The sequence below is a fragment of the Salmo trutta genome, chromosome 15 (genome assembly GCF_901001165.1).
Source record: "Salmo trutta chromosome 15, fSalTru1.1, whole genome shotgun sequence".
Taxonomy (NCBI): domain Eukaryota; kingdom Metazoa; phylum Chordata; class Actinopteri; order Salmoniformes; family Salmonidae; genus Salmo; species Salmo trutta.
The window spans coordinates 47331759-47465063 of NC_042971.1; the positions used below are offsets into that span (position 1 = coordinate 47331759).

General features: G+C 41.8%; 6 protein-coding genes, 1 long non-coding RNA gene and 1 pseudogene across 14 annotated transcripts; 4 read left to right on the plus strand and 4 right to left on the minus strand.

The window, feature by feature from the left end:
* Nucleotides 1-6180: 6180 nt before the first annotated feature.
* LOC115149179 (autism susceptibility gene 2 protein) lies at nucleotides 6181-31525 on the minus strand. 2 transcript variants are annotated; one of them, XM_029691789.1, is made up of 19 exons: nucleotides 30348-31525; nucleotides 19413-19619; nucleotides 17484-17576; nucleotides 17329-17355; nucleotides 16328-16357; nucleotides 14449-14497; nucleotides 12447-12771; nucleotides 12127-12344; nucleotides 11781-12010; nucleotides 10879-10929; nucleotides 10564-10668; nucleotides 10378-10437; nucleotides 10257-10286; nucleotides 10086-10157; nucleotides 9760-9895; nucleotides 8872-8943; nucleotides 8691-8774; nucleotides 8348-8579; nucleotides 6181-8165 (listed from the first exon to the last, which is right to left on the minus strand). In XM_029691789.1, exons 1-19 carry the CDS (start codon nucleotides 30696-30698, stop codon nucleotides 7139-7141), a joined length of 3399 nt encoding a protein of 1132 aa, XP_029547649.1. In that variant the 5' UTR covers nucleotides 30699-31525; the 3' UTR covers nucleotides 6181-7138. The 2 variants fall into 2 exon arrangements, with proteins under 2 accessions (XP_029547649.1, XP_029547647.1); XM_029691787.1 differs by having other exon boundaries at nucleotides 12447-12795.
* Nucleotides 31526-31577: 52 nt separating this feature from the next.
* LOC115149182 (polypeptide N-acetylgalactosaminyltransferase 9-like) lies at nucleotides 31578-69554 on the plus strand. Of its 4 annotated transcripts, XM_029691800.1 has the most exons (12): nucleotides 31578-31658; nucleotides 32192-32356; nucleotides 43815-43969; nucleotides 58255-58444; nucleotides 58543-58709; nucleotides 59202-59376; nucleotides 62335-62532; nucleotides 63132-63249; nucleotides 65781-65966; nucleotides 66086-66319; nucleotides 67938-68105; nucleotides 68214-69554. In XM_029691800.1, exons 3-12 carry the CDS (start codon nucleotides 43840-43842, stop codon nucleotides 68358-68360), a joined length of 1713 nt encoding a protein of 570 aa, XP_029547660.1. In that variant the 5' UTR covers nucleotides 31578-31658; nucleotides 32192-32356; nucleotides 43815-43839; the 3' UTR covers nucleotides 68361-69554. The 4 variants fall into 4 exon arrangements, with proteins under 4 accessions (XP_029547660.1, XP_029547658.1, XP_029547659.1 ...); XM_029691798.1 differs by lacking the exons at nucleotides 31578-31658; nucleotides 32192-32356 and having other exon boundaries at nucleotides 43149-43969; XM_029691799.1 differs by lacking the exons at nucleotides 31578-31658; nucleotides 32192-32356 and having other exon boundaries at nucleotides 43149-43969; nucleotides 66173-66319.
* A 13053-nt stretch (nucleotides 69555-82607) lies between these two features.
* LOC115149181 (sushi domain-containing protein 2) lies at nucleotides 82608-98931 on the plus strand. 3 transcript variants are annotated; one of them, XM_029691795.1, is made up of 16 exons: nucleotides 82609-82871; nucleotides 83588-83786; nucleotides 83915-84066; nucleotides 84215-84382; nucleotides 88483-88657; nucleotides 91753-91954; nucleotides 94111-94196; nucleotides 94273-94541; nucleotides 94714-94857; nucleotides 94981-95139; nucleotides 95528-95776; nucleotides 95969-96152; nucleotides 96309-96403; nucleotides 96519-96695; nucleotides 98119-98215; nucleotides 98364-98931. In XM_029691795.1, exons 1-16 carry the CDS (start codon nucleotides 82808-82810, stop codon nucleotides 98422-98424), a joined length of 2481 nt encoding a protein of 826 aa, XP_029547655.1. In that variant the 5' UTR covers nucleotides 82609-82807; the 3' UTR covers nucleotides 98425-98931. The 3 variants fall into 3 exon arrangements, 2 of the variants coding, with proteins under 2 accessions (XP_029547656.1, XP_029547655.1); XR_003866815.1 differs by lacking the exon at nucleotides 98364-98931 and having other exon boundaries at nucleotides 82608-82871; nucleotides 96519-96785; XM_029691796.1 differs by lacking the exon at nucleotides 98364-98931 and having other exon boundaries at nucleotides 82608-82871; nucleotides 96519-96739.
* A 2729-nt stretch (nucleotides 98932-101660) lies between these two features.
* On the plus strand, nucleotides 101661-103097 carry LOC115149195 (heat shock protein beta-1-like). The gene is made up of 3 exons (XM_029691826.1): nucleotides 101661-102063; nucleotides 102222-102285; nucleotides 102546-103097. The coding sequence occupies exons 1-3, from the start codon at nucleotides 101661-101663 to the stop codon at nucleotides 102703-102705; spliced, it is 627 nt and encodes a 208-aa protein (XP_029547686.1). The 3' UTR covers nucleotides 102706-103097.
* Nucleotides 103098-107882: 4785 nt separating this feature from the next.
* Nucleotides 107883-108367, minus strand: LOC115149197 (uncharacterized). The gene is made up of 2 exons (XR_003866816.1): nucleotides 108268-108367; nucleotides 107883-107997 (listed from the first exon to the last, which is right to left on the minus strand). It is a non-coding gene; the product is annotated as an uncharacterized LOC115149197 (long non-coding RNA).
* Nucleotides 108368-108942: 575 nt separating this feature from the next.
* On the minus strand, nucleotides 108943-110777 carry LOC115148319 (myosin heavy chain, fast skeletal muscle-like; annotated as a pseudogene).
* A 1660-nt stretch (nucleotides 110778-112437) lies between these two features.
* LOC115148320 (myosin heavy chain, skeletal muscle-like) lies at nucleotides 112438-114802 on the minus strand. Its single transcript, XM_029690244.1, has 5 exons — nucleotides 114659-114802; nucleotides 114237-114479; nucleotides 113942-114115; nucleotides 113080-113440; nucleotides 112438-112568 (listed from the first exon to the last, which is right to left on the minus strand). The coding sequence occupies exons 1-5, from the start codon at nucleotides 114800-114802 to the stop codon at nucleotides 112438-112440; spliced, it is 1053 nt and encodes a 350-aa protein (XP_029546104.1).
* A 4282-nt stretch (nucleotides 114803-119084) lies between these two features.
* Nucleotides 119085-125960, plus strand: LOC115149188 (serine/threonine-protein kinase TAO3). Of its 2 annotated transcripts, none has more exons than XM_029691818.1 (8): nucleotides 119085-119959; nucleotides 121154-121455; nucleotides 121656-121784; nucleotides 121901-122104; nucleotides 122361-122600; nucleotides 122816-123028; nucleotides 123344-123526; nucleotides 123624-125960. In XM_029691818.1, the coding sequence occupies exons 2-8, from the start codon at nucleotides 121270-121272 to the stop codon at nucleotides 123783-123785; spliced, it is 1317 nt and encodes a 438-aa protein (XP_029547678.1). In that variant the 5' UTR covers nucleotides 119085-119959; nucleotides 121154-121269; the 3' UTR covers nucleotides 123786-125960. The 2 variants fall into 2 exon arrangements, with proteins under 2 accessions (XP_029547678.1, XP_029547677.1); XM_029691817.1 differs by having other exon boundaries at nucleotides 121219-121455.
* The last annotated feature ends 7345 nt before the right edge of the window (nucleotides 125961-133305 follow it).

Sequence of the window (133305 nt, forward strand, 5' to 3'; positions counted from 1 at the left end):
GCACTCTTCCACCAAGGTACCTGCAACTTCCTGGACATTTCTGGGGAGAAATGGGCCTAGCCCTTACCCTCTGATTCAACAGGTCCCAGACGTGCTCAATGGGATTGAGATCCGGGCTCTTCGCGGGCCATGGCAGAACACTGACATTCCTGTCTTGCAGGAAATCACACACAGAACGAGCAGTATGGCTGGTGGCATTGTCATGCTGGAGGGTCATGTCAGGATGAGTCTGCAAGAAGGGTACCACATGAGGGAGGAGGATGTCTTCCCTTTAACGCACAGCATTGAGATTGCCTGCAATGACAACAAGCTCAGTCCAATGATGCTGTGACACACTGCCCCAGACCAAGACAGACCCTCCACCTCCAAATCGATCCCGCTCCAGAGTACAGGCCTCGGTGTAACGCTCATTCCTTCGACGATAAACGCGAATCCGACCATCACCCCTGGTGAGACAAAACCGCGACTCGTCAGTGAAGAGCACTTTTTGCCAGTCCTGTCTGGTCCAGCGACGGTGGGTTTGTGCCCATAGGCGACGTTGTTGCCGGTGATGTCTGGTGAGGACCTGCCTTACAACAGGCCTACAAGCCCTCAGTCCAGCCTCTCTCAGCCTATTGCGGACAGTCTGAGCACTGATGGAGGGATTGTGCGTTCCTGGTGTAACTCGGGCAGTTGTTGTTGCCATTCTGTATCTGTCCCGCAGGTGTGATGTTCGGATGTACCGATCCTGTGTAGGTGTTGTTACACGTGGTCTGCCACTGCGAGGACAATCAGCTGTCCGTTCTGTCTCCCTGTAGCGCTGTCTTAGGCGTCTCACAGTACGGACATTGCAAGTTATTGCCCTGGCCACATCTGCAGTCCTCATGCCTCCTTGCAGCATCCCTAAGGCACGTTCACGCAGATGAACAGGGACCCTGGGGATCTTTCTTTTGGTGTTTTTCAGAGTCAGTAGAAAGGCCTCTTTAGTGTCCTAAGTTTAATAACTGGGACCTTAATTGCCTACCATCTGTAAACTGTTAGTGTCTTAACGACCGTTCCACAGGTGCATGTTCATTAATTGTTTATGGTTCATTGAACAAGCATGGGAAACAGTGTTTAAACCCTTTACAATGAAGATCTGTGAAGTTATTTGGATTTTTACGAATTATCTTTGAAAGGCAGGGTCCTGAAAAAGGGACGTTTTTTTTGTTGCTGAGTTGATAATTGCTCAGAGAAAGAGATTTTGTTTAACAAGGAATATGTTATTTTCTCAAAAAGGTAGTTCAAAATGATTGACACATGTTTTTAATACCTCACCTTGCGAGGATAATGGCACTGAGCTTTTTTAATTTTAGAAAAAATGTTTTACGAGTTGAGGAACACATTGAGAGGGTTCTTAGACCATTCCTCCATACAGAATCCTTACCGATCCTTGATATCCTTCGTCTGCGCCTATGGACTGCCCATTTTAAGGCCAGGCACCACAGGCTAATATGGATTTGTTTTCTTCTTTACTCACATCAGACTGAAACTTTACCAGTTGCAAGTATACATAAATACAATATATTATTGTATTACATGTTTTATGTATTTTAACATTAAAATATGCAAATGAGACAAACAGTCCTTAAATATGTGCTAATTTGCATATTACGAGAATCTGTTTTTCAACACATTGCTTCAAGGCAGAATGTTTTTTTTGTTTTATTGTGATAAGACACTCAATGGTCAGCCTTTAACAGATCAGTTTATCAAAAATATTGTAATTTCATGGAATTATTTAAAAAACACTTCACATGTATGACTGATGGATATTTTGCATGTATTTACACATAAAATGACACTTAAAATCAAAACGACACAAGATATTTAAAAAAGCCTCTGTAACAGTCTGACTATAAGATCTAAGACCCTGTGTGTGGAATAATGTGAATGTACATCCTTTGAAGACATGTCAACATGTCATTTTGAGAAAATGGCCGATAAAGATAGGCTAATGCAATTCAAATGTACTTTCCATAAATATAATAATTTATGTCAAATTAATGAAACTCTTAATCATATATCACCTCTAAACTGACAAATAAACATCAAATATACCTTTTACAAATACATTAGCACATGTAATACATTTGTTTCAAGCAATAGAGCATATGCTTTGAATACTGGTCTGTTGGGCAAATATACAGTTTTGGGAAAATTCTCATAAAATCAAATCAAATTTATTTATATAGCCCTTCTTACATCAGCTGATATCTCAAAGTGCTGTACAGAAACCCAGCCTAAAACCCCAAACAGCAAGCAATGCAGGTGTAGACTCGGTGGATAGGAAAAACTCCCTAGAAAGGCCGAAACCTAGAGAGGAACCAGGCTATGAGGGGTGGCCAGTCCTCTTCTGGCTGTGCCGGGTGGAGATTATAACAGCACATGGCCAAGATGTTCAAATGTTCATAAATGACCAGCATGGTCAAATAATAATAATCATAGTAGTTGTCGAGGGTGCAACAAGTCAGTAACACAAGAGTAAGTGTCAGTTGGCTTTTTCATAGCCGATCTTTGAGAGTATCTCTACCGCTCCTGCTGTCTCTAGAGAGTTGAAAACAGCAGGTCTGGGACAGGTAGCACGTCCGGTGAACAGGTCCGGGTTCCATCGCTGCAGGCAGAACAGTTGGAACTGGAGCAGCAGCACGGCCAGGTGAACTGGAGGCAGCAAGGAGTCATCAAGCCAGGTAGTCCTGAGGCATGGTCCTAGGGCTCAGGTCCTCCGAGAGAGAGAAAGAAAGAGAGAATTAGAGAGAGCATATTTAAATTCACACAGGACACCGGAAAAGACAAGAGAAATACTCCAGATGTGACAGACTGACCCTAGCCCCCCGACACATAAACTACTGCAGCATAAATACTGGAGGCTGAGACAGGAGAGGTCAGGAGACACTGTGGCCCCATCCGATGAAACACCCGGACAGGGCCAAACAGGTAGGATATAACCCCACCCACTTTGCCAAAGCACAGCCCCCACACCACTGGAGGGATATCTCCAACCACCAACATACCATCCCGGGACAAGGCCGAGTATAGCCCACAAAGATCTCCGCCACGGCACAACTCAAGGGGGGGCGCCAACCCAGACAGGAAGACCACGTCAGTGACTCAACCCACTCAAGTGACGCACCCTTCCCAGGGACGGCATGGAAGAACACCAGTAAGCCAGTGACTCAGCCCCTGTAATAGGGGTAGAGGCAGAGAATCCCAGTGGAAAGAGGGGAACCGGCCAGGCAGAGACAGCAAGGGCGGTTCGTTGCTCCAGCGTTTCCGTTCACCTTCACACCCCTGGGCCAGACTACACTTAATCATAGGACCTACTGAAGAGATATGTCTTCAGTAAAGACTTAAAGGTTGAGACTGAGTCTGTGTCTCTCACATGGGTAGGCAGACTATTCCATAAAAATTGAGCTCTATAGGAGAAAGCCCTGCCTCCAGCTGTTTGCTTAGAAATTCTAGGAACAATTAGGAGGCCCGCGTCTTGTGACCGTAGCGTACGTGTATGTATGTACGGCAGGACCAAATCGGAAAGATGGGTAGGAGCAAACCCATGTAATGCTTTGTAGGTTAGCAGTAAAACCTTGAAATCAGCCCTTGCCTTAACAGGAAGCCAGTGTAGGGAGGCTAGCACTGGAGTAATATGATCAAAATTTTTGGTTCTAGTCAGGATTCTAGCAGCCGTATTTAGCACTAACTGAAGTTTATTTAGTGCTTTATCCGGGTAGCCGGAAAGTAGAGCATTGCAGTAGTCCAACCTAGAAGTAACAAAGGCATGGATACATTTTTCTGCGTCATTTTTGGACAGAAAGTTTCTGATTTTTGCAATGTTACTTAGATGGAAAAAAAGCTGTCCTTGAAACAGTCTTGATATGTTTTTCATATCACTTTGCTCAATTTGTCACATACAAGGATTTTGTATGGCTGTTGAAATGTGCAGAACATTAATAAACTATGCCTGCCACATATGTAAGGCCCTCTTTGAGTTGTTGCTGGTGACGCTTTACTTTCTTGACTGTGTCATGGAACACTGCGCCTACGCTTGGCACACTCCCATTGAAGCAGCATCAGCTCTCACAACTCCTCTCTGATTGCTCCAGTGTCACCAAAGTGCTGTCAAGCCATAATTTGTTCATTACATTTGTTATAGCAGTGGCTCCCTCATTGAACGTGGCTACTGCCCTACTGGCTGCTCCGTCAATTCGGCTTTTGCCCACGAAGATAGTTTTGGGGCATCGCGACCATATTACGGAGTTCAGACATTCATTTGCATTCTGGGTTCCTCCGTGCTACATTCTATTGAGGACTTTATCATTTGACATCCTATGATATACAGGTACCATTTTCTGTGCAACCTCTCTATTAAAAAATGTATGGTGTCGAAGGTTTTTGTGACAGGGTGGATCTTCACCATTTTCTATGGCTCACTGGTACCACCACCAATGCACACACCTATTCCGTAGTTGGAAGTGAATCCTCTCTTGTGCCAAGTGCCATCGAAGGATACATTAATGTCTATGATGGCATCCTCATCCTCCTTCCGCAACTCTGTTATGTCTGGGTCTATATCTGCGTATGCTCTTCTAATAATCTTTTCAGCACTTTCCATTGACTGCAGCCCTCTCTGAATCTCTGCAACTAAAGTGGGGGGGAAAAGTACTTAGGTATGTCTGTTGACATTAAAGCAGACTAAACTGCAGGACTAAATATCAGCATGTTACCCTATGTAAATATTAGCATATAAGCATGTATTTCTTTATGCCAAGCTAATTTCTTACTAATCACATTATGCTACATCCCTATGACACTGTAGGCCTATGTTACAGTCTCATTGTAGTTATGATTTCCTATCACTCTGTTTTATTCACTTTGAATACATTTGCTGGAGCAAGGAAATAAATATTATTTCCACACAGAAAGTCACCTGACAATAATGGGCTACTCTGCCTTTTTATTTACCTGTCATGTCTCTGATATGAGCTGAGAAGCAACGAAGGAATCCCCAGGACTTTGCTTATTTTCTTTAGAGCTGCATAACCAAATCCAAGTTCGTGGGCTAGAAGAATAATTTATATAAAATGCCACATCTCCCCTGGAGCACTCCTGCAGCCTGGAGGAAGTGTAAACAGTCCCCCTAAATGCATCACGATCACTTTCACAGTCTGCACATTCTTTCATGACATAATTACAGAATCACAGGTTGGTGAAATGGTGATTTTCAGTCCAGTGTTTAGACTCTTAGGGCAAATCAAATCATGTACAAGTTGGTTTATTTGAGACGTGGAATAAAAGCCACTGTTGGCTGGCTGCTGTCTGGTTGATCGCTGCGAGTTGTCTTCATCTCAACCAAATTGCGTCTCAAAGCGCTGCTGCGGGCTACCTCTTTTTCCTCTACCTGTACTGCCACTGCCTCGATCGGGGAACAGGCAATTTTTTCTTTCATTCACTGCTTTTCTCGCATTGGCTAACTGAGATCGCCTATTTTATTCACACACTATTTTATTCTTCGAGATTTTCTCATTTTGTCTCTCTTTACGTTGACTCTTCGCGGGAGATATTTTCAAATGGCACGTGAGGCATTTTAACCAATCAGGTTGCCGGAAAGGGCCTTTAAATGCCAGTAACCAATCGGATGTCAGGAAATTACTGCTATTTCAGTACGAAGCACTACGTCTACAAAGGATATAGCCATGTTTGGACTAGCTAACGATATGCCCCGGAAAACAAGCTTTTGAATGATATATGATTCAACATGGAAAGTTTTAAAAATAGCGGTTGAAGTTCTACATTAAACATGCTATCAAGAACGACATTTACGGTAGGTGTTGACGGAGTTATTTCTAAACATTATTGTCGATGTATTTGTACATTTTATGAAAGTATGGAAGTTATAGTTGCAAAACATCCCAAAATATGAAAATTGACAGATGGAAGCAAAATCACAATTTTTGTCTGTGGTGCCTGGCCTTAATTAAAACTACAGGTTTTCAATGTGTTTCAAGTCTGGAGATTGAGATGGCCGTCTACTTGTGGCCAAGTTTCAGCCTCCTGGCAGAGGCAACCATGTTTTTGGCTAAAATGACCTGGTACTGGGTAAAGTTTATGACGCAGTTGACCTTAACAATGACCCCAGGACAGTGGAAGCAAAAATGCCCCATAAAATCAAAGATCCACCACTTTATTTTGCAGTAGGTATGGGGTTCTTTTCTGTTCATGCATTCTCATTTCGGCACCAAACTCTCCACTAGTGTGCATGGCCAAAGAGCTCTATTTTCATGTCGCCCAACAAATGTAAATGCCTGGAGTTTGCTGAACGGCATTGGCACTTGGATTGGAACCCGTGCTTTGGTCAGATGCCATGAAAACTGAGCACTTTGGCCACGCACACCATTGGTGAGTTTGGCGTAGAAATTAGAATGCATAAGCAGAAAAGAACTCCATACCTAAATATCAATTAATATTTATTTTATACAGTCATTTTTGCTCATCTTTATCAAGGGTGTCAATAAATTCGGACCCCACTGTACATACAAGCCTATGCTATGATAAATTATACTATAATACAAAAAAATGGAACAATTATGATAATTTAAGATTACAAGGAGTACTGCAAATGCAAGTGAAAATAAGACAATGAATTGTCAAGTAATTACATTTTTGTTTAAATAGACATTCTTTATAGAAACAAATGACAGGTTATGTGAATATTTCCACAAAGGGAAAGTCAAACATTTTCAGGTAAGAAACATAGTTACCTTAACCTAAAAACTATCAATCAAGAGGAGAACATATTTTTTCAGTTTTACCTATTGATAAATAATGTGTAATAAATGTGTATTAACCAAAGGTAATGCATTAATTACACAAATGTACAAATTCATAAAATCTATTTCTGTACACAGAAAGGGAATATAAATCTTACAAAATACTCATATATTACTATCAAATAACATTATCCAACAATAGTTATTAAACGTATTCAACAGTTTCTATGCAGACTCACTACTTAAACTTTTTATTTATTAACATATAATCTACAATATACTATTTTTACTTAAAGTCGTCAAGTTGAGTGTGTACTGTATAGAGTCTTGTCTCTTATATCTGAGAGACTTCCATGCTACTGTGCCTCCACCTCTTTAGGATTGCAGGATGGGGTTGGGTCCCCAGAGGGTGGGGCACTGGTGGGTGTGGTCTTTCGAGGAGTGGAAGGTATGCCAGGAGATGTGGTGGAGGTGGGCACCAGAGGGGGTGGGGCACTGAGAGTGGCAGTGGGAGGAGTCCTGTTCAGATGGCCACTGTGTGGAGCTGAGGGGCTGAGCCTGGGGTACATCACCCCACCCAGGGAGGACGTTAAGGTGGGTGTGTGGGCTAGGTGGCCCTCCATGGGAGAGCCCTGGAGCTGGTGCAGCCTGGCCCTCTCCTCTGCCTGCCGGTGACTGTCCTGTTGGTGCTGCTGCGGCTGTGGGTGGGGGTGTTGCTCCCGCTGTCTGTGGCCTCTCTCAGGGTCATAGGTCGTATGTACCTGCTGGCTCTCCAGGTACAGCCCTCTGTAGGGGTCTCGTAGTGGATCCCAGGCGCCCGAGAGGTGAAGGGGCACACGGTGGTCTCGACCAGTGGCTAGTGGACTCACCCCCATGAAGGGCTGGACACGGGCTCGCTCCATTGCACTGAGGCTGCTCACTGGGTGCATGGGGCTCATGGAGAGGGGTAGAGAGTGAGGTAGATGGCTGCTCTGAAGCATGCCTGCGGTGGGGAAGTGGCTGCGCCTTGATGAGGGGTGTGGAGCCTGAGAGTGGCCTGGTGGGAGTAAGAGAGTCATTTCCGGTGGCCCAGCCATAACCTCGGGCTCATCTCTGTGCTCCTGCTTTATGTTTAAAGGTCCCTTCAGGGTTTGTGTGCTCTCGCTGGATTGGCGATTCTTCACTGTGTTATAAGGGTTTGAGGATCCCTTATCCTGCACCTCCAGCGCTGGAGAGGAGCTTTGCTTCACCTGGACTCTCCCCAGCGAGGTGCCATCCCTCTCAGCCTGATGACCCTGATCTGGGCTACTCCTCTTCCTTTCTGGGCTGCTGCTGCCAATCAGATTACTAATCTGAAAGCCTGAGGATGTGTGGGTGGATTGATGGCTTCTTTCCAGAGAATTTCTATGGAGAGGACAGAGGTGGGGAGGTAAACAGCTGGGAAATATTATGATATCTAGCCTCTATGTGGTTAGAAAAATAGGCAATTCTTTGAATATTAGATGTTGTTTCAAAATATAAAATCACAACTTTTGAAGGCCTTTCAGGATGGGAAATGCCATCTCTGCACTAGGGCTGTCACTGACCCGTCTCTCTCTGACTCCTCCTTGGTAGCAGAGTGATCCCTTTTCTTAGCTTCCCTTTCCCTCTCACTGCTCTGGACTGTGGGCTTGCGGGCCACATCAGCAGGCCTGGACTGTGCTGGAGGCGTGGGGAAGGAGGGGGGCATTCGTTGCAGGCGGTTCCAGGCTTCCTGAGGGTGGCTGACAAAACCTGGCAACCCATGGCCCTGCCTGTCACCAAACGGGCTGCCTGGGCCTAAAAGATGAAGGATTTATGTAATTTCAATAAAATCAATCAGTTCACCAATTGAGTTGAAACAGTAGGTTGCATTATGTTGAGGTCAACTATTTGAGAGCGAAAACCTACCAAGAGATGGGGTACCCAGGCCGCCAAATGCATTAGTTGCCAGTTGTCCAAGGTTTCCATAGTGACTGGCTCGACCAAATGGATCTGAGGAGCATCACAAGAGGAGCACCTCTTAATGGCTGTTGTCTTGTACTTCAAACATCATTATTTTGACGTTGCACCAGCAGCCTATGGCTCTTACCAGTAAGGTGGCTAGCAGGTAGATAGTGGCTGTGATGCGTGGGGGCACTGAATGGTGATGCAGACAAATGACCTGTAGAGGGAGAAGGTACAGTAAGTAGTGAGCGAATCAACCACACTAACATGGGCATACAGGGACATAAAGGAGCTAAGGAACCAATAAAAGCCATTGTTCCCATGACCATAACAATATCATCATCACTGTACAATATCACCATAACCGTACAATATCATCATCACTGTACATTATCACCATAACCGTACATTATCATCATAACCGTACAATATCACCATAACCGTACGATATCACCATAACCGTACATTATCACCATAACCGTACATTATCATCATAACCGTACAATATCACCATAACCGTACAATATCACCATAACCGTACGATATCACCATAACCGTACGATATCACCATAACCGTACAATATCACCATAACTGTACAATATCACCATAACCGTACAATATCACAATAACCGTACAATATCACAATAACCGTACAATATCACCATAACCGTACATTATCATCATAACCGTACATTATCACCATAACCGTACAATATCACCATAACTGTACAATATCACCATAACCGTACAATATCACCATAACCGTACATTATCACCATAACCGTACATTATCATCATAACCGTACATTATCACCATAACTGTACAATATCACTATAACCGTACAATATCACCATAACCGTACAATATCACCATAACCGTACATTATCACCATAACCGTACATTATCACCATAACGTACATGATCATCATAACCATACAATATCACCATAACCGTACAATATCACCATAACTGCACGTACATCCTCATTTAACATCCACAGTAATGAATAGGACATGGAGTGGGCTGGCTACCTGAGGAGGACAGGAAAGGTCGGGCCAGGTCATGGCCATAGGATAGTCCAGGAGGAAGACCTGGTGCGGCTGGCCGACTAAACAGGTCCAGCTTCACCCTGCTCATATTCAGCTGATGTGGATCAAAGTGCATGTTCTGTTAAAGATAGATAGATAGATAAAGTGGGGAGGAGAGTGATGGACAGAGAGAGGGATTAAAAGCTTAATAGAGATTGAGAGGTGAAGGGGTTGCTGAGACGGGGGACACAGAAAGCATTACTTCACTGATTACCGGTTTTGGAAATTAATTAATGCATTTTGTAAATAAATGAATGCATCTTGTGCACCTTCATTCTCTGCTGGTGGTGATGAATCTGCCATGCGATCTGGCCATGCATTAGACACCATTTGCCAGACTTCTGCAAGAATAGAAGGACAATCATTTGATTAGTCTTAAACCCAAGGGCTAGAATTCTGTCGACAAGCTTACAGAATGACGGTGAATGGCATATTCTTACCCTAGCTGATGATCTGAATGGATCAGTTATCTGTGAACAGAGGGAGAACAGAGGAGGGTTAATATCTGAACCTTTACTACTGTGTTTTATTCATAACTTAATGGATAGAGAAGAGGCCTACCCGTGGGTCCTTTGGTAGTAGATTGTGAGGGACTTCTGGCCGTGTCACTACATCCATAGACTAGGGAGGGATGGCAAGTCACATGATTAGATTGACAATTATGTGTGTGGGGTGGTTAACACAAGGTCATAAAGGAGACAGACAGTCAGACAGACACACAGACAGAGGGAGTGATGTGGTATGGACCTTAGGCTGGAAGGCTCCTTGCAGAGAGCTGAAAGGTCCTGGGGGTCCTGAGTGGGGGTGCAGGGCTGGCATGCCTGGCATCGCTGGGGGGTAGGAGGGGTAGAACTGGGCAAGACCACACACAGGTTAAGATGAGAATGAATGAAGTGGAACATCAGGGGAAACAAAAGCACTTCGTACGCCCAGAGTAGATCTGTGAGTAAATGGCATATAACTTCATTTCTTTGAGAACCATAATATGATACAGAATAATGCCTTTGATGGTAATCCAAAGGAACATATTGCCATCTTTCTGGAAACAGTACTTTAACTTACATGTTGATGTCTTAGGTAAGGGTTTTCCAGTTTTGCTGAGTACTTTTCCAACTGAAAGACAATTTTGTGAGAACACGTCAGTAATATGAACAATATTAGACAATAATATAAGCATACACAAAGAAGAAACAAATGTAAAAATGCTACAAATGATTATAAAAAATAAAAAATTAACCATGACCGTCCTGTTCTACAGCTCACATTACACAAAGTGCCAGGAAGCTATGCATGCCAACGACTATGCACAGCATGGTGCATTCATCTCAGCTCATTGACTGTTTAACAGATGCATGAACACACTTCAGATGGCTATGTTCAGAGTTTCCATATCTCAGCTGCTTAAGCCTTAACTGAAGCCCTGCCAATGCCGGCACAAGCATCCATGAGCAAGTACCCACGATCAAAAGCACTCTAATGACCTCATTCCTTCTGCTGCGGCACAGTCATTTGTCCTGACAGCAGGGCTTTGGTGTGTCAAAACAGCCATGAGATCCATTTACACTGCCTTTACCAACTGCCAGTGGAACAGCCAACCATTTCAGGGATCATACATCATTTTTTTTTCTATGCTGAAATATTTCAAAATGTTCCCTGGTGGGTGTAAAAAAGTTTAAAACGGCTGAAAGCAAAAATGTATCTCTTGGGGACGGTATCTGATATTTCTGTTTGATATTTGAGATGTGAAACTAACACACACACAGGGTTTTCCCCAGAGTACAGGAGGCAGATGCTGAGCCTGAGGCTACACTATTAAGAAGGTGAGTTTGGAAAACAGCAAAAACAAAGCACTCTGTAAACTCTGGTTTCTGGGTGACCTAAAATGTTCTTTACAATGAATGTGGGATTTGATAATAACATTAACTCATATGAAGCGGTTTGTAGTGGCCATGTGCTGGACTTACATTTAGGGCAGCTGTGCGACCCATATTTGGGGGTGTAGAGACGATGCCTGGTGGAGGAGGCAACCCGTTGGGGTAGGGTGAGAAGGTGAGCTGGTGTTGATGCTGATGTTGGTGCTGGTGTGTGTGCTGGTGGAACTCTGCCTTCAGTAGAGGTGGCTCAGAGCCTGCCCCTCTAACTGCAGTCTGTGCCAGGAAACGGTTGTTGAGTTCCTGGCGAAGCAGGTCGTGCTCTGTTGTGGGGGGAGAGATGCGAGGTTAAAGGTCATACTCTATGATGACTACCGCTCTTTTCTCACCCTCTACACCTGTTGTACATTAAATCTCATTTACTGTTCATGCCTCTTACCTGAGCAGCCTGCTCGAGTGGACCGTCCTACAATACCGCTGGTTGCTAATCCCGCAGGACTAGTGAACATGGCAGGGCGGCGATGCCCGTGACCTGGCAGGAAGAAGTGGGGTGCAGATAGCTCTGAGACGGACAGGGGGAGGGCCGGCAAGGGAGAAGAATGGCGCCCGAAGTGGGGGGATGGGGGGAGGGTTCGCTTGTGGGACCCCTCTATGCTGCTGTGGAGAGGAGAAAGGAAAAGTTGTAAATAAATATCAACCTCCTCTAGGATATAGTATTATTAAATGGTTTGAACAAGTTCGGTCAATGCCTTGTCCTACCTGTTGTGGAGACCAATGTACAGGGGATGGCCCTGGTGATGTGACAATAGTTCTCTCTTGACCTGGGATAGGCCTGGCCCTGGCAGAGTTGGCATAGTCGGGTTGTGAGGTGACGTCCTCTCCTTCTTTACACACACAGCAGGAGGTGGGGTGGTGGTGAGAGGGGCTGCAGGGACAGGGCTGGCAGCGGGCAGAGCGCCAGGGGCGGAGCTGGCAGCGGGCAGATCGAGGGGCGTGTCGCTGCTCTGCTCTTGGCTGCGTTGTAGACCTGACACTCTGGCAAAGCTGCACACCTTCGCTTCATCCCTCTGATCAACACCTATGTCTATTAGCAACCAGAGAACATAGGCTACCAACCACAGTTTGATAGAACTTAAGTCATTTAATGTTCTTTCCCACTTCAGATAAATACTGACATTGATATGTCCATACTTAGCTGAAACAACCTTCAGTCAGAGTGGTGAATAGCTTCTAATCTCTGCTGTACTAGGCCTACATCTAGAAACAACAATGAGGCAACAACGAGCGGCTTCGTATCAGCCAGTGTGTCTTGGAAAAATTTGCATGTTCATACTACAAAGTGCTTAGTCGCACCAATAGATCTTCCATTCACTGCCAGAAAATGATAATTAAATTCAACAAACGGCATATTTTCCCAGCCCCAAACACAACCTTAGTCTCTATTCCCTGCAGTCTTTGAGCTCTGACAAGAGCGGAGGACCCTGGGGAGAGACTAGTGGTGTGTTTACCATTATTTGTAATCATAACGTTCAATAGGCTGAACTCCAGACGGCTTATTGGGAGACTGAAGAGACCTCCAAAGCAAACAACAAATGCCCTCTCTAAAGCCCACCACAAGCAGCTTGGAGGTAGTGAGAGTTAAATGGGGAGCTCCTAATCGCGTTCACACAAGACATATTAAACCCCTGGCTCAGCTCTAAAAGGTTCTCACCGCCAGCCAGCCAGTGGGATTAGAGCAGGCTTTATGCTGCCTGGCCCTGGATGTGCGTCTCCTCTTGGCTTTTACAGGCCAAATGAGTTTTAGTTTGAGAAATTGTGGGTTTTGAAGGGAACACAATCTATCAAGCTGCCCCTATACGGCCAAACACCTCAGTCGGGTAAAGATTGCTGAATGGGAACAATACCATTCAGTGATGTTGCTTTCAGCACCATTCTTTTGGGTGAAAATTGCATTTCATTGTTGAATTTCAGCACAGGAGGCTGCAGAGGGGAGAACGGTTCATAATAATGGCCGGAATGGAGAAAATGGAATGGCATCAAACACCTGGAAACCATGTGTTTGATGTATTTGATACCATTCCACTAATTCCAGTCATTACCACTTCCCGTTCTCCCCAATTAAGGTGCCACCAACCTCTTGTGAATTTCAGCTATAGTTAGATCACAATATGGAATTGATGGCGATGGTAAGGATGATAATAGGGAACATTGCAGTAGATTACAAAATTGCTTGAGCCAATAGTCTCATTGAGCATGAAGTGTGACTAACCCGTTCCTAGCCTCAACAAAGCATCTAAGCCACTGGGAGTAGAGGTTCAATCCAATTCATAGCTAAAATGTTTTGTAGAAAACATTTATCAACTCTTTCAAATCACTCAACTCAATTGCACAAATATATCTGACAAAACATTGCATCATTATTCGGTTTTACTTTAAATATAATAAATTCCTCTAGCGCAGAGACTTTCCACAGGGTGGAAACATTCGATGTCATACCCACATTGTGTAATTAAGAGCAAGTGTGTGAGGATCCTAAAATGACAAAGGCCATAACACTTTGCCAACAACTTGACCACTGTGTGGCTTGAAAGAGGATGTTTTCCATATTCGAGTGAACAGAAATGGAATGCCATAAAAAGCATGTCAAAATCATGTCACTAAGTGAGACATATCTATTCTGTAAATAACAACAGCTAAACGAGGACAGAGAGTCAAAAGCATACATGCTAAATACCCCAAAACCCAGAGGAAATATTCTTACCAGTAGTTTTCCTTAGTGTGAAGAGTTTATCAGACACAATCCCTGAAACCTGAGTTAAAATGAGAAAAGAAAGAAAATAACAAATATGTTAGCCTAGCTAGAGGCTAAATTAGGATTTTGTAGGTGACGGTAGTGGAACTGTCCAGAAAAGTGGTTGCTTTTCCATCTTTATCAGCACTCTATCAACAGGACTGTTCTGTATACTGGCTCTTGTTCCACTCCCAGACTCGATGTGCGCTTTGTCACTCAAGTGGGTGTGTTCAAGTTCCCAATGAATGTAAATGAGATCAGAGGGACAAAAGGTGAGACATAAATCTTGGTGAACCCAGTCCAATGACATGAGGGAAAGTTTCGAAATGAAACTGAATGAGATTCAATCTAAACCATTCTTAAATAATTGAATGTAGTACGTGACAGCTCAATGCAAGTATATTTTTAACAGGATAATAAAAAGCATCTCAACATAGATTACATATTAAGAGGTAATTCATGTAATCAGTCATATCTTCCCTGTAAGAGCACTCACTAGAAATATACATAAATGACCAATGACATTTACCTTGTGAAAAACTAATTAGAAAATGGATGAGACAAATTAAGTTAGTGAGTATCTTATTACAATCAATAAATTACATTACCAACAGTATGTTTCTGATTAAATTGCTGAATATTGGCCAGATTCTTATAACAGGCAGCAAAGGACACACACACATACATACGCGCACAAGCACACACAAACTAGACTAATCAGCCATTTTCATTTAAATAATATATGTGGTGAGATTGATGTTCTGTGTATTTCTCATCTTTAAACTTTATGTTCTTTGTAAAGTCATACGGAAGCTGTGAAACCACCTGATTATAAACTAATGGCATCAAATAAAGACAAATCAAACCGAGCAGACTCAATTGCTACATCAAATTGTTGATTTACTGGGTCTGAACTCAGCTGAAATTCAGCTGTGGTAAACCGTTCCTTTGGTGTTGCAAATGTAAGGACCTTATTTACAGATATTCCTGGAATCCCTCAGTCGATTAACAACCTAGAAAAATGCCACAATACTGTAATCTGGTTCATATGACCTCTATCATGAGTTCAATTTTAGTTTTGGAGCCTCCAGATTTAATTTGAGGTTGGTGACAAAGTAAATAGATAATATGGAGGAAATAACAGAGACTAGTTGTTATTATCAGAACATCTTGACTTTCGTAAAAAGGCCTAATGATATTCACAGTGTTAATCTGTAATCAAGTTAACTTCCGCAAATTCCTTAGATCAAATCCAATAATGAAATCAACGAGTGCTGGTATTATTAACATGTATACATTTATAACAAGTTTAAATTAGTATAATGTTCTCGGACACACAGACTGAACCTAACACTCACAAACCAGTAACAAAACACAAGACAAAAGACATCACACACACTGTTTACGCTGCCCTGATGTAAATAAAAAGGTCAGCCAAAAGACCTGACTCCCATCACAACCCTGTCTGGCATTTGGAGGACCCAATTCCTCTCAGTACAATAAAGCCTGGCCAGCTGACAGCGCAGATGGGAATACAGTGTAACCGGTGTGAAACGGCTAGCTAGTAAGCTGTGCGCGCTAGTAGCGTTTCAATTGGGGACGTCGCTCGCTCTGAGACCTTGAAGTAGCTGTTTCCATTGCTCTGCAAGGGACGCGGCTTTTGTGGAGCGATAGGTAACGATGCTTCAGGGTGACTGTTGTCGATGTGCAGAGGATTTCTGGTTCAAGCCCAGGTTGGGGTGAGGAAAGGGACAGAAGCTGTTACACATGGCTGAATGACAGAACAGTAGAGCACTGATACCTTACTATCAGTGATAACAGTTGTGAAAAGTGAGAATGTTTATCTTGCCTTGTCATCGATGTCACTCTCACTGTCACACTGTGAGAGAAAGGATGTAAAACACTGCATTAATTCATGAGAATGTATCAACACCTTCATCAATCACAAACACTCAAACTGGAAGTGAGTTGTTTACATTTCTGCTTTCTGCCTCCACAGTCATATCAATATTACCCACAGGAACAAAAAGTGCTATTATCTGTCAGAGATTATAAAGAGACCTTGATTCAAGGTCATGACCTGTGTTTTGAGTGACACCTCCGTGTTTACTCCTACTCTATGTTTACAGTAAGCTTCCACAGCAGTATTTATCTTCATTAACTAAGCTTTCATTACAATATCCTGTTCAATGAAAACAAGATTGTTGATTAAGAAACTTGACTCCAATCATTTAATTTAGTATGTTCAATGAAATCTTGATAAATATGTGCTGTATTTACAAATAATGCATAAAGAAACATTGAGATCCATTGAGATCAACTAATAATCCTGGTTAGATTAGGACTAAAAACTGTGATTATGTCTAGTAGTAATATCACAAAAACAGTCTGTTTACAAATCGAGAGAGAGAGAGAGGACATTATTATACATTGTCTGTTACCTCGCCCCTAGTGACAGACGTGTGTTTAAATGCTGTGTGAACTGATCTGTCTGCTCTAAGGGATTCATCATGCCAGACGACACAGCAGCACAACTGTGAGCTACTATATCAGCCAGCCAATTTATACTGAAACCACTGATAACACATGTGTCTCTCTGCCTCACTCTCCTAATGACTCAAGTCCTGCTCACTGTCAACATGTCAAGGTTACTCAGATCCACAAATCACTAATCCATGTTGACATGACACCTGTTTAGCTACATTACTAAATATCAGCCTGTTAGCTTTGAGAACATTTTGTCACAGACTGTTCTTGTAATCACTGACCTGGTTTTGCCCTCATACTCTGAGAATGACTATAGGCAGATCCTGGACATTAATTCTGTCAGAAAGAATTGAAGTCACTCACCGAATATCCCCGACCAGAGAATGAACTCTGTGGAAAGGAAGGATAATGTTAATGAGCAAGGGCTTATGATAGGTTCTGACAAATGTCCTCTGTAATCACTCAATAGGATGTTGTTGCACACAAACATGTCTTTATCCAGACAACACTGCTCATACCTCTCTATTGTGTCCTTTGGAGTTGCTTCTCTGATGCGTGCCCTGTGTTTTGGTGACTTCAGCTCTGTCTTGCCTTCCTAGAAGCCCCTTCACCTGAGGGACATGATAGACTAATGATCTTCCGTTCTTTGAGTCCAGGGTTTTCTACATTACATTGAATTGGTAGACAGTGAATTTATCAGCCCAGAAGAGAATCTGGACCACCAGAGGGCACTATCGTATTACAGACATCAGTGAATGATTACACGTCAGTGAGGACATCCATTTCAATGACACATAACCTGATTTAAAACAAGCAGAGTTGATGCCCAGACTCATTGACTGCCCGTGATGGGCAATTAGCACTAGGCCATGCTCTGGCCCATCTGAAAGCCGGCGGCAACATGAGTGCAGGTACACAGCGCATGCATAAATGGGCGCACGCATACATAAACACATGCATACACACACGGATAAACGCATGCATGCACAAATGCACACACGTACGCACACACACACACGTACGGACACACACACACGCACACACACACACACACACGCAGACACACACACACACACCATTGTGTTGCAATGGAAACCTTAAATGACAGATCCATGCAGCATAATGCATATTCAAATATTGATTCAGGAAAGAACAAATTGCTTCTGGATAAAACAAGAGAGAAATGATATTGAATGAAAGCTTAGCCCGTAGAGATGATGACACAGGAACAGTATAATAATGTGGTATTGATCTGAGGTTTGATGGTTTAAAGCAGGGCTGCCCAACCCTCTTCCTGGAGATCTACTGTCCTGTAGGTTTTCAGTCCAACCCTAATTTAGCATATCTGATTCAGCTAGTTAAGGTCTTGTTGAGCAGCTAATAAGTAGAACCAGGTGTGTTAAATTAGGGTTGGACTGAAAACCCACAGGACGGTAGATCTCCAGGAAGAGGGTTGGGCAGCCTTGGTTTAAAGCTACTGTCCCATAGCATTCAGCCCGTTCCTGTAGTGTTCTGTTGGCTGCTACACTTCCCTGCTTTGACAGTCCAGCCCAGGACACTGTCTAGTTCTGTGTGTGGGTGTTCGTGTGAAACCGATTTATTTAAATAGCATAGATGGTGTTTCACAGTGGCTGTGAACATGTCAAACTAGCATCCTCCAGCAAAAGTCATTACTTGACACAGCCAGTGTGCTCTTTGAAACAAACATGATCATAGCTCTCTCCTCTATTGCATAGGAGGCTACTATCCAACATAAAGTTTTGCATACTGTTCAGTAGAGGAAACATCCACAAGCCAGGGGCCATCTAGGCGATACCTTACAGGGCGATACCTTACAACAAGTAGTATCTGGTCTACACACACAGATACGGGTAGGGGAATTGGCTAGGCCAGAGACTGATATGTAAGCGAGCCTAAGTGTGTGTGTACCTGGTGTGCTCTCTGTTACAAACACAGACACATCCTGGGCTGAGGAGGAAGCTCTTCACAAAGCACCTTATCTCATCATAGCTCTTTATTGGCCCTCGTTTCCTGTGTGGTTCCCTCCTGACTTCCTGCACAACAGACAGGCTTGTGCGAGGCAATTACTAGACCAAGATGGGAAGCTTTGGGAATAACTGACTGGCTGGTGCCAACAATGAACACCTAATGATGGAGACAGTTTGTTTACAACTGATAGAAACAGGATCACCATTAGAAAAATAGAATTGTGGGATTGAAAATGGATGACTTGAAACAGAAAGAAAGAACTCAAAATAAACAAGCCTAGACTCTAAGCTACACAAACAACCAAAAAGAATACCTCAACTGTAAGACCTCATTACTTCACTGGGCAAAACCCCTACACATGTGGACACACACATTACCAGGTAGACAGGTTTTGGTTTGTAGGAGAGCATATTCATTTGAAATATAATGAAGGTTAATACCACAGATCCATAGGCTACCTGCTTGTTCTTCTTTGAGTTGTTTTTCACCTTCCCCCGCTCCTTCTCTCCATCCTGCTCATGTTCAAAGTCAGCTCCATTGTCAGTGAATACATTCACAGGGATCTCAGCCCTTTCAGAAGCCTTTTGTTTCTTCAGCATCTGACTCTCCCACTTCTCCTTACCCTCCTGCAACCTCAGGCTCTTTGAGGTCTTCCTCAGAGCCACCTATGAGATAACAAACACAAAAGAGGCTTAATATCTACAGCACAGAAAGAAAGAGATCTTGGTGTGGATGATGATAATGCTTAGACTGAGTCAATATGACAAGGCGGCAGGGGAATCCTTGCTAAAACCTCAAAAAATTAAATAAAAACCAATCTTAAAGACAAAGAGAAATTAAATAAAACCATACTCATGATGCTTCTGGGCATGGCTCTGTGTATTGAGGTCATATCCAACCTGGTCTCAGAGCATTTCGTATTATGTTGTACATAAATCCGAGACACTCCATTTAGTATTATATGTTAAGTTTCGTATGGTATGTATTAATTTGTGGATTTCCATCACCCATTTCGTATGACATGTTAAGAATTACAATATGTATTATACATTACGATTCGCAAAACATACAATATGTTACGCATTTGCAAATCATACTATATGTTACGAATTTGCGAAACGTATGATATGTTTGCGAATTCTAGCTACAGTAGGTGGCTAGGTGGCTAATGTTAGCTAGCTGGCTAATGTTACCTAGGCTAGGGGTTAGGGTTAGGGTTAAGTTTAGGAGTTAGGTTAAAGGGTTAAGGTTAGGATAAGGGTTAGCTAAAAGGGTTAATGTTAGGGGAAGGGTTAGCTAACATGCTAAGTAGTTGCAAAGTAGCTCAAAAGTAGTAGGTAATTGAAAAGGTAGCTAAAATTATAAAGTTGTCGATGATAAAATTCAAACTCGCAACCTTTAGGTTGCTAGACGTACATGTTATACGCCCACCCCTCCACCCCGACTAACCAGACTACTTTCTTTTTTGCTTTAAGTAACCATCTGTCTTATGTAACCATACCAAATGTAACATATCCTACTAATTTGAGTGTCCCAGATTTATGTTTACTATGTTATGTCTACTATGTTATGTCTAGTATATGAGAGCAGGCTTTCATATCCTATGAGGCAGGCCTGTGAGACTAGAATGTGGGCGGCCAGGTGCTGCCCATTGTCAGGCTGTGGACGTGGGGTTTGGCAGTCTGAGCTAAATGCCCCGTGCCCGGAATAACACCAGTGACCTGTAGGGGGTTTACCAGTGGTGTTGATACACATGCCATCAAGCACAGTGGAGGCAAGCAATAAACACGAACAAAAATCAGTTACAGGCAACCTAAGACACAGATGTCTATTACTCTGTATACATCAATGATGTCGCTCTTGCTGCGGGTGATTCTCTGATCCACCTCTACGCAGACGACACCATTCTGTATACTTCTGGCCCTTCTTTGTACACTGTGTTAACAAACCTCCAGACGAGCTTCAATGCCATACAACTCTCCTTCCGTGGCCTCCAACTGCTCTTAAATGCAAGTAAAACTAAATGCATGCTCTTCAACCAATCTCTGCCCGCACCTGCCCGCCCGTCCAGCATCACTACTCTGGACGGTTCTGACTTAGAATATGTGGATAACTACAAATACCTAGGTGTCTGGTTAGACTGTAAACTCTCCTTCCAGACTCACATTAAGCATCTCCAATCCAAAATTAAATCTAGAATCGGCTTCCTATTTCGCAACAAAGCATCCTTCTCTCATGCTGCCAAACATACCCTCGTAAAACTGACTATCCTACCGATCCTTGATTTCTGCGATGTCATTTACAAAATAGCCTCCAACACTCTACTCAGCAAATTGGATGCAGTCTATCACAGTGCCATCCGTTTTGTCACCAAAGCCCCATATACTACCCACCACTGCGACCTGTATGCTCTCGTTGGCTAGCCCTCGCTTCATATTCGTCACCAAACCCACTGGCTCCAGGTCATCTATAAGTCTTTGCTAGGTAAAGCCCCGCCTTAGCTCAGCTCACTGGTCACCATAGCAGCACCCACCTGTAGCACGCGCTCCAGCAGGTATATTTCACTGGTCACCCCCAAAGCCAATTCCTCCTTTGGCCGCCTTTCCTTCCAGTTCTCTGCTGCAAATGACTGGAACTAATTGCAAAAATCACTGAAGCTGGAGCTCATATCTCCCTCACTAACTTTAAGCACAAGCTGTCAGAGCAGCTCACAGATCACTGCACCTGTACATAGCCCATCTGTAAATAGCCCATCCAACTACCTCATCCCCATACTGTTATTTTTTTGCTCCTTTGCACCCCAGTATCTCTACTTGCACATTAATCTTCTGCATATCTATCACTCCAGTGTTTAATTGATCCATTGTAATTATTTCGCCACAATGGCCTATTTATTGCCTTACCTCCCTTATCTTACCTCATTTGCACCCACTGTATATAGACTTTTTCTATTGTGTTATTGACTGTATGTTTGTTTATTCCATGTGTAACTCTGTGTTGTTGTATGTGTCGAACTGCTTTGCTTTATCTTGGCCAGATCGCAGTTGTAAATAACAACTTGTTCTCAACTTGCCTACCTGGTTAAATAAAGTTGAAATAAAAAAATAAAAAACTTTGAAAGGAGCGATGCAATAAATTAACCCCTAAAATTAACCCCTACGCTGGTGGCTTTTTAGGTATTATTGTTCAATGAAAACGAACTAATCATCAAGTGTGAACTGTGAGCATTCCCTGCTGAGCGTCCCCCCTGCCTGCAGCTTCAGCTATCCATGAAAACAACTGATCTAATGGTACAAGTGTAAAGCCCTACCTTGAGCTAATCTCCAGAACCATTGCCATAGTGATATTAATATTCATGGTGCTGCTGAAAGACTAGCGGCGTGAGGTAAATGATGTCTTATTCTGTTTCTCCACCTCCCTGGACTGTTACCAAGACTCTGATCAAAACAATCCCTGCTAGCTTGACTCTGAATTAGCATCAGGTGTACATATCTGTGGAGAGGCATGGGGAAAGGGGGAGAAAGGAGGGAGAGAGAAATATCCAAAACCAAATACCAAACAAGGGGAGGATGAGAGAGTGTGGGTGAAAATAATCTGGGGTAGATACGTTTTGTCAGCTACACTGAATACAATAGGGTGAATCCAGCTAAATCCAGGTTAGGGTTTGCGGTGTGAATGGCTTTGAGAATGAACACTGGATCTAAGTCCCAGGTAAAGCCCAGTGGCTTACAAAGGATTCATTGGATGGAAGGCTCTCATCAAGTTTCACTATCACAGCTGTTCCTCCACCCAGTCACTCTCACCATGCATGAAGCCACCAGTGAATATAGCAGTAACATGCATGTTATAACACAGTCTATCCTCAATTAACAGAATACATGAGAATCAAGCTAAGCTCATGTTCCACAGCCTCTGCAGTCAGACCTTACATATGAGCTCTCACTAGGCATCTGAACATACCCTGGGCCTGGCCTGCAAATGTTCCACAGCCTCTGCAGTCAGACCTTACATATGAGCTCTCACTAGGCATCTGAACATACCCTGGGCCTGGCCTGCAAATGTTCCACAGCCTCTGCAGTCAGACCTTACATATGAGCTCTCACTAGGCATCTGAACATACCCTGGGCCTGGCCTGCAAATGTTCCACAAAGGACATGAGATACAAGAGGCCAGAGAAACAAGGGGGGATGTTATGCTATTCAAATCCAATTTGTGTCTGCGGGAAGACAGTGCAAAGGGCATACAATCAGCTAATGCCACAATAAGTGCTGCTTCAGCCTCCATTAACTGCTCTGCAAAGGTGAAACACATGCAGGGGTACAACAGACAGTTAATTGTATAAAGCTAATAGCATCGGCTAACATGCCTTTATCAGAGTAATAGATATGTTATAGTGAAATATATTCCTTCCTATGTTCATTTATTAAAGCACTACAGTGTATGAATGTGGACCCAGCAGATCTGATGTTCATGGGCATTGCTCCATTACATACAGTACATGATCGATTCCTAAGCTGTGTGTAAAGCTACAGGTCAACAGATAACACAGGTGCTGCTTAGCTGTTAAACAGCGTAAGTCCTATAGAGGCCTGAGGAGATACAGTCATGGCTGTAGATAATCTGAATTGATATTCATGATTATTTATGTCTTTATCCTCCTGACCATGACAGAGATAATACTGCAAACAGCCTATCCATAGATCAAGCACTCCATCCATTCCCAGCTAGACCTCTTTCTGTCATTCTGAACTGTTCGATCACAAGCAACTATAGGCCACCATCTTCTGGTCCACGATTCACCTTAAATGGCCCTGACTTCTGTAGAGAGGTTGCAGATAGAATAGGTTCATAATGACTGGATTATTTGAATGCTGAAATGGAGTTGGCGTGTCATTTCCCACAATGTGTGTGACACACAAATAAGTGGTAGAGGTAATTAGACACTTAACACTCTATTCCCATGACAGGTTCTGCCTGTCCAACAGCCTGAAGTCACTGCAGGTCCTGCCACTGAATTACGGGAATCGGGCAATCTATTTACCTGTAATGGACTTAAGTCATGAATAAATTCACACTGCCATGGCTCTGCCGTACAAGTCTAAATGTGTACTTTGTCACATAAATGTCAAACATATTTAAAGGACGTACTGGTTGCCAAAAATATAAACATGAAAATGTAATAGAACATCAATGTCACTTTTCTTGTCTCAACCTACAGTAATGATAAAGACGAGGGGGCTGAAAATGGATCCAGTTCATTATCAGCTAGATTCATTTGTAAACACTACAGTACATTATGTCCACATAGCACAGTATTTAGACTATCTACAGTCCCTGGACAGCTGTTGTGTTCCATTCTCAGAGGAAGAAATTCCCCCCATACCTGTGTGAAACGATTAGTGATTTCATCGTGGAGCTTCTCTTTCTCTGTGCAGTACAGCCCAGCTACAACTCTTCACCCCAGTATAGACCCATTCAAGGACACTCACTGATTTTTATAGACTGATGTTGCCATTCATAAGAGTGAGGTACGTTAAATCGGTCAATATCATCTGTCATCAAAATCCTGTCTGACTGTTCATCAACTCAATATGTTATTTGCACTGGCAGCCCAGGAAAATCAGATGGAGACAGTCTGACAAGTGATTATGATCAGAAGCGTGACTAGATGTTCAGCTGACAAAAGCTGATCTAGACAACGACATAACATCAGCAATTCTTGAGAGCCTCATTACACTCACTCTTCAGACAAGATTATTGAGAAAAATGTATTTTCATATTCTACCTCAAAGTACTTATCACATGCTACTGTGGTAGAGGGTAAATCTTGGCAACAACATACACAGAGTGTACAAAACATTAGGAACAGATCTTTCCATGACCTACTGTAGATTGACCAGGTGAATCCAGGTGAAAGCTATGATCCCTTTTGATGTCACAAATCCACTTCAATCAGTGTAGATGAAGGGGAGGAGACAGGTTAAATAAGGATGTTTAAGCCTTGAGACAACTGAGACATGGATTGTGTATGTGTGCCATTCAGAGGGTGAGTGGGCAAGACAAAATATCTGTGCCTTTGAATGGGGCATAGTAGTAGGTGCAAGGGGCACTGGTTTGAGTGTGCCAAGAACTGTAACACTGCTGGGTTTTTCCAGTGTGTATTAAGAAGGGTCCATCACCCAAAGGACATCCAGCCAACTTGACACAAATGTGGGATGCATTGGCGTCAACGTTGGCCAACTTTCCTGTAGAACGCTTTTGACACCTTGTAGTCCATGCCCCGACGAACTGAGGCTGTTCTTAGGGCAAAAGGGGTGAAACTCAATATTAGGAAGGTGTTCCTAATGTTTTGTACACTCAGTGTATATTTGGGTAAAAACAACATGTAATAAAACATGACTGTACTATCCTTGACAGCTGTATATAGTAGCTTGATTAATGCCTCTGCTCTCCTCGCCTGCCAGGTACTAAGACAATTAGATTACACACCATCAGTAACTAATCAGGCCTTTTCCTCAGAGAGCCTATTCACAGTGGCCTCCAGACATTATACTGGGGTAATCTCCTCAGCTATGGGCATTGTAGTGGAACCCTAAACTAACTACAAAGCAGTAGAGCTCAACATCCAACAGACACAAAGGGGAGGCCAAAAACAGAGGGACAGAGATAGAAAGACAGTGTAAAACAAAAGAGTGTTGGTTGTACTGCCCCTGAATTAGAACTAAACTACATTGGGAACTGTACCATATTCAGCAGATAGCCCTACTTATCAGGGCTAAATAGTATCTATCCACAAAATGGGGCCAACAGTCATTATTTAGCCAGTGGATTGAGGTCATGCAGTAGCAGCACATTCTACACCAGGGCCGGCCCTAGCCTTTTGGGGACCCTAAGTGAGATTTGGTTCGGGTGCCCCCCACCTCGCGGCAAAACATTTTAGTGGCCCCCCTTTTGACAGCAGTGCGAAAAATGTTAATTTCCTGCAATTCTACACATTTTGCCATGGGGTGGAGAGAAAATGTAAAAATTGTATAACAAATTTCATACAATTCGACTCATTTTGCCATATGGTGGAGACATTTTGCAGTTTTAAAGCTAATTTCCTGCACTTCTACATATTTTGCCATGGGGCATAGAGAAAATGTTGCAGTTTTTTAAAAAGCATGTTTTCTGCAATTCTACACATTTTGCCATGAGGCGGAGAGAAAATGTAGCAATTTATAACAAACAATTCTACAAAGTTTGCCATGACTTCTACCATGTTAATATAATATCTGAGTGAGAATGACTAACAAAATCAATTGGGGCCCCCGGGAGGTCAGGGCACGTGCGCTACGGGTTGGTATTCGGCCATGATTACTATAAGTTTAGATAACTGAATCAAAACATTGGTAGTTGACATGTCTAATTGAGTGACTGTCAGTGACTGACATACCAAAAGAAAAACTGCTGATTTCAAAATTGCACTTGGTGTATTCTACTATTCTTAAACTCAACAGTAAGTTGAGACCCCGATTGAGTTCCTATTATTTTATATATAAAAAAGATATGCCTGGGGCCAGCCCTGTTCTACATATTCACTTTCTAAATAAAACTGTCTGCCTGTCTGTCTGTCAGCACACTGCAACAGACAGACATCATGGTGTTCCATGTCATTTCCAGGCTGTTTAGGGCGACTGGTGGTATATTTACAGCAGAAGCAGACAAGCAGCAGAACAAAGGCTAGGAGAGGGGTTTTATGGCAGGGAGAGTCTGAGTCCGAGCCAGCCTGTTTTCTGTCTTACACACACACACACACGCACACACACACGCGCACACATTCACTTTTACAACTGCAGGTTTTCCCATTATGTGGAACTGCAGCGAACAGGGGTAAAACATGAAACGTGCAGCATTAGCTGGCTGAATGAAGTCATTGTGCTACCACCATGCTTAAGAGAGGAGAAGGTAATCCTTGGACATAAGAGGCTAGCTGTTGTGGAGACTAGGGGGATGGCAGGCCAGATAACATAGAGGGTATGTCAATGAGTGCACATTCAGGCACACTGAATATGGCCATGGAGAGGTCATTTCAGTGTTCCTAGAACTAGAACATTGAACATTGATTCTACTTGAAAAAAGGGATGAAAGCAAAAGCACAGCTTTCCTGAAAGCACAGCTTATTATCAGCTCAAGTGAACACTTTCACATACACAGACAAGTGACATCTACTTGTTTAAAAATCCGTGTAGGTCCCCTGAAAGCCAATCACTTCCTCAATATTGTCCACACAAGCTTTTAAAGTGCGTTATCCAAACAGACAGACAAACACCACAAAGAGACAAGGAGCTGTGGAGCAGCTTGACTGCCTGAAGAGCTGGGCCAGAGGTCTGGGAGGCTGGCGCACATGAACTATGCAGCAGGGCCCTGGCTGTCATAAAGAAGCACTTACCTATCAATAGCTGTAATATTTCAATTATATGCTTCTTGAGAAAATTAGACCACTGTGCCACTGCCTGTACAAGTTTAGCCGTAATCTTGAATACAGCAAAACAGATAAACATTTGTTTTTATTAACTGAGAGCTATGGGCGTAGAATGCTCTGTGATAGTGTTTCTCACCTGTTGCAGCCTATTAAATTCATCTTTAGCCTTTGACACACTGGTAGTGTTTATCAAACAGCTACTTAGAGGACATCACCTCTGGGGTGTACAGTACAGTACACACCTGACCGGGAGGACGGACTCCGAGAGAACATCAAACATATCATTCTATTTACGCAAATAGGGCATCAAAATGTCTGCTTGGGGCTCTAATGCAGTAGGATATTAAAAACTTGTAACAGTCTGACAGCTCACTCTATAAATGACTAATCCTAGATTTAGTATTAATGAAATGCTATCTGGTGGAATCCTAGAAGCTCAATCATCATAAAAGTGGGAGAGTGAGGAGAGAGTCTCTCTATTAGCAGAGCTAGAGAAGAGAAGCATGCGTTATTAAAGGGAACAGACTGTGTAACAAAGAAACGTTTCACAGTTTAAAAGGTAGAGCTGCTGTAGGCGTCACCCATTCATACATAACGCTAGACTAATGACAAGCAGGTTACAGAGCTAATGAAGTGGGCCAGCACATCCAAGAATCCCTCCCTGGTGAGCTACACCGTCTAGGTTACAGCACTCACTCACTGCAACAATCATTATACAATTATGTAAGCCTCCTCTATTACAATCCAGGTCAGGGTCATTTTGAGCTGGAGTCATTATAAGTCTACAGTCATCCTCATTCAGAATGTTGTGGGAATCATGTTGGCAATATGCAACAGCTGTATGCAGCAGCTGTTTCCACAGTGTTCATGTACGGTAAGCTGGTCCATCATGGCTACAGTGACTACACTACAGTGACTATTGAATGTAATAGCAATGGCATCTGTTTTTTCGCACTAACTCTGCCATGGCTCGTTTGCCACCAAAGCCTATGGGGAAATGAATGAGTTTTTATAGGTAGATATGTATAGGGATAAGGGGACTAGGCAACGGTGCAAATACTGAAATAAAAGGTCAATAAAGATACAAGGTAAACTCGGTCCGTGCAGATATTTTGTTCGCTATTTATCAGTCGTATTGCTTGGGGTTAGAAGGTGTTCAAGAGCCTGTTGGTGTCAGACTTGACACCAACAGGCTTGGGTGGTTGTCTATGGCTTGGGTGGTTGGGGTCTTTGATGATTTTCGGGCCTTCTTTTCACACCGCCTGATATAGAGGTTCTGGATGGCAGGGGACTCGGTCCCAGTGACGTACTGGGCTGTCCACACAACCCTCTGTAGCGCCATGCGATCCAGGGCGGTGCTATTGCCATGCCAAGCAGTGATGCAACCAGTCAATATGCTCTCAATGGTACAGCTGTAGAACCTTTTCAGGATTTTGAGGGCCCATGCCAAACTTTTTCAACCTCCTGAGGGGGAATAAGCACTGTCGCACCTTCTTCACGACTGTGCGTGTGTGTTTGGACCATTTTAAGTGTTTAGTGATTTGGACACAGAGGAACAAGCACATAGAGCACATAAAGCCTTCAGAATTCATAAAGGTCCTGTTAACTGACTGATATTATCTCATAAAACAAAATGTATAAGACAGTTTTAACCTCAGACCTTATTTCCGGCATCTATACCAAACTCCATTCTTTCTACATTCATTTCCCCTACTGGCACGCTCTATAGTGTAGTCACGTAGCAAAGCAACTCCTTGAGTTTACACCTCTGAGAAGCAAGGGTTGACGGTAATAGATAATGATCATCATCAATGAGAGTTGATTGTATTGTGTTATGTTTTTCGCCCCTGACATTTGGTATAACAATAGGTTTCTCTTTCTAGAATGTGAATGTCATAACAGGATTCAGACGGTATCATAATGATAATGAGTCTTCTGTCTGGTACATATGCACCATTCACTTTGAGTCAGCTCTGGCTTTTTACTGCCAGTTTGTCTTTCACACAGTGTCACTTAACTACCATTTATCATGTTTACTGGTAGTCACCATCTGGCGGAAAGCACTGAGAGAAAAGGTCATTTTCAATCATTCCACACACTTGGTTTGCTTGAACATAGAAGTCTCTGATGCTTTTATTATTGCTTCTTTTGCATCTATTTTCCAAACACATGTCCCTGTGTGTGGACATGCCGTGAGGCAGGAGGGGCACACTAAAACTAAAACCAGCTGATGAACACTGCACCTGGGAGCGTTTAAGAGCAAGAGAGCAGCTTTCTTTATAATGGGTCAAGCGTAGGCCTAGAGTTTTTTGGTTTTCCATTTGTGTACAACCAGCAAATCAGAACATATTCAAAATCGACCAGTTTTTCTCTGACAAACACCAGCAATTATCATGACATTGACCAAACCAGCCAGTGTGCACCCATAATTATCTGTATTCCAGAAACACATCTGCTGGAATGAAAGTGAGTCTGATTTCTAGAAACACATGGACTGAGTGACAGCATGATAATGGTTGATGTTGGGATAAATCAACAGAAACTTAACAGCATATTATCAGCTGTCACCCTCACAGCATATTGGCCCTGCAAACCAGTATGTTTACAGCAATATCCTAGGTCCCTAAAACCTTGTTACATAGGCAGGTAGGTCATTACAGTGTAGATAACCATTGTAACAATGTGTTGGCTATTATACATGTTTACACAACATTTGCAAATGGACTCACAATGGAGACAACTGGGTAAACTGCACATGACCCTGTCAGAGACCATGAGCCATGAGGCCCACACAGGGGGATTTAAGGGACTTATTTACTTATGAATCATGTCCAAATAAACAAACGTGTGTCAAAATCAATGTAAATATATATACACACACACACACACACACACACACACACACACACACATAGCCCTACGTTCTTACCTCTAAAGAATCCAGATTGAGAAAGCTGGCTATGGCAAAGCCATCAATAATGTCTTCCTCCTGAGACACTGACCCCCGTCTCTTTCTCCGAGAGGGACGCGGGGGTCGGACATAATGCAAGTTGGTCATTTTTCCATAATTACACAGGGCCTTATTTCTGAACGGACTTTGCCCCCGGTCGGAGCCAGATGATGGACTCCGGTTTTGATCATTCCTGTCAATCGCATCCCTTCTCCGCACGCGGTCTCGTTGAGATCTGGACCTCCGGCTGCGCTTTATTTCCCCGTCCATTTTATAACTCCGAGACGAGGCGAATACCACAAGACAGTGCGAAATGTGTTCTATGTCCATGGAAAGTAACAGTGCGCAGAAGAGCCCTTGCCTTGTTTTACAAATCAAATAAACAATTCAGACAACGAGCAGAGAGTCATCTATCCAACAATAACAAAAACAGACAAGAACATTTCCGAAGGATGGTTTCGATTAGAATGCGAACAGCGGCTGCCCTTCTAATGGCATCACCAAGACTCACAATAATATTGACTTGTTCTGCAACTTTGTTACAATTGTTGTCTGGCTGCTACAGAGCGACCTGCCAGACAAAGCTATGACGCTGTATCATGTCCGACTGTTCTTCTACTTCCATCACCGCCCAATCCATGGTCAGTCCACTGCCATAGCCTCCCCCCAAAACGTTTGTGCTTGGCTAGAGGGATCCAGTTTATTCAATTAAAATATAAATAGCCCAAATAACTCCTCTTTTTAATGTTGATTGCCCGATTGATTGTTACTTATGGGCTTTGAAATGCAAACGAGATCCCACATTAATAATCCACACAACGCAATCAATTCCGTGATGTGTATAATTGACCATCCATTGACAGATAAAACCATCCATGCGCAGGCTATTTGTTTAAAGCTTGTCAATCTTCACGCCAAAGTGACCAAACCTCAGCCAGAAAACGATTCGCCTTTATCCTGGTTCAGTCTTTATAATACGTCCAGCCTCGAATTCTTCTTTCAGTGGTTCCTTAGTTGATATGATTGGTTCCTTGGTTCGAATGTCCCGTTGAGCTTGAGTAAATCGTTGAGTAAATGGTGTTAAAGAGACACGTTAGATTTAAAGCCCACTCCCCACTTCGCCCTACATTGCATTTTCGTTTGTAGTCTAGAGTAAATCCCAATTGCCTGAACAACTGACGTATTTCCGCCACCGCTTCACGGAAGTGTCTGAAATGATCATCGACTTGACACTGACGGGAGGAGGTGAATAATGGAACTCTACTTCGACCCTATTAACTGCTTAAAAAAGTTCGTTCTGTTGTTGATACAGTATTACATAGAAGTTATTATGACTACCAGGTTATTACAATTGAGTATAGCCTATGCTGAGAATAGCATGCAGATTCATTCTTGTAAAATTTAGTTCGTGGTGGTGAAATAAAGGGTTTTGAGGAAATGTGAATCATATATTTCATAATTCGTCATGAATAAATGCAAACAAAACTGTTTTTCTATATGCATTATTTATGTTGCATAATAGCCTACTGCTAATGGGAAAATGGAGCCTAAGGTGTGTGTTAAAAGGGAGTGTTAAATTAATATTCTTTATATGATGTAGACTTAATCCTAATGCACAAGCATGCTTGGCATAAACGCTCCTGTGCCAAGAAAACAAATAAACCCCCTATAGCTGTAGGACCTACAGTACATATTCACTGTAAAGTAGTGTTCAAAGTGTCCTGCTACAATTGCCTTAGGAAGAGGAAATAGTAGAAAAGCTTCCTCAGGTTGCCATTATCAGTAACATCCAGCCTTTATTGTGGTTTGCATCACTCCCATAGGAACCTTAGCAGAACGCTAAAAGATGCATGAAGCATGGATATGCTCTCATCATCCTCTGGGTTGTCCTCTGGGTTTCTGAACAAAGTTGATCAGATAACAGCTTTATGATTGCAGTTCTACATGATGTTCTGTTATCACATAACATCCTCCAAACTCTGTTGAGTGTAAGTAAACCTTTTTGATTTCCTATGTTTGTATAGTGATATATATTTGTATTTGTATAGTATAGTACAATAGTTACTACATTCCCCATTCCCCAGTGTCTTAGGTCTCTAGTGGTGCACTGACAGATTCTGTGGGTTTTCCCTGATGAAGTGCTCCGTTTAGAAAGGTCCTGTAAGTTGAGTGCACCACTAGGCTGCTCGAGAGCATTGACAAATGAGACATGTATGCTCTGGAACAGTAGGTTCTAACCTCCCCAGGGCACCAGGAGTCCATTCAATAGTTATTAAAGGTCCAATGCAGCCATTTTTATCTAAATATCAAACCATTTCTGGGAAACAGTTAAGTACCTTACTGTGATTGTTTTCAATTAAAATGGTCAGAAAAAAACAAAAATAGCTTCTTAGCAAAGAGCCATTTCTCAAACAAGAATTTTGCTAGGACTGTCTGGAAGTGGTCTGAGCGGGGAAAACTGAAAACTAGCTGTAATTGGTAGAGGTTTGGAACTCTCTTTCTTATTGGCCTATTAACTAATTTACTGCCTGGTGATGTCACCAGACAAGCCAAAACTCGATCCCACCGAAACAGGCAGAATTTTCAGGCGGTCTTTTCAAACAGCTCTTACACTAAAAGGGCATTATCATAATTTTCACAATTTCACAGTATTATTCCAAAACCCATAGTGTGGAAATATACAGTACCAGTGAAACATTTGGAAACACCTACTCATTCCAGGATTTTTCTTTATTTTTAAAATGTTCTACATTGTAGAACAATAGTGAAGACATCAAAACTATGAAATAACACATATGGAATCATGTATTAAGATTCTTCAAAGTAGCCACCCTTTGCCTTGATGACAGCTTTGCACACTCTTGGCATTCTCTCAACCAGCTTCATGAGGTAGCCACCTAGAATGCATTTCATTGAACAGGTGTGCCTTGGTAAAAGTTAATTTGTAGAATTTCTTTCCTTCTTAGTGCCTTTGAGTCAATCAATTGTGTTGTGACAAGGTAGGGGTGGTATACAGAAGATAGCCCTATTTGGTAAAAGGCCAAGTCCATATTATGGGAAGAACAGCTCAAATAAGCAAAGAGAAACGACAGTCCATCATTACTTTAAGACATGACGGTCAGTCAATCCAGAAAATGTCAAGAACTTTCAAAGTTTCTTCAAGTGCAGTTGCAAAAACCATCACGCGCTATGATGAAACTGGCTCTAGTGAGGACCGCCACAGGAAAGGAAGACCCAGAGTTACCTCTGCTGCAGAGGATAAATTCATTAGCGTTAACTGCACCTCAGATTACAGCTCAAATAAATGCTTCACAGAGTTCAAGTAACAGACACATCTCAACATCAACTGTTCAGAGGTGACTGCGTGAATCAGACCTTCATGGTTGAGTTGCTGCAAAGAAACCACTACTAAAGTACACCAATAAGAAGAAGAGACTTGCTTGGGCCAAGAAATAGAGCAATGGACATTAGACTGGTGGAAATCTGTCCTTTGGTCTGATGAGTCCAAATTTGAGATTTTTGGTTCCAACCGCCGTGTCTTTGTAAGACGCAGAGTAGTGGAATGGATGATCTCCGCATGTGTGGTTCCCAGCATGAAGCATGGAGGAGGAGGTGTGATGGTGTGGGGGTGCTTTGCTGGTGACACTGTCAGTGATTTTTTTAGAATTCAAGGCACACTTAACCAGCATGGTCCCCACAGCATTATGCAGTGATACGCCATCCCATCTGGTTTGTGCTTAGTGGGACTGGGACTATCATTTGTTTTTCAACAGGACAATGACCCAACACACCTCCAGGCTGAGTAAGGGCTATTTGACCAAGAAGGAGAGCGATGGAGTGCTGCATCAGATGACCTGGCCTCCACAATCACCCAACCTAAACCCAATTGAGATGGTTTGGGATGAGTTGGACCGCAGAGTTAAGGAAAAACAGCCAACAAGTGCATATGTGGGAACTCCTGTTGGAAAAGCATTCTAGGTGAAGCTGGTTGAGAGAATGCCAAGGGTGTGCAAAGCTGTCATCAAGGCAAAGGGTGGCTACTTTAAAGAATCTAAAATCTAAAACATATTTTGATTTGTTTAAGTTCTGGCCTGGTTTAGATCTTAAATAACATTGCAAAAATCAGAAATTTCTGTCCAAAAATGATGCAGAAAAATGTATCCAAGCTTTTGTCACTTCTAGATTAGACTACTGCAATGCTCTACTTTCCGGCTACCCAGATAAAGCACTAAATTAACTTCAGTTAGTGCTAAAACACGGCTGCTAGAATCTTGACTAGAACCCCAAAAATTGATCATATTACTCCAGTGCTAGCCTCTCTACACTGGCTTCCTGTTAAGGCAAGGGCTGATTTCAAGGTCTTACTGCTAACCTACAAAGCATTACATGGGCTTGCTCCTACCTATCTTTCTGATTTGGTCCTGCTGTACATACCTACACGTACGCTATGGTCACAAGACGCAGGCCACCTTACTGTCCCTGGAATTTCTAGGCAAACAGCTGGCGGCAGGGCTTTCTCCTATAGAGCTCCATTTTTATGGAATGGTCTGCCTATCCATGTGAGAGACTCAGACTCGGTCTCAAACTTTAAGTCTTTATTGAAGACTCATCTCTTCAGTAGGTCCTATTATTGAGTGTAGCCTGGCCCAGGGGTGTGAAGGTGAACGGAAAGGCTCTGGAGCGATGAGCCGCCCTTGCTGTCTCTGCCTGGCCGGTTCCCCTCTCTCAACTGGGATTCTCTGCCTCTAACCCTATTACGGGGGCTGAGTCACTGGCTTACTGGTGTTCTTCCATGCCGTCCCTAGGAGGGGTGCGTCACTTGAGTGGGTTGAGTCACTGACATGATCTTCCTGTCCGGGTTGGTGCCCCCCTCGGGTTCGTGCCGTGGAGGAGATCTTCGTGGGCTCTACTCGGCCTTGTCTCAGGGTAGTAGGTTGGTGGTTGAAGATATCCCTCTAGTGGTGTGGGGGCTGTGCTTTGGCAAAGTGGGTGGGGTTATATCCTGCCTGTTTGGCCCTATCATGGGGGTATCGTTGGACAGGGCCACAGTGTCTCCCGACACCTCCTGTCTTAGCCTCCAGTTTTTATGCTGCAATAGTTTATGTGTCGGGGGGCTAGGGTCAGTCTGTTATATCTGGAGTATTTCTCCTGTCTCATCCGGTGTCCTGTGTGAATTTAAGTATGCTCCCTCTCTTTCTCTCTCTCTTTCTCTCGGAGGACCTATGCCCTAGGACCATGCCTCAGGACTACCTGTCCTAATGACTCCTTGCTGTTCCCAATCCACCTGGTCATGCTGCTGCTCCAGTTTCAACTGTTCTGCCTACGGCTATGGAACCCTGACCTGTTCACTGGACGTGCTACCTTGTCCCGGACATGCTGGTTTGGACCCTCTCTCTACCGCACCTGCTGACTCTAACTCTGAATGATCGGCTATGAAAAGCCAACTGACATTTACTCCTGAGGTGCTGACCTGTTGCACCCTCTACCACCACTGTGATTATTATTATCTGACCCTGCAGGTCATTTATGAACGTTTAAACATCTTGGCCATGTTCTGTTATAATCCCCACCCGGCACAGCCAGAAGAGGACTGGCCACCCCTCAGAGCCTGGTTCCTCTCTAGGTTTCTTCCTAGGTTCTGGCAATTCTAGGGAGTTTTTCCTAGCCAACGTGCATCTAGATCTGCATTGCTTGCTGTTTGGGGTTTTAGGCTGGGTTTCTATACAGCACTTTGTGACATTGGCTGATGTAAAAAGGGCTTTATAAATACATTTGATTGATTTATTGATTTAACACTTTTTTGGTTACTACATGATTCCATATGTGTTATTTCAAAGTTTTGATGTCTTCACTATTATTCTACAATGCAGAAAATAGTAAAAATAAAGAAAAACCCTTGAATGAGTAGGTGTATCCAAACTTTGGACCGGTACTGTATATAGTATATAAAATATAGGAAATCACTTTTTTGACTGCACTGGGCTTTTAATGTCAATTTGCTTCCTTGTGCTCTTATTTCCATCCTTCTATTGAATTGGATGCAATGGAGATGCAAGTTGTTTATGGTCTTTTACATATACGTTTTTTTTAATCAACTGAGGGGCTCCTTTTCTTGTTGCCATTCCCAGATGCCAATGCAATGTGAAAGCAATAAAAGCACATTCCAGTAATAAAAGCACACTCCAGATTAACCTCTACTTTCAAATACAATCTGACTGATGATTTGCAGTGAAATTATATGAAACAGAAGAACAAACGAGGGACAGAGCTGAAACCACCTTTTGTGAGAAACAGCAAGGAACATTGGAGTGGGCCTTGTTTTCTCTGTCGTACTTCACACCTGAGGGATCACAGGGCACATTTGTGCAACACTATTGTTCAACGTTATCCATTGCTAAGAGGGTCCAGTCACCACAGCCATTTCATTTTGTGTTACACTGTCCTCTGCTGGTGTAATACCTGGCTCTTTGAAAACCATTTGAGAAACCAGAAACATGCCTGTCAGTAGAGGGCAGCACAGGTCCATCCCATGTCACTTATTGTGCTGTTTGATCAACTTGTCCAACCTTTAAATTGAACCTTTTACTTGGGGATGGATGGTTTAACCACAGCCTCCACGTTATCCTGTATAAATCTTTGTTTGTGCACATTGCACAACATCGATCAGAAATACCTGACAGAAACGCTCTCATCAAAATAATATTGTCATCTTTAGTTACAGGTCCAATGCAGATGTTTTTATCTCAATATCTAATCATTTCTGGGTAACAGTTAAGTACCTTACTGTGATTGTTTTAACCCTTATGTGGTGGTCATGTTTTGGTTATTCACGCAACGTTCGCGGGTCTGATGGACCCACAACATTATTGGGTTTTTAAACAATACAGCCATAACAATGTACATAAAATACTTAATACTTAGATGTTGACATATCAATTACAAGCAATATAGACAGTATACATGGTTAATATTTACCATTTACCTCTGCTAGATCACGTTGACCAATAAAACCGCTATTCGTTTTTTTTAATAATGTGATTTTTGTAAACAGAAATCTATTATAATCAAGACATGGGTGCAATAAATCATGTTTATCTTGAACAAATATTAATGAAACAAGGTTTTAATCACTATTGATGTTTATTGGTTTGAACTGAGCAAATTGGAACGACAAATTGTACATACAGTATTTTATGGAAATGATAAATGAGCCACATAGAACACAAATTAAGGCTGGTCTACACACGACATGAGGGACAGAGTTTTACTGTGTGTGTTATAAATGTATTTATTGCACTTGATGGTACTGTGTCTTCTGTCCTTCTTGGGTCCACATACATCACAGCGCTTCTTCTTGTTGCTACTGGCTGCAATCTAGAATGATCATAACAATTAGTTAAGGAATTTTACCAACATTTCACTCACTCACATAAATTGTTACAGCAGACCAAGGTAGGAGAGTCAGACACACACATGCAACAACATCCCTCACACTTACTTCCGGTACTGGAGTTGTTGGTTCTGTGGGTTGGGCGGATGGGGAACCGCCATCCTCCTCCTGAATCCTCCTCATGATGGCTGCAGAAGCTGGGGTCCTTGGGATATGTTGCCTCCTCTGGATTTGAGGTCTCACCAATGCCTTGCCCAGCTCCTCGAGAAAGAGCTGTGTCCTCTGGAGCTTCCCTCTGTTCCAATCAGGGTTCAACGCCATCCAGGTGACAAACGTGTTGTATGCTGAGATGTCCAAGATGTTGAAGAATATCACAAGTGGCCAGCATAGGGTTCTTCTTTTGCAGCTGGAGCTGTAAATTGTCCACCCCTCCTTTTGTGGCATTGCAATCCATTATGATTTCTGTTTTTCATGTTCCTGGCCACAGATTATCCCATCCCTATGCAGCGTACTCACGAGTACCACAGTTTTGCCTTTCTTTTGCACATAGGACACTAGGGACGTGTCGGCCGTGAACACAAATTTAGAGGAATTGATAGTTCTGTTCCGTGTATTCAGCAGCTGAGGTGGGAGCTCTGGCTTGTTTTTTCCTACTGTTCCTTCCATCGTCAGCTTCCTCTTGAGGAGCTCCTGTCCCAGCTTGTACAAAGTAAAAAAGTTATCACATGTGACGGAGTCCCTGTGTCACGTCCAGGACAACCCACATCCCTTGGTTCTTCTCAGGGTCTCCTCCATCTGGCTTCCCCATCTACACTTGCAAGTTCCACGCATATGATGAAGCAGCATCACAGTCAGACCAGATCTTCATTCCATATTTTGTGGGTTTAGATGGTATGCACTGCCTGAAGGGGCAGCGGTCCCTAAATGGCATAAGCTGCTCATCAACTGTAACGTTGGGCCCAGGATTGTAAAACAGGGGAAGGCTGTCCACCCACTTGTCCCACACTGACCTGATTGCAACTATCTTGACTCTTTGCCGCTGAGCTGGTCTGGTGCCTCGGTTATCGAAGTGGATAATCCTGGAAATAATGTGGAAGTTTTCCAGAGACATTGTTGCATGGAAAAGTTCTCTGCCAGTTTCTGCATCCCACAGGGATTCTGTGGATTCCCCACTGGATCTGAAAACACCAGCAAGGATAAGAACCCCAAAGTATGCATGTAAGTGAGTTTGGTCCATCTCCTTCCATCTCTCTCCAAAAACACACCTCCATATTAGTGCATTCCAGAATGATTTTCTGGATGGTGTCTGGGATGAACAGTTCAAAAGAAGACTTTATGTCCTGCACATGAGTAACCGCCATCCGGCCCTGGTTGCATCCTTATCACATTGGCAGCCATGTGGGGTGGCTCATTCCTTGGGCAAGAAGACCATTCAATATCACAATTTTTTGACATCCATATTTCTCCTCCTGCAGGCTACTGATGAGCTGGTTGCTGATGGGCTGGTCCTGGGGCTGGCTGCGGATGGGCTGGTCCTGGGGCTGGCTGAGAGTCAATCTCACCCTCTTCTTCCAACTCACTCTCAGACTCCAAATTGACAGAGACATGATCCTCATATTCAGAAAATTCTTCATCTTCCAAAGTGGAAGACGTTCTTTCCACACTAGCTTCTCTCTCTACAAAGATTATTTCTAAGGTCCTCTGAGCAGAGATTATTTTTGCCATACTGATTGATTGTGGTAAGGAGCCACACATGCAAAGCTATTTATTTGCTGTGTCCCTCCCCCAATTTGTACCTCGCTGGGGTAGAGTGTGGGAAAATACAGATTTTTTTTATAATGTATTGAAATAATGTATTATAATAACAATGTGCAGGTTCCCGCAAGATATTGTGTAGTTTCACATACTACAGAGGGTAAAGAATGTGAGAAAAGCGGGAGACAGGCAGACAGGCAGGGAGACAGACAGGTTATTGGGGCTATGTTGAAACAGCAGGCCCTGGGAGGAGGAAGAAAGAGTCAAGGCACACAGAAAACCTTTTTGTTTCATTTTTACATGTTTTCACCTACACACATATTTTCCCACAGTTTTATTACCCTCGGTTACAGTGGACCCGAACACCACATATGTACTATACATGTGTAGGGGGGTGCACGGTGTCACTCAATGAAAATGTGTTCTTTTAAATGTTCTTTACAGAAAATGAGCCAAGGCCAATGAGACTCAGGTTTAAAAAATTATTGATTATATCACTTGTCTTTTAGTAAACATTGAAAATGGGTCCCATAGACCACCACACAAGGGTTCAATTAAAACAATAAAAAATAAACAAAAATGGCATCTTAATAAAGAGCAATTTCTCAAGCAAGAAATTTGCTAGGACTGTCTGGGAGTGGTCTGAGTGTGGAAAACTGAAAACTAGCTGTTAATGGTAGAAAGGTTTGGAACTCTCTTTCTTATTAGCCTATTAACTAATTTACTGCCAGGCAGGCCAAAACTCCATTCCACCAAAACAGGCTGAATTTGCAGGCCTCATTTTCACAATTTCACAGTATTATTTCAACCTCAAAGTGTGGAAATGTATGTAAAACACAGCAAAATCATTTTTGACTGCACTGGGCCTTTAAGGACGATATGGAATGTTCCCATATGGTAGAAATATTTTCTAAGCAAAAAAACAATACATTTATTACAAAACTCTGATCGAGGAAAAGAAGATAGAACTTCAGATTGTCTGTATCAATTGTCTCCCACCCCCATCTCAGAGTTCAAAGAAAAAAACGTAATTGAAACATGTTAGGCAGACTTCCTAAACAATGTTTGCCTATTGCAATGAGGCAAGGAACTGTTTTATTGTTATTCTCAACATGTTTCTCCTGCCTGTGATGTGCTGTATAATGTGCTGTATAATGTGCTGTATGACCACAGCAGCTGCAGCCTGATACCTCTCATGAAGCTGTTAATCTGGCTAAGAGAGCATGTCTGGCACTCAGGCTGCCACTGGCTCTGAATAGGATGTGATGGCTTTGGACATTTCCTAATACAGAGGCAGGATTGCCTGGGAAATGTGTTTGGATGGATTCAGTGGGAAGGCCAATGAGAGAGAGAGAAAGAGAGAGAGAGAGAGAGCAGCCGTACCCAGTGTCACCTCCGCTGTGGCTTTTTAAGATATACTCAGGGTGGTGTTGTGAGTTTCCATGGGGTATTATTCAGCAACGAGGTGTAGTTTTGGTTTACAGAATAGCTCCTAAATGGAAGGGCCGGGATATTGCTCTTGAATGGTTTAAGATAGAAATGCCAAACCAACTTTAAAATGTGCAGACAGGCTACCTTTTGCTAGTGTGAAATATATCTTAAGGGACACTTTACGTTGCTAAAGGTCAGTGTATTATATATATTTTTTTACAATAACAAGTTTAATGGAAGATTCTTTGCCTTAGCCTATTGTCCTGTGCCCTTTATCGCACGATTCTGTAAGAAAATATAACAGTTGGCATTTCTGTTCTGTGCAGACATTTTCATTCATCACTTTGCTTAAAATAAATACTGCTTTGGTCCCAAATCAACTTTTGTTAGAAACATTAAGCTGCCCTCAGCAGTTTTTACCTAACATGTAAAAGATCGTATGAAGCCAGATTTATGCTGCTGGTTGTTAAGCTGTACATTCATATTCTTTATGGACAGTTTGGTTTGTCTGCATTTCCATGTGGTCAATTTCACCAAGCAAAGGAATAACAGTTTTACTAATGTCGTTACATGCAAATAAGGGATTTGCCAGATCCACCTATCAGATTGTAAAGATTTACATGAATGTGCTCCATGACATGAATGTACTCAGAGCATGACAGTTCTTGGATAATTCTGGTCAAGTAAATAGAAGTATTGCCATGTCTCTATTTTTTTCTTTTTCTAGCTTACACTGCAGCTTCTTCGATGCATAATGCTACTGTAGCATTATTTAACAGGACATGGCTCCAGTCCTTTATTACTGCAATATCATTTACTTCTCTAGCTGATATATTTTATAATGTAAGGCATTATGCAATTTTACACATGGGGATATTTATTTTCCCTCCTTGGAAGTTTGTTATTATATTTGGATATCCTGGGACAAGCTTTATTTATTCTATATGATTTGAGGCCCCACATACCCCCTGTCTAGACTATTGACTGTTGCCCTGAGGAACAGTTTGGGCCTCTGAGTGGATTGTGTAATTATAGCAACGCACATTCAGCACCCGTCTGCTTTATGTGGGGTACCCTGGGAAATTAGTATACAGCAAAAAACAACAGCAGCAAAACTACACAGATTTTACCTTTATTTAACTAGGCAAGCCAGTTAAGAACAAATTCTTATTTACAATGATGGCCTACCAGGGAACATTGGGTTAACTTCCTTGTTCAGGGGCAGAACAACAGATTTGTATTTTTTTTACGGTCAAGCTCGGGGATTTGATCCAGCAACCTTTTGGTTACTGGCCCAATGCTCTAACCACTAGGCTACCTGCTGCCCCAGAATGACATTGTGTACCTTCCTGGCTTTATTCTTGGTGTTTCCTAGAAAGCACACCACCACACATCATTGACTGACCTTGGTGGCTTAGTTTCTTGATGATGGAAGTAGGGCTAGTCATGTTTGGGGTTTGACATATGCTTTGAGCTGACATATGATATGCCTTTTAAGGAGGAATATATTGCAAAGCACAAACAATAGATGACAAATCAATAAACGTTTTAAATAGCCCGAGCTGCAAAATTACAAATTGCACCAGATTAAAACAAGTTGTTACCTCAACTCTTGGTTAGCTTTGAACACTGAGTGCAATAGGGCTAATCGTGAGAACATGGCCAGAGAGAGAGAGAGAGAGAGGAGAGAGAGAGAGAGAGAGAGAGAGAGAGAGAGAGAGAGAGAGAAGAGGAGAGGAGGAGAGAGAGAGAGAGCGGGAGAGGAGAGAGAGGAGAGAGAGGAGAGAGAGAGGGAGGAGAGAGAGAGAGAGGAGGAGGGAGAGAGAGAGGAGGGGAGGAGGAGAGAGAGAAGAGAGGAGAGAGGAGGGAGAGGAGAGGAGAGAGAGAGAGGGAGAGAAGAGAGAGAGGAGAGGGAGAGAGGAGAGGAGGAGAGAGAGAGAGAGAGAGAGAGGGAGAGAGGAGAGGGGAAGAGAGAAGAGAGGAGAGAGGAGAGAGAGAGAGAGAGAGAGAGAGAGAGAGAGGAGAGAGAGAGAGGGAGAGAGAGGAGAGAGAGAGAGGAGAGAAGAGAGAGAGAGGAGAGAGAGAGAGAGAGAGACCTGTAACAAGGATGCTTTCCATCTCTCTGTACAGAAACAGAGTGCATCGGGGCGATATCAGACATACCTTGGTTACTGGTAGCCTATGGCAGCCCTTTTATCTTTACTTAACAGTCTTCATCAAGCGAGCAAGGTAACATGCGATTAAGGATTACATTCACTTCTCATTAGTAACGCTTTGGTGTTTTGTTCATGATTTTATGAAATCATCTCAAGTGGGGTGACTGAGGAGACCCAGATGGGGTATTAGCCTAGGCTACACTCGCTTCTTTTGTCCTCGATTGTACTACTGGCATCTGGAAACAAGCCCCGCGTTTAGAGCACTGGAGCGAGATATACTGCCATGCTGCTAAGGAGTAAGCAATCAGTCGCTGAGTAAGCAATCCGTTGGGGGGCAGGAGTTCGCCCGACAATATCTTCTCTCTTGAACCAATTTGGAGAGGATGCCCTGGGCAATACAATGGAAATGTGATTCTACGTTGGCTTATTGTTTTTGACAGCATTCTTGCCCACTCTTATCCATGCGGCGAGGATGGTGCTCAATGGACAGCTCCTTTCATGCGCGGGAGCACTGAGGTGGCTATGACGAGACTACGTGCCAATACACATACACAAAGATTGGCCACCAAACTTGGAGTGCACGTGTTATTCTTTCATGGGTAGATGCTGACGGATTCCTCTCGGTTTCATGGCTGGGGCACGGCGGATAAAAACTTTGTTGACTGTAAACATCTGCGTTTTTGTGGGCATTATACTGTTCTCGATTTACTGCAGATTTCAGGATCGCTCAGAGGAATTCATGAAAAACGGCAGGACCACTGAGCAAAGATCTAACCGTAGAAACGGAAAAGTCACTAACTTTGTGGACAAGCAGGCTATTCTTCAAAGGCTCGAGCATCTTGAGGACGTGGTCTACCATCAATTAAACGGTACATTTTTTTATTTTTCCAGGTAAATTGACTGAGAACACGTTCTCATTTGCAGCAACAACCTGGGGGAATAGTTACAGGGGAGAGATGAGCCAATTGGAAACTGGGGATTATTAGGTGACGATAATGGTTTGGGGGCCAGATTGGGAATTTAGCCAGGACACCAGGGTTAACACCCCTCCTCTTACAATAAGTGACATTGGATCTTTAATGACCTCAGAGAGTCAGGACACCCATTTAACATCCCCCTACACAGGGCAATGTCCCCAATCACTGTCCTGGGGTATTGGGATATGTTTTATTTTAGACTAGAGGAAAGAGTGCCTCCTACTGGCTCTCCAACACCACTTCCAGCAGCATCTGGTCTCCCATCCAGGGACTGACCAGGACCAACCCTGCTTAGCTTCAGAAGCAAGCCAGTAGTGGGATGCAGTGGTATGCTGCTGGCTATGATTAATTGATGTGATCATGAACATCAAGAGTCAGCTTGGTGTAACTTTATTTCACCCCATGTCAGGGCTTTATCAATGAATTGTATAGTGCTTCGAGTAAATCATGCATTTTACAGTGTTTCGTGGATTTGCCACATCTCAGGTGTCATACTTACCTGGTAAAATAAGGGTAAAATAAAATAAATAAATAAATAAAATACAACCCAATGGGTATCATACTTCTCTTATCTTGGAATAACTGATCAACCTGGCCTGCATCTACCTCATCCATATTTACAGTACCATTCCTAGCTTCACTTTCAGCCCACATGTCTACCCTGCTTTTCAATCATCCAAAAATAACCTAGACAAAGGGCTGTTTTCCTTCCAAAATACTAGCATTATACAAGTCTAATCCATATGGAGAGTTATAGTTTGTTTTATATAACAATTCATTGTGGATCATTAAAACTATTACAGTATATAGACTGTGTGACTGGCCATAATTAAATATTTTTTATTAGATCAGGGGTGGCCAATACTTACTGGAAGATACTAATAAGGTGCTCATCAGCAGCTTGATTAGCTGAATCCGATGTGTTTTAGAGGACTGTCTGGAAACAAAAGCCTGCACATCCAGTAGCTCTCCATGGTTAATGTCCATGGCCACTCCATGGCCCCTCTTTTTAGCACCTAAAATATTTAATAACATTCTCTTTGAGGAGTATAATTAAAATCCATTACAAAGCAGTTTAGAAGGATTGATGGTGTGTCAGCCTTAATAGATGGGTCTCAATCTTGCTCCAAACAATTGTAAAGGACAATATCACCTCTTATTTTACTGCACAAGGAATAAGGACTAAAATCAATGAATAACAAAGTCACCCAAGAAGAAATCTCTATACCCCACTGTCCTGAGGTTATATAATAATAAATAAATAATAGTACATTTAATTTGTTTACTGCTTTTCATTAGTGTTATCTCAAAGCTCTACATAGGCAAAAATACAAACAATGATAACAATAAAATAAAAAAATGATATAAACATCATACATTTAGAATCAAAGCAGGAAATAGCAATTCTGAATGCTAAAAGGACTTTCCAGATTAGGACTATAAGATAGAAAGTCAGTAGAAATATGTTGTTTTAAGCAGGGGTGCAACTTTCACTGGGGACAGGGGGACATGTCCCCCCACATTCTGAAATTGCATTTTTGTCCCCCCCAGTTGTATCATTGAAATGTGATACAAAACGAAGGAACGGTGTGCTTTAGGACCATGCGGGCGACGTAGGCTGTTTGGAGTGTTTATCCGGCTGGATAAAAAAAAATAATAATAATGTATGTCCCACCACTTCTAAAACCAAAGTTGCGCCCCTGATTTTAAGGCCCGTTTTAAAAGATCCGATTGATGAAGCAGCTCTCAGATGGTCAGGGAGAGCATTCCATAGGCGAGGGGCAAGGGAGCAGAAGGCTCTGTCCCCCATAATATGGAGACGTGTCTTGGGGACTTGAAGAAGTAGGGAGCTGCTGAAGCGAAGAGGGCGAGGTGGCTCATTTATAGAAATTAGGTCGTTGATAAAGGTGGGAGTCAATCCATTCAAGGCTTTAAACACTAGGAGGAGGATTTTAAAGTCAATCCTGTAGTTGACCGGTAGCCAGTGGAGTTCAGCAAGGATGGGGGTGATGTGGGCTGACTTCTTGGTCTTGGTTAGCACTCTGGCAGCACTATTCTAGTTGTAGCCTCTGAAGTGATTTAGCTGGAAAACCCCGATCAGAGCGTTGCCATAGTCGATCCAGGAGACGATGAAGGTGTGGATGAGTTTCTCTGCATCTGGCTGGGAGAGCGATTGTTTCAGCCGTGCAATGTTTCTTAGATGGACAAATTATGTTTTAACTGCCAAGTTATATACAGTTGAAGTCGGAAGTTTACATACACCTTAGCCAAATACATTTAAACTCAGTTTTTCACAATTCCTGACATTTAATCCTAGTAAACATTCCCTGTCTTAGGTCAGTTAGGATCACCACTTTATTTTAAGAATGTGAAATGTCAGAATAATTGTAGAGAGAATGATTTATTTCAGCTTTTATTTCTTTCATCACATTCCCAGTGGGTCAGAAGTTTACATACACTCAATTAGTATTTGGTAGCATTGCCTTTAAATTGTTTAACTTGGGTCAAACATTTTGGGTAGCCTTCCACAAGCTTCCCACAATAAGTTGGGTGAATTTTGACAGAGCTGACATTCCTCCTGACAGAGCTGGTGTAACTGAATCAGGTCTGTAGGCCTCCTTGCTCGCACACGCTTTTTCAGTTCTGCCCAAAATGTTCTATGGGATTGAGGTCAGTGCTTTGTGATGGCCACTCCAATACCTTGACTTTGTTGTCCTTAAGCCATTTTGCCACAACTTTGGAAGTATGCTTGGGGTCATTGTCCATTTGGAAGACCCATTTGCGACCAAGCTTTAACTTCCTGATTGATGTCTTGAGATATTGCTTCAATATATCCACATAATTTCCCTGCCTCAAGATGCCATCTATTTTGTGAAGTGCACCAATCCCTCCTGCAGCAAAGCACCCCCACAACATGATGCTGCCACCCCCGTGCTTCACAGTTGGGATGGTGTTCTTCGGCTTGCAAGCCTCCCCCTTTTTCCTCCAAACATAACAATGGTCATTATGGCGAAACAGTTCTATTTTTGTTTCCTCAGACCAGAGGACATTTCTCCAAAAGGTACGATCTTTGTCCCCATGTGCAGTTGCAAACTGTAGTCTGGCTTTTTTTATGGCGGTTTTGGAGCAGTGGCTTCTTCCTTGCTGAGAGGCCTTTCAGGGTATGTCGATATAGGACTTGTTTTACTGTGGATATAGATACTTTTGTACCTGTTTCCTCCAGCATCTTCACAAGGTCCTTTGCTGTTGTTCTGGGATTGATTTGTACTTTTCACACCAAAGTACGTTCGTCTGTAGGAGACAGAACGCGTCTCCTTCCTGAGCGGTATGAAGGCTGTGTGGTCCCGTGGTGTTTATACTTACGTTGTCACGCCCTGACTGTAGAGAGCCTTTTTATTTCTCTATTTGGGTAGGTGAGGGTGTGATTTGGGTGGGTATTCTAGATTATGTATATGTATGTTTTTTTATTTCTATGTTGGCCTGATATGGTTCCCAATCAGAGGCAGCTGTCTTTCGTTATCTCTGATTGGGGATCATATTTAGGCAGCCTTTTCCCACTGGGTTTTTGTGGGATCTTGTTTTTGTATAGCTGCTTTAAAGCCTGTAGAACTTTACGTTCGTTTTTGTATTTCGTTGTTTTGACGGTGTTCATTTAAATTAAGAGAAAATGTTCACCTGCCATGCTGCACCATGGTCTCATCCTTCAGACGAATGTAACAGAAGATCCCACCAAAAATGGACCAAGCAGCGTGGCCAGAAGGAATGGACATGGAAGGACTTCCTGGACGGCAAAGGCTCCTGGACGTGGGAGGAGATCCAGGCCGGATGGGATCACCTCCCATGGGAACAGGTGGAAGCAGCGAGAGAGGAACGGCGACAAGATCGGGAGTCACGGCAACGATGGAAGCCCGAGAGGCAGCTCCCAATTTTTTTTTGGGGGGGGGGACACACGTGCAGATTGGCGGAGTCAGGGTTTAGACCTGGATCAACTCCCTGTGTATACCATGGGGAGCGTGTGACCAGTCAGGCACCGTGTTATGCGGTGATGCGCACTGTATCTCCAGTGCACATTCAAAGCCCAGTGCGCTCTGTGCCTGCGCCCCACATTTGCTGTGCTAGAGTGGGCATTCAGCCAGGACGGATTGTGCCGGCTCAGCGCTCCTGGTCTCCAGTACGCCTCCTCGGTCCAGGATATCCTGCACCAGCTCTACGCACTGTGTCACCAGTGCGCCTTCACAGCCCAGTTCGTCCTGTGCCGGCGCTCCGCACTTGCCGGGCTAAAGTGAGCATCCAGCCAGGACGGGTTGTGCCAGCCCTACGCTCCAGACCTCCAGTGCGCCTCCACAGCCCAGTATGTCCTGCGCCAGCTCTACGCACTCTGTCGCCAGTGCGCCTTCACAGCCAAGTTTGTCCTGTGCCAGCGCCCCGCACTTGCCGGGCTAAAGTGAGCATCCAGCCAGGATGGGTTGTGCCAGCTCCGCGCACCCGGCCTCCAGTGTGTCTCCCCAGTCCGGTGAGACCTGTTCCGGCTCCACGTACGAAGCCTCCAGTGATGATCCATGGTCCGAAGCCTCCAGTGATGATCCATGGCACGAAGCCTCCAGTGATGATCCATGGCCCGGAGCCTCCAGTGATAATCCATGGCACGAAGCCTCCAGTGATGATCCATGGCACGAAGCCTCCAGTGATGATCCATGGCGCGGAGCCTGTAGTGATGATCCATGGCACGGAGCCTGCAGCGACGGTCCCCAATCCGGAGTCTGCAGCGACAGTCCCCAGTCAGGAGCCTCCAGCGACGGTCTGCAGTCCAGAGCCTCCAGAGACGGTCTGCAGTCAAGAGCCTCCAGCGACGGTCTGCAGTCCAGAGCCTCCAGCGACGGTCTGCAGTCCAGAGCCTCCAGCGACGGTCTGCAGTCCAGAGTCTCCAGCGGCGGTCTGCAGTCCAGAGTCTCCAGCGGCGGTCTGCAGTCCAGAGTCTCCAGCGGCGGTCTGCAGTCCAGAGCCTCCAGCGGCGGTCTGCAGTCCAAAGCCTCCAGCGACGATCGGCAGTTCAGAGCCTCCAGCGGGGATTACCACTTTTCCCACTGGGTTTTTGTGGGATCTTGTTTTTGTATAGCTGCTTTATAGCCTGCAGAACTTTACGTTTGTTTTTTTATTTCGTTGTTTTGACGGTGTTCATTTAAATAAAGAGAAAATGTTCGCCTGCCACGCTGCACCTTGGTCTCATCCTTCAGACGAACGTAACATACGTGCTATTGTTTGTACAGATGAATGTGGTACCTTCAGGCGTTTGGAAATTGCTCCCAAGGATGAACCAGACTTGTTGAGGTCTACACATTTTTTTCTGAGGTCTTGCTGATTTCTTTTGATTTTCCCATGATGTCAAGCAAATAGGCATTGAGTTTGAAGGTAGGCCTTGAAATAAATCCACAGGTACACCTCCAATTGACTCAAATTATATCAATTAGCCTATCAGAAGCTTCTAAAGCCATGACAACATTTTCTGGAATTTTCCAAGCTGTTTAAAGGCGCAGTCAACTTAGTGTATGTAAACTTCTGACCCACTGGAATTGTGATACAGTGAATTATAAGTGAAATAATCTGTCTGTAAACAATTGTTGGAAAAATTACTTGTGTCATGCACAAAGTAGATGTCCTAACCGACTTGCCAAAACTATAGTTTGTGAACAAGAAGTTTGTGGAGTGGTTGAAAAAACGAGTTTTAATGACTCCAACCTAAGTGTATGTAAACTTCCGACTTCAACTGTATCAGATATAAAGTTTATATATCAGGCCTCAGTGATGAAATTCAAGCCAGATAGTGACATTTCTGCAGCAGGTTTGGTATTTGGTATTTTTGGTATTTTATTAGGATCCCCATTAGCTGTTGCAAAAGAAGCAGCTACTCTTCCTGGGGTCCACACAAAATATGAAACATGACATAATACAGAACATTAATAGACAGAACTACATACATTTTTTTTAAAGGCACAGGTAGTCTACATATCAATGCATACACACAAACTATCTAGGTCAAATAGGGGAGAGGCGTTGTGCTGTGAGGTGTTGGTTTATCTGTGTTTTGAAACCAGGTTTGCTGTTTATTTGAGCAATATGAGACAGAACGGAGTTTCATGCAATAATGGCTCTATATATAATTTCTTGAATTTGTTCTGGATTTGGGGACTGTGAAAAGACCCCAGGTAGCATGGCTGGTGGGGTAAGTGTGTGTGTCAGAGCTGTGTGTAAGTGCACTATGCAAACAATTTGGGATTTTCAACACATTAATGTTTCTTATAAAAATAAGAGAGACTGATATGCATAGTATTTATCACAGCCCACTGATTACAATGTAAAAACTGTTAATTGATGAAGAGCTGAAAAATTGTATGGTTGAGAGGGATGAGGCAAAAGGAATGGCAAATAAGTCTGGCTGCCCAACCGATTGGCAAACTTATTGCAAATTGAGAAATCATGTGACTAAACTAAATAAAAAGAAGAAGAAACTACACTATGAAATCAAGATAAATGAAATAAAGAATGAGAGTAAAAAGCTTTGGAGCACCTTAAATGAAATTCTGGATCAAAGGGCAAACTCAGCCTCATCATTCATTGCAACAGATTGCTCATTCATCACAAAACCAACAGATTTTGTCAACTACTTTAATTATTTTTTTAATTGGCAGGATTAGCAAACTTAGGCATAACATGCTAGCAGCAAATGCTGACACTACACATCCAAGTATATCTGACCAAATGATGAAAGACAAGCATTGTAATTTTACATTCCGTAAAGTTACTGGCTCAAATAGCCGACCAATCAGCCTGTTACCAACGCTTAGTAAACTTTTGGAAAAAATGGTGTTTGACCAGATACAATGCTATTTTACAGTAAACAAATTGACAAAAAACTTTCAGCATGCTTATAGAGAAAGACATTCAACAAGCACATCACTTACACAAATTACTGATGATAGGCTGAGAGAAATTGATGATAAAAAGATTGTGGGGGTTGTTTTGTTAGACTTCAGTCTAACATGTGTTAAACTAGATACTAATGTACTTGTCCTATTGCTCAGTTATGCACCGGGGGCCTCCCACTCCTCTTTCTATTCTGGTTAGAGCCAGTTTGCTGTGTTCTGTGGAGAGAGTAGTACACAACGTTGTATGAGATCTTCAGTTTCTTGGCAATTTCTCGCATGGAATAGCCTTGATTTCTCAGAACAAGAGTAGACTGATGAGTTTCAGAAGAAAGTTATTTGTTTCTGGCAATTTTGAGCCTGTAATGGAACCCACAAATGCTGATGCTCCATATACTCAACTAGTCTAAAGAAGGACAGTTTTATTGCTTCTTTAATAAGTACAACAGTTTTCAGCTGTGCTAACATAAGTGCAAATGGGTTTTCTAATGATCATTTAGCCTTTTAAAATGATAAACTTGGATTAGCTAACACAACATGCCATTGGAACACAGGAGTGATGGTTGCTGATAATGGGCCTCTGTACGCCTATGTAGATGTTCCATAAAAAATCTGCCGTTTCCAGCTACAATAGTCATTTACAACATTAACAATGTTTACACTGTATTTCTGATCAATTTGATGTTATTTTAACGGACAATCTTTTTTCTTTTCTTTCAAAAACAAGGGCATTTCTAAGTGACCCCAAACTTTCAAACGGTAGTATATGTGTTATGGCTTTTCAACCTCTGCCATATCATGGATTCAGAGCTATCTATCTAATAGAACTCAAAGGGTTTTCTTTAATGTAAGCTTCTCTAATGTCAAACATGTAAAGTGTGGTGTACCGCAGGGCAGCTTTCTAGGCCCTCTACTCTTTTCTATTTTACCAATGACCTGCCACTGGCATTAAACAAAGCATGGGTGTTCAAGTATGCTGATGATTCAACTATATATGCATCAGCAAACACAGCTAATGAAGTCACTGAAACCCTTAACAAACAGTTGCAGACTGTTTTGGAATGGGTGGCCAGTAATAAACTGGTCCTGAACATCTCTAAAATGAAGAGCATTGTATTTGGTACAAATCATTCCCGAAGTCCTAGACCTCAGCTGAATCTGGGAATGAATGGCGTGGCTGTTGAAGAAGTTGAGGAGACTAAATTACTTGGCGTTACCTTAGATTGTAAACTGGCCTGGTCAAAACATATAGATTCAACGGTTGTAAAGATGGGGAGAGGTCTGTCTGTAAAAAAGATATCCTCTGCTTTTTTGACACCACACTCCAAAAAGCAAATTCTCTTTATTCCAACAGTTTGCTAAGAGTTGGCAGCAAAATTATAGGTCTGTTGTTTGAACCAGTGAAGGCCACTTTACCACTCTTGGGTAGCGGAATTACTTTGGCTTCCCTCCAGGCCTGAGGACAAAGACTTTCCTCTACGCTCAGATTAAAAAATGTGGCTATAAGGGGAACAAGAGAACGTTTTTAGGACGAATTCCTCGAATGCAGTCCTTGAGAAGATCACAAAGTTGAAACCATTCTTTCAAAATGGGTGGGCTCTTTACTTGCTAGAACGCAACAAAGTTATTTTGAACTGGGTGACAAACCACATAAATGATTAGCAAGACAGCTAAAGCATGTACAGGCATCTAGAGCTATTCACAAAATAAAAGACAAGAAGGGTAAAATAGTAACAGATCCGCAGGATATTAATAAATGCTTTGTGCAGTTTTACTCAGAGCTATATCAATCAAAATGCTATGCTACTGATCCACAAACTATGGAACGCTTTCTCACTGAATGTGAACTTCCTAAACTAGACAGGGGGCAGCTGATGCACTCGATGCTGGGATAACTTTAGAGGAAATTAACACAGCGATAGCACAATTTCCAAACAGCAAGGCCGCTGGGCCCGATGGATATGTAATAGAATTCTATAAGAAGTACTGCGCCAGTCTAGCTCTACTTATGTTGCGAATGTTTAAACAATCCAAAGAAAATGCCAAACTCCCGCAAACACTGTATGAGGCTACAATAGCACTGATCTTGAAAAAATATAGAGATTCCATGGAGATGTCATCTTATCGCCCCGTGTCGTTACTCCCCATATAAAATAAGGTGTTGACAAAGATATTGGCAAACCAATTGAAAAAATATATTTCTGACATCATACACCCTGACCAGACAGGTTTTAGATCGGGCCGACATATATACTACAATTTGAGAAGCCTTTTCAATGTAATGCATCATGATCATAAAGTTGAGGCAGTGGTAATTGCTCTTGATGCAGAGAAGGCATTTGATCAGATTGAGGGGAAGTATATGATGTCGGTTCTGGAGCATTTCGGGTTTGGAAAGGAATTTATTAATTGGATAAGAATTATTTATGCACACCCAATGGCGTCCATGGTAACCAACCAGGAAATGTCGCAGTCATTCCGCCTGTTCAAGGGCTGCCGACAGGGGTGCCCTATTTCACCTGCTCTCTTTGCTATAGCCATGGAACCCCTTGCTACGACGCATTCGTGCATGTGCCGATATAGCTCCGGTTAAAATAAAAGACACGCAGCACAAAATGTCCATATATGCAGACGATATTCTTTTGTTTTTATCCAAGCCTAAAACTTCTATTCCCCCCTTACTTAACTTGATAAATACATTCGGCTCCTTCTCTGGCTACAAGATAAACTGCCAAAAAAGCGAATTGATGCCGATATCACGGCCTGTGGATATGCAATTTCTGCAATCTACCCCATTTAGAACAGTGATGGACAAGTTATCAAGCCTTGGCATTGTAGTGACTAGAGACCTTGTCAGCTATTGAAAGCGAATTGGGACATGAACATTTATCAGCTTAAACAAAATATAGATTTTTTTGAAAACTCTGCTTATCTCCTTGGTTGGTCGTATAAACGCTATTAAAATGGTTGTCCTACCCAGGTTTCTTTACCTCTTCCAATGTCTACCCAATTTCATACCACAAAGCTATTTTAAGAAACTGGATTCAATAGTAATTCCATTTTTATGGGATAACAAGGCAGCCAGAATTTCAAAGAAGCATTTATGCAAGTACAAGATAGAGGGGGGCTTTGGCCTTACTCACTTTAAACTGTATTATTGGGCTGCTAATCTGAACATTGTGTCTTTCTGGAGGGAAAGTTTACCTGGGATGCGACAGAATGGTATGCCTTCATGGCTTTTGATTGAGAAGGCCTCCTGTCAACGTTCCTCACTCCCGGCACTTGTTAATAGTCCATCATATGTGAAAAAAGCCACTTATGACTCTAATCCAGTCATTTGTCATACTCTTAGGATCTGGAAACAGATTAGGTATTTTCTTAACATACCCACTGTATACATTGACAGCCCGATTTGCCTGAATCACGCTTTCCACCCTGCATTGGATGAGGGAGAAGGGGTGGAGGGAGAAGGGGCTCACAACAATTGGTAACTTATGCATTGATGGTCAGTTAGCTTCATTTCAACATTTACAGGGTAAGTTTAACATGCCAACAACACATTTTTTCAGATACCTCCAAATCAGGAATTTCTTCAGGACACATATCCCACAGTATGGCATTAAGCCAAATAATCCTACATTAGACAGCCTGATCCCTGTCAAACCCCATTCAAAAGGGTCGGCCTCTAGACTGTATGATGTGCTACAGGCCCACATAGAGGTATCCACAGACACTATTAAAAGGGCTTGGGAACAAGAACTTGGTTCAGAAATCACAGATGAGGACTGGGTAGAAGCTCTCAGGAATATAAACCACAGTTCAGTGAATGCCAGACTCAACCTTGTTCAGTTTAAGGTGATACACAAGTTACATTACTCAAAAGTAAAACTGCATAAAATATTCCCGGACACCTCACCACTGTGTGAGAGGTGCAAGCAGGATGAGGGGACGTTGACCCACTTATTTTGGACATGTCCTAAGTTACATGCTTACTGGGCTCTCATTTTTGATTACTTATCTTCAATAGAGTTATAGCCCCCGATCCATTGATCGCTCTGTTTGGTACAGTTGATGGGAATAACCAGGAGGGAAAGGCTGTCTCTCTTTGTACTCTATAAGCCAAAAGGCTCATATTGCAATTTTGGAAATTGGAGACTGTACCTACCTTTGAAATGTGGTTACGGGATTTAGGGAATGTAATACATATGGAAAAGATTTGATACAATATCTCCAATAGAAGTCCAATGTTTTACAAAATATGGCAGCTGATACTGGATAAATGGTCTAGTCCCGCTTCATAACTGGGTTGATGATCTGCTGCTACTCTGTGCTGTACTCCACTCAATATTTATTTTTGGCTTAACTACACTGCTTGTAATGACTATATGCTGTCTTCTTATACATGTACCACCTAATAGGATTTTGTTTTATTTTATATATGTGTGAATTAAGGTTTGTTTTGTCCTCTAAATTAGCCATCCCATTCAACAGTACAATGAATGTCAATGTCTGTATTGCTGTCTTTTTTGAATATTTTTTTTTATTGGAAAATAATAAACATATTATTTTAAAAAATGTGGCTATAGAGTCAGCTACCATCCTCAGTAGCTTTCCATCTAAGTTTTCAATGCCAGGAGGTTTGTCATTATTGATCGATAACAATTTTTCCACCTCTCCCACACTAACTTTACAAAATTCCAACTTGCAATGCTTTTCTTTCATTATTTGTTTTTTTATGCATGAATACAATGGCTCAATGTTCGTTATTGGCATTTCCTGCCAATGAAGAAATCATACAAATAATTGGCAACATCAAATGGTTTTGTGATGAATAAGCCATATGATTCAATGAAAGATGGAGTTGAATTTGTCCTTCCGCAAATAATTTAATTTAAAGTACTCCAAAGTTTTTTCCCCCATCATTCTTTATATCATTGATCGTGGCTTCATAATACAGTTTCTTCTTCTTTTTGTTGAGTTTAGTCACATAATTTCTCAATTTTCAGTAAGTCAACCAGTCAGATATGCAGCCAGACTTATTAGCCACTCCTTTTGCCCCGTCTCTTTCAACCATACAGTTTTAACATCCCTCATCAATCCATGGATCCTTAACAGTTTTAACAATCAGTTTTTTAACAGGTGCATGTTTATCAATAATTGAAAGAAGCAATTTCATAAATTCAAGTGCAGCGTCTGGTGCTCCTCATTAATTACATCAGACCAACAAATATTTTTAACACCATCCACATACTGCAAGAGTCACAGCTAAATCTTTTGTATGATCTCTTATACACTATTTTAGCCCCAGCTGTTGGAACTTTGGCTTTCCTGGATATATCCACTATATTGTTATCACTGCATCCCATGGGTACGGATACAGCTTTAGAACAAAGTTCTATAGTACTAGTAAAAATGTGATTGATACATGTGGATGATCTTGTTCCTGTGGTGTTTGTAAACACCCTGGTAGGTTGATTAATAACCTGAACCAGATTACAGGCACTGGTTACAGTAAGAAACTTCCTCTTGAGTGGACAGCTTGATGAAAACCAGTCAATATTCAGGTCCCCAAGAAAGTAGACCTCTCTGTTTACATCACATACACTATCAAGCATTTCACACATATTATTTAGATACTGACTATTATCACTTGGTGGCCTATAGTAACACCCCAAAAGAAAATCCTTTAGATTAGCCAAGAGAACCTTCAACCACAACACTTCAATAGCACTTGACATAAGATCTTCTCTAAGCATTACAGGGATATATCTCTATATACAGCAACACCTCCCCCATACGCATTTCTATCTCTTCTGTAGATGTTATATCATTGTATTGCTACTGCTGTATCATCAAACTAATTATCTAAGTGAGTCTCAGAAATGGCTAATATATGAATGTTATCTGATGTCAGCAAGTTATTGAATTCATTATTTATATGTGCTATTTTCAGCCCTTTCCTGGGTAGCTTATCAGAGATAGACATAATACTGAAAAGAGCAAACAAAGCAAGAGAGAAAAATATGTACATTCAGCTGTCCATTAATCAATTAATTTATATTTTTGTCCGTTTAAAAGATCCTTTACCTGTGATAGAGAGACACTGTCCTCAACAGTACTTCCGCCGGCTATGGTCTTTGTCATGGTAGCTAGCAAGGTAGATTACGCTGTTACTCCTCGCAGTTCCAGACAGGGCAGGTCACAGGGAAGATTGAAACAACAAACAGCAGGGATCTAGACAGCCACAAAACCGGGACTATCCACGGTCCCAGCCACAATGGCTAACCGCGTCGCGGGCTGTGTTCAAACCCAGTTAGCTTGATATGCAGCTAGCTAGCTGCAACACATAGCTGAAATGCCAAATAGCTAATCAGACCTGTCCTTGATTGGCAGGATCACTGAACAGAGACTAGCAGTCCCAGCAACTGATGCCAACTGCGTCGCAGGATCCTAAGGGTTTGACTATTAAGGATGTAGGATCTTAATTTGATCACTCTTTTGTAGCTGAGAATTTTCCTGAACTGCAGGATATGCAGATGAGCTTCGGGATTTACATAAATTCTCTGAAAACCCGCACTAACACTAAATGTTCAAATCCTGTTGCTGCAGGATTATTTTACTGTGACAATATAGGTAAAATTAAGATCCTACATCTGTATACCACATTTACAGATTCATCTTCAGTATCCAATGTGGTGTTTGTCTGATCCATTTGCTTTCTAAAATCCACCTCAAGGGACAAGCTAATTTAATCATTTAATTAATGCAATAATTAAGTTTCGACTATGTCACTTTGACACTTATTATCAGTGTTTAAATGCATAATCAGTTCAGAAATTGGATTAGCAAGATGCCAGGTCCTGCTGTAATACTGACAGTATAAGCCATTCTACTCACATTACAAGTCAATCATCCTGTCCCCTTGTTGTGTATTCCTCTCCACTAGTAGAGTCTAGATAAAGAATAATAATAACAACCTTGAGCTTCCTTCTACCTGGCTCTCCTGTTTGTCAGTCAGACTGGGAGTTTCTGAAAATGACTTTTAGTATTATTTCATCCAGTAGACATGTCAATTATTTCCCCTGTCTACATTTCAATTGCCAACTCTCCAATTCATCTAGATGCTCACATTTTGTTTAGTTTCTCAACGGAAAAGAGACAGCTCAAATTATTGACGAATTGAGATGAAAGGTGTAACAGCTTGCTGGCACCTCAGACAGCAAAATGAGTCTAACATTTTCCTCTGAATTTCCACAGGGCTGGGAAAGCCGGTTGGATTGCTGGAGGGACAAATGAGTCTGAGACAGTGGGAGGCCAGGAACCCTGCAACCCTGAGAAACCCTGTCCGTGACCCAGATGGGGGAAAGTACAAAGATTATGGCTACAATGCACAGCTGAGCAATCAAATCCCGCTGGATAGATCCATTCCCGACTACAGGCCGAAAAAGTAGGTCCTAAACCCTGCCCTCACAGCTTGAAAACCAAAAGATAACATTTGAGTTTAGGGCACTGATGTGACAGCTTCTCACTAAATTGTGTTGACAGGTGCAAGCTGATGACTTACCCAGATGACCTCCCTCAGATGACGGTGGTGTTCATCTTTGTAAACGAGGCCTTGTCTGTGATCCTACGGTCAGTCCACAGCCTGGTCAGTCACACACCTGCATACATCCTCAAGGAGATCATCCTGGTGGACGACAACAGTGACAGTGGTAACTCAAGGGCTTTTTCAGTGCGTGTGTGTGTGTGTATGTGTGTGTGGAAGTGTTTAACTATACTTGTGGGGACCACAAGAATTGTAAACTAATAACAATTGGACCATCTCAAATGCTATTTCTAGGGGGTTTAGGGTTAAGGTTAGAATTAGTGTTAGGGTTAGAATTAGGTTTAGGGTTAGGAGCTAGGGTTAGTTTTAGGGTTAGGCGCTAGGTTTAGATTTAGGGTTAGGGTTAAGGTTAGGTTTTGGTGTTAAGGTTAGGGTTTGGGTTATGGTAATGTTTAGGGTTAGGGGTTAGGGAAAATAGTATTTGGAATGGGACTGAATTGTTTGTCCCCACAAGGTTAGTTATACAAGACTGTGTGTATGTGCGTGGGTGTGTGTGTGTGTGTGTGTGTAAGCGTGACAGAGAGTGAGAGAGACTTACCTGAAATGATTGTTTTCTAGTTTTTGCTCCAACACTTGATTCTTTGTTTGTTTTTTTCAGTGGATCTAAAGCTGAACCTGGATCAGTATGTGAATAAGAATTATCCAGGCCTAGTGAAGATTGTCAGAAATGGCAGACGAGAGGGACTTATACGGGCCAGAATCCTTGGATGGAAAGCAGCCACTGCACCAGTTGTTGGCTTCTTTGATGCACATGTTGAGTTCAACACAGCATGGTGAGAAAGAGATTCTTATTTTCCCTCAGATTGAAAAGGAGTTTAAAATAATCTCATGCATTATCAATCAATCAGATGCAGATTCTTCCCAACACTGTGGTGCAACACTCATATGTCGTCCAATATGTAGCAACATACTGTACTATTATAAGCCTGGAATTCATTACACTGAGACCTGCTGATAGAGTTTGTGCGTTTGAGTCTTAAGACAGTCTGACATAACAAGAGCACTCTTATTTGCATATCAGAGGTATTCCTTTCCTTCAGTAATGGAAAGACAAGGAGGTACAGTAGTCACTGCAATCCATCTTCACCACGCCACTTTGGAAAGAGCAATTCATTCATGAAAGGTTACCCTAACTCTCAGAGGTTATCCCTATTTGTTCTAAAATGATATTGCAGCTGTAAAATGTAGACTCCTTGGCAGGTAGCCTAGTGGTTAGAGTGTTGGACTAGTAACCGAAAAGGTTGCAAGATTGAATCCCCGAGCTGACAAGGTCAAATCTGTCGTTCTGCACCTGAACAAGGCAGTTAACCCACTGTTCCTAGGCCGTCATTGAAAATAAGAATTTGTTCATAACTGACTTGCCTAGTTAAATAAAATAAATTTGCACTCTTTGCTAATGTTATGACCACATTGGAAAATTCTCTCTGATTGTATCAGTAAATTAGTTTTACACAGAACCATGTGTCCCATGTGAGGCCATCAGCCTGAGCGTTTCACTACAGCCGTAATACAGAGAACTGCTAGCTACATATATTAATATTGATTTAGTTTTGATCTCTGGAACAGGCGTGAAATGGGAAAGGAGGTGTCAAGTGAAGGGAAAGATGAGAAGTGCACCTCCCTCTGCTAGCAGTGAGACGTCAGGATGTTTTGATGATGATTAACTATTTGAACAGACTGCGGTGGTCCCGTTTCCCACCTGGGAACAGATGAGATGACAGAAACATGATTTACTGTCATGCTTTCCTTTCATCTACAGCAGGGGTACTCAAGTACTATTTGAAAAGGTCTGCCCTTACAAAAAAACACGTGAAATTTGCAGTTTCACATGTGAAAACTTGTCAAATTTGCAGTTTCACATGTAAAAATCACGTGAAAATCGAATTTGCAGTTTCACATATAGAATTGCAACTTCACATGTGAAAATCGTATTTTCAGTTTCACATGTAAGAAACATTCACATGTGAAAATCTAGCTTTCACATGTGGAATTACAATTCACATGTGGTGGTGAAATAGTGCTATTCTCCTCACATGTGAAAAGGTGGTGTCATATTGCTATGGAATTGGAATTGCAAATTCTGTAATGTAATTCTGTAAAAAGGTAACTTAGCCTGCCTAAGTATAATAATAAAGTAAATAGGTAACTATAATAATAAATAATTATTTCTAATTTCTGAGCCGTCAATTCGGGGTGTTACTGCTGCAGGCTCACGCCTCTCTTCTTCATATGTTGGTCAGTGACCTTTGGAAGAAGCTCAGTGTCTCCTTATTTATCGTGTTAAACATGTTAAAATTAGCCCTGTCAGAGTTAATCAGTTAACTCGAGTTAACTTTTTGCAATTTTTGTGTAAAAAATAAAGATTTATTGCATTGTCTGAAAGTGTTCAAAATACATCATCTATACAGCTATGTCAAAACAAGTCGACTTTGAGGTTAAAGAAAGTTACCTGATTTTGCTAACCGTTACTTTGGACAAAATCAAAACAGCAATATTCTCGCAATGCTTTTTGTATAAAACACCTTAAATTACAGCTACATTTGAGCGAATTATGAATTTGCGATTAATAGTGATTAATCCTTCCCTGTGGCTCAGTTGGTAGAGCATGGTGTTTGCAACGCCAGCATGTTGTGTGCAACGCCAGGGTTGTGGGTTTGATTCCCACAGGGGGCCAGTACAAAAAAATGCATGAAATGTATGCATTCACTACTGTAAGTCGCTCTGGATAAGAGTGTCTGCCAAATGACTAAAATGTAAATGTAATCACAGCTAATCCTACGATAAACTCAATTATGTTTTTGAATCGTTTGACAGCCCTAGCTGACATTAAAATGTAAAAATGCACATGTGAAAGTGTAGCAGACATGAGTCAGTCAAGTTGCTCATGGTCACGTGATGAGGTAGCCCAGCCTGCAACTTCAAAATGATTGTTGGCCCTCTTGGTGGAATGGTTAAGATGTTGACTTCTCCCGTGGTAGACTGGGTTCTAATCCCACCAGTTACAAAAGCACATGTGCAATTTATAATCTCACACGTGAAATGTTGGGAAACCACATGTCTGAGTCATGTGAAAAATCTATGTGAAATTTCACACTTGTCTGAAAATCACCTGTCTGACTCATGAACATTATACATAAAAAAAAATAAAGATGTGATTTGTTTGCATGTGTCCATTTATCAGCACAGTAAGAAACCTCCAGTTTTAAAATGTTGCAGTTTTCAAGCTAATTTCCTGCAATTCTACACATTTTGCCATATCTTGTGTGTTGATATAATACCTGGCTGACTCAGCAAAATAAATGGGATCCCCTGGCAAGGCTCCTGGGCAATTAATCTGGCCAATGTGGCTATGATACATAGCCTACAAGATGAAGATAAGTTAGGCCTACCTATCTAACATGAGCTAGTTGATCAAATGGACATTTCTGACAGGCTATAAATAGCTCTCTAAGGTCTGTCAGTGAATGACATAACAAGAGGAAAACTGCCCATGCCCTACCACATTGTGAAATTGCACCCTGTTCATGATACTATTAAAACGCTCAACAGCAGTAAGTTGAAAGCCCGACTGAGTTCCTAAAAACATCCATATTGATGCCATCCGTCCGGACCACTAGTTGAGTATGGTTGATATTGTACAGTTACCAGTAAACATCTCAAGCTCCTGATATTACAACATTTATAGAGGTACAACATGTGACTAAAATGTGTCTCCTTTCCTCCTTTGATAGGGCAGAGCCAATCTTAACAAGAATCAGGGAGGATCGAACACGTATTATTCTGCCGTCGATCGACAACATCAAGCACAACACGTTTGAGGTGCAGCAGTATGCTAACGCGGCCCATGGCTACAACTGGGGCCTGTGGTGTATGTACATCATCCCCCCTCAGGCCTGGCTGGACACAGGAGATCAGACGGCCCCCATCAGGTATGGGAAAAATATATATCTTAGATATTATTGGAGGCTATAAGTGCACAAGGCGAGACCCAGATGCAGACACGGGAGGCAGATGGTTTGAGTATTTGATATTTATTATGATCCAAAAGGGTAGGCAAGAGAATGGTCGTGGACAGGCAAAAGGTCAAAACCAGTTCAGAGCCCAGGAGGTACAGAGTGGCAGGCAGGTTCGAGGTCAAGGCAGGCAGAATGGTCAGGCAGGCGGGTACAGAGTCCAGAAACTGGGAGGACTAGCAAAAAGAGGATAGAAAAAGCAGGCGCACGGGAAAACCACGCTGGTTGACTTGAACATACAAGACAAACTGGTACAGAGAGACAGGAAACACAGGGATAAATACACCGGGGAAAATAAGCAACACCTGGAGGGGGTGGAGACAATCACAAGGACAGGTGAAACAGATCAGGGCGTGACAGGGGGCAGGTGCTTTGGCAGCACTCTGGTGCAATACTCTGATGTATGTTGTTTTACTGTAAATGAGGGCTTGAAAAACATGTTCTTAAAATATACAATATTTTACAACGAATTTTTGTACTGGATAGTTATACAAGATGTAATTTCTCCTTTTCAGGACCCCTGCCATGATTGGCTGCTCTTTTGTGGTGAACAGAGAATACTTTAGAGAGATTGGCCTTCTAGACCCAGGCATGGAGGTGTATGGAGGAGAGAACATTGAGTTGGGCATGAGGGTAAGTTTCTAAGTGGTACATGCTTAAACTAAGAACTGAGGAAAATGTGTAAAGTAATCCGTTAGTTTAAGCTTGATAAGATGCAAACCCTGTGATCCATGATGTGTTTGCCTAGTACAAAGATATTATAGAGCAACAAAATCATTAGGTCTTTGTGACTGGAGAGTTTAAGTGTTTGTGTGCTGGAAGTCATGAATGAAGTTCAATTTAGCTCCATCACAGTAAAAAGGATGTGGGTGTGATTTAATTTGAACGTAACTACAGCAAATGATTCTATTGATTTTGGCCTCATTTTCATTTGAGTGATCCAAATAGATTTCAAAATCATTAAAAGGGATCGGCTGCCATTATCTGAAGTATGATTCAGAACAAGTTAAGTTTTACTAGCGAACAGAATGGAAAAATCCATCCTATCATTGACCTGAGGAGGTCCAAAAATAACTTAATCCTTATAGTTTCCGGTGATTTGGCATCAATGTCTTGTTATTGAAACATATGGGGCTGTTCTGACTAATTTCTCTCCCTTCATGTTGCAATCATGTTTTCTGTGTGGCTCTGCTGAGATCATTAAGTAGTCATTAGGCTCTAAGCATACAGGGAGACCAGTTGGCATGAATATGGATGAAAGCTATCCTGCACCGTGGCACCTGGTATTCTGCTGAATAACTAAAACATGCCCTTGTAGTGCACCAAAAACATTTGTGACAAGTGATTTGTGAATTCTTTATTTCACAAAAGGTCTGTACCCATTTGGATTCCTTTACTCTGCAATAATATTACTGAGATAGTTTAAATGTTTTTGGGACTATTTTGGTTTGTAGACAGTCAAAAAGTCTGCAGTGACATTGGTGTGGAAGTTGTGTCCCAGTGTGAGAATTGAATGTGATCCAGAACTCTGCAGTCACCTACCAGCGTCCCACTGGCACACAGGCTGGTGCGTTGGCATATTTTACACTTCATTGCCCCAGACATGATCGTTATGATGTGAGAGGCAGTGTGTGGGAAACGAGAGGACACACAGGAGACAGCAGGAGAGAGATGGATGTGGAGAGAGGGAGGGGTACGGAGAGGAGGAGAAGAGCCCATGTTTGCACCTATTACTGTCAGCGGGGAATAAAATTCAAAAAATGTGGTCCAGGTAGAAGAGACAGTGGGAGTGGAAGAGGGAGACGGCACAACAATAGAAACTCAATGAGAGAAAGTTGATTGTATCAAAAGAGATTTAAGCCATATAATACTATTGTGAGGTACCTCTCAGTGCTGTGCTCACAGCGCTGATGTACGGAGAGGTACTCTAAAAAACAACTTTATGTTCTGTGCTCACAGAGCTGGAGTATGGAGAGGTACTCTAAAAAACAACTCTCTGTTCTGTGCTCACAGCGCTGGAGTACGGAGAGGTACTCTAAAAAACAACTCTCTGTGCTGTGCTCACAGAGCTGGAGTATGGAGAGGTACTCTAAAAAACAACTCTGTGCTGTGCTCACAGAGCTGGAGTATGGAGAGGTACTCTAAAAAACAACTTTCTGTTCTGTGCTCACAGAGCTGGAGTATGGAGAGGTACTCTAAAAAACTACTTTCTGTTCTGTGCTCACAGAGCTGGAGTATGGAGAGGTACTCTAAAAAACAACTTTCTGTTCTGTGCTCACAGAGCTGGAGTATGGAGAGGTACTCTAAAAAACAACTTTCTGTTCTGTGCTCACAGAGCTGGAGTATGGAGAGGTACTCTAAAAAACAACTTTCTGTTCTGTGCTCACAGAGCTGGAGTATGGAGAGGTACTCTAAAAAACTACTTTCTGTTCTGTGCTCACAGAGCTGGAGTATGGAGAGGTACTCTAAAAAACAACTTTCTGTTCTGTGCTCACAGAGCTGGAGTATGGAGAGGTACTCTAAAAAACAACTTTCTGTTCTGTGCTCACAGAGCTAGAGTATGGAGAGGTACTCTAAAAAACAACTCTCTGTTCTGTGCTCACAGAGCTGGAGTATGGAGAGGTACTCTAAAAAACAACTCTGTGCTGTGCTCACAGAGCTGGAGTATGGAGATGTACTCTAAAAACAACTCTGTGCTGTGCTCACAGCGCTGGAGTATGGAGAGGTACTCTAAAAAACAACTCTCTGTTCTGTGCTCACAGAGCTGGAGTATGGAGAGGTACTCTAAAAAACAACTCTGTGCTGTGCTCACAGAGCTGGAGTATGGAGATGTACTCTAAAAACAACTCTGTGCTGTGCTCACAGCGCTGGAGTATGGAGATGTACTCTAAAAAACAACTCTCTGGCAACACCACCAGCACAGTATAATAATACACACAATGAAGTGACCCTTTGTCTGAAAAATGTCCAAGCAATTCAGCTACTAGGCAATTGCTGATTGTTAACAGCTCTCCATGTGCCTGTGGGCAATTGCCTCTGCAACTCTCTCAACAAGATTCATTTTTAGAATACAAAACTATATTGCTATTGTGCTCAGGGCAGGTTTTGGTCTTTCTTTCTTCCTTTCTTCCTTTCTTTCTTGAACTGTCTATGTTATTGCTTAGGTATGGCAGTGCGGAGGGAGTATGGAGGTTTTACCTTGTGCTCGGGTGGCGCACATTGAACGCACCAAGAAACCCTACAACAACGACATTGATTACTATGCCAAGCGCAATGCCTTGAGGGCAGCCGAGGTATGGATGGATGACTACAAATCCCATGTATACATGGCCTGGAATATCCCCATCAATGTGAGTCTAGTGTAGTTCCCTAAAGGGGAACAATATTTTACAGCTCAATTGCATCTACTAACTTCTGATCTTAATTGGTCATTGTTTTTGGTGCTGTGAATTGTTTTCTAACAAATCAGAACCCTGGGGTTGATTTTGGAGATGTTTCTGAGAGAATTGCCTTGAGGAAGAAATTGCAATGTCGCAGTTTCCAGTGGTATTTGCAGAATGTGTATCCAGAGATGCGAGTGTACAACGACACCATCACCTACGGCGAGGTGCGAAACAGCAAGGCCAGTGGCTATTGCTTAGACCAAGGACCAGATGATGACAACAGTCCAATTCTCTACCCGTGCCACGGCATGACATCTCAGGTCAGGGGATCTTCTGCTGTTTAACTTAAAACATTTATTTTTTATTTTTTTAACTGTGACACAGGTAGGGTATATCCCAGGATTTTTCCTGTTTAAATATAGCTGGGGAAAATATGATCTTCTGGCTTTCTCTTACACAAGCGCTTACATTAGAAAACATAAATCACTTCCCCATACACCCTGCCCCCCTCACACAAAACCACAATACATCATCCATCCCTGCACTTTTGCTTTCAAGCCCTTCCATTGTTCATCTCACAGTGGTTGTTTGTGATGTTATCTAGCTTGCTTTAGCATGGTATTTCTGTGATTTCCAAATGAATATGCTTGACACAAGCCAATTATACACTGTAAGGTTAGGCTATCCCTCTACTCAGAATAGTGCAGCAGCACCTGTGATGGGCTCTAACATCCTCTCAGGCATCTAGTTTCCTGAGTGTTGTTCACCATGAATAATTAAACCCTGGCTTTTGTAATCATCTGTGCCCTTCACTGTGAATGGATTGAAGCTAACTTTTGGCTTATGAAATTAAATATTAGGAGCTGTGTGAAATTAACTCGGCAGATGGGATCACTGGGTGTCATTTATGAAACATGCACTCAAACAAAGGTATGTGTGGTCCATTAAACTCATAAACAATTGAGCTTTCACCAGCATGGAACATACAGTCAACGCCATATATACAGTGCATTCGGAAAGTATTCAGACCCCTTGACTTTTTCCGCATTTTGTTACGTTACAGCCTTATTCTAAAATGTATTAAATACCCCCCCCCCATCAATCTACACACAACACCCCATAATGACAAAGTAAAAACAGGTTTTTAGAAATGTTTGCAAAAAACGGAAATACCTTATTTACATAATTATTCAGACCCTGTCTGGTGGACGAGGGAGGAGGGCGGACGCCAAGTCTATGTGAGGGAATGTCACGCTCATCACAGAGGCTTTGGGACTTTACTCAGGTAAAACTCGAATGTAATGGCTTGTGGGGAAACAAGGAATCCTGCTATGAGGATCTGCTATGAAACTCGAAATTGAGCTCAGGTGCATCCTGTTTCCATTGATCATCCTTGAGATGTTTCTAGAACTTGATTGGAGTCTACCTGTGGTAAATTCAATTAATCAGACATAATTTGAAAAGGCACACACCTGTCTATATAAGGTCCCACAGGTCCCACAAAAACCAAGCCATGGGGTCGAAGGAATTGTCCGTAGAGCTCCGAGACAGGATTCTGTCGAGGCTCAGATTCAAATCAAATCCAAAATGCTGGAGTATAATTTTGCTTCACTGTCCAAATACATATGGTGTTGATACATGCACACATCCCTGTGATACCAAGGATACATTATCATTAGCTATTATTTCAGCCAATTACGCAGCAAAAAATTCAAGAGGCACTATTACTTACCTTTGTTTGTACTCAATGCGTCAAGAAAGATCTTTCTCATGAGACAGCTCAAGTATTATGTACACAATAACATGTACCACTTCTATGTACAGATGTATTAGAAAAGTTTTGTAGTGTCCAACGACTATATGGGTGCTTGCATAGGAAGAATTTGTGTAAAACCTTTCATATTGACGTTTACCTGGCATTGACGTGATTTTTTTTAGCTGGCCCGTTACACCTCAGCGGGGCTTCTGCAGCTTGGTCCCCTGGGCTCCACTACGTTCCTGCCCAACACCAAGTGTCTGGTGGATGAGGGACGAGGGCGGACGCCAAGTCTAAATAAATGTGAGGGAATGTCACGCTCATCACAGAGGCTTTGGGACTTTACTCAGGTAAAAAATGTCATGGCTTGTGGGGAAACAAGGAATCCTGCCTGCCAAATCTATATTGCTTGTTAATACTGCAATAATAATCACAGCTTGTTCCTCTTCCCTCTGTAGAATGGCCCAATAATCAGCAGAGACACTGGTCGTTGTTTGGAAGTAGAGATGTCTAGAGAGGCCAGCTTCGGCCTGCGCCTGGTGGTCCAGAGGTGCTCTGGTCAGAGGTGGACTATTAGGAACTGGATCAAACCTCCACGACACTGAGGGCGGTCTCATACTCAAAAAGGAGGTACACCATGTACAGGCCAGCTGATGTCTACAAAGGGACATGGGACCCTTAACCTGTATCACTTGTACTATCCTCTTCACAAAGATTGTGTTCCTTTGGATTGAGGCTATAGACTCTGTTGTCTGCTCCTGGAAAGGTCAAGGAATTTCAAAAGCATCTTAACACCAACCTTCAACATCTCAAGCATCTCAAGACCAAGTCATCACAAAGTATGGAGGATACATATCCCTACAAAGAACCATAGAATGTACCATATCCACTACAAAGATTGTCTAAGACAATGAGTCTGTGATACTGAAGGATTTAGTATAAACGAACTGGCATCTCTTCACAAACCTGCACAGCAAAATCAATGGTGTACATTTAACTCTGAAACGTAAAATGTACACTATTTTCAGTGAACATATGAGTCCCACTGAACTGGTGTGCAATTAACACGTTTGAAAGTGTTAAAGATTTAACACTGTTGCAGTGCTCCACCTTCAACTCTTAAAGTGTTTAAATGAACTTGATTGTGGTGTTTGCATAGCGCTATTGTAGAAATATACGCAACACCTACAGTGTAAAACATAACACTTGGTTTAGAGCAGGGCTCTCCAGCCCTGTTCCTGGACAGCTACCGTCCTCTCGATTTTTGCGCCAACCCTAATCTGGTGCACCTGATTCTAATAATGATCTGGTTGATAAGATGAATCAGGTTAGTTACAACTGGGGTTGGAGTGAAAACCTACAGGAGGGTAGCTCTCCAGGAACAGGGTTAGAGAGCCCTGATTTAGAATAAACTAGACTCCCTTTGCTTAGTGCTGATGCTGTTACACTTTCTCAGTGTAAGAAATGAACAACTGTAGAGTTACAGTATATCATTTTCGGGTTTTAACACTGTTTGGTGTAAAGCCTAATTTGCATATTTCTTTGAGTGAATTGTAGAGTTACTACCCGTGACTGTATTTGTTAGTGATTTGTTAGGTTATTGAATTCTTTCATTTTAAAGGCATGTGGCTTTCACCAAGTGAGTACCTAGGCAAATGCTATCATAAACATTTAACTCTATGACAATACAATTCATACAGTGAGCTCTAAAAGTCTTGGGACAGTGGCAAATATGTTGTTATTTTGGCTCTGTACTCCAGCACTTTGGATTTTAAATGATACAATGACTATAAGGTTAAAGTGCATACTGTCAGCTTTAATTTTATACTATTTGGATGCATTTGCTGTTTGTTTGGGTTGTGTTTAAGATGATTTTGTGCCCAATAGAAATGAATGGTAAATAGTGTATTGTGTCATTTTGAAGTCTTTTATTGTAAATAAGAGTGGTGTTGTAGTACTCAAGACAGTCCGGTTTCGGGACCACATATTGAGTGTCTCAGTCTTGTCTCGGTGTCGGATACATTTGTACTCGGTCTTGACTCGGTCTTGGACAGTGAGGACTCCTAAATTCTTCCCGAGGCCAACCGAGACCAGCGGATTAAAAAGTTTCCATTCAGCCAGTGCATAAAACTGCTTTGTCAGGCCAAATATATACACTTCTTTCTTGAAACACTAATACAGTGCCTTGCAAAAGTATTCGTCCCTTGGCATTTTTCCTATTTTGTTGCATTACAACCTGTAATTTGAATGGATTTTTATTTGGATTTCATGTAATGGACATACACAAAATAGTCCAAATTGGTCAAGTGAAATGAAAAAAAATACAAAAAAAAGTTGGAAAAGAATTAAATAAAAAACGGAAAACTGGTGTGTGCATTTGTATTCACCCCCTTTGCTATGAAGCCTCTAAATAAGATCTGGTGCAACCAATTACCTTCAGAAGTTACACAATTAGTTAAATAAAGTCCACCTGTGTGCAATCTGAGTGTCACATGATCTGTCACATGATCTTAGTGTGAATATATATATATATATATATATATATATATATGAAAGGCCCCAGAGTCTGCAACACCCCTAAGCAAGTGGCACCATGAAGACCAGGTCGGGGACAAAGTTGTGGAGAAGTACAGATCAGGGTTGGGTTATAAAAAATATCTGAAACTTTGAACATCCCACGAAGCACTATTAAATCCATCATTAAAAAATGGAAAGAATATGGCACCATAACAAACCTGCCAAGAAAGGGCCGCCCACCAAAACTCATGGACCAGGCAAGGAGGGCATTAATCAGAGAGGCAACAAAGAGACCAAAGACAACCCTGAAGGAGCTGCAAAGCACCAAGGTGGAGATTGGAGTATCTGTCCATAGGACCACTATAAGCCGTACACTCCACAGAGCTGGGCTTTACGGAAGAGTGGCCAGAAAAAGCCATTGCTTAAAGAAAAGAATAAGCAAACACATTTGGTGTTCGCCAAAAGGCATGTGGGATTTTCCCCAAACATACGGAAGAAGGTACTCTGGTCAAATGAGACAAAAAATATGCTTTTTGGCCATCAAGGAAAACACTATGTCTGGTGCAAACCCAACACCTCTCATCAACCCAAGAACACCATCCCCACAGTGAAGCATGGTGGTGGCAGCATCATGCTGTAGGGATGTTTTTCCATCGGCAGGGATTGGGAAACTGGTCAGAATTGAAGGAATGATGGATGTCGCTAAATACAGGGAAATTCTTGAGGGAAACCTGTTTCAGTCTCCCAGAGATTTCCAGCAGGACAATGACCCTAAGCATACTGCTAAAGAAACACTCGAGTGGTTTAAGGGGAAACATTTAAATGTCTTGGAATGGCCTAGTCAAAGCTCAGACCTCAATCCAATTGAGAATCTGTGGTATGACTTAAAGATTGGAACCTATCCAACTTGAAGGAGCTGGAACAGTTTTGCCTTGACGAATGGGCAGAAATCCCAGTGGCTAGATGTGCCAAGCTTATAGAGACATACCCCAAGAGAGAGTTGCAGCTGTAATTGTTGCAAAAGGTGTCTCTACAAAGTAATGACTTTTGGGTGAATAGTTATGCACGCTGAAGTTATTTCTTGTTTGTTTCACAATAAAAAATATTTAGCATCTTCAAAATGGTAGGCATGTTGTGTAAATCAATCGATACAAACCCCCAAAAAATCTATTTTAATTCCAGGTTGTAAGGCAACAAAATAGGAAAAATGCCAAGGGGGTGAATACTTTCGCAAGCCAATGTACAATATCTTAGCAGCCTTTATATCTATTGTAGACATTTTTGCACAGTGGCAAACATATAGGCCTTCAGTGTGTGACAGGTTTGGGATTCTGAAAGGACAGCAACCGTAATACTAGCTCACTCATGTATGAGAGTCCACTTTTTGTAAAACCCAATGGGTCAGTGGTGTAGTGGAGGGTATACGCAGGTACAAACCGTACACCCACATTTTTTCAGTGAGTATTGCCTATACTCACTTCTTACGCTTCAAACACACCGACAGCATCATTGCGCAAAATAGTACGCAGCATCATCTGGATATATATCCAACAAAAGTTAAACATTCACCTTTTCTGTCAAGCTGTCAATGCGTACAGTTTGACGCATACGTTTGATAAATCCAACATATGCACCACACCAAACGCACTGCAACTGCCTCTGCAACGCAATGCTGCAAGGCAAACGCAGCGTTTCATTGGAAATTAATGTAATTCTGGTGTACCAAAATGCAATGATGCTGTCAGTGTGTTCAAAGTGGTACGCTTCGAACACACAGAAAGCGACATTGTGCAAAATAGTATGCAGCATCATCTGGATATGTATGCAACAAAAGTTCAACATTCACTTTCTGCTACCATTTCTGTCAAGCCATCTACGCATACAGTTTGACGCATACGTTCGATAAATCCAATTTAGGCATCACACCGAAGGCATTCTGGTGTACCAAAATGCAACGATGCTGTCAGTGTGTTCGAAGCACTAATCACTACTGATGCGTTTCAAAGTAGTGTAGTGGAGGCATACGTCAGTAGCCAGTAGGGTAGGAAAAACATTTCAATTCATGATATCTACCAGTAAATGCTAACTAAGATGACAATGGGAATGCAAAACAGGTTTTAAAAAGTCCAGAGTTTTGGTTACTAGGCTATTTGCCATGCACAATTGTCATCATGTTCTGTTTGCATCAGGGGCATAGACATGGATGGGCCTGGGTGGACAGAGGCCCACCCACTGGGGAGCCATGCCCTGACAAGCCCACCCAATCAGATTGAGGTGGTTTAAGCGTTGATGTGGACTTAGACCAAAGTTTTGTATTTTTCTGTAAAAAAAAGGTGTGGTTTTGAGAGTGAAAACCTAAAATATCTATACAGGGATCCTTTACTGGGTAGGCATACACATATTTAGCAGATGTTATTGCAGGTGTAGCGAAATGCTTGTGTTCCTAGCTCCAACAATGCAGTAGTAGCTAACAATTCACAACAATGCACACCATCTAAAAGTAAAACAATGGAATTAAGAAATATATAAATATTAGGTTGAGCAATGTCGGAATGGCATTGACTAAAATACAGTAGAATACAGTATATACATATGCAATGAGCAAAGCAGTATGTAAACATTATTAAAGTGACTAGCGTTTCATTATTAAAGTGACCAGTGATCCCATCTCTATGTACATAGAGCAGCAGCCTCTAAGGTGCAGGTTTGAGTAACCGGGTGGTAGCCGGCTAGTGATGGCTATTTAACAGTCTGATGGCCTTGAGATGGAAGCTGTTTTTCAGTCTCTTGGTCCCAGCTTTGATGCACCGGTACTGACCTCACCTTCTGGATGATAGCGGGGTGAACAGGCCGTGGCTCGGTTGTTTGATGTCCTTTATGATCTTTTTGGCCTTCCTGCAGACTGCACCACCTTCTGGAGAACCCTGCGGTTGCGGGTGGTGCACTTGGTGTACCAGGCGGTGATACAGGATGCTTTCAGTTGTGCATCTGTAAAAGTTTGTGAGGGTCTTCATGGCCAAGCCGAATTTCTTCAGCCTCCTGAGGTTGAAGAGGCGCTGTTGAGCCTTCTTCACCACACTGTCTGTGTGGGTGGACCATTTCAGTTGGTCAGTGATGTGTACTCCGTGGAACTTGAAGCTTTTCACCTTCTCCAATGTGGTCCCGTCGATGTGGATAGGGGGGTGCTCCCTCTGCTGTCTCCTGAAGTCCATGATCAGCTCCTTTGTTTTGTTGACGTGGAGGTTATTTTCCTGGCACCACTCTGCCAGGGCCCCCAACTCCTTGCTGTAGGCTGTCTCGTCATTGTTGGTAATCAGGCCTACTACTGTTGTGTCGTCTGCAAAGTTGATGATTGAGTTGGAGGTGTGCGTGGCCACGCAGTCATGGGTGAACAGGGAGTACAGGAGGGGGCTGAGCACACACCATTGTGGAGCCCCTGTGTTGAGGATCAGTGTAGTGGAGGTGTTGTTTCCTACCTTCACCACCTGGGGGCAGCCCGTCAGGAAGTCCAGGACCCAGTTGCACAGGGCGGGGTTCAGACCCAAGGCCCCAAGCTTACTGATGAGCTTGGAGGGTACTATGGTGTTGAAGGCTGAGCTATAGTCAATGAACAGCATTCTTACATAAGTTTCCTCTTGTCCAGATGGGATAAGGCAGTGTGCAGTGCGATGGCGATTGCATCGTCTGTGGACATATTGGGGCTGTAAGTGGGTCTAGGGTGTCAGGTAAGGTGGAGGTGATATGATCCTTGACTAGCCTCTCAAAGCACTTCATGATGACTGAAGTGAGTGCTATGGGGCGATAGTCATTTAGTTCAGTTACCTTTGCTTTCTTGTGTATAGGAACAATAGCGGACATCTTGAAGCAAGTGGAGACAGCAGACTGGGATATGGAGAGATTGAATATGTCCGTGAACACTCCAGCCAGCTGGTCTGCGCATGCTCTGAGGACGCGGATAGGGAAGCCGTCTGGGCTGGCAGCCTTGCGAGGGTTAACACGCTTAAATGTTTTACTTACTTCGGCCATGGAGAATGAGAGCCCACAGTCCTTGGGAGCGGGCCGTGTTGGTGGCACTGTGTTATCCTCAAAGTGGGCGAAGGTGTTTAGCTTGTCCGAGAGCAAGACGTCGATGTCCGCAACGTGACTGGTTTTCCCTTTGTAATCCGTGATTGTCTGTAGACCCTGCCACATACGTCTCCATAAGCAGTCCATAATAAGCCAGTAGGTCCCAATCATAAGAATACAAAAACACAACCATTAAGCATTTCCCAATCGAAATGTACAACTATTACTTCCCGTTACAAAAGCATTTCAAAATTATAATCATGGTCTGGAATTGGACTCGCATTTTTCTGGTCTCGGTTTTGACTCGGTCTCGGAACCCTTGGCCCCCTCCAGGTCTGGACTCAGTCTCGCCCCCATCTCTGTTCTTGGTCTTGACTCGATCTCACTTTAGGTTGTCTCGAACACAACACTGGTAAATAAGAATTGAGTGTTTCTAAACATTTCTACATTAATGTGGATGCTACCATGATTATGGACAATCCTGAATGAGTCGTGAATAATGGTGAGTGAGAAAGTTACAGAGGCATAAATATCATACCAAATACTAAACTTTTGACTACTTTAATACCATAATTGAATTTGTCCCAATACTTTTGGTCCCCTAAAATGGGGGACTATGTACAAAAAGTGCTGTAATTTCTCAACGGTCCACCCGATATGGATAAAAATTGGTTTTGTACACCAGCTTCAAAGCTGGAAATACAAGATTTTTGGTTATGGAACATATATTTCACAGAGGTTTAGATGGCACAATGAATATTTACACTATACTTGCTTGTTTTTTCACATAAATTGAAATCAAGCAAACTATTAGAATTTTTTGCAACCAGGATTTCTGCATAGTGCATCTTTAAACTCGTACAACTATTTCAGTATCGGGTGCAATAAATCTAACTAACTGATTGGATTAGTTTAGAAAATATATGTTATCTTTGTGTAGCATAAGATTAATCAATCAAGGGCCTCCCGAGTGGCGCAGCAGTCTAAGACACTGCATTGCATTGTAAGCTATGTTGCTACAGATGCTGGTTTGATACCCACCTGTGTTTCAGCCGGCCGCAACAGGGAGACCCATGAGGCGGCGCACATTGGCCCAGCGTCGTCCGGGTTAGGGGAGGGTTTGGCCGGCCGGGATGTCCTTGTCCCGTCACACTGTAGCGACTCCTGTGGCGGGCCGGGCACATGCACGCTGACACGGTCGCCAAGTGTACGGTGTTTCCTCCGACACATTGGTGCGGCTGGCTTCCGGGTTAAGCATGCATTGTGTCAAGAAGCAGTGCGGCTTGGCGGTGTTGTGTTTTGGATGACACACGGCTCTCGACCTTCGCCTCTCCCGAGGCCGTGCGGGAGTTGCAGCAATGCGACAAGACTGTAATTACCAATTGGATAATAAAAAATTATCAATCATTGCAAAAACACAGATATTAAAAACAATCCTAAAAAATATACCTGTAATAGAGCAAGGTGGGAAATGGTTTTTATGGGACTGTTTTACTCTCCACAGTAAAACAGTAAAACAATAACCCAGGTTATTAATATCACTGAGTGTTAATTTCACCTTTACAGAGTGAATTTAACTCCTGAGTAAACACTAGATGTGTTACACTGAAAAAGCTACGCTGGCCAATTTGCCGTGTGTTCATTTATCTGTGTGTGTTTTGTTTTGATTCATATCACATCATAATTTCTGAACACAATGATGGAGACCTCAATTGTTTCAAATCCATAGACAAGAGGAAAAAGTGATGAAACATTTTTCTGACATGTTTGTGTTCCTTCCTGATGAGTGATTTTGTATGAGAGCTACATTTTAGACTATTGTTTATCATGAAAAGTGTTGGTTTCCCACCTCCAGAGCTGGTTCCACATTCATTTATGCACAGGGCTGACCTTGAGTTTCCAGGCTCTCTGATTATATTTTAGATGTAAGTGTTTCAATCTGGCAGCATGTGAATATGCTCTGTAATCTCTGTGATCCAGCACAGGGGAGGCATGATGAGATGTGTCATGTCAGATGATGTTTCATTACACCAACTGTCATTTTCCACCATCTGTACATCAGAGGAGATTCAGTCCTGAGCTATCAAATTAAACATTTCTAATCACTATTGGGGTCTGTTTCGTAAAAGTCTTGGTCCCTGAGTCCTATATCCAGCGAGACCTATCACCAACAACTCTGAAAGTACTAATGGCATAAATGCTGCACGTACAGGCCAGACTTTGCATTTAAAGTTAACTGATTTAAGTGAATGGTGCTACAAGGCAAAGTCTTATCTCTTTATATGAGAGGGGCTGCTCGTGTGTCCAAATCTGAACAGGTCTGGATGTGATGCGGGGGAGTAAAAGTGGGGTCAGAAATGGAAAGGTTGATTGTGACTGACAGGCTATCGACAGAGAGCTCAATCAAACGGAGTGCTGTTGTAATTGCTTTTAGCACTTGAGTGTGATGGAGAGGGGCTGAGATTGTGAAAGGGCTCTTTATGGTTTCTGGATAGGCCATGTCTTTCCACTTGTGACAGTCAACTCTAGTTATTTGGACTTTACAGTAAGAGCAGGCCTCCATACAGAGACCCAAGTGCATTCACACATACCCACACAAAGCTGCACCCACCCACATGCATAAATTGATTCATGAAAATATACACAATTTCATGCTTGACATTGAAGATACCTGGTACCACCTGCTCATTTTCCCTGAAGAATCTGGTTATGCCATGACAGGTTTTTGCTGTTTGGTATTCATGTTTTTCTACAGATGTAGGATCGTAAATTGAACAAGTTTGCTACAGCAGGAAAAAAATCCTGCATCAATATGAAATGTGAATTATTATGTGGATTATAATTAATGGACATTTTTGTAGGGGTTGATACATTTTGTGGACAATTAAGTGGAAAATTAAGTGGAAATAACAAACTTTAGAAGCCTTTTTAAACCTGAAATACACAACACGTTTTACATTTCCTGCATCTGTAGCTCTACAAGGCCTTAAAACGAGGGTAGAGCGAAAATGATATGTTAATGAAAGCATGAGTATCATGAGACACAGAGGGTGATAGCTGGGCTTTAATCTTGCGTAGAGGAATGAAAGCTGCCTCAGACCGAAGACTAATCACTTGTTCCCTACTGGGAGATAAGCCGTTACAATAAGCAATCCCTCATCATGCTATGCTGGAAGATACGGATGGGCCTCCACTTCCACTCTGTGATGAACGGGCGACAGGTAGCCTAAAGGTTAGGGCATTAGGCCAGTAACTGAAAGGTCGCTAGTTCAAATCCCAGAGCTGACAGGGTGAATATGTGCCCTTGAGCAAAGCACTTAACCCTAACTGCTCTAGGGTCGCCGTTGATAGTGGCCAGCAATGACCCCCACTATCCAAGGTGGCAGAATAGAACGCTGGAATATAAAATGTAGAATTAAACTTGCAGTGGATATCTTTACACTATGATAAAAGCAAGCACAGTTCCCTTTTTCACTCCTCAGTAGCTGCTGTGCCATGTTTTTCCAGAAACTATATATTTCAGTAAGAAACATAAACAGCCAAAATCTACAAAAGATAAATGTTATCTTAAATGTTAAAAGTGATAAATGTTACAAGTGGTTTTGTTGGAGCAGTTAGCGATAACTCTGCGAAAGCACTTCACCTCTGAGGTAAGTCCTACTATTGATGTATTGATGTCCAAACCCTGGAATCATTGCCCATAGGAGGATGATGGGGCACGGCTTGGGTGAACCTGCTAGGAGGCTGGAGCAGGCTTATCAGAGCCCAGCAGGCAGTGTTAGCAGGTACAGGGGAGAGGATTTCTGACCTGATACCCAGAGTACTGTGGCACACCGCCACTTGGCCACAGCCTGTCAGCACAGCCTGGAGCCACATCTAAAAGCCCCTCCAGCTATTTGAGCCCAATCTGTCTGTGTGTGTGTGTGTGTGTGTGTGTGTGTGTGTGTGTGTGTGTGTGTGTGTGTGTGTGTGTGTGTGTGTGTGTGTGTGTGTGTGTGTGTGTGTGTATAAGAGATTTTGCATCTTTATAAGTTACTCTGCTAATACATTTTGAATAACTGAATAATTTAAAAAACAACATTTCCAAAAGTTTCTGGAACAGTATATGGATTTACTACAAATCAAAACTGGATACAACCGCAACATCTAAATTTAGTGCGCATCGGAACACAAAGCACAACAGTACTGTTTTTGTCAAAAGATATTTGGTTGATGTGCTCATTGTCTAAAATTGCATTTCCCATAATCTAAGTATAAGATTTATGCTTGTTTATTCTCTTTCAGATTAAAAAAACAACCAACCATGCATGAAATCAAACAAAATGAATATTTCCTTGAAAATAAGCACATCCAATACAGTAGCTTACCTAAAACATCACAATCCCTTGATCAAACTGTAGATGTCATGATCCACTTCTTTGATGTTTTGTTAGTTATTTTTCCAGTGTGGAACATGGTCTGATAGTGGTCTTGGTTGAAAGCTGAGCAGAGTGGAGGAGCTGCCTTCAAATCACTCATCCATCCATTTCAGTTGAATACAGCACACCTTCACTGAGATGCAATGCAATTCCTGTTTCATGTGCACTGCACCCATCATCAATTAAACATGGGCAGTGTCAAAGGATATTACTTTTGCGCCAATGCAAATGCAATAACTTTGTCAAGTAGGATGCCACAGTATGTGCAATACCAGAGTGTGAAAGTTTATTATAAACTGGGTGGTTTGAGCCCTGAATGCTGATTGGCTAACAGCCGTGGTATATCAGACCGCATACCAAGGGTATGACAAAATATTTATTTTTACTGCTCTAATTACGTTGGTAACCAGTTTATAATAGTAATAAGGCACCTCGGGGGTTTGTGGTATATAGCCAATATACCACGGCTAAGGGCTGTATCCAGGCACTCCACGTTACGACGTACATAAAGCCCTTAGCCGTGGTATATTGGCCATATACCACACCTCCTCGTGTCTTACTGCTTAAGTATCCCATACACAGAGACGTGCTTTAATATCATCCTCTTGCAGGAAAGCTGACTCTAATAACATCAACAGCCAATAACTTTGCTATTACATGTACAATACCTCTAGTATAGAATTTTTAAAATGTATTTGACCTTTATTTAACTAGGCAAGTCAGTTAAGAACAAATTCTTATTTTCAATGACAGCCTAGGAACAATGGGTTAACTGCCTTGTTCAGGGGCAGAACAACAGATTTTGTACCTTGTCAGTTCAGAGATTCGATCTTGCAACCTTGCGGTTACTAGTCCAACGCACTAGGCTACGCTGCCGCCCCAAATATTGAACGATGAGATATTTCTCCAGTTAGCCTGGGGGTTAAGAGTGTTGGGCCAGTAACCAGAAAGGTTGTTGGTTCAAATCCCCGAGCTGACCAAAAAAATCTGCCAATGTGCCCTTGAGCAAGGCACTTAACCCTAATTGCTCCTGTAAGTCGCTCTTGATAAGAGTGTCTGCTAAATGACTTAAATGTAAAAAGAGTGACTAAAAACAACATGTTGCTTAACCCTGTCCATAGCTGTGGATCAACATGTCATCCATCAAAGTCCAGTAACAACACAGCTTCTGTATGTGCCAACAGAAGACAGACACAGCAATTTCCTGGCCTTGATTGATGTTAGGATAGCATCATCCCATTCCCCTCTACTCAACAGATAGATGGGTTTACACTAGATTTGAGCTATGTCATACACTACCCTGATGGAGCGATGCTCCAATCTCTATGATGGACTGTGTTTACTGTTCAATTTCTGAAAAGGTTCAACATACCATATGCTCTTGAGAGATATCTATTTTTTTTTTTTAGATGTATGCCAGCAAAGCCACTACACAACACTAAACAATACATTAATTGGACTATAACGGTGACAAACAGTGCCCACAAACTGTTAGGGCCTACATAAAGCTGTCCCAGGAGCAGAGTCCCAACAGCAGTCCCAACATCTTACCACTGCAACACCTGGCTATCAGCGGAGCCTTGTCTGGCAGTGAACCAGTTCATTCAGCCTCATTTACTGCCTTTAAAAAAAAACATAGCTGATATGGCTGACTTGCTTAAACAAATGTGGTTTCTAATGACAACTGAGATGTACAAACTATGGCATAAGGGGACAGCGACCAGAAAAGACGCAATCTGTAATTTCGATTAAGACATTAATGAGTTAGCTAGGACGGACGTAGTCAATATAACTATTTGTTCAGCACTTTTGACATTTACAGCGAAATCCCGATTTGTAATTCCGAATTGGATGACCGTTCAAAACTAGTTTTATCGAAGTTCCCACTTGTCTTGAACTCACTGAAGTCTGAGACTTCCCAGTTCCCGAGTTTCCATTTTTTTTGGGATGCTGGAAGTCATGCTGGATTGACACGTACTAATGTAAAACTAACATGCAAAAAAAAATGACTTTGTGGCTCTGCCCTGAATGACTCGTCACCACTGATTATCAGTATTAATTATATTTCCTTGCTGAAGGCAGCAGTTTCCCCCATAGGTACAATTCATAATCTCCAACAGCAGGCTATCTGTCACTGCTGCCATCTCATCATTTCTGAACATGTGGAGGTAGCTGATGATAAGGGCTACAGGAACAAATTGAATGTAGCACATTTGATTACATTAGTTGTGCTCCTTGATCTCTGTTGATTTCCCCTAAAAAATATATTAAATTAATGACACATTCACATGCAAATCTTGTTTAAATCTTCAAATCCTAATTTAATATATTATCATATTTCCAGCTACATTTGGAAAGCTCATAATGACTCAGATTTGCCACTGTGGAGTAATTGCACCTTCTTGCCTTTGTGTAAGTGAGCAGAGTGGTTTGTCTTTTTGTACTCTGAATCCCTTCTTAAAAAGAGCAGTGGAGGGTAGTACTTATGAAGTTGGCTGTTTGCATCATCTTTTCAAACAGACTAAATGAAAGTGTAAAAGTGATTAATCCAAGCAAGACACAAAAATAACTTTAAGTCTCAGATTTTTCTAAGGGAGTTCATTAGCTATTCACTAGTAATTACATATCATCATTGTGTCTTAATTCAGAGTCAGGTTTTTGAGTCTAAGAACTGTACCTCCCACCAAGTCTGTCTCAAGAGGGCTCTCTAGCTACAGAGGTTACCAAGGCAACTAACTGACTCCCACATGGCACCATTATGATCAATAATGGATAATGTAGGCTACAGAAATCTAGGGGCTGAGAGACAAAATCTGATTAGAAAAGTGTTGTATCATAACCTGTTTTTTATAAGAGATTTTAACTGACAAACCAAAATCAAACATATTTATGATTGGTGAAACACTACTATCATATCATTTGAAAAAGCCGAACATTGTAATTATTTCATGCACTGTTTGGAGTGCCATGAATACAGAGTTCACTGTGTGAATAATCTTTAAAGTGTTTTTAGCACCGTTGCTTTAAAACAAGACACGCCATTAATTGTATGTTTACTTCAATGATTTCAGCATGGAGTTTTGGCCTCCTCTGGGGACTGGCTCACGAGAAAGAGGTCTTACAGTGTATTGGTCTGGTGGGTGGTTTACCACTCTCTGGACACATGTACAGGATCATTGAATACCTTAAGCGGAGGTCAGTCGGTTTTCAACAGCATCTCCTTGTACCAATTAAGTAATACATCAAAGCCTCTTACAGCTTCTGAAAACTATAAAAACAGAATATGTGTAGATCCCTGGCCATTGCCTGCTAAAAACGACAGGCTAAAGAGATTAATACATTTGACAGATGATAAAGATCAAGACACAATCTATTACTGAATGATACATCTCTATTATGTACAGTATGGGAGTTGTACAAGAAAATGCCCCAACGTGTTGTTGGTGCTAAATAACCACAACCAATCACACAGGAGACAGATGGCTTAACAGCACCCAAAGTTATGAATCAACTGTATTTATAATGACAAATTGTGAATAACTTGAGTAAACACAGGCCAATAGAAGAATGTATTATATTCTCACTGTGGTGTGTAATTAATGCATTACCATGGAAAAAGGGAATTACTTGTCACCTCCACGGTTTGTAATGATATTCTTCATCAGCTCACTCACAGTTCAAGGTGCTGATCTTTTTTCTTTGGTGAGGTTTTTAATCTGTATGGCAGCTAGAGCCACCCACGCCCAACATACAGCCTTATTACTCAACTGTGAAAATAGGGTCCAAAATACACAAACACTGTTGAGTGAATTAGTCAACTGAGGACAAGCATGCAGAACTGTGTTATCATAATGACCTTTGCTACCATTTCTCAACAAAGATGCCTGTAAATGTTAGTTACCGAAAGGTTATGTGACACTGGACTGTTGAGCACAACCCGTAACTCATATTGGTAAAAATCTAGTAATTGCAGCTAGCTGGAAGCCTCTCTGTACATTGTATAGTACAGTATCAAGGACAGGCTGTTGGTAAACAAACAGTCAAACATCAGGATGGGAAGAGACTCTTACTTGGCTGTGATTTTCATCTGTTTGGTTTCCATTAGCAGGATATCTGGTAGGTAGTGGAAACTTTATTATACTCAATCTATTAATGGTGGTTCCACATGCGACTTGAAAAGGACAAAATATGTTGCAGCTCAAGGTTCTTGGTTGGCTGTTGTGTTCAGTGGTGAAAAAAGTATCCAATTGTCATACTTGAGTAAAAGTAAAGATACCATAATAGAAAAGTAAAAGTAAAAGTCACCCAGTAAAATTCTACTTGAGTAAAAGTCTGAGTATTTGGTTTAAAATATACTTAAGTATCAAAAGTAAAAGTACAATTTCCTTATATTAAGCAAACAAGATGTTTACGGATAGCCAGGGGCACACTCAAACATTCAGACATAATTTACAAATGAAGCCTGTGTGTCTAGTGAGTCCACCAGATCAGTGGCAGTAGGGATGGCCAAGGATATTCTGTTGATAAGTGCATGAATTGGACCATTTTCCTGTCCTGTTAATAAGCATTCAAAATGTAACGAGTACTTTTGGGTGTCAAGGAAAATGTATGAAGTAAGAAGTACAATATTTTCTTAAGGAATCTAGTGAAGTAAAAGTACAAGTTGTTAAAAATATAAATAGGAAAGTACAGATACCCCAAAGAATGACTTAAGTAGTACTTTTAAGTATTTTTACTTAAGTACTTTACACCACTGGTTGTGTTATACTGTAACAACACACTTTATTTTTCTCCACTCTCATTTCACATGTAATTTCATATTTGTCTTACAGGACAGTCATGTGAAGGAAAATGTGGTGGCAAATTAGAATCCTGTTCTTGCCATGCCACTTGTATATCCCTCAAAAACTGCTGTGAGGACTATGGGGAGTACTGTGTCAATGTCACTCCATATTCCGGATCAATATTTGGTGGAACTGACTTTGTTGTCCTCAAAGCAACTTTTAATGAGAGCTCCCAAATAATCTGCAGGTAGATGCAAAATCCTTATTTCAGTTCACTTACCTATCACATGCTGAGTTTTACATTCTAAGTTCTGTGAATGTATGGCTGGTAGATATGCATATTAAATCTACTGAAAACTGTCTTTATAATTGAAGGTTCAATGATGAAATCAAAACGGTGGGCTATGTGGACACAGACAGCAGAGGCCACTGCATATCACCTCTACTGTACGAAACAGGGTTTGTTCCTCTTCAGATCTCTACAGACAATGGTACAACCTTCAGCAGACATGGAGCTTGGTTATCAGGTAGGGAAAGCCTGTGCAGCACTGATATATGGCAGCTATTTATCACAAAATCCGACCAGATACACTTATTTAAAATGTGTCAATCAACCATTCTTACCAACTTACAATAAAATGCATTCATACTCCATTTGTGTTTTTTAATCTACAGTCCATCCTGGAAAGTTAGATCCTAGTTTCAAAGCTACTATAATCAATGCAACCCAGTGGCAGTACTATGGCACCCCAAAAGTTGGAGGCCCGCTGGACATGACATGGAACACCTCACAGGTCAGAGCAGAAAAGGTCAACATAGAACTCTGGGGATACATGGAGAAAGGTGAGTAACAGCTAAGTCCTTCCAACAATCTTACCATTTGCAGTCAACTGCTGTCAGTGCATTTTCTTTATTTCACCTTTATTTAACCAGGTAGACCAGTTGAGAACAAGTTCTCATTTACAACTGCGACCTGGCCAAGATAAAGCAAAGCAGTGCGACAAAAACAACACAACAGAGTTACACATAAACAAACGCACAGTCAATAACACAAAATAAAATAAAAATATATGTACAGTCTGCAAATGTAGAAGAGTAGGGAGGTAGGCAATAAATAGGCCATAGAGTTGAAAATAATTACAATTTAGCATTAATACTGGAGTGATAGATGTGCAGATGATGATGTGCAAGTAGAGATTATGTGGTGCAAAAGACCAAGAGGGTAAGTAATAATATGCGGTTCAGGTAGTCGGGTATGCTATTTACAGATTGGCTGTGTACAGGTACAGTGATCGGTAAGCTGCTCAGACAGCTGATGCTTAAAGTTAGAGAGGGAGATATAAGACTCCAGCTTCAGAGGTTTTGCAATTCGTTCCAGTCATTGGCAGCAGAGAACTGGAAGGAAAGGCGGCCAAAGGAAGTGTTGGCTTTGGGGATGACCAGTGCAATATACCTGCTGGAGCGTGTGCTACGGGTGGGTGTTGCTATGGTAACTAATGCGCTGAGATAAGACGGGGCTTTACCTAGCAAAGACATAGATGACCTGGAGCCAGTGGGTTTGGCGACGGATATGTAATGAGGGCCAGCCAACGAGAGCGCACAGGTCGCATTGGTGGGTAGTATATGGGGCTTTGGTGATAAAACGGACGGCACTGTGACAGACTACATCCGGTTTGCTGAGTAGAGTGTTGGGGACTATTTTGTAAATGACACCGCCGAAGTCAAGGATCGGTAGGATAGTCAGTTTTACGAGGGTATGTTTGGCGGCATGAGTGAAGGAGGCTTTGTTTCAAAATAGGAAGCCGATTCTAGATTTAATTTTGGATTGGAGATGCTTAAAAACTTCTTAGGGATAGGCATGCCGCTAGCGGGACACCAGCCGACAACATCCGGTGAAATTCGAGGGCGCACAATTCAAATAAATAATCGGAATATTAAACATTCATGAACATACAAGTATCTTAAATCATTTAAAAACTTAAATTCTTGTTAATCTAACTGTGTTGCCCGATTTCAAATATGCTTTAGGGCGAAAGCATACCATGCGAATGTCTGAGGATGGCGCCCCGCATCAACATATTTTTCAACCAGCACAGGCTTCATAAAATCACAAATAGCGATTAAATAAATCACTTACTTTTGAAGATATTCCTCTGTTTGCAATCCCAAGTGTTCCAGCTACAGCAAGAATGGTTGTTTTGTTAGATAAAATCCTTCTTTATATCCCAAAAAGTCTGTTTAGTTGGCGCCAACGATTTCAGTAATCCACTCGTTCAACATGCAGACAAAGGTGTCCAAAAAGCTATCGCTAAACTTCGTCCAAACAAGTCAAACAACGTTTCTATTTAATCCTCATGTACTCGAAAATGTAAATAAACTATAATATTTCCTACGGAAAGTAGTATGTTCAATAGGAAAGGAAAATTAGTAAGCAAGCGCCCTCTCCCTCGCGCGCCAAAAGACTGATATTGTTCCGGTGCTCTTCTCACCAAATCTCAAAATTCTTGCTTGTTTTTCAAAAAACAAGCCTGAAACCTTGAATAACGACTGTTGACATCTAGTGGAAGCCATAGGAATTGCAATCTGGTAGATGGATTTACATCGAAACAATAGGTTTCCATTATAAGAGCCTGGGAGCTCAAAAAACAAACATTTCCGGTTGGATGTTCTTCGGATTCTCACCTGCCATATCAATTATGTTAAGGTCTCAGACATTATTTTAACAGTTTTAGAAACTTCGTAGTGTTTTCTATCCAATGCTACCAATTATATGCATATCCTGGCTTCTGGGCCTGAGTAACAGGCAGTTTACTTTGGGCACGTCAGTCAGGCGGAAATTCAGGAAACTAGACCCTATCCCTAAGATTACAGTCTAACCAGACACCTAGGTATTTGTAGTTGTCCACATATTCTAGGTCAGAACTGTCCAAAGTAGTGATGCTAGTCGGGTGGGAGGGTGCGGGCAGCAATCGGTTGAAGAGCATGCACTTAGTTTTACTAGCATTTAAAAGCAGTTGAAGTCCACGGAAAGAGTGTTGGATGGCGTTGAAGCTCGTTTAGAGGTTTGTTAGCACAGTGTCCAAAGAAGGACCAGATGTATACAGAATGATGTCGTCTGCGTAGAGGTGGATCAGAGAATCACCAGCAGCAAGAGCAACATCATTGATATTTACAGAGAAAAGAGTCGGCCCAAGAATTGAACCCTGTGGCACCCCCATAGAGACTGCCAGAGGTCCGGACAACAGGCCCTCCGATTTGACACGCTGATCTCTGTTTGAGAAGTAGTTGGTGAACCAGGCGAGGCAGTCATTTGAGAAGCCAAGGCTATTGAGTCTGCCGATAACAATGCGGTGATTGACAGAGTCGAAAGCCTTGGCCAGGTCGAAGACGGCTGCACAGTACTGTCTTTTATTGATGGCGGTTATGATATCGTTTATGACCTTGAGCATGGCTGAGGTGCACCTATGACCAGCTCAGAAACCAGATTGCATAGTGGAGAAGGTACGGTGGGATTTGAAATGGTCGGTGATCTGTTTATTAACTTGGCTTTCGAAGATTTTAGAAAGGCAGGGCAGGATGGATATAGGTCTATAACAGTTTGGGTCTAGAGTGTCTCCCCCTTTGAAGAGGGGATGACCGCGGCAGCTATCCAATCTTTGGGGATCTCAGACGATACAAAAGAGAGGATGAATAGACTAGTATAATGGGTTGCAACAATTTCTGCGGATAATTTTAGAAAGAGAGGGTCCAGATTGTCTAGCCCAGCTGATTTGTAGGGATCCAGCTGTCTGGATTTGGGTGAAGGAGAAGCAGGGGAGGGGGGGCAAGTTGCTGCACGGGGTGCTGAGATGTTGGCCAGGGTAGGGGTAGCCAGGTGAAAAGAATGGCCAGCCGTGGAAAAATGCTTATTGAAATGATCGATTATTGTAGATTTATCGGTGGTGACAATGTTTCCTATCCTCAGTGCAGTCGGCAGCTGGGAGGAGGTGCTCTTATTCTCCATGGACATTACAGTGTCCCAACAATTTTGGAATTAGTGCTACAGGAAGCAAATTTCTGTTTGAAAAAGCTAGCCTTAGCTTTCCTAACTGACTGAGTATATTGGTTCCTGACTTCCCTGAAAAGTTGAATATCATGGGGGCTATTCGATGCAAATGCAGAACGCCACAGGATGATTTTGTGATGGTCAAGGGCAGTCAAGTCTGGGGTGAACCATATATCTGTTCTTAGTTCTACATTTTTTGAAAGGGGCATGCTTATTTAAGATGGAGAGGAAAGCACTTTTGAAGAGCAACCAGGCATCCTCTACTGACGGGATGAGGTCAATATCCTTCCAGGATACCGGCCTAGGTCAATTAGAAAAGCCTGCTCGCTGAAGTGTTTTAGGGAGCGTTTGATAGTGATGAGGGGTGGTCGTTTCACCGCGAACCCAGTACGCACACAGGCAATGAGGCAGTGTTCACTGAGATCCTGGTTGAAGACAGCAGAGGTTTATTTAGAGGGCAGGTTGGTCAGGATGATATAGCCCATGGTTACGGATTTAGGTTTGTACCTGGTAGGTTCCTTGATGATTTGTGTGAGATTGATGGCATCTAGCTTAGATTGTAGGACGATTGGGGTGTTAAGCATGTCCCAGTTTAGGTCACCTAACAATACGAACTCTGAAGATAGATGGGGGGGACGATCAATTCACATATGGTGTCTATAACAAGCTGCAACGCTGAGAGACTTGTTTCTGGAAAGGTGGATTTTTAAAAGCAGAAGCTCGAATTGTTTGGGCACAGACCTGGATAGTATGACAGAACTCTGCAGGCTATCTCTGCAGTAGATTGCAACTCCTCCCCCTTTGGCACTTCTATCTTGTCGGAAAATGTTACAGTTAGGGATGGACATTTCAGGATTTTTGGCATTCCAAGGATACTCACTGATTTTTCATGTTATAGGGGATCCCTACTCAGAGTCCTGGCAAGGTAAATGGGAGTACCTGTATTCTCTTGGGAGGGACCAGCCTAACAGTGGTGCCTTTAGATTTGTGCCCAAGACAGCAGGGAAGCCTTTCTCAGACTGGGAGGTCGGCTGTCTACGCATCAGCCCCAGTACTCACCCAGATGGAACATGGTACGGCAAAAGACTCGACACACTCACATTTAAACTGATAACAAAAATACCATACAGCATTTTTTTGCAGCACAACCAACCAGTGGTGGAAAAAGTACCCAATTGTCCTACTAAAAGGAAAGATACCTTAATAGAAAATGACTCAAGTAAAAGTGAAAGTCACCCAGTAAAATACTACTTGAGTAAAAGTCTAAAAGTATTTGGTTTTTTAATATACTTAAGTATCAAAAGTAAATGGAATTGCTAAAATATACTTAAGTATTGAAAGTAAAAGTAAAAGTATGAATCATTTAAAATTGCCAATATTAAGCAAACCAGACGGCCACATTTTCTAGTTTTTGTATTTATGGATAGCCAGGGGCACACTTCAACACTCAGACATCATGTATAAACGATGCATGTGTGTTTAGTGAGTCCACCAGAACAGAGGCAATAGGGATGACCAGGGATTTTCTCTTGATAAGTGCATCAATTTGACAATTTTCCTGTCTTGCTAGCCATTCAAAATGTAACGAGTACTTTTGGGTGTCAGAGAAAATGTATGTAATTTTCTTTAGAAATGTAGTGAAGTAAAAGTAGTCAAAAATATAAATAGTAAAGTAACGTACAGATACCCCCAAAAACTGCTTAAGTATTTTTATGTAAGTACTTTACACCACTGGAACCAACTATACTTGGAGGACATATTGTTGTAACTGCCCTAGCTACTTAGTCATAAACCACCTACATATTGTTGTAACTGCCCTAGCTACCTAGTCATAAACCACATACACTAGCGTTCAAAAGTTTGGGGTCACTAAGAAATGTCCCTGTTTTTGAAAGAAAAGCACATTTTTTGTCCATTTAAATAACAAAACTGATCAGAAACACAGTGTAGACATTGTTAATGTTGTAAATGAATATTGTAGCTGGAAACAGCAGATTTTTTATGGAATATCTACATAGGCGTAAAGAGGCCCATTATCAGCAACGATCACTCCTGTGTTCCTATGGCACGTTGTGTTAGCTATCCAAGTTTATAATTTTAAAAGGCTAATTGATCATTAGAATACCCTTTTGCAATTATGTTAGCACAGCTGAAAACCGTTGTCGTGATTAAAGAAGCAATAAAACTGTCCTTCTTTAGACTAGTTGAGGATCTGGAGCATCAGCATTTGCGGGTTCGAATACAGGCTTAAAATGGCCAGAAACAAAGAACTTTCTCAACGTCAACAGTGAAGAGGCGACTCCGGGATGCTGGCCTTCTAGGCAGAGCTGCAAAGAAAAAGCCATATCTCAGACTGGCCAATTTGACGACGTTGAGACTGGTGTTCTGCGCGTACTATTTAATGAAGCTGCCAGTTGAGGACTTTCTCAAACTAGACACTCTAATGTACTTGTCCTCTTTCTCAGTTGTGCACTGGGGCTCCCACTCCTCTTTCTATTCTGGTTAGAGCCAGTTTGCTCTGTTCTGTGAAGGGAGTAGTACACAGAGTTGTACGAGATCTTCAGTTTCTTGGCAAATTCTCACATGGAATAGCTTTCATTTCTCAGAACAAAAATAGACTGACGAGTTTCAGAAGAAAGTGCTTTGTTTCTGGCCATTTTGAGCCTGTAATCGAACCCACAAATGCTGATGCTCCATATACTCAACTAGTCTAAAGAAGGACAGTTTTATTGCTTCTTTAATCAGAACCACAGTTTTCAGCTGTGTTAACATAATTGCAAAAGGGTTTTCTAATGATCAATTAGCCTTTTAAAATGATAAACTTGGATTAGCTAACACAACGTGCCATTGGAACACAGGAGTGATGGTTGCTGATAATGGGCCTCTGTACGCCTATGTAGATATTCCATTCAAAATCTGCCATTTCCAGCTACAAGAGTCATTTACAACATTAACAATGTCTACACTGTATTTCTGATCAATTTGATGTTATTTTAATGGACAAAAAATTGCTTTTCTTTCAAAAACAAGGACATTTCTAAGTGACCCCAAACTTTCGAACGGTAGCGTACATGTTGTTGTAACTGCCCTAGTTACCTAGTCATAAACACATACATGTTGTTGTAACTGCACTAGCTACCTAGTCATAAACACATACATGTTGTTGTAACTGCACTAGCTACCTAGTCATAAATCACATACATGTTGTTGTAACTGCGTTAGCTACCTAGTCATAAACCACATACATATTGTTGTAACTGCACTAGCTACCTAGTCATAAACCACATACATGTTGTTGTAACTGCCCTAGCTACCTAGTCATAAATCACATACATGTTGTTGTAACTGCACTAGCTACCTAGTCATAAACCACATACATGTTGTTGTAACTGCACTAGCTACCTAGTCATAAACACATACATGTTGTTGTAACTGCCCTAGCTACCTAGTCATAAATCACATACATGTTGTTGTAACTGCCCTAGTTACCTAGTCATAAACACATACATGTTGTTGTAACTGCACTAGCTACCTAGTCATAAACCACATACATGTTGTTGTAACTGCACTAGCTACCTAGTCATAAACCACATACATGTTGTTGTAACTGCCCTAGCTACCTAGTCATAAACCACATACATGTTGTTGCAACTGCCCTAGCTACCTAGTCATAAACCACATACATGTTGTTGCAACTGAGCTAGCTACCTAGTCATAAACCACATACATGTTGTTGCAACTGCCCTAGCTACCTAGTCATAAACCACATACATGTTGTTGTAACTGCCCTAGCTACCTAGTCATAAACCACATACATGTTGTTGTAACTGAGCTAGCTACCTAGTCATCAACCACATACATGTTTTTGTAACTGAGCTAGCTACCTAGTCATCAACCACATACATGTTGTTGTAACTGCCCTAGCTACCTAGTCATAAACCACATACATGTTGTTGTAACTGCCCTAGCTACCTAGTCATAAACCACATACATGTTGTTGTAACTGCGTTAGCTACCTAGTCATCAACCACATACATGTTGGCTGAAAATGAAGAAAATAAAGTTATTGTTCAACATAAAGTTGAGCAAATAAGTTGAGTATGCTCCATCAGTGTATGCATACATAGTCATACAGGTAAACTGTCTCCGTGATATGAATGTCCTATAGGAATGTCCAGGCAGTGTGGACTGATGACCATGCTCTAGCCTGGCATCTGGAGGACAAGTTCAGGCAGGACTCAGCCGTCTGGGCACTGGATAAGTGTAAAGCCTGGGACCAGCTGGAGGAGACACTGCCAGACTTCCTCTCTGAAATTATTGACTGTCCATGCACACTGGCTCAGGCTAGAGCAGACACTGGAAGGTTTCATGTAAGTCAAAGCAGTAAACTATTGTATAGATGTAGGATCTTAATTTGATCACCATGTTGCAGGAGAACTGTCCACGTATTTGAGGTTTAAAAAGGCTTCTGAAGTTTCAAATCAAATCAAATTGTATTTGTCACATGCGCCGAATACAACAGATGTAGACCTTACAGTGAAATACTGACTTACTAGCCCTTAACCAACAGTGCAGTTTTAAGAATCTACAACCCCCCAAAAAGTAAGAGAAAAAAATAACAAATAATTAAAGAGCAGCAGTAAACAACAAAAGCGGGGCTACATACAGGGGGTACCAGTACAGAGTCAATGTGCGGGGGCACCGGTGTCGAGGTAATTGAGGTAATATGTACATGTAGGTAGAGTTATTAAAGTGACTATGCATAGATAATAAGAGAGAGTAGCAGCAGCATAGAAGAGGGTGGGGGGGGGCAATGCAAATAGTCTACTAGTCAACTACAGGTTAAAGAGGACTGAGCACGCCCCCATTCTCATCAACGGGGCTGCAGTGGAGCAGGTTGAGAGCTTCAAGTTCCTTGGTGTCCACATCACCAACAAACTAACATGGTCCAAGCACACCATGACAGTCGTGAAGAAGGCACGACAAAACCTATTCCTCCTCAGGAGACTGAAAAGATTTGGCATGGGTCCTCAGATCCTCAAAAGGTTCTACAGCTCCACCATCGAGAGCATCCTGACTGGTTGCATCACTGCCTGGTATGGCAACTGCTCGGCCTCTGACCGCAAGGCACTACAGAGGGTAATGTGCACGGCCAAGTACATCACTGGGGCCAAGCTTCCTGCCATCCAGGACCTCTATACCAGGCGGTGTCAGAGGAAGGCCCTAAAAATTGTCAAAGACTCCAGCCACCCTAATCATAGACTGTTCTCTCTGCTACCGCACGGCAAGCGGTACCGGAGCGCCAAGTCTAGGTCCAAGAGGCTTCTAAACAGCTTCTACCCCCAAGCCATAAAACTCCTGATCATCTAGTCAAATGGCTACCCAGACTATTTTCATTGCCCTCCCTCTCCACACCACTGCCAACTCTGTTGTCATCTATGTATAGTCACTTTAATATTAACTCTACCTACATGTACATACTACCTCAACTAACCGGTGCCCCCGCACATTGACTCTGTACCGGCACACCCCTGTATATATTGTTATTTTTTACTGCTGCTATTTAATTACTTGTTACTTTTATTTCTTATTCTTATCCCTATTTTTTGAAACTGCAATGTTGGTTAGGGGCTCGTAAGTAAGCATTTCACTGTAAGTATTCGGCGCAAATGACTAATAAAATTTGATTTGATGAGTCGTCCCTGGTCGTGCAGTCATGAGTGAACAGGGAGTACAGGAGGGGACTGAGCACACACCCGTGTTGGGGATCAGCTTAGTCAATGAGTAGCATTCTCACTTAGGTGTTCCTTTTGTCCAGGTGTGAAAGTGCAGTGTGGAGTGCAATAGAGATTGCATCATCTGTGGGTCTGTTGGTGCGGTATACAAATTGGAGTGGGTCTATGGTTTCTGGGATAATGATGTTGATGTGAGCCATGACCAACCTTTCAAAGCATTTTATGGCTACAGATGTGAGTGCTACGGGTCGGTAGTCATTTAGGCATTTTACCTTGGTGTTCTTGGGCACAGGGACTATGATGGTCTGCTTGAAGCATGTTTGTCTTACAGACTCAGACAGGGAGAGGTTGAAAATGTCAGTGAAGACACTTGCCAGTTGGGCAGCGCATGCTCGGTGTACACGTCCTGGTAATCCGTCTGGCCCTGCGGCCTTGTGAATGTTGACCTGTTTAAAGGTCTTACCCACATCGGCTGCGGAGAGTGTGATCAGACTTGATTTTCCCATACAAAGAATGTATCAACCTCTATAAATATGTCCATTAATTACGATCCACACAATTCACATTTCCTGTTGCTGCAGGATTATTTTCCTGCTGTAGCAAACTGGCACAAATTAAGATCCTACACCTGTACCTTGATCAGTAATGGCTCATATGTTTGTGCTCCCAACAGTGCAGGCACAGCATACATACAGTATTGCTTTACATGTATGATAGATACCAGTAAAAGAAAAGAGTATGATACAGTTTGCTTTGTGCATTTTAATTGATGCTTTCCCTTTCACCCACAGACAGATTATGGCTGTGATATAGAGAAGGGGAGTGTGTGTACCTACCACCCAGGAAGTGTGCACTGTGTGCGGGCCATACAAGCCAGGTAAGTCCCATAACAATCTAAAGATTTGTCAGTCATTAAGAGTCCTTAAGGCCTATTTGTATCCTGTGTTTGACAGCCCCAAGTTTGCAGCAGGACAGCAGTGTTGCTATGACCACACGGGGGCCCAGGTTTTGACAGATGACTCCATTGGCGGGAGTACCCCAGACAGAGCCCATGACTGGGGCTCACCCCCGTTTGTAAAGCCCCCCAGAGTCCCTGGGTTCTCCCACTGGGTCTACGACGTCCTCAGCTTCTACTACTGCTGCCTGTGGTCTGACAACTGTCACTACTACTTCAAACGCAGACCCTCCAGTGACTGCAGGACCTACCAAGCACCAAAAGCAGGTGAGAAAATGGCTCTGGTCCATATTATGACTGTCTGATTCATGACATTTCAGCTGTCTGAACATAATATTATACAGTGTCTAAAATGTAGATATTTTTTTCTGTTATTTATTATCGTTTCAATGTCATCTTAGAATTATTATAATAATGGTATTGGATTTTTTATCACTAGGTGTGGTGTTTGGAGACCCCCACTTCATAACATTTGATGGCGTCAGTTACTCCTTCAATGGAAAGGGGGAATACACCATTATGGTCTCAGAAAGCAAGGAACTTACAATACAGGGCAGAACAGAGCCAGTAATACTGACAAATGGTGAGTTTAAGAAAACCTATAGTTAGAATGAAAGAGACAAGAAATTCAGAGGATCTCAGTTGACCTCAAATTTTGGGAAATGATTATTATATTTATTATTATTCATAAACATTAATTTCACAGGCAGCATGGTGAAAGCAACAAAGCTGTCAGCGGTTGCCATGAGAGAGGGGACCTCTGACATCATTGAGGTGCGACTCGGCAACCCTCAGGACCACCTACAGGTGCTGCAGAACCAAACCTCCCTCTCCTTCTCTGAGCAGAGCTGGATGGATCTGAAGGGTGAGACCTTGGGCTTTTTTAATTGACTTTTGGATTCATGGAAGAGCTATTGTTTTCATAAAATAATCAATGCAGTGGAGAGATAATGCAGCAGAGATAAGGCTGAGCTGGCTCACTGATGAAGAGATATAAGGGCTGTCTGTGCCCTTGTGAAATTACTAACATATATTTACAACTGCTTTAAAGTCCTAGCTTCCCTGCGTAAAGAGAATGATTCAACTTTAATTTCAGGTTCAAATGTTTGACAGCAGTATTCACCAAGTCTGCACTGAGCTGTAAATGTGGTTGTAGAATCTAGAATGGAGATTCTATTTTCTAAAATGTCAACCAGATAAGATAAGAAAAATGTGCAATTCTAAGATAGGGATCTATCATACTTATTTTCCAGGTGTGTTTGTATTTTCGCCCAACCCTACAAATGTGACTGTCATGTTCCCCTCTGGAGCTGGAGTGGAACTGAGACTGAGAGGGGGAACCATGACAACCACAGTGCTTCTACCGGAGGTGTTTAAGGATATTACCGGTGGACTGTTAGGAAAGATGAACGGTGATCCCAAAGATGACCTGGTTACCAGTGATGGTCAGACTGAGTCTGATCAAGGCAATGCAGAGGGGCTGTTTAATTTCGGGGCAAGCTGTGAGTAAATACAAAGTCTGCATCTAATTAATATCATACATGTTCTCCAGACAGATTACAGAGATATTGTTAATCACTAATTAAGGTTCAGTGTACTCATAATGCAATTGCACACAGTTGTCATGTGCACAACAAATGCAGTCAATACATTTTTTACTCAGTAAAAATATGCTTTTACTTTAATTTTTCCAGGGGCTATATTGAACGAGTCCACGCTCTTCACGTACGATTCGGAACGCTTGTTGAACTCATATCTCCATGCTCCAAAACACGACGCCAGTTTCCGTCCAGTGTTTTCCATCCCTGAGGATCCAAATGATCCTCTTGACAGCCAGGCCTCTGAGCTGTGCTCTGGAGAGGGCTCTCTGTACTGTAGGTACGACAAGCATGGATCAGAGGAATCTAGCCAGACATCTGCCATCCTCTGTTATCACACACAGTACACTGAGACTCTATACTTTTTTATAGCTAAAGAGACAATGTTCTCTTCTGTTTTATTGATTTGAAATAACTCATCATAATTGCATTGTAGATATGATACGCTGATGGCTCGTAGTCTGGAGATGGGCAATGCCACCAGGGTATCTTTTCAGAGCCACATGTCTGTAGTGGAGGATCTAGAGCCAGGTAGGTAACCTACTGTATAACAAAATAACAAACAATGAACATAAGCACATTTGCACCGTTAGTCATAGAATTAATATAGCGGAAAATTAACCCCATCTTATCTCATTCTCTTCAGTGGTGTCCTGTGGCTGGCTTTCTCCACCCACAAATGGAAAGAAGGAGGGGACCAGATATTTACAGGGAGCTGTGGTGAAGCTGTCCTGTGACTCTGGCTATGTCCTCTGGGGGTCAGAGGAGCACACATGCCTGGGGACTGGTCAATGGTCTGGTGAAACCACGACCTGCGTGGCTGGTATGGATCATCGCTGAAATCAACAGCAAAATTCTATGCTACTGGTATGAATCATCGCTGAAATCAACAGCAACATGATATATGCTCTTGGTATGTAGGAAATACCAGTACGAAAAAGTATGAAAACGTATTGTGGCAGACCAGGGGGTTTGGTCAAAACATTTACACAGATCAGACATGGACAGACTATGATTAGCTCAGTTTCAAAGGTGTTTATTAAAATAATAGTCCAAAGAAAATAATAAGTCTCCCCCAAGAGACCCTCTCCGGGATACCATCTTCTGGGCTCTGTGTCTTGCTGTATCCTGTGGGGATCAAACACTAAACTCTATCCTGTTACCTCTGGTACCATCCCCCAACTATACAGGAGTCCTTTCCTCCTCCAGTCTCTCCCCTATGTGCTGCCCTTATGGCAGCTTTATGGGACTTGTACAGCTGGTGAGCAATCAGCCCTTGATTACTCACCAATCCCCAATCAGCCCCAATTAGTCCTGGCCAGAGAGCACGTCGAGACCTGGCACGTCCAGCAGATAGAGCCATCGCCTCGTGATGTACACTCCGTCTGTCACCAGGCCTTGACGAGTCTCCCCCTAGTGGCTGACCTGCTGTACGCCACAGTATGCACTCACTACTGGAAGTCGCTCTAAATAAGAGTGTCTGCTAAATGACAAAAATGTAAATGTAAAAATGTATTTATCATCGCTGAAATCAACAGCAAAATGCTCTATAATTCTGGTACAAATGATCACTAAAATCAACAGCAAAATACTCTATAATTCTGGTAACAAATTATCACTAAAACGTTACTGCAAAATGAAATCAATATTGGCTAAGGATCAATATCATGGGCGTTTTGCCAGTGAGGTCACATCAACTTGACCATGCTTAATGTTTGAAATCAGTTGCTTTTTTATGTACGGCATGTCCTGTCTTCTTTAGATTTCCCAAAATGATAAAAAAAATCATAAATTCACCACTGATTCATGTGCTTTGTTTAAACCCCTTTTACAATCCCTCCAATAATACTGTTGACATGAGTTGGCAGGGACAGATATGGGGGCATATTGCTATGGCAATGAGACCAGACTGTGAATTTGAATCATTACATACAATATAATTGACAAAATTATTTAAATATTCATAGCATAGGCCAGCTATAGTACTGTTATGTTACTGAAGGATGCTGTAGCCACTATACTATTATTTACAGTGCGTGAGGCCCCCCATCATGAATAACATAGGGATGAAATTGAGTATCTGAAAATCAAAGGTTTGCATTCTCCTTTTTGACAAGCTGATAATGGCTCCTCCTTTATGGAAAAGAGAAGCATTTCAAAGCCCTCACAACTCTCTCTCAACAAAATGATTTATCTTTCCCGCTAAAGCCACACTTAAATGACAGTATATGCTCTTTGTTTTGCAGATAATCTCAGGGGAATTGTGGTTGGTTCAGTTATTGGAGCACTAGCATTAATCCTAATGATAGTAACACTCGTAATCAACAGCAGGCAACATAAAAGGTAGGGTATAGTGATCTTCAGTGCCTTACATTTTTGTTTACACACTTCCTCTGAAAAATACACCTTTTACACTATACATGTACCTTCAAGGTTGTGAGCTCAATGCTACAGCAGTTAAACATGTGTGTTTTCTTATTTTTCTGTTCAGAGAAACTGCAGCGTCTGCTGTGTCAGATGATGGACAAGATCAGATCAGTGTGGTTTTATAGTAGACATTCTGCAGGATCCAGACATCTCTCTTTACAGCCACTTCTACAGTACATAGAATAGTTGGTTTAAGAATACCAGCACAGAGAATGACTGCGTCACAGAAAGCCTCGACTGTCTCACAGAAAGCCTTTCAGTAACCTTCAGTACTAGGCTATATTCTTCAATAGACACACTCCATAAATGTTTGTATGTAACCTACTTTTGCATAAAGGACTCAGATATGTGTCAAGGTTAGAGTTGCAAACATACACATTTCTTCTACTGCTGATAGTGAAAATAGAGTTAATTGCACCATAATGTATCTAGTTACATGGCAAATCACAATACCTGTTGATTTAAAACAGTACTGTACTTAATGACATGCATAAATCCACACTTCTAACTCTGTAATGCAAAATATGAATGTATGGCATGTAATAATATCAGCAATGAAATTCATGATATCTCTTCCACTACCATACTAATAAACTCTATCACTGTACACTCACGGTACCGATTGAGTCAGGTGTGAGGTTCATTGTTTGAATTATTTATGACAGATGTTTTGGGCTTTGTTTGAGCCAAGGTTATTATAGTTTTGTGTTTAATATTCATTTTTATTTATATTAGTTGTCAGATTTTCATTTGAAATTCAGTTTAGTTTCAGTTAATTCAGGTTTTTATTTAGTTGAAGTTTTATAGAAATATTTCTATATTAATATTATTTCATTTCAATTTTAGTTTTAGTGTTAGGGACAGAAAGTAGCCAATGCGTGGAAGGCCAGGAGCCATTTACTGTATAGTTGTATAAGTTAAGTATTTTTGGGGATGTCACTTCTTACCACTGTGGCGGAGTAATGCATTTGGTGATGGGTCAGATCTTAGGTTAGGTTTAAAGGTAGACAGTGAGATGACGTCAATGCACAAAGCGAACAGTTTCCGCAACAACCAGGAGCGTTGAAGCGCAAGGCTAAACTTCTCTGTTGTTTTGGTCCAGTAGCTACCACGTTGCAGTAGAGTGAAGTACACATGATGTGAGAGCAAAGTCTTGCATTGTGCTCATGTTCAAGCTGATCACTTTTGCCAAGTTGGTGACTTTTCAAAGTGTGTTGCATTCTGGGGACTTGCGCCTACATATCAACTGCATAAACTTGACAAAAATCATGTGCTCAAAAGGTCATCAAGTTTTGACTGCAGTCTACTGCGAGTTTCTGCTGTTGCTCTTCACCAACTTCATCCTGCAGCCATCGCCTGCATTGTGGAAAGCTCTTTAGTCAATCAATCTTTAGGGTGTTTTTATTTGACCCACGCGTGAGCAAAGACATGACTGAAACAGGAACCAATTTACCTTGATTTATGTGTACAGTGGATATGGGGTTTAGATACAGTGCATGTTTATTTTTCGACAATGGCAACATTGCCATGTTGATCGGAGCCTTGCTTTTGGGAAACCACGTTAATGTCCAACTTAACGCTGTCGCAGATGCACCTTCTCCGACTTCATTCCTCCACTTTCGTCTAGAGTCGGGTGATTTAGCCTTACCACTCAAACGCACCCAATATCTGTGGTGCTGCTCTTTGGCAACGTCATCTCGCTGAATCTACCTTTAAATTATAAAGTTCATCTTAATGTGACCCTCCAGATTCAGAAGCTTGAAAATCTCATTCAAAAAAGATGGAAAACCCCTTTGGAAAACCTATTCAATCTTTGACCCCTCCCCAAAAAACTAGAACTGAACATAATTAAGGATGGTTTTTATTTTAGTTCATTTTGGAGTCAAAGATAATAGTTTCAGTATAGTTAACATTTTTCTAATGGGTTTGTTCATTATTTTATTTCAGTTTACTAAATTGTTTTTTCATGATTAGCTTTCATGTTAGTTTCAGTTCAGCTGTAAAGATTAAGAGGGTGTGACTTATGTCACATTCCAAATCTATTACTCTGTAATAAATGTAGCCGTCTGGCATAATATTGACCCACATTTCCCTACTACAGTAGGTAGCTAGCGGTTAAGAGCGTTGGGCCAGTAACCGACAGGTCACTGGTTTGAGTCCCTAAGCCGATTAGGTGAAAAGAATTGGTCGATGTACCCTTGAGCAAGGCACTTAACCCTAATTGCTCCTGTAAGTCGCTCTGGATAAGAGCGTCTGGTAAATGACAAAAATGTAAATGTAAAATGGAGTTTATGGGGCCGACTGGCGCAGCGGTCTAAGGCACTGCATCGCAGTGCTAGAGGTGTCACTACAGACCCGGGTTTGATCCCTAGGTCTGAACTTGCCTAGTTAAATAACATTGAGTTATCGATTACGTGGGAGAGAAACATCAACAAGTGGAACTTCCCCCAAGAGACTGGAGTTGAGCATAATGAATGGAGAGGGCTTGAGGTGCTGACATTATGTTAGATCATCTCATACACTGGCATAGGCTTATTAGATTCATTCCCCTCTGAAAGTGAGTGAAGCAGGGCAACCCAGAGGACAGACCTACAGGCTCGTCATATCAACATTCTCCACCTCCTCTCTATAGCGTCAGTCTTTCTATTAGAACTCCATCACTCCCCTCAGATGTAGGAGCCACAGGGTCAACATGTGAGTGAATGTACATAGAAGTTGAAGTCACTGCAAAATAACCTTATGTAAACAGAAAGGTAATGTTTTGGAGTTTGAGGCTGGAACCCCCCGTTTATACTGTAGCTCAGGGGTTGCTTAGCAGTTTCTGTGGTGAATGTACATGCTGTCCCTGAACATAGCAGAGCGATACGATTACTATGGAGAGGACAAAGAGCACCAGTATATGACAAGACTGCAGAGGCCAATCACTGAATAAAACCCATCGTTGATGTTGCCGGATTCATCCACCAACTACTTGCCATTTGCTCTATAAATACAATTTGAGTAATCCTCTGCAGGTCCCAGGGCAACAGAGGAGCAACACCACAGTTCTAACCATGCCTATCAAGTCATCCCATGGATAACACTTACTGCTTGATAGGTGCTAGAATGGATCAGCTGGGTATATAAATGTTGTGAGTGGTGCTGATTTGTCCAGGGCAATCCTTCCCACTATGAGGTAGCCTTCCTGAACTCTTTGGGGGAAAATATAGCTGCTCTTTTGTATAGCGAGTCTAAGTCATTAAACCAGACTTAGCCATTGTAAATAGATAGAGATTGAATAACATTAGCTAGCCAAGGGGAAACTAAGAGAGGAGACAGGTTCCACCCTCCAGTACCACTCTCAGAAGGTGATTCATAAGTCATGGCTGACCACAACAAGGTAGTACCACGTCCTCTTTTCCTCCGAGATGTAAATTGGGATCCTTTCCGTGAGTGGACACAGCCTAGCCACATGATCATGGAGAAGGACTTTGGCCTTCCTCCTTTCCTGGATCCAGGCGATGTGAGCTGGATAGATTGGGCTAGGAATACATTGGCATCATTCTCCTGGCCAGGGTACACACGCTATCCCCTCTTCAGCCTCAGCACTGTTCTCCCTGCTGCAGTGGCACCCCAGACTTCAGCCAGGCTTCAGAGGCAACTGTCTGAAGGAGTGTCAGAGATCAGGAGGGGACAGGGCAGTTGGAGGATCACCCTGGATGTTAATCACTTCTCACCAGAGGAGATATCAATCAAAACCAAGGGGGGCTTCCTGGAGATTGCAGGTAGGAACATTATTTCTCTGGTAAAAGAAAAATGGAGTATGGTTTTTGGAACATCCATTGTTAAATATCTTTGACAATTTACTGTTGAAATGTTGTTAAGATGTCCACATGCTCCATATTCCATTACTTCAATAATTGATCTGAACTTAAATTTTAAGGTCAACATGACGAAAGGGAAGACGAACATGGATCAGTCTCAAGGTGCTTTATAAGGAAATACAAGTAAGTTGTAATGGTTGAATAGGAAACAAGGTCTCTCACAATGTTATGGCAAAGACATCTCCTGGTAATGAAACTAAGAACTTAATAAATAATGTGTGCAATTGAAAGTCTTCGTGTTGATTGTTATAGGAGACATTAAATCATTTCCTACGGTTTAATTCAATTTGTTAAAACAGATGACATGCAGCCATTTGAACCACAGTAAACACATTGTAGCCTGTCTGTGTTGTAAGCAAATTGTTGTTGTTTGTTTGTTGAAGGCTGCCCCCTGGTGTGGACTTGCAGCACATCAGCTCATCTCTGTCTGGTGAAGGGGTTCTCTTAGTAGAAGCACCTCTACCAGGCTCAGCTACCACCATCCTCCCCAGTGACATGGTCATCCCCATTCAGATCAAGCACGAGCAGGAGGGGAAAGAGTGAATCCAGTTGTCCAGATGCTGAGATCCATCACAATTAGATATAAAGCTTGGGGTAAAGCTTAGAAGCGAATGACAGTGTTGACAACTTTTGACAAAAATGTGATTGTGTATTAGGTCTTGGTCATTCAAAATGACAAACATAGTGGCTTCTATTGCTGTTGAAACCCTATAACTTAATTTACTCTCACTGTAACCACAAGGTTGTCAGGTTTTTCTATGCATTTTGGTTAATCATGTCCCATGATTTAACTAGCAAAATCAAGATAAACAGAAATAATCAAGACTGATGAAATGTACTTTCTCATTTGTCAAATTATAGATTCATTGGGAGTAAAAAATACCATGCTTAGGGCTAGGCATCCCGCTAGCAGGACAACTTCCGGTGAAACTGGAGGGCGCGCAATTCAAATAAATAATCATAGAAATTATGGATATTAAACATGTAGGTACATACAAGTGTCTTATATTGGTTGAAAGCTTAAATTATTGTTAATCTAACTGCACTGTCCGATTTACAGTAGCTATTACAGCAAAAGCATGCCATGCGATTGTTTGAGGACGGCGCCCCAAATCAAAATATTTTTCCACCGGCACAGGTTTCATAAATTCACAAATAGTGATTAAATATTCACTTACTTTTTGAAAATCTTCCTCCGTTTTGTCATCTAACGGGTCCCAGCTATAACATGTAGTGTCGTTTTGTTAGATAAAATTCTACTTTATATTCCAAAAAGTCTGTTTAGTTGGCGCCATCGATTTGAGTAATCCACTCGTTCAACATGCAGAGAAAGAAATCCGAAAATCTACCCCTAAACTTTGTTTCAACAAGTCAAAATACATTTCTATTTACTCCTCAGATACCCTAAAATGTTATCAAGCTATAATATTTCTTACGGAAAGAAGTATGTTCAATAGGAATCCGATTTTAGCAGGTGCGTCTTGTCTTCATGCCGCGCCCAAACACGAATTTCCAAAACTGTGTCCCTCTACTAAAACTGATATTTCTTATTCGTTTTGGAAGTTACAAGCCTGAAACCTTGAACATAGACTGCTGACAGCCTATGGAAGCTAGAATTCAGTATACCCCTATACTTTCCATTGTAAGAGCATGGTCTCTTTCAACAAAAACAATTCTGGTTGGTTTTTCTTTGGATTTTCTCCTACCATATCTATTGTGTTATATTCTCCTACATTATTTTAACATTTCTACAAACTTCCAAGTGTTTTCTTTCCAATGGTACCAATTATATGCATATTCTGGCTTCAGGACCTGAACAACATACAGTTTACCTTGGGCATGTCATTCAGGCGGAAATTGAGAAAAAAGGGGCCTAGCCCAAAGAAGTTCTAAGAATGCTGAAACAGTTCTACAAATCATACATTTCAATATTGCTATTTCTATGAATGTAATATTTTTTAAATAAAAGCAATTAACAATCCATGGCAAAACTACCCATATTGAGGAGGGTTGGGGGCTCTTATGTAAGCTGTTAAACTCTTTGTATACAAACTACTGATGGTCATACCAATGATCATAAAGGCAATTGATTTAAAATTTTAGGTCCTCTGTAAGTATAAAAATATATATATATATATATATATTTTTATTTAATTTTTTATTTTTTATTATTAAATTACTACAATAGACCATAGAAACGCGTTGAATAACACATTCATGAATGGCAAAAAAGACAGTCAAAAAATAATTAAGGTTTGAAGTGTCTGTCCTATATCTAGGAGATATAAGAAAGCTCAGGAAATATATTTTTGGACACATATTTAACCCCTTTTTTTTGTTTCCACAGAACTACCTCCATACTTCCATTTATTTGTATGGGTTACCTTCAGACGAGTCCGGTGACACTTTAAAAAATATATATACAGTGGCAAGAAAACGTATGTGAACCCTTTGGAAATACCTGGATTTCTGCATAAATTGGTCATAAAATCTGATCTGATCTTCATCTATGGTCACAACAATAGACAAACACAGTCTGCTTAAAATAATAACACACAAACAATTATATGTTTCCATGTCTTTATTGAACACACCGTGTAAACATTCACAGTGCAGGGTGGGAAAAGTATGTGAACTCTTGGATTTAATAACTGGTTGACCCTCCTTTGGCAGCAATAAACTCAACCAAACATTTTCTGTAGTTACAGATCAGACCTGCACAACGGTCAGGAGGAGTTTTTGACCATTCCTCTTTACAAAACTGTTTCAGTTCAGCAATATTCTTGGGATGTCTGGTGTGAACTGCTCTCTTGAGGTCATGCCACAGCATCTGAATCGGGTTGAGGTCAGGACTGTGACTGGGCCACTCCAGAAGGGGTATTTTCTTCTGTTGAAGCCATTCTGTTGTTGATTTACTTCTGTGTTTTGGGTTGTTGTCCTGTTGTATCACCCAACTTCTGTTGAGCTTCAATTGGCGGACAGATAGCCAGATAACATTCTCCTGCAAAATGTCTCCTGCAAAATGTCTTGATAAACTTTGGAATACATTTTTCCGTCAATGATAGCAAGCTGTCCAGGCCCTGAGGGAGCAAAGCAGCCGCAAACCATGATGCTCCCTCCACCATACTTTACAGTTGGGCTGCGGTTTTGATGTTGGTGTGCTGTGCCTTTTTTCTCCACACATAGTGTTGTGTGTTCCTTCCAAACAACTCAACTGTATTCAATATAGGCAAGAAAAATACAATCATTTGTGTTATTAGATTAAGCACACTATGTTTGTCTATTGTTGTGACTTAGATGAGGATCAGATCCAATTTGATGACCAATTTATGCAGAAATCCGGGTGATTCCAAAGGGTTCACATACTTTCTCTTGCCACTGTATACATTTTTACATTTTATTTTTTTAACCAGGCAAGTCAGTTCAGAACAAATTCTTATTTGCAATGATGGGCCTAACCCCCTGGCCAAACCTTCCCCTAACCCGGACGACGCTGGGCCAATTGTGCACCGCCCTATGGGACTCCCGATCACGGCCGGTTGTGACACAGATCAAAAATCTCTGGAGAGACGTGAAAATAGCTGTGCCAAAACGTTCCCAATCCAACCTGACAGAGCTTGAGAGGATCTGCACAGAAGAATAGGAGAAACTCCCCAAAAACAGGTGTGCCAAGCTTGTAGCGTTATACCCAAGAATGGAGGCTGTAATCGCTGCCAAAGGATCTTCAACAAAGTACTGATTAAAGGGTCTGAATACTTATGTAAATGTCATATTTCAGTTTTAAATGTTTTAAAATTAGCAAAGATTTCTAAAAACATGTTTTTGCTTTGTCATTATAGGGTATTGTGTGAAGATTGATGAGGGAAAAAAACGATTTCATTTTAGAATAAGGTTGTAACCTAACAAAACGTGGAAAAAGTAAAAGGGGCCTGAATACTTTCTGAAGGCACTGTATGTATGTAAGAACATGTTTTATTAACCAAAAGAAGGTATCATTTAAGAAAACATATCCTGCTTGGTGTTTTTCCCAGTGTCAAGTTACTTTAAGTATAAAAACATAAAGGTCTCCTTTGATGGAGTACAGCCAGGGTAACACAACTTTCAATTACTTTCCTTACTGTGTTCCCAGCCAATAAAGTTAATATCAAATGCTTTAAATGGCCACGCAACCTTTAGAGTGGTGGTGTGAGAGAGATGTTTAAAGGGTGCTGATGGTGTTGGCATTTGGTGCAGCACTGCTTGCAAAGCAGTAGAACATGAGAGGCATGGGAGCCTTGTTACCTAGTCTAAATTCTTCTCCTCATGTCTCACAGGCTATTAAAAACAGCTCCAATAACTGATCCCACGTGGTGGAGATTTCAAGATCTTCCCAGTTACAGAACTAAATGAGTTAGTCATTAACACCACCCATCCTACTTTCCTATCCATGGTACTTGACAATATGTGTTGACATGATATGAAAATGGAAACAGGACAAATATGATTGATGGTGAGGCATGGTTTCCTCAAATGAATTAATATGAGTCACAATCTGCCATATTTTCAGTCACCCCTTGATTTGTGAATATTACTTATTTACAGTAACGCCACATGGTATCCACTGGGCTTGATATATCACGTGTGCATAAGTGATTCTAATTCCATAGGCCTTGACCTCCTTCCCTGGTCTGGGAGTAATTAGTTGTGCTTAGTATGGGATTTGAAATAAGAGACGCTCGTAGGCCTCCTGAGTGGCGCAGTGGTCTAAGGCACTGCATCGCAGTGCTAGCTGTGCCACTAGAGATTCTGGGTTGGAGTCCAGGCTCTGTCACAGCCGGCCGCGACCGGGAGACCCATGGTGCAGCGCACAATTGGCCCAGTGTCGTCCGGGTTAGGGGAGGGTTTGGTGTCCTTGTCCCATGTCCTTGTCCCATTGCGCACCTGCTACTCCTGTGGCGGGCCGGGCACAGTGCACGCTGACACGGTCGCCAGATGTACGGTGTTTCCTCCAACACATTGGTGCGGCTGGCTTCCGGGTTAAGTGGGCATTGTGTAATGAAGCAGTGCGGCTTGGTTGGGTTGTGTTTCGGAGGACACACGGCTCTCGACCTTCACCTCTCCCGAGTCTGTACGGGAGTTGCAGCGATAAGACAAGACTGTAACTACCAATTGGATACCACGAAATTGGGGAGAAAAAGGGGTAAAAAAAAAGAAGAAAAAAAAGACGCTCACTGATTATGGTTTAATGAGAAGTTCTACTATTTAAATAACTATTCCAGTGGCTATGACAGGGGTTTTCATCATGGTCAATGAGGGCTACCAAAAACAAAGGACTAATGTGGGAGATGAGTGAGGATTAAGCTCAGCAACTCAGAAAGACCACGAGAAGAGGTGACAACTAAATTAGCAGCACACTTTGAACAGGCAGAATAAACTATTGTTTTTCTTAGGATATGAGTACCAGTTAAATTTAAATGATATTGCATGAATTTATTTATCTGTTATATTGTGATTCTGTTATGTTATCACATTTAGGATTCCCATTGTTTTTGGAGGATTCCCATTGTTTTTGGAGGGGTGCTTCAGTCAAGAGTGATGAATCAATTCCTGAGGGCAAGGTAGGTCAAATGCACTTATAACTTTATTATTCCACCTGTAAGAATTATGTATTAGATCATTTGGTTGAAAATATATTTTGAACTACATTCATTTCAGTTAAAGAATTAACAAAACTGCAGAGATGATATTGTTTAATATTTTAATCAGTGCACATAAAGACTTTCACAATGGCAATCATTTGAGAAGACTTCAGTAGCATTGTTGATGAACACTTCCTTATTCAGCTTCTTTTGTTTCCTGGAAATACACAAATTAATCATCCAAACAACCAGATTTATTTCCACAAATGGGGAAATAAACCCCTTGGGATGTTAAGAGGGAGTTTCATGCAAAACGAATAATACTGGTGCGAATAACAGTTTAATACACTTTCACATTGACTTCCATATTATATGAAACACAGAAAGGCTTCAGGAACTTGTTCCTTGCTCACTCTTCTTTGGAGAATGGAATAAAATGTAAAATAGGATAACTTTTCCATTAAACAGAATGTAACGTCAAAATTACCTTTCCAGAGTCACAACTCTTGGCTCTCAGCTGGGACTCAGTAATGTCAGCACGCTCCTCAGCTTTCTCCAGTCCATGCTGCACCTTCCTGAACTAGGCCAGGTGAGTGTTGGCTTTTTCTTCCTGAAAGGACAATACGAAATAGTTGTAATTAGAAGGCTAAGGGTGGTACAGTTCAGGTTTACCATGTTTTGCAGAATAATTTGAGATGAATTTGCTTTTAAGTGACTTACCGCTTCCTCAGCCTGCCTCTTGTAGGTCTTAACCTTCAACTGCAGCTTCTCCACCAAATCCTACAGCCTGGTAACATTCTTCTTGTCCTTCTCAGTTTGAGGGAGGTGGGACATAGTTTTTTTTTAGATGCTGAGAGAGTCGGATCATTTTCTAGCCATTTGTTCAACACAGACAATTAACTTACCTGGTAGGTGAGCTCCTTCACTCTCCTCTCACATTTGCGGACACCTTTAATAGTACCTGCTCCACCTACCAGACAAGACTCCAGTTCACACACCTTGATTTAGGAATCAATATTTTGATTAGAATTCAGCTCATTATGTACATATACTGTATAGCTATCCCCTTTCAAATGTTAGCGCCTGTTATCAATAATTAATCAATCATTAACTTACTTCCCACCCAGACTGACCTGCAGGTCCTTGACTGTTACCTCCAGGTTTACTTCATCCTCTCCAGGTGGGTGCTGGTGTCCTGCTCCTTCTTCAGCTCATCAGCTATCATGGCAGCATGGTTTGTAACATCATATTTGTTTATAGAAAAGATTTAGGTAATTCATTCATACATATTTTATTTTACTCCCATCAGTGATGGCCTTCTTGGCCTTCTCCTCTGCATTTCTGACTTTGTGAACAGTGTCTTCCACCTCACCTTGGACCTGAAACCAAGTCACCCCAAGCTTCTTCTTGGTGCTCAGAAGAATTGTCTTCAAGACAAATCATGTAAAGAACAAGTTTATCAAAATTAGGATAAAACGTCATCAAAAGGTATAAATGAAAATGACTACCTGAGAGCAGCAGTCCAACCTGTTCACTGACATCCACCAGCTCTTGCTTGGCCACTTTGTGTCCTCTCTCTGTCTGCTCCAGAGCAGCCCTCAGCTCCTCAATCTCAGCCAACATCAGGGCGTTCCTGCGCTCCACCATGGCTGCCTGCTCCTTCATGTCATCCTGTCCTCTGATTGCATCATCAAGGTGCAGTTTAGCATCCTAATAATAAAGATGTTATGGAACAAATGTAGAGGCTGCTGTCCATAAGCATAGACTAGAAATCACTGGCCATTTTAAGGAATGGAACACTAGTCACTTTAATTATGTTTACATATCTTGCATTACTCATCTCATATGTATATACTGTATTCTATGGTATCTTAGTCACTTAATAATGTTTACATATCTGACATTACTCATCTCATATGTATGTATACTGTTTTCTATACTTCTACGGTATCTTCATCACTTAATAATGTTTACATATCTTGCATTACTCATCTCATATGTATATACTGTATTCTATGGTATCTTAGTCACTTAATAATGTTTACATATCTTGCATTACTCATCTCATATGTATATACTGTATTCTATACCTTAGTCCATTCCGCTCTGACATCGCTCGTCCATATATGTATATAGTTTTAATTCATTCCTACTTAGATTTGTGTGTATTGGGTATATATTGTGTAGATATTACTTGTTAGATATTACTGCACTGTTGGAGCTAGAAGCACAAGCATTTTGCAACACCCATAATAACATCTGTTAATCACGTGTACGTGACCAATAAAATTTGATTTGATATGATTTAAAACGTGGGAAGTCATTAAGTGATTGACTTTGTAAACAAATGTTGATCAAAAAGCTTACCTTGTCTTTGAGTTGTCCCTGGATGTTCCTTTGCTGTTTCTAGGCCTCAGCAGCTTGGTGGTTGGCATGACTCATCTGAATCTCCATCTCATTGAGGTTTCCCTCCATCTTCTTCTTGACTCTCAGTGTCCAGATTGCTCTGCATGGCGTTAATCACCATCTGGCTGTTCCTCTTGATCTGTTCCATCTCCTCATCCTTCTTTGCAAGCTTCCTGTCCACTTCACCCTTGTCCTTGTTGAGCTCCAGCTGGACACGCAGAATCTTGGATTTCTAATGTTCCAGAGTTTCCTATGTATTACACAAGAAACAAAGATGTTGATCAAAATTATATACATTTTTCGACTAAACTTACTGGGCCTATTCATGCATATGACTCCTAACCTCAGCTTCATCCAGAGCAGTCTGGATCTCTGCCTTCTAAGACTCCGCAGTATTCTTGGCCTTTTCCGGCTCATGAATGCTCTTTCCAGTCTCTCTTATCTGTTCAGTCAGGCCTGTGATCTCCTCTGCAGATACACAGAAAGGCGTTTTGGTCAAAAATATTGATTCAACTAGACACATTAAAACCTGCTATAACCCCTTGTACAGCCTACATTTTGGAAACATTTTTTGTTGTTGGGATGAGTCTGTAGGTTGGAGAATTTTACATTTTTCAAACACCTGAAACAGCTTTATCCTGCAATCTAGAGCCATAATCATAATGCCTAATTATATGTAAAAAAAAGTGTATTTTCTGCATAGGTTATCTAACTATACCTTTTTACCTGTTCAACTGTCATTTAAATGAATGATGCACATTGATTCTTTAAGAACTTTTATGCCTTAGGAGTTTAGTACAACTACCACACTGGCATATAGTATCATAACCCAATAATTAAAGCAATTTTTATATTTTCTAAAGCAACAATGCTAGCAGAGATGCCAGCTAAGATAGTTAGACAAACTACTCTAACTTATTAAAACACTGTGTGTGTCACTTGACACTCTCTCCTCCTCCACTGACGATACTGTCTGCACGCAGTAGAGTATCTAGCGTCTTGCCAAGCATTTGCTGTGTGGTGCACCTTGGAATGAACCACCTACTAGGTAGAATAGGCTTTTGGGTGCTCTTTGTCTGGTCCAGTCAATGTGCCCCCTCCACAAAATACAGCTGACAGATATTTTTTATAAATAATTATGATAAAACGTGGGATTAAAAATCCTGTTAATTAAACACTTTAATTAATTTAACGTCTGAAAAACAGGACAAATCTGAGGGGACAAGCACACTGGTGCCCTTTACGGGCATAACGCCTCTGATCTTTACATAATTGAAATCCCACGGATTCAAGCTAACAGTATAAAACATCCCTGTTATCATTTACACATGCCTTCTTGAATATAAATGTTTAGCTAGCTAGCTACTAAAAAGGAAGCTAGCCAACAACACCCAGGTTTGAGACATGCACACATAAATTGCTGTAAAATCGGAGTTATTCACCCAATCATTAACATTTTTGGTGTTGCTATGTTTGACACTGTTGATCTATTGGGGAAAGAGAAAGAATATTTCAGTAAAGAAAATGTGGATGTCTATGGAGGAAACATTTATTTTAGATCAATTTTTTAAAAGTATAACTTGTACATTATTGTGTGTGTAGGATGGACCTAGGAACGTTTTGAAGGCTTACATTTAATCTTACATTTATGCTTTTTCTAATTATATGTGGCTCCATACATTTCTGGATTTATTAGCAGTTAAAAAAGGGTGAATATTACACTAAGTGGAATTGTCCAGAATTGTCCAAAAGGCTGGGGTTTTAAAAATATTGATGTCATTCAACTTCTGCTTTTAAAATCTCCTCTAAATATGTGATATGTGATTGGTTTTACAGATTTATTTGGCTAATTCCTCTATTGACTGAAAATTAATTGAACCACTATACTGCAAGTTCTTGTTCTCACACTTCAGGGTCTCCAGCTGATCCAGAGCCTCCTCATTGGAGTTCTTCATCTTGAACAGCTCAGTGCTCATAAAGCGAACCTCTTTCTGAGATCACTCCAGCTCTGTCTGTCCTTCCTTATACTTCTGTTTCCACTCTGCCAGAACCTGTAAAAATGTACAATGTGACTAACTTACACAATTATGATCAACAAATATAATTATCTGTCATTGTATCTCATTACAATCATCTCTTTTTATTAGTATGCTTTCTCCCTTTCTAGCTTGTCAAAGTTCCTCTGCTTCCTGTTAAGGTTGGCAGCCATGGCATTAGCGCTCTCCACATCAACCATGAGGTCCTCTTCCTCTCACCGGAGTCGCTGTTTGGTCTTCTCCAGAGAAGCACACTTGGAGTACAGAGCTTCAATTTGTTCCTCAGCCTCCTGCAGATGGGTGGCAAGCTTTTCCCTGTTGAACATGACAATTATGCAATGAGAAACTATGAGAACAAATATCAGAAAAAGAGGTACATACTGTATTAATTGTTACTTTTGAACACACTTTGCCGCCTCAAGCTCTTCAGTACGCTGGATTGCATCAGTTTCATAATTGGTTCTCCACTGAGCTACCTCACTGTTGGCCTTGGACATTACACACTGCAGCACAGCCTTGGCCTCCTGTTAGTCCTCAAACTGCTCCCACAGCATATCACAGTGACGGCTGGCTGATTACAAACTATGAGCTAGGGTTTAGCCTTTAAGAAGGAAAAACAAGTAATTGGTTATAATAAAGTTACAAATGAAAATGTATGAATTGATTGTTTGTAATGACAGGTCCTTACCTTGACCTTGACCTCCTCAATCTGCTGAGTGTGTGTCTGCTTCTGGTCAGCTGAGAAACAAGAGCTTCTTTCTCTTCAAGCTGCTGGCTATATTCACCTGGTGTAAATGCACATCACTCTTGATTGAAATTACATTCATATTAATTGGTGGCCTCTATGATACTGTAACATGAGAGATCATCAATCTCCATTTTGTATTCATTCTTCTCCTTCTCAAGCTTCTGCTTGATACGCTGAAGGTTGTATATCTGCTCTCTCAGCTCTGCTACGCTGTCAGCCTGCTTCTTGTGGAGAGCAGCAGCGGTATCTTCATGCTGCAGGTTGGATTCCTCAAAGTCCCGGCGCAGCTTCTGGAAATCATCCTCACACTTCTTGTTCATCTCAATTTGAGCAGCAGTTGCACCACCAGCCTCTTCAAACCTCTCACTGATCTCTTCAAGTTCCCTGGAAAGATCAGCTCTCTGCTTTTCAACCTTAGCGCGGGCAGCACCTTCTGCCTCAATCTCTTCTTCCAGTTCCTCAATATAGGCCTAAGATGAAAGGGTTAATGCAATTGAGTCCACCTTATAAATTATTGAATGAAAATAAATACATTATAAACTGCATACTTCACACCTAGAGCTCCTTGATTTTCTTCTGTAGTTGAGACCCCAAAGATTGAAGATGAGCAATCTTGCTTAGAAGCTGGCTGGTTTCAAAGTCCTTCCTGTTATAGACATAGGCAATGTTGACAGTTAAGTCTGAATCCTAATAAAAAGCATATGTTGATACAGTAGATGATTTATTACATTTCACTCCATGTTATTTTTTGATCTTCTCTTCCGACTGCTGCTTGTCATTCTCCAGTCCATTATAGATTCGTGGGCCAGTTTTAGGTCACCCTCAAGCTTCCTCTTGGCTCTCTCAATTTCCATGTGGAGCTTCTTCTCTTGCTGCAGAAAACCCTCAAGCTATACAATTAGAGAACATATTTATTAAAGTTAATTCTGAGCCGGTTTTATTCCAGCAATTTGATCAAAATCTAAACTCACATTATCCACTTGATGCTCAAGCTTGGTCTTGGATTTAGTCAGTGTTAACTTTGTCGTCCTCTGCCTGGAGATCCACCAGGGTCTGCGGATGTGCCTCTTGGAGTGCTTTTTCTCCTTGGTTAGCTTGCCAATGCTCTCATCATGAGAGGCCATCTCCTCTGTCAGATTTCTAACCTGGTTAAAGTGAACGAGAGTCGAACTGTGTTGATACCAAATCAAAATGTAAATTTTCATCATTCCATTCACATAAGCAGGTTGAATTTACAATGAAACAATATAATCTATTACGCCATACCTTGTTTTCTGTTCCATGTTTCTTCTTCTCCACTTTAGCCAGAGTGAGCTCTAAGTCATCAATGTCTTTCTTGAGCTCGGAGCACTCATCCTCCAGCTTCTTCTTCGTAGTCAGCTCAACATTCATTTCCTCCTCATCCTCCAGTCTCTCGGTTGTCTCTTTGAGTTTGGCCTCAAGCTGGATCTTACTCTTGATGAGTCCCTCACATCTCTCCTCAGCATCTGTGAGATTCTCAGATTCCTGCTGTCATAACAAGAGTACATGTACAGTTTATTTAATGACACAATATCAATGAATTGATGCAACGGTATCTTTGAAACATTTTGAAATGTTCATCAGCTAATGATTGTGTTCTATGAGAAATGCTCACTCAAAGATGCTACTTGGAGTTGCAAGTCATTCTTCTCTTGCAGAAGAGATACCCTCTGTTCCTCAATCGCCTTCTTCCTCGCCTCAGCCTTGACCAAATTCGCTTTGCGTTTTGTAAAGTCTTCTTTCATGTTAGCCAGTTCCTTCTCTGTTTTTTCACTCTCCAGAAAAGGCTTGATCTTGTAGTACACCTTCATCCATGGTCAGTGATAGGTTCTAAGTTTCTGGTACAATGATCCAGAAGTACTCCATTTTAATCTCATGCTAGATTTGTGAAACCACACGGGGTCATACAGCTGCAGTGGCAATTTTAGCATGTAAATCTTGGTGGGGCATGCCAGCAAAGCCACTACACAACACTAAACAATACATTAATTGGACTATAATGATGACAAACGGTGCCCACAAACTGTTAGGGCCTACATAAAGCTGTCCCAACAGCAATCCCAACACCTTACCACTGCTACACATGGCTATCAGTGGAGCCTTGTCTGGCGGCGAAACAGTTCATTCAGCCTCCTGTACTGCCTTTAAAAAAAATATAGCTGATATAGCTGACTTACATTAAACAAATGTGGTTTCTACTGACAATTAAGATGTACAAACTATGGCATAAAGGGACGACGAGCGGATAAGAGGCAATCCGTAATTTCAATTAAGACATTAATGAGCGAGCTAGGACGGATGTAGTCAATATAACTATTTGTTCAGCACTTTTGAAATGTACAGCGACAGAATTCAGAACATGGACCGTTCTTACTGTATTCTCCCTGTACACCAAGTCTGAACCGTAGGATAAATAAAGGGGGCATACTCTTACTGACAATTGTGGCTGCTTTGTGTGATGTATCGTTATCTCTACCTTCTTGCCCTTTGTGCTGTTGTCTGTGCCCAATAATGTTTGTACCTTATTTTGTGCTGCTACCATGTTGTGTTGCTACCATGTTGTTAAGTTGTGTTGCTAACATGCTGTTGAAATGTGTTTCTGCCTTGCTATATTGTTGTCTTAGGTCTGTCGTTATGTAGTGTTGTGTTGTCTCCCTTGTTGTGATGTGTGTTTTGTCCTATATTTATATTGTATTTATTTTTTATTTCAGGCCCCCGTCCCCGCAGGAAGCCTTTTGCCTTTTGGTAGATCGTCATTGTAAATACAAATTTGTTCTTAACTGACTTGCCTAGTTAAATAAAAGGTTAAATAAATAAATAAATAAAAAATAAGCAGACAAAGAAAGGTTTTACAATATTTGATGATGACATTCCTCTAAAACAGGCTATAGGCTACATGTGCACCACCAAGTCAGAACAGTAGGCTAAATTATGAGGGGAAAAGGGACCACATTATTTGGGTGAGGCATATGGGCTACTAACAGTTTACTACACAACATACACTTAGTATTAATTTCTTAGCTGCAGTATACCTATCTCCCTGGCAAATTACATAATTTTTGCAGCAGCATACAATACATTTTTGGACTCACCTTGATGTGCTGTGCTCACTTGAACAGGAAGGTGGTGCGGTGGTCCTTCTAGGGCAAATTTTGTCATCATGCATTGTCATCAAAGTCTGGAATTCTCTGGATTTATGGTGCTTTCAAGACAACTGGGAACAACAAGGTTGAATCATGACGTTTGTGATCTTCAGGTAGGAGCTCTTGAAAGAGGCCCGAGTTCCCGACTTGGAATTCACACTTGTCTTGAACTCACTGAAGTCTGAGATTTCCCAGTTCCAAGTTTCCATTTGCTTTGAAAGCGGCAGAAGTCATGACAGCATGGCCAATGTTGAATGTTTATCCTTTTAAGCTTGGAAAAGAGACCCTTAAAAACTCAGAATTGGACCACACATCCACTCCACTGAATTGTGCTGCTAGTGATTGCTTTACAATGCTTGGAGTTAGCCACTGATTCCTTCCAAACCACTCATCGTTGAATTTGCGATTTCCAACTTGTTGTGTAATGTTTATGTTCAATGGCCGATGAGCACCGGCATGTTTTATCTATAATTTCTCTTCATATGACAAGGACTGAAAAGGATTTGCAAGTTGATTGTCGACTTGATTCATGATGATGACTGATAGCTTACTAGCTAAGATTTTGAAAGTATGATGTTGACATTATCAGTCCAATCAAAGCTACTGTAGATATAACGTGATTTTTTTCTGTGGTCAATGACCTTAAGCCTTAATGGATGGGCATTTCTAATGTAACTCTATGGCAGCACCCAAGGGGCTTGAATTTTGGAGCTCTCCCCGTAGATTTTGCGGTGACGTAGTGTCCCCATGAGTGACAGAACACTGAGCCAATCACACCGCAACTAGAGAACATTACCAACCCCTACGCTTCGTATTTCCCGCTGGCTGCCCCACCACCACAGAAAGCACTGAGCTAGGCTGGAACACCTGCATTTTGGAGCTGCCTTACTCAAGAAAGCAAAAAAGAGACCATGTTTGTATGCGGCTTTATTAACACAATTATGTTTCATTTTTTTTAACTTTGTTTGCAAACTGATATATATTAATGCCAAACTAACATGCAAAACATACACACATATATATATATATATATATATATATATATATATATATATATATATATATATATATATATATACATATACATACACATACATATATACACATACATACATACACATACATATATATATATATATATATATACACACTTATATACATACATACATACATACATACATACATACATACATACATACATACATACATACATACATACATACATACATACATACATACATACATATATATATATATATGTATATACTGCTCAAAAAAAAATAAAGGGAACACTTAAACAACACATCCTAGATCTGAATGAAAGAAATAATCTTATTAAATAATTTTTTCTTTACATAGTTGAATGTGCTGACAACAAAATCACACAAAAATAATCAATGGGAATCCAATTTATCAACCCATGGAGGTCTGGATTTGGAGTCACACTCAAAATTAAAGTGGAAAACCACACTACAGGCTGATCCAACTTTGATGTAATGTCCTTAAAACAAGTCAAAATGAGGCTCAGTAGTGTGTGTGGCCTCCACGTGCCTGTATGACCTCCCTACAACGCCTGGGCATGCTCCTGATGAGGTGGCGGATGGTCTCCTGAGGGATCTCCTCCCAGACCTGGACTAAAGCATCCGCCAACTCCTGGACAGTCTGTGGCGCAACGTGGCGTTGGTGGATGGAGCGTGACATGATGTCCCAGATGTGCTCAATTGGATTCAGGTCTGGGGAACGGGCGGGCCAGTCCATAGCATCAATGCCTTCCTCTTGCAGGAACTGCTGACACACTCCAGCCACATGAGGTCTAGCATTGTCTTGCATTAGGAGGAACCCAGGGCCAACCGCACCAGCATATGGTCTCACAAGGAGTCTGAGGATCTCATCTCGGTACCTAATGGCAGTCAGGCTACCTCTGGCGAGCACATGGAGGGCTGTGCGGCCCCCCAAAGAAATGCCACCCCACACCATGACTGACCCACCGCCAAACCGGTCATGCTGGAGGATGTTGCAGGCAGTAGAACGTTCTCCACGGTGTCTCCAGACTCTGTCACGTCTGTCACGTGCTCAGTGTGAACCTGCTTTCATCTGTGAAGAGCACAGGGCGCCAGTGGCGAATTTGCCAATCTTGGTGTTCTCTGACAAATGCCAAACGTCCTGCACGGTGTTGGGCTGTAAGCACAACCCCCACCTGTGGACGTCGGGCCCTCATACCACCCTCATGGAGTCTGTTTCTGACCGTTTGAGCAGACACATGCACATTTGTAGCCTGCTGGAGGTACCCTCATTTGTAGCCTGCTGGAGGTACCTCTCATACCCAAGAAGACTTGAGGCTGTAATCGCTGCCAAAGGTGCTTCAACAAGGTACTGACTTGGAGGTGAACCATTCTGAATACTTCTGTAAATGTGATATTTGCTTTTTATATTTAATACATTTGCTACAATTTCTAAAAACCTGTTTTTGGTTTGTCATTATAGGGTATTGTGTGTAGAATGATGAGAATAAGGCTAATGTAACACAATGTGGAAAAAGTCAAGGACTCCGAATACTTTCCGAATGCACTGTATAACTCACATTTCTATGTGAATTTGGTCAGGTTGCCCAAAAAGTTACATATTGCAGCTTTAACAAATAATATACATATTTATAAACAGCTTACCTATTAATGAATTAAAATGCCGTTATTTGTAAACATTTAAGCAGGTATAAACATAATTACAATTCAGAAGCAATTAAGGCATGCATAATAATTTACAAAACACATATAAAAATTTATAATGGCTTATTCATGAAAGTTATTGTAAAGGGTAATCAAGTTTTATTGTAGAGGGTAATCAAGTTATCTGTACAGTAGGTTACCTATAGCCAGTCCTCTGAACTATTATTCGTTTTAAGTCGTTTTTACAATGCTACTATTGTATGACTTTTATAATGACCTTGTTGTTTATTCAGAAATGTTTACAAATCTGTATCAAAAATCAACAACATTCTATTAAATGAAGGAAGCCACACCATATAATGAATTTAAAGAATCGTTGTACAGCTTCCATCAAGTATGTGAAACATTGCAGTGTCTCTTTAAAAAAAAGTGGGAGTGTGAAAGATGGCTAGTGAGAGCTGGAGAGATCAATAGAAGGCACTAGAAACAACCATCTAAGAAAGAGCACAATGTATTTTGACTGAAAATGAATTGGAATATATAATAATTATCTAGCTGATTAGTATCGTCATAGGAGAAATATGCCTTGGATGGATCTCTGTTTGATTTGCCCATAATCTTTTTATTTTATTTTGAGTTCGGGAGGAGTGCAACAATCTCTTTATAATTTTCCTCCTCTTCTTTTTGCCCTGATTGTATGTTATAGGCATTGTATATTTCACCCTTTCCCACCGGATTCATTTGGTTCCTCCTCCTCAGGAAGTGGAGACGCCAGAGAACAAGGACTGCCTTCAGCTGCTGCCTTCCTGGCGGTGCCCGCAATAGCTCTGCGATGCCCTGTTCATTTCTAGCGAGGAGCTGCAGGCAGTAGCGAGGGACCACGCAGGGGAAGGATGCATTTAAAGCAGGATGTGTGCTGGATGCTGGGAGACACGGCAGCGATAGCAGCAGCAACAGCGAGCACAGAGGGCCTGGGAAGCGCCCACCCCCTCTCTCTCCTCCTTTTCCTCCCCCCCTGCAGGACCATGCTTGCGTGAGGGATGAGGCTGTGCACAGGGACGCCAGGCCAGAGCTGCGGCCTACTTCTTCTCAAAAGAGCCGGGCTCTCGACTGCAAGATCTGTGAATGCTTTGCCACCATCAAATCATCAGCATCTTTGGTAGGCAGGCTCCCTCTCCCCGCTGTTTGCATAAGAAACAAGGGGGGTCTCTCTCTCCGTCCTCTCAGCTGCACATCTGTAGTCATGGCAACCGGATCCCGTTAATAAGTGTCATTTTTTCAATCCTCCGTTTCCCCCCCTCTGCCTGTGCTTTTATATGTGTGTAATCGTTTGGATTTCTATCAAATCTCTTTCGATATCGGTTTATCATGATTTCAAGTCTTTTGTTATTTATTTACAAGCTGTACCTTTACCATTCAATAGTAGGCCTGCAAACCGCTCCATTTGTGGCTACATATACAGTATGTACTTGACAGATATATTAGCATGAGGAACACCATATTGACGTTCAAGTCACCCTCTTTATGCTCATATATGTAGCAACCATTACATTTACATTTTAGTCATTTAGCAGATGCTCTTATCCAGAGCGACTTACAGTAGTGAATGCATAGATTTCATTTTCATTTCATACATCTTTATTCCCCCGTACTGGCCCCCCGTGGGAATCGAACCCACAACCCTGGCATTGCAAACACCATGTGTTGCAAACACCATGCTCTACCAACTGAGCTACAGGGAACCATAATTGATGATGCATGTGCTATGTTACTAGCATGAAATCTGAGCCAAGCAGCCATGATCAATCAGTGAAGAGGAACAGTGTGCATTATTTCATGCCCTGGAAAATGCTATCTACAGATACTGTAGCTAATAATCCTCAGGAATGTCCACCAATTAACAATTGTTTGCATGTGTCTTTGCATGTGTTTTATGTGTCAAATTTATGACAGGATTTGTGATAGGTGGTAATAGAGGCCATATTTAGTTATAATGATTGGACTTTACATGTGTTGGACTAGAACGCAGATTATATTTGGTATATTCTGGAATTCATTTAGTTATACTACATCAAGGGTGATATTCAGAGAATGCTCTTTAGAGTAAGAGCAAATACATAGAACCAAATGAATACTATAGTTAGCTTTAGGTGTACTGAATATAGTCTTTGTGAGGACTCTATTCCATTTAAGGTATTCTTGCAAAGACAATAAAATATGTTGAGTTATGTTTCAGATTCACAAAGAACATTGTTCTACTGTATTTTAAGGTCTATTACTGAGTATGACTAGGATACTCGTCCATGTTGAACGATACAGTACATTTTAATTCTACAGTCGTCTTTCTTCACAGGCCCTCTGGCTTTTCACCCCTGACCGTTCTCTCTGTGGCCTCCGACCCCTGACCCCTGTGTCCAGGTCACCAGGTAGATCCAGGAGCATGAGCAGGACTCTGAGCTGCGGGAGCAGATGTCTGGTTATAAGCGTATGCGGCGGCAGCACCAGAAGCAGCTGATCGCCCTGGAGAACAGGCTGAAGGCGGAGATGGACGAGCTTAGGCTCCGGTTGCAGAAAGAAGTAGAGACCCACGCCAACAACACTTACATAGAACTGGAGAGACTGGCCAAACGGCACGCCGTTCACACAGACAAAGAGGTGAATGATGTACTGTCGCCTGGTAGGACAGTAGGTCCTGATTGGTATGAATGAGGTGTAAACTGAAGATGTTCAAACTCCTTGATTAGATAGCATCCTTAGAATTTTGCCCTTTCAGCATAATCTCAGAATTCTAAACAGAACATCGAAGGGAGGTGATAAGCCTTTAATTCTGGAACATTTAATATGTTCCCGTACAGATAAAGGCAGCTACAGCAGAGGAGAAGAGGATCCAGCAACAGATCATTGCCCAGCAAAAGAAGGAGCTGACCACCTTCTTAGACAACCAGAAGAGAGAGTACAGGCTCTGTAAAGAGAAGATCAAAGAGGTAAATGCATGAATCATTAACAAATGTTTCCTCTTTGTTTGTGTGAAATTGTTTGCATTTTCCATGCATTTTCTCCCATGACCCACTAAGGCCTGGTTCTTGTCTGGGTGTTGCAGGAGATGAATGAGGACCCCAGTACACCCAAGGAGGAGAAGCAGGAGCGTCTGTCCAGGCACAAGGAGACGGTGCAGCACTCACAGGCTGATGATGAGGCCCACCTCCTTGACCAGCAGAGACTGGTCTATGACAGGAGTTGCCGGGCCATGAAACGCAGGACACTGGTCAGGAGGCACGAGTTTGAACAGGAGCAAATGAGAGAGGTACAGTTGCTCTCTGAGATTTAGTTGGCTAACTGAACTCACTACATGCGGTGTCCATGAAGCTGATAGATGTGTGCTTTTATATCCCTTCTTTATCAGTCTGTTGTATGATCGCTTTCTTCAACTTTGCCTCATAGTTCCCGGTAGAATAGTCATCTCAACCTCTTTTGTTAAATGGCCTAATTTGCATTGTACAAATCTGAAGTACTGTATATTTAAAATGAAATGGAAAGATGAGGAATATGTCCCGTCCCAGGAGCTGAATAAGAAGAAGACCCAGAAGGAGATGGAGCAGGCCCTGATGATCCGACAGGACGAGTCCACTCAGGAGCTGGAGCGCAGGCAGCTGCAGACACTGCAGAGGCTCCGTGTTGAGCTGATCCGCCTGCAGCACCAGACCGAGTTGGAGAACCAGGAGGAGTACAACGGCCGGCGGCAGAGAGAGCTGCACAGGAAGCACGCCCTAGAGCAGAGGCAGCAGCCCCGGAACCTCAAGGTGCATAGAATCTATACTGCAGCTGTTGCACTGTAAATTTGGTTTAGTAAGAGCCAATGATAAATCATTGTGTGTCTGTACATCTAGGCAAAGACCCTTTAGTTAAAGTTGTACCCCTGGTCAGACTGAAGCTCAGCCGGCACCCAAAACTGGCAAAATTATTGTTTCTTATTGTATATTTCTTACGATTTTTCTTTCCATTTGTCCTTCTGGAGATGTTGGAGATGCAGATCAAGAAACAGTTCCAGGACACGTGTAAGGTGCAGACCAAGCAGTACAAATCCCTGAGGAACCATCAGCTTGAGGTCTCTCCTAAGAGTGAGCACAAAGCCATCCTAAAGTCACTGAAGGAGGAGCAGACACGCAAGCTCGCCGTGCTGGCCGAGCAGTACGAGCAGAGCATCAATGAGATGATGGCCTCACAAGCGGTAAGTGGACTTACCCTGAACCTCCAAACAGTCACACAATCTCTGCTGGTACATGCATTACATTTTTTGCCAACTCGGTGGCCTTGTGGTTAGAGTGTCCGACTTAAGATGGGAAGGTCGGAAGTTTGATGGATTGGGTTAAGGCCCTGCGATAGACTAGTGTCCTGTCCAGTGGTGTATTTGCACATCAAGCTGCCTCACGCTACAGAAACAGGAGATAAGCTTTTGCTCCTATGAGTCGTTCCAGCTCGTGCAAGGCTACTTTACTTACATGTATTTTTAACCCCTCTTGCTCTCGTCTCTGTGGTCCTCCAGATGCGTCTGGAGGAGGAGCAGCAAGGAGAGTGCCAGGCGTTGAAGCAGCAGCTGCAGCAGGAGATGGAGCTCCTGGATGCCTACCAGAACAAGACCAAGGCCCAGACAGAAGCCCAACATGAACGGGAGCTGCAGAAGCTGGAGCAGGAAGTCTCCTTACGCAGGGCCCACCTGGAACAAAAGGTATGTTTTGATTATTTTATAAGTAACACAGACTCACCTCTTTAAACTGACCACTTCATTTATTTTATTGTTTAATATTCAACAATTGTGGATTCAGATTGAAGAGGAGCTGGCCTCACTTCAGAAGGAACGCACTGAAAGGATCAAGCACCTGTTTGAACGGCAGGAGAGGGAGATGGACGCTTTCGAAACAGAGAGCGCTAAGCTGGGGTTTGGGAGCTTAGGATCACTGGACTTCCCCAAGGAGGATGACAGATGAAAATGGATGTGTGTGTGGAGGACTCTTCCCTTCTGCTGTATGGTGTAGACACGTGCCTGCACGGTCTCACTGTCGACTTGACCATGGTCAACCTCCACAGTGACAACGCTGGGTAACTCTCTCGCTCTCTCGTCTTTTAGATACCACATCACAGCATAGTGCTGTCATGTGCCAGGGGAACTACTTTTGTGCAATTTAAAAAGGGGGAAAATAAAACAAGATTCATTCAAAACACAAGACAAACCAAGTGTGTGTAACTGAAAAGTCACACGTTGGAGATTACGAGAAACTAATGCTTATCAAAAATAAGAACTGACTCTTTCCTCCATGCCGTCACAGCTCCTTTTGGTATAAAATTCAGGAAATTTTAGTAAAAATGAGCACTTTGATATGTTTAAGTATTAACCATCATGTTCATATAATGCTTAATGCGTATGTTACATTGAGGGGCATTGCGATTGTGGAATGTGAGCTGCGGACTACACCGTGATGTTTAGCTGCTTCATCTTTCTTCTCAGAGAATGTGAATAATACTGTATGTGAATACTGTGAGCTAAAAGAGGGTATGGGGACGGTGTCAGATGTTGTATCTACACAGTTTTATGGAGAGCTTTTACTTAATTCCATATTGCGCTAAAGAATATAGTCCTTCACTTTTTTAAACAATTACGGTATTTATTTTCCATTGTTCAGTATTTAGGATTTATTGGCATCAGTTTGATCAAGGTGTGTATTTTATCACAATGATTCAACTCAGTAAAACTGCTTATTGTTGCATGCACTTTAAAGACACATTCAGGTTGTGAAGTAAAGCATGAATCTGTCAAGAGATTTTAGCCGTTTGTAAATAAAAGTGGTCATAGCATTTTTGTTTTAATGCCTATTGATACTGAACATAAGCGCCATATTAGATATGACAATTTCACAAATGCCTTTATTTAAGTTGTGCCTATGAAGCGGTTTTGATTTGTCGTTGTTCTTTCATGTTTGTTTAGCACGGCCAACACCATTGTTTGTTCCATTCAAATTTGTGAATAATTTAATGTTCACTAATCAAAGGTATTGTAAAGGAAATGGTGAGAATTGTGCTGTATAACTTTTGATATAAATATTTGTATTTGAGAACCTAACTAGGAGATACAGAAGATTTGGTCGATTACTGATGAAGGAAATTCACATTATAATTGGAAATATGTTTTTTTGTTGTCACAAATAGAACTGACATGGTAATACAGTAGATCAACATAGTGAAAACGAATCACTGCAGACTTATCAGATTGTATAAAAACAGTTTAATGGCATCACAGAATTACTGTAAATACAGATTTTTTAAAGATGTCTGGCAGGTGGTTGCTTTGTTCTGGGTTGCATTCAAGTCATAGCTGTTTAGCTACCAGATGTACAATGTTTTGCAATGTTCACTGTTATTATTGCACATAAGGTTGCACAATGTGTCCATTACAGTGACTGGGAAGGAAATTGTTTGGTGCTTGATTTCTAATATCACCATCAGCCTTTGTGATCCTGTGACACAGACAGAAGACCAGATTGAATGTCTGTCTATGGATGTTACAAACTATTTCAAAGTGTCCAGGGTGAACAATTTCAAAAGATTTCTTGAATGCAACCCTGGTATTTTGACAGTTGCCTCCAAACTCTCCTGTTCCCTATACATTGATAAGTGATGGAAATCATGCTCTTCGTAGTGGTGGGCTGGGCAAGTGAGATTGAGAATGGTATAATATCTGACACAAATGCAAGAGAACTAACTATGGAATTTGAAATACATGAATAAACAACTAATATTTTCAATGTGAACAACCCAGTATGGCATTGTTGATACCCCCAGACTTATGGCTCCTTGCAAGAATTCAAGTGTCAAAGTTATTTAGTAGGCCTAATTTGCTGTAAATTACTCCTTTGAAAGCAAAATATTTTGAGTTTGGAAGGTTTTTCAGATTGTAACTTTTGTTGACAAATGGTTTAGATCCATATGCTATTTTATTTGGGTTGGTTGAAAATGGTTTAAACCTGTTATGAACCAAAGTATTTATGTGGACTTCAGTTATAAAGAAATATGTATTTAGCTAGAATAAAGGGGACTTTCCTAAACTAAGCCATGCAGCATTTCCTGTGTGGCACAGATGAAATAAAAGAGATTCTCTTGAAACATGATGACTGCATCAACATCCTGCATCCAATGTCGGTGAATGTGCAATTATTTTATTATTTCCTGTATTGTTACCATATGTGTTATATACAGTACACACCCTGACCTGACAAAGTGTTATTGACCAGAACAACCGCATACTGTAAGGAGTCACAAGAAATACAAAAATAATAATAGCATGTCAGATTCACTAGAAGGGACACTCCAAATTTCCCACAGTGCTGTGTGTGATCTGCTGGTGAGGGAAGTTACACGGCAGTGCTTCCTGTGTTTCCTCGATGCCCTATGGTCTACCATCTTACCATGCAGACTGTGCATCTCTTTTGATCTGGCTGTAGGGGAGGGACATTCTCACTGACTTCAAGTCTGTATTCACTGGCAAGAATTCAACTGTAAGTTCCTCGAAGTGTTGACTGGCTGTGGTATCAGCAGCAGCTTTTTAAACATTGGCCAAATGGAAAGTACCCTGGGATGAATGGTAGAGGAGTTGTGGTGGAGGCGCTTTACCCTTACCTGAGTTGTGCTGACAGGGATGTGGTCGTACGAGTTCCCCCTCACTTTTCTCAAGCAGTCAGTCATCTGATAGAACTAGAGTCCCTGCTGATGTAAATCAGAATAAAATGCTCACCTCCAAAAATATTGCTGAGTTGAAATGGGGATATGTGGATCATAATCATTAAAAGGAAATTAGTGTACATAAGTAAATGCATTCTCACGTAACACACTGGGCAAAAACTGGTTCAATCAACATTGTTTCCACGTCATTCCAACAAAAAAATTCAATGTGATGATGTTGAATCAATGTGGAAAACTGATTGGATTTGAAAAAAGTAGTCAAATGTAAGGAACTTTAGTATTTTTTTCACCAAACCTAACCAAACCTAGGTTTCACATTAGTTGACAACTCAACCAAATATATATCAAAACTAGACGTTGAACTGACGTCTGTTCCCAATGGGCAGTGACTTAACAGGAACCAGGATTGAGACGTCATGTTATTCATATAGCATAAAGCAATGGTGTAGGTCAGTGGTTCCCAAACATTTATAGTCCTGTACCCCTTCAAACAGTCAACCTCCAGCTGCGTACCCCCTCTAGCACCAAGGTCAGCGCACTCTCAAATGTTGTTTTTTGCCATAATTGTAAGCCTGCCACACACGCTATACGATACTGTCACGATTCCCACCGACGGTGGCGCCCCCTCCTGCTCGGGTGGCGCTCGGCGGTCGTCGTCACCGACCTATTAGCTGCCACTGATTCCCTTTTTGTTTTTCCCCTGTTTGTGATTGTGTGCACCTGTTCTGAGTGGGGGTGATTAGCGGGGCTATTTATATTAGCTGGTCCTCCTTTTCTTTGTGCGGGATTGCGTTTATCTGTTGAATGCTTGTGTACACGCTGGTTGTATTTTTGCGCCAACTGTGTAATTCCCCCTGTGTTTGGGGCACTTTGTTTTGTGTGCGCTCTCATCACTGTTTGGGGTGGCTTGTGTTTTTCGCCATTTGGCCTATTAAAAGCCACTACCCTGTATTCGCTGCTTCCTGCGTTTGATTCCTCACCCACGACGCCCGAGCATTACAGATACATTTAAAAATAACAATGAGTGTGAGTTTTTGTCACAACCTGGCCTGTGGGAAGTGACAAAGAGCTCTTATAGGACCAGGGCACAAATAATAATATAATAATAATCAATAATTTTGCTCTTTATTTAATCATCTTACATATAAAACCTTATTTGTTCATCGAAAATTGTGAATAACTCACCACAGGTTAATGACAAGGGTGTGCTTGAAAAGATGCGCATAACTCTGCAATGTTGTATTGGAGAGTCTCAGTCTTAAATAATTTTCCACACACAGTCTGTGCCTGTATTTAGTTTTCATGCTAGTGAGGGCCGAGAATCCACTCTCACATAGGTACGTGGTTGCAAAGGGCATCAGTGTCTTAACAGCGCGATTTGCCAAGGCAGGATACTCTGAGCGCAGCCCAATCCAGAAATCTGGCAGTGCCTTCTGATTAAATGACAATTTTGACAGAACCCCTTGTTGCAATTTTGATGTGGCTCTCTTGTTCAGATATCGGTAAGTGGACCAGAGGCAGGGCATGAAAGGGATAACGAAACCAGTTGTTTGTGTCATCCATTTCGGGAAAGTACCTGTGTAATTTTGCAACCAACATTCAGGTCCTTCGCTATATCACATTTGACATTGTCCGTAAGCTTGAGTTCATTTGCACACAAAAAATCATACAATGATGGACAGACCTGTGTGTTGTCCTTGTTATTCCAGACAGAGAAGGGCTCCAACTTTTTAATCATAGCCTCAATTTTGTCCAGCACATTGAATATAGTTGCGGAGAGTCCCTGTAGTCCTAGATTCAGATCACTGAGCGAGAAAAAACATCACCCAGATAGGCCAGTCGTGTGAGAAACTCGTCATCATGCAAGCAGTCAGACAAGTGAAAATGATGGTCAGTAAAAACTTTAAGCTCGTCTCCCAATTAAAAAAAACATGTCAATACTTTGCCCCGTGATAACCAGCGCGATTCTGTATGTTGTAAAATCGTTACATGGTCGTTGCCCGTATCATTGCATAATGCAGAAAATACACGAGAGTTCAGGGGCCTTGCTTTAACAAAGTTAACCCTTTTCAAGGTATTGTCCAAAACGTCTTTCAAGCTGTCAGGCATTCCCTTGGCAGCAAGAGCATCTCGGTGGATGCTACAGTGTACCCAAGTGGCGTCGGGAGCACTGTTATGGCTTTTGCGCCATCAGTACAGATACCAACACATCTTGACCACCAAAGTCCATTTGATGTCACAAAGCTGTCCAAAATATCCTCTCCTGTTGTCCTGGTTTCCAGTGGTTTGCAGAAGAGGATGTCTTTCTTAATTGACCCCCTGTAAATGTAACAGACATATACCAGGAGCTGTGCCAGGCCCGCCACGTCTGTTGACTCATCCAGCTGTAACGCATAGAATTCACTGGCTTTTAAGCGAAGCAGTAATTGTTTCAAAACATCTCCTGCCATGTCACTGATGCATCGTGAAACAGTGTTGTTTGATGAGGGCATTGTCTATAGTTTTTTTGGCCTTTTCCCCCAGCATTGTCCCAGCCATATCCGCAGCAGCAGGAAGAATTAAGTCCTCCACAATAGCATGGGGCTTGCCTGTCCTTGCCACTCGGTAACTCACCATATAAGACGCTTCTAGCCCCTTCTCATTAATGGTATCTGTTGCTTTTATACATGTCTTACTACTCGAAAGCAATCTTAATTATTGCAATAAAAACTCCCGTGGCTTATTTTTCAAATTGGTATGTTTTGCTTCTAAATGTCTGCGCAAGAGTGAAGGTTTCATCGAGTTGTGAGATAGTACTTTTGCACATATAACACATATAACACACCGTGGCTGAGGAAAGGCACTACTCCAAATATACACTACCGTTCAAAAGTTTGGGTTACTTAGAAATGTCCTTTTTTATGAAACAAAAGCAAAATTTTTTGGTCCATTAAAATAACATCAAATTGATCAGAAATACAGTGTGGACATTGTTAATGTTGTAAATGACTATTGTAGCTGGAAACGGCTGATTTTTTATGGAATATCTACATAGGCATACAGAGGCCCATTATCAGCAACCATCCCTCCTGTGTTCCAATGGCACGTTGTGTTAGCTAATCCAAGTTTATAATTTTAAAAGGCTAATTGATCATTAGAAAACCCTTTTTCAATTATGTTAGCACAGCTGAAAACTGTTGTTCTGATTAAAGAAGCAATAAAACTGTCCTTCTTTAAACTAGTTGAGGATCTGGAGCATCAGCATTTGTGTTATTTTTTTTTTTTACAGGCTCAAAACAAAGAACTTTCTTCTGAAACTCGTCAGTCTATTCTTGTTCTGAGAAATGAAGGCTATTCGATGCGAGAAATTGCCAAGAAACAAAAGATCTCATACAACACTGTGTACTACTCCCTTCACAGAACAGCATAAACTGGCTCTAACAAGAATAGAAAGAGCACCGGGAGGCCCCGGTGCACAACTGAGCAAGAGGACAAGTACATTAGAATGTCTAGTTTGAGAAACAGATGCCTCACAAGTCCTCAACTGGCAGCTTCCTTAAATAGTACCCGCAAAACACCAGTCTCAACGTCAACAGTGAAGAGGCGACTCCGGGATGCTGTCCTTCCTCTGTCCAGTGTCTGTGTTCTTTTGCCCATCTTAATCTTTTCTTTTTATTGGCCAGTCTGATATGGCTTTTTCTTTGCATCTCTGTCTGTGATAAACTTGGATTAGCTAACAACGTGCCATTGGAACACACGTTGCTCATAAATGGGCCTCTGTACTCCTATGTAGATATTCCATTAAAAAAAAAAATCAGCCGTTTCCAGCTACAATAGTCATTTACAACATTAACAATGTCTACACTGTATTTCTGATCAATTTGATGTTATTTTAAAATGGAAAAAAGTGCTTTTCTTTCAAAAACAAGGACATTTATAAGTGACCCCAAACTTTTGAACAGTAGTGTAAGTGAACCCCAAATCAATGTAGTTCTCATCATATTTGCACCTTTCGATGGTCCAACTCCGTCTGTTGTTCGGTGCTTTCCCGGGTAAGGGGGCAGTAGCTCTTCGGCTGCATTAGATTCACAACTGTCAGTGTCTATGCTAGCTGGGCTAACAACAAATGTAGAATTACTGATACTAGCATTGGATTTTCTCATTAAAGCAGAACAACTTGTGTCGTCGACAGGTGCAGGTGTAGTACTGCTGGTAGTAGCAGTACTACACCTGCACCTACTGGTAGTAGAGCTGGTATGTGTCTTTATGGATGCGGCCTTACTTTTTTTTAACCATTCATCAATTTTCGAGCAAACGGAATGAGCAGCAGCTACGTTTGGCTACATACGGAGCGTTAGTGGAATTCCCGCAAGAGAGTAACGGTTAATGTGATTGGATGTTCATTATTTGACTAGGCTACCTATATTTGACATTGTGTTGTTATTTCGCTGAACACCAGATGGTTTAATTTTTATTTTTGGCAGTGAAACGAGGCTACTCAGGCGACAAAAAAAAACCCTCTGTTTGAAAATGTGAATCACATTTTATTTGGCGTACCCCTGATGGCATTGCTAGGTGATTATGACACCCCACAGACTTCAAAGTCTGAGTCAAGCAGAAATGAAGCAACATGCATCATTCTTACATTGTCATGAGTGAGCAAAATGACTCTCTTAAAAATAAATGACTTTTCAGTACTTGTCCCACTTTGGTGATTCATTTCAGAAAAGTCATCACTGAAAATTCATAATTGTTTGGGTCATGGTTGGTTCATTCAAATATTTGGGGATGTGGTTGAAAATGGAGAAGCATGCTTTTTTTATTGGCTATAAACAACAATCTGATAAGTACTTGGACAATCCTCATCTGATGAAAAAAGGGCCTCTCTGAAATAGATTTACCTAACAGGAGTTTCCTGACAAAATAAACTTTTGTAGGTTTCAACAGCCTTCCGAGGTGCGGCTTGGTTTGGTGCTGGGGACAGAGACCGACACTACAGGTAGAAGGGACAGGGGTTAGTTGTCACTTTGTGTATTTTTAAGCACCAGTATAGCTTACAAAACTATGTATTTATGAATATTTAAGGCTCATAACTCCATGTTGAAATAAGATACTCTATGAGGATAAAAAGGGTCCCCATCTCAATCCTGGTTCCTGTTAAGTCACTGCCCATTGGGAACAGACAACAGTTCAACAGTTTTGATTTATATTTGGTTGAGTTGTCAACTAATGTGAATTCCATATGAAATCTACGAAAAAGATCACTGTGTTTTTGCATTTAGGTTAAATGTTGAGTGAAAAAAATACAACATTTCCTGAAGTTGATGACTTTTTCCACGTTGATTCAACACCACCACACTGCATTTTTTTGTTGTTGAAATTACGTGGAAAAACAGTTTTGACAAGCAGGTCCAGACCGGAACCAATCGTAGACGTTTATGTTTCACAAGTTCGGACAGCACAGAATACAGTAGAGCACAGCAGAGTACAGTAAAGAAAATAAAAGTATTGTATTCAGTTCTATACAGTATAGTACAGTAAAGAAAATTAAAGTAGTGTATTCAGTACAACACAGTAAAGACACTAAAATTAAAGTATAGTTCTGTACAGTACAGCAAAGTAGGATACAGTACAGTTCAGTATAATGTACTGTATTGTATCCTTCCGTACTCTACTGAGATAAACTCACCTGTACTGTACTATACTTTGGTCTATACTGTACTCTACTGAATTAAACTCAACTGTACTCTGTTGAATTCAGCTATGCTTTCCAAGCATTTGAAACATAGATGTCTTTTCAATGTACACTAAAATAAGTATACTAGGAGTCTTTTCAACGTCATTTAGCTTACTTGGTACATTGTTACAAATGGGGATGGTTGTCAGATTGTGACATACAATCCCAACATCAATGTGACAACTATCCCTCAACCACACCCCCAATGCTAATTATGATGCTAGTTAACACATGGATTGGCCTAGGAACTCATAAATGTGCTTTATTTAAAGCCTTCCCTTTACTTTCAATAACAGTAATTGTTTATGGATTGTCCCATAATATACCTACAGTGCATTTGGAAAGTATTCAGACCCCTTGACTTTTTCCACGTTGTTATGTTACAGCCTTATTCTAAAATGGATTTGAAAAAAAAAGTATTACCTCAATCTACACACAATACCCCATAATGATAACGCAAAAAATCTAATATTTATAATCAGTATTCAGACCCTTAAGTCAGTACTTTGTTGAAACACCTTTGGCAGCGATTACAGCATCGAGTCTTCTTGGGTATGACGCTACAAGCTTGGCACACCGGTATTTGGGGAGTTTCTCCCATTCTACTCTGCAGATCCTCTCAACCTCTGTCAGGTTGGATGGGGAGTGTCACTGCACAGCTATTTTCAGATCTCTCCAGAGATGTTCGATCAGGTTCAAGTCCGGCCTCTGGCTGGGCCACTCAAGGACATTCAGAGATTTGTCCCGAAGCCACTCTTGCATTGTTTTGGCTGTGTGCTTAGGGTCATTGTCCTGTTGGGAAAGTCCTGAGCGCTCTGGAGCAGGTTTTCATCAAGGATCTCGCTGTGCTTTGCTCCATTCATCTTTCCCTCGATCCCGACTAGTCTCCCAGTCCCTGCTGCTGAAAAACATCCCCACTGCATGATGCTGCCATCACCAAGCTTCACTGTAGGGATGGTGCCTGGTTTCCTCCAGACTTGACACTTGGTATCCAGGCCAAAGAGTTCAATCTTGGATGATCAGACCAGATAATCTTGTTTCTCATGGTCTGAGAGTTC

What these genes read in the sequence shown, in the direction of transcription:
- LOC115149179 (XM_029691787.1), bottom strand. Translation starts at nt 30,698, where the DNA reads ATGGACATAGAACACATTTCGCACTGTCTTGTGGTATTCGCCTCGTCT. An exon ending in CCAAAGGACACAATAGAGAG is followed by an intron (nt 17,356 to 17,483) that starts GTATGAGCAGTG and finishes TCCTTTCCACAG; the next exon opens with AGTTCATTCTCTGGTCGGGG. An exon ending in CACTCGAGCAGGCTGCTCAG is followed by an intron (nt 12,011 to 12,126) that starts GTAAGAGGCATG and finishes CCCCCACAACAG; the next exon opens with AGCACGACCTGCTTCGCCAG.
- LOC115149182 (XM_029691798.1), top strand. Translation starts at nt 43,729, where the DNA reads ATGGCTGGGGCACGGCGGATAAAAACTTTGTTGACTGTAAACATCTGC. An exon ending in GTTGAGTTCAACACAGCATG is followed by an intron (nt 59,377 to 62,334) that starts GTGAGAAAGAGA and finishes CTCCTTTGATAG; the next exon opens with GGCAGAGCCAATCTTAACAA. An exon ending in GGCTTTGGGACTTTACTCAG is followed by an intron (nt 68,106 to 68,213) that starts GTAAAAAATGTC and finishes TTCCCTCTGTAG; the next exon opens with AATGGCCCAATAATCAGCAG.
- LOC115149181 (XM_029691795.1), top strand. Translation starts at nt 82,808, where the DNA reads ATGGGAAGAGACTCTTACTTGGCTGTGATTTTCATCTGTTTGGTTTCC. An exon ending in AGCTCCCAAATAATCTGCAG is followed by an intron (nt 83,787 to 83,914) that starts GTAGATGCAAAA and finishes TTATAATTGAAG; the next exon opens with GTTCAATGATGAAATCAAAA. An exon ending in GAGGGCTCTCTGTACTGTAG is followed by an intron (nt 96,153 to 96,308) that starts GTACGACAAGCA and finishes ATTGCATTGTAG; the next exon opens with ATATGATACGCTGATGGCTC.
- LOC115149195 (XM_029691826.1), top strand. Translation starts at nt 101,661, where the DNA reads ATGGCTGACCACAACAAGGTAGTACCACGTCCTCTTTTCCTCCGAGAT. An exon ending in GGGCTTCCTGGAGATTGCAG is followed by an intron (nt 102,064 to 102,221) that starts GTAGGAACATTA and finishes TTAAATTTTAAG; the next exon opens with GTCAACATGACGAAAGGGAA. An exon ending in TGCTTTATAAGGAAATACAA is followed by an intron (nt 102,286 to 102,545) that starts GTAAGTTGTAAT and finishes TGTTTGTTGAAG; the next exon opens with GCTGCCCCCTGGTGTGGACT.
- LOC115148320 (XM_029690244.1), bottom strand. Translation starts at nt 114,802, where the DNA reads ATGAAGGTGTACTACAAGATCAAGCCTTTTCTGGAGAGTGAAAAAACA. An exon ending in TTGAGCATCAAGTGGATAAT is followed by an intron (nt 113,441 to 113,941) that starts GTGAGTTTAGAT and finishes CTTTCATCTTAG; the next exon opens with GCCTATATTGAGGAACTGGA. An exon ending in GGAGATTGATGATCTCTCAT is followed by an intron (nt 112,569 to 113,079) that starts GTTACAGTATCA and finishes TTGTTCTCATAG; the next exon opens with TTTCTCATTGCATAATTGTC.
- LOC115149188 (XM_029691818.1), top strand. Translation starts at nt 121,270, where the DNA reads ATGTCTGGTTATAAGCGTATGCGGCGGCAGCACCAGAAGCAGCTGATC. An exon ending in CCGTTCACACAGACAAAGAG is followed by an intron (nt 121,456 to 121,655) that starts GTGAATGATGTA and finishes GTTCCCGTACAG; the next exon opens with ATAAAGGCAGCTACAGCAGA. An exon ending in GTAAAGAGAAGATCAAAGAG is followed by an intron (nt 121,785 to 121,900) that starts GTAAATGCATGA and finishes TGGGTGTTGCAG; the next exon opens with GAGATGAATGAGGACCCCAG.